The following is a 144,179-nucleotide window of genomic DNA, read 5'->3' as shown; positions in this document are numbered from 1 at the left end:
GAGTTTCACCGTATCAAATGCGAAGTTCGGAACCCTTCCACTCAAATTATTGTTTGCTAAATTCAAGTCTTTTAAATTTAAGCATTTAACGATTTGAGTTGGAATAGGTCCACTCAATCTGTTTTGGGAGAGATCCAAGAACTTCAAAGCTTCCAAAATTCCAATTCCATGGGGTATGGAACCGTTCAACAGATTTGAAGAAAGGAATAGACGGATCAAATTGGTTAAATGACACAGCGATGGAGGGATCGAACCTGTGAGTTTGTTCTGAGAGAGGTATAATACAGTTAGATTCTTTAATTTTCCAATATCTGTTGGGATGAAACCCTCAAAAAGATTGGAATCTAGGAACAAAGTAGTCAAACTGGATAACAGAACTAGAAATGGAGGGATTTGACCCCTGAAATTATTGGCACCGAGATCCAAGTATGCCAAGTTATTAAGATTTGTTATTTCTGAAGGGATTGAACCATTTATTTGATTTCCATAAAGGCCCAAATATTTCAAGTTGGATAAATTGCCCAAATTAGGAGGGAGTGGACCATGAATTTTGTTTAAACCCAACGAAAGAAAACTGAGATTCTTCATATTTCCAATCTCACGAGGGATAAAACCATTAATTTGATTTGACCAGAGGCTGAGTGATACCAATTTCGTTAATTGACACAAATAGAAAGGGATGGGACCCAAAAGCATATTGAAGGAGAGATCTAGAGTAACCAAATTGGTTAGTCTCCCTATTTCTTTTGGAATGAATCCATTGAGTTGGTTATTTTGAAGGTACAACATTGTCAGGTTGGTTAAATTGCTAACAGAAGACGGGATGAGATCCAAAAGCATATTGGAGGAGAGATCTAGAGTAACCAAATTGGTTAGTCTCCCTATTTCTTTTGGAATGAATCCATTGAGTTGGTTATTTTGAAGGTACAACATTGTCAGGTTGGTTAAATTGCTAACAGAAGACGGGATGAGACCCAAAAGCATATTGGAGGAGAGATCTAGAGTAACCAAATTGGTTAGTCTCCCTATTTCTTTTGGAATGGATCCATTGAGTTGGTTATTTTGAAGGTACAACATTGTCAGGTTGGTTAAATTGCTAACAGAAGACGGGATGAGACCCAAAAGCATATTGGAGGAGAGATCTAGAAGCATATTGGAGGAGAGATCTAGAGTAACCAAATTGGTTAGTCTCCCTATTTCCTTTGGAATGGATCCATCGAGTTGGTTATTTTGAAGGTACAACATTGTCAGGTTGGTTAAATTGCTAACAGAAGAAGGGATGAGACCCAAAAGCATATTGGAGGAGAGATCTAGAGTAACCAACTTGGTTAGTCTTCCTATTTCTTTTGGAATGGATCCATCGAGTTGGTTATTTTGAAGGTACAACATTGTCAGATTGGTTAAATTGCTAACAGAAGAAGGGATTGGACCAACAAACATGTTGCTTGAAAGATCAAGAGTAACCAAACTCTTTAGCTTGGCAATACTTAGTGGGATAGGGCCACTGAGCACGCAGTGACTGAGGTTGAGAGTCATCGACCTTTCCAGGTTCCATACTTCGTGGGGGATGCTCTGTAATGGATCGAAGTCCATATTCAAGTGGGTGAGATTGCTCAAAAAACCTATAGCTGAAGGCACATGCACGACGAGGTTCTTAGTCAAATTTAGTGAAACAAGATTCTTGATGTTTTCTATTGCCAGGGAAATGGTATCAATCTCATTATAAGAAATGTCAAGCACCAATAACTGGGTGAGGTTTCTAAATGAAGGAGGTAACTCACCTCTAAGATCATTCATGGACAGGTTGAGATAACTGAGTTTTGAAAGGGCACCTATCTGAGGTGGTATACTCCCATTGAGACCATGGCTGCTGAGATCGATCTGGGTGACACTTCCAACTGCGTCGCATCTGACGCCAGGCCATCTACAATGGTCAGCATCTATTTTGCGATCGTTACTCCACCACCCAGTATCCATCAAGGTTTTTGCCTCTGCTGCCTGAAGAGGCTTCAAATCCAAAATTTCGTTGCTCTTAACATTTATAGACAGTAAAAATAATATTGCTATAGAAGTGAAAAAATGGGATGCCATAGCTATTCAGTTCAGGATTGAAGCCATTAACCCTAAACTTAAGGTATTTAAAGGAGCCAGGCAAACGAATATTTTAAGTCTTTGGTCGTTGCCTATGTATTGAATTTTCTTCGTGTTTTGAAGTGAAGAAAACGTTTACATGAAAATGTGTTCACTTTTCTTTGTCTTCTGAAGTGAAGAAAACGTGAACATGAACAATGTCTTCACCATTAATTGGTAGAAAATGAAGTGAAATAATTTATTGATCACTGTTAGAAAATGAGAAGTCGATCGTGTTCTGTTTTTCTTCCTTGAAGCTTCTGATAAACTAATAAATGATAATGATGTAACCTTACCTATAGAACTTGTTCTTCTTCGTGGAAATAAAGATGAAATACAAATAATTCACATTGATTACTGGATTGTTATTATGGATAACATGAAACACCCATGTTTTCGAAGAATTTGTGGGCACATGCATACCTCTCAATATCTAGATAATTGTCTTCTCGAGCAAAGACCTTATAGCATTAAGATGAAATACAAATAATTTAACAATGATGTGTTGATTATTATTGATGGATAACATGATACAATTTTCACATAAATTTAAAGAAAAAAAAAATACCAAATCAGAATTTGTAAAACCAAAATTCGTTGGTAACCGGAATTACTGGTGCTAGACCTTCAATATCTGAATTACATGCTTGGATGCGGTGGTATATAAAGTTTCATCAATTTACACATGACATGAAGTTGAAATTCAAGCCTAAATAATTGATTAATTAATTATTAGAAAAAGTTCTAAGTTAAAATCTTCAATATGAGTTTTTTTTTTTTTTTTTTTTGCCAAGCCTTTACTAGAGTAAAAGAGTAAAATAATTAATTAGTTTGTATTGAGTCTAAATATTCCATAAGATAATAATTAATCAATATGGAGTTTTTTAATTAATTGATTGATTAAAGGAGAAAATAATTTAATTAATAACTAGTTTGTGACATGCATGGATTGTTTTATTTATTTAAATATATGTTTACTATCATGCTCCAAACCAAATGATTTAGAACGTAACAATGTTGTATACTCATGAGACGAATCTTACAAGTATATAAGTTAACAGGTATCAAACTAAATCAAAATCGCCAATCATTTCCAAAATAATATCTTATAAAATCTCAAGTTTACAAAATTATACTTTTTTCAAATTGGTCAAATATACTAAAGTTCTTACTAACAAATCTTTTAAAATCGATAATAAAATACTCACTTCGAATGCAATACCAAACTAAAGATAGATGCTAATATTGTTAATTCAAATAGTTGTCAAGATTAAGTTTCCCAAGACACAAACACCGAAATATGAAAAAAGTAAAGAAAAATAAAGGAATGAGTATGATGACTTAGTAAGTAATCGATATTCCCTCAGTTGGATTAAGCATACCACAAAACATCTAAGTCAAAACATTAACTAAATGATTCAAAAATGTAGACATCAGTTTTGTCCGGGTCTACTATTAAAATTAATAATAATAATAATAAATATATATATTTAAAAATTATTAATTATTAAAAAAAAAGAAAAGAAAGAGAAAACAGGAAAAAGAAGAAAAAAAATAGAAAGTAGGATGGCTGGTGTACGGCGCTGCTGTCGCCCCCGACCAACCACCTTACAGCCCTCGACCAGCTCCTTGACCAACCCCTGTCCAGCCACCAGACCAGATAGCCACCCTACCACGCCTATGACCACCATCTATCCCCCTATTTGAAGCTCTTTAAAACCCACAGCCTCTTCCCCTTCAACCGCTCTCTCGGACCACCTTTTTCGAAAGCTGAAAATGTTCGGATATCCCTTCACCAGAACACCAAAAAAAACACACACCCCCTACCAACAACCTCTCAAATGAAAAAAAAAAAAAAAAAACCCAAACAACCCCCCAAATACCCAAACAGAAAAATAAATAGAACCACACAAATCAACATAAAAAAATCATAAAACAGAAACCACAGTCCTCGTCGAATCGATGAGGAACCCAAAGCTAAGGAGATACCTACAACAAAAAAGAAAGGTTATTAGTTTGAGTTTTTAAAAAAAAAAGGAAAAAAAAAGAGAAGAACAGAAAACTTTGAACCCCAATCTACGTCGATCGGGGTCGTTTCCGACGAAGAGGAGATCGGATCTGGAAAGATTGTGTCGAAAGGAGTTTCCGAGAGGATTTCAAAATTTTCGATTACCAACAACCACCACCGGTAGTGGCCCAGGCGACGACCGGCGTAGCAATCTAGCAACCAGATTCAGGAGGGGGCAGGAGAGAACCCAGAACTCTAAAAAAAAATTTTGTGTGGAAATAGAAAAGTGAGCAAAAAAAAATTTTGATTTTTATAGAAAACATTAAGAGCAAAATCTCATCTTATTGAGCATAGGGCCAAAACAACGCCGTTTTAGGCCAAGGAGGATCCGCACGTTGACCCAGATCCGAGCAACCCGACCCTTTGACCCGTTCTTTTCCACAGTTGTTGACCGATCCAATGGAGCCGGACCGAACCACTCTCTAGACCGGTCCGAATCGTTCCTCAACCTACTCAACTGAATCGCGCGTCAAACCGACCCCTTTTCGGTCCAACCGAACCTCCGTTGACCGGTCCGGTTCAAGTAAAAAAAATTTTTTTTTGAATTTTTTTTTATATATTATTATTTTTGTTATTTTAAGTTTTTTTTTTATATTTATACATGATAAATGTTTAATTTTATTAGGATAAATATCTAATTGTTTTTAATAATAATAAAATGAAAACAATATAGGATAATAATTAAAAATATATATTAAAATGCTTAAGATAATAATAATAATAATAATAATAATAATAATAATAATAATAATAATAATAATAATAATAATAATAACAATTTTTATTATTTTTCTTGCCTAGATGTTAGAGGGAATAAAAATATTTTTCTAAAAAAATAATTCCGCCTAGATGTTGGAGAATTATTATTAATAAATTTTCAAAAAATATATATAAGAAATTTTTAATTAATTTTAAAAAATCATTAAAATCGAACTTACTTCGAAAATCCGTCTAGATGTTGGAGATTTTTAGAGATGTTCGTATTTTCTTAAAAACGAAACCTTAAACACTAATTCTTAATTTTCAAAATCCTAGGTTTCTAAAACCCCTAAAATCTAAAATCCCCTAAATCCAAACCTCTAAAATTCGAAACCCCTAAAAATCTAAAATTCCTTAAATCCAAACCCCCTAAAATCCAAAATCCCCTTAAAATCCAAAATCCTAAAATCCGAAACCCCTAAAATCTAAAATCCCCTAAATCCAAACCCCTAAAATTTGAAACCCCTAAATCTAAACCCCTAAAATTCAGAACCCCTAAAAATCTAAAATCCCTTAAATCCAAACCCCAAAATCCAAAATCCCTAAAATCCAAACCCTTAAATCAAAACCTCAAACTACAAAACCGAGACCCTAAAATCTCCAAACTTTAAAATCAAAACCCTAAACCTTCCATAACTTAAAATTCAAGCCTTAAAATCCTCTAAACCTTAAAACCAAACCTTCAAAACCTCTACTCAAGCCCTTACTTAAAACCTCTTAAAAATCCTAAGGATACGTTTAAAAATTTCATTTGAAGCAATTTATTCCCAAATGCCGCCTAGATGATGGGGTATTTAGAAAATTTTACTTCGTTAAGTTTTTTCACACGATTCTTAATTCGCATTAATAATAAAATTAATAAATAAAAAGTATAACAGTAAATTGAGATCTTAAATATAAACAGTCGTACCTAAGCTCTGTCTAGATGTTGGAGAGTCGAAGTGACCTCATTATACTTAAGAATCCAACTTTTAAATTGCATCTCATCCTGCATAATATTCATTGGCATACATACGTTAGCATGTTATTATCACTAATTATTTGCACTATTCCATCTTTAATTTCTATTTACTACTTGGTGATAAAATATTTTATAATAAAAAATAATAATACTTTTTAAAAAAAATTTTTTTGATATTATAAAATAAAATAAAAAATAACATTTAGAAAGAAATAATTCTTGGTGCTCTGCCTAGATGTTGGAGAGTCTCTAATAATTATTTTCTATAAAGATTGTTATTTCATTTTAAGGATTATTGTGTTAAATCTTATGCGAAAAGAGTTATTTTAAATTCTGCCTAGACGTTGAAGAATTTTAAGATAATTCTTTAACTTAAAGATTTTCTCAATATTTCTAAATAAAAAATTTAGCAAAATTTTATTTTTCCAAATGAAGGGAATTATTATTAAATTTCAAATCAAAATCATTTTTATCCAACACCGAAAATAGCGCATAATTAAATGGTACCAATTTATAGGCGTTGTGGGGGTGCTAATCCTTTCTCACACGTAACCGACTCCCGGACCCAACCTAATTTTTCGTAGACCAAAATTTATCTTTTTTTATAAACTTTAAACCCGTTTTTATAGTTCTATTAAAAAGATAAACTTTTAAGTGGCCAATCACACCCTAACAAAGATTGGTGGCGACTCCTTCCTTTTATTTTTCTCAATTTTAAAATATTTTATGTCTAGCGGTCTCAAAATCGTTACGATAAAAAATATTTTGGGTAATCTTATATTCACAAATATATTTTCATAACTAGATTCTTATATCATAAATGGAATAAAATATTATAAAATTATAAATTTATTTAGTCTCCTATAACATATTACAACCACACTTAACCCCTATAGCATAGCATAGGTTAGAATCAAAATTTCTTCTCTAGTGCAATATGATAAAAATGTATCAAAAGTAACTAGATAGTTGCACTGACAATTATAATTAACCTATTAGTGCAATGAAATAGAACAAAGATCACAATAATCCCTTTAGTGCAATGGGATAGAATTATATCACCGATGGCACGGTGAATAAAATCACTACTCTCAACTAGTGTCACAATTTGAAACCGATATCAATATAAAAGAGTACATGTCAACATGACTAATAATTAACCCCTATTGGTCATAACATAGTCACACTATGAGACAAAAACCAAAATATATTTTCAAATTACTAATATATACAAATTCAAGATTTATAAATTTTCACAAAACATAATCCATACAAAGTAAAATTCCATAATCATTTCAAAGAAAATTTTCCTATTCCAACAAATGATGGATATATAAATATATTATTCTGAAAATCATATTCGAAAATTAAAATAATATCAAACCATATTCCAAACTCATAATAAAGAAATCATATATACATTTTGTATGCTCAAACTGATTTACAAAACAAATGGACAAAACAATATATATTATATATTTTAACTCTAAATATATTGAGGCTGATTTTTGGAACATAAAAATTGAAAGGATATCACGTCACTTACCTAATGCACTAAACCAAAACTTAAGCAGCAAATCACTCAATTCTTTTAATATCCTAAGAATTTAAGAAATATTCAAAAACTAAAATTTAACCCAAAAACGTAAATTTAAGGCAAACCTTTCGCTGGTTGTCCTAAGCAAATTAGGTTGTGTGGCAACACTTTCAATAATTTGAAACTATTTGAAAATATTTTCTTTTAGCATATAAAACAAATTTTCTTTTAATATAACAAAATGCCTAAAATTAAGTATAAATATAAAATTAAGAATTAAAACATAAAAATTAGTAGCAATATAGATTTTTACAAATATTTAATTTTTTAACATTTAATAGTAATCATTTTTTTTTGTAAATCTAAATGTAAATAACTATTTAACATTATTAATAATAGGAATTAACACAATAAAAATATATTAATATAAGTAAAAGTTTATTAAAAATAATATAACTAAAACTCATGTAATTTATAACTAAGTAAATCAAATAGTAGCTTGAAACAATTTTTAAACTAATTAAAAACAAGAATTTCTAAATTTTGAAATTTTTACATTTTATGATCATTTAGCTTAATTTGAGCCATAAAATCTTAAACATCCTTCAGTTCTTAATGACAAAAGAAAGCATGAATTTAAAGGAGGAATGTAACACTACGATTTAGAATTTTATTTCACAAAAATGATTTTCAAAAATCTAAGTTTTGAATGCCAAAACTTGATAAATTATCATTAACAACCAAAATTTTTTGAATTTTAGATTCATGAAGCCTATTTTGGGGCTTCGATTTTCTTAGCTTATAAATCATTTGAACAAACCAATTGTATCACTAGAAAGTTCACATTTTGTATTATTAAAAACACCTAAAGTTCAACCAAATCGACCACCAGAGTATGGAATTGTGGCAGCTCAAATTTGAGCGTCTGTAATTGCAAGAAACCTAAAAATAAAAAATTTGAAATACTAAATTCTTCTAAATTACTCAACTAAATGAAGTGTCACATATACCATTAGAAAGACCTTGAAGAGAATTTTATATTGATACCCACAATTTCACCAAATTGTCACCGAAATATTTTTGAAGTTAAAAAAATATCGAAGAAAATCTGACAAAGTTTTTCTTTTGTTTTCTTTTTTTTTTTTTTTTTAACAATGATACTTATAGGCTGGTCACTGATTAGGCTGTAATAACTTGGGCTTGGGTATTACATTTACCTGCAAAATTTGTATTTTCCTATAATTATATCTAAGTCTTTAAAATTTTATGTTATATATAAAATATAATACATACATACATATATATATATATATATATATTCCATTAACATGTCTTGATCAAAATGGTGAAAACAAATATGAAAAAGAGGAGTTATTAGATATGGATCAAAAAGTAAAAAAAAAATCAAATATAAATCTAATATTGGTTTTTTAGGAGAACATAAATATCGAATGATCAATTAAATAATAAAAAAAGCACTGACATATTTTTACTAAATTATGATTTTGATCAAAATATTAAAAAAATTAATTAAGAAATGTGTGACAAACAAAAAATTAAATAAAAATAATATGAAAAAAGAAATCATCTAAGTTAAATAAACAACAAAATCACAAAAGCATTATAAATCTTAAAAGGAAATTAAATAATGAGAAAAAATGACTAAACATATATTATTAATAGGTTTGAAGTGATATTTGTCTTTTGAATTTAAAAAGAAACTAATAATAAGGTATTTTGAAAATTAAAAGAAAAAAAAAGAGGTATATGTGATTTAAAATTTAGAAAGAATATTTTAATTTTAATTTTTTTTTCATATTTATAGTAAAAAAATCAATAATTTAATTTGTTTTTAAATTTAGCAATATTTTAATTAAAAATTAATAACTTGGTTAATGAATGTTTTATCATATATTATCTTCTTATCTAAGTGATGTCAATCTAACTTCACACCAAAGTTTCAATTCTTTATCTATATAAAAAATATTTTTGACTTATTTTATTTTTAATTATTTTCTTAAGAAATTTTATTGATAATTACTATTATTCTATATACATCATAGGACACATGAAAACATTGAAAAAATATTAATGTAATGTAAATAAAAAATAACTATAAGTATTATATATTATTATGGACGTATTGTCGAGATAAGGTTTAAATGTGAGTAAAGATTAATCCTACATCACTAAGAAATATAAATGAGATGTCTTACATATATATATATGTGTGTGTGTGTGTGTGTGTGTGTGTGAAGGACCTAAGAACCTAATAACTTGAGTTTTTGGGCTCAACTGGTGTCTAATATGTATGTATGATTTTCTAGTGTGCTTTCGTGAGCTCTAAGTGTGACGTATCTCCCCAACAACTGATATCAGAGTTGAAATGTTCAACTTTGATGCAGCGAATATATGATAATATATAGAATCAGAACACTTAAGTTGGCAATATATTGAGTCAACCTGGAGTGCAAACCCGAGGATGCATTGAGACAACCTAGGTAGTAAGGTTGAGTGCTATGATTGAATTTAGAAACATACTAAAAATGTGAGGTTACTTGGCCCAAACGAGGTGTTGATAAGACTTACTCGCACATGAAGCCAAAGTGGAACTTGATCAGAGCTCGCAAGTAAACCAGGAGAATTGTTGAGATAAGGTTCACATGTGAGTAAAAAATCTCACATCACTAAAAATTTGAATGAGATGTCTTATATATAAAGGGAAGACCCGAAAGCCTATTAACTTAAGCTTTTGGGTTCAAGTGATATCCAATATATATATATGAGCTCTTTGGTGTGCTCCCATGGGCCCTAAGTATGACGTATCTCCCCAACACGTATGGCCTTATTTAACTTATTAAATTTTTTTTTTTATAATACCTTACCTAAATTTATACATTAAACAATAATTTAAAACAAAAGTTAGTTATATATTTACTATATATGACGAAATTATAACAATACACATATTTCATACATACATTTAATTTTATTGATAATTACACAAAAATTGATTAATTTAAAATAAAAAATATTGAAAACATATATTACAAATCTAATAATAAAAACATAATATGTAAATATATCTACACTTTACATAACATATAATAATAAATAAATAAATGAAGTTTGAAACATCAAAATTGTTTTACACGGTACTTGCTTATTTTAAATGTAAGGAAAAAATATGTTCATGTTCTATAAAAAAAAATTATTAATTTTAAATGAGATTTTATTTTTATTTTTTTCATTGGAATGATCCGAATAACCTTATTTCATTTAAATGAGGGAAAAATTATAAATTATTTAACATAAAAAGGGTTTGGAGAAATATAATATTTTAAGATTTGCAAAATTTTTAAATTTTAAATAATAAATTTATTGAATAGACAGTTACAATTAAAAAATTATCCTATATGTCAATAATATAAAAAAAATTATATTTATAGATTTTATACACTGTCAATGAATATGATGATGCTATCTTATTAATGAAATGAATAAGATAATGTTATCTCATTAATGAGTAAGTTTTTTAAAAAATATTAATTTTTTTATATTTATTTTAAGAGCTGATATTTACTTATTAATGAATTGATATCATCTGATTTATTGACAGTGTATAAAATTTATATACTGATAGTGTATCAAATATAAACTCTAATATAAATTGCTATAGAAGTGCAAAAATGAGATGCCATAGCTATTCAGTTCAGGATTGAACCTTAAACTTAAGGTATTTAAAAAAGCCTGGCAAAAGTATGCTTTTTAAGTCTTTGGTCATTGCCTATGCATTAGCTTTTCTTTGTCTTTTGTAGTGAAGAAAACGTGTACATGAACAATGTGTTCAATGTTAATTGTTAGAAAATGAAGTGAAAAAATTGATTCTCTTTTGATCACTTTTAGAAAATGAGAAGTCAGTTCTGTTTTTCTTCCTTGAAGCTTCTGATAAAGTAACAATGAAATGATGTAGCCTTGCCAGTAACCAGTTTTTGACTGGAAATATGCTCTATAGAACTTGTTCTTCTTCGTGGAAATGAAGATGAAATACAAATAATTCACATTGATGATTGGATTGTTATTCATGGATGACATGAAACACCCATGTTTTCGAATAATTTGTGAACACATACATACCTCTCAATATCTAGATAATTGTCTACTCAAGCAAAGACCTTATAGCTTTAAGATAAAATACAAATAATTTTACAATGATGTGTTGATTATTATTCATGGATAACATGATACTATTTTCACATAAATTTGAAGAAAAAAAAAACCAAATCAGAATTTATAAAAACCAAAGTTCGTGATTGATTGAAATTATCAATGCCAAACCTTCAAGATCTGAATTACATGCTTGGATGCTGTGGTCGAGAAAGTTTGATCAATTTACACGACATGAAGTTGAAATTCAAGCGTAAATAATTGATTAATTAATTGTTAGAGAAAGTTCAATGTAAAAATCTTCAATAAGAGATTTTTTCTATCCAGTATGAGTTTCTTTTCCAAGCTTTTACTAGAGTAAAATAATTGATTAATTTGTATGGAGCCTAAATATTCCATATGATGGTAATTAATCAATATGGAGTTCTTTAATTAATTGATTGATTAAAGGAGAAAAGAATTTAATTAATAACTAGTTTGTGACATGAATGGATTATTTTATTTATTTAAATATATATTTACACTCCAAAATTTATATTTTCCAAGGATTATATCTAAATCTTTAAAATTTTATGCCATATATAAAATATAATATATATTTAATTAACATGTCATAAGAAAATTAAACTTGATCAAAATCGTACATAAAACAAATGTGAAACAAAAGGAGATATTAGATATGATTCAAAAAGTAAAAAAGAATTAAATATAAATATAATATTGATTTTTTTACAGAACATAAATATTAAATAATTAATTAAATAATAAAAAGAAGTATTGGTATATTTTTATTAAATTATGATTTTGATCAAAATATTAAAAAATTATTAATTAAGAAATGTGTGATGAAAAAAAGAAACTTAATTTAAAAAAGAAATTATCTAAAAAGAAATTATTTAAATAAAATAAACAACAAAATCACCAAAGCAATATAAATTTTAAAGGAAAATAAAATACTAGGAAAAAATTGTGTAACTTATATTATTAATAGGATCAAAGTGACATTTGTTTTTTGAATTTAAAAAGAAAATAATAATAAGGTATTTAAAAATTAAAAAAAAAGAGATATATGTGATTTTAAATTTAGAAATAATACTTTTGTGTTTTTTTTTTTTTTTGCATATTTATAGTAAAAAAATTAATAATTTAATTTATTTTTTAAATTTAATAATATTTTAATTAAAAATTAATTACTTAGTTAACGAATATTTTGTCATATATTGTTATCTTTTGATCTACCTGATGTCAATCACTAAAGTTTCAATTTACCATCTATATAAAAATAATTTTTCACTTATTTTATTCTTAATTATTTTCTTAAGAAATTTTATAGATAATTACTATTATTCTATATACATCATAGGATATATGAAAACATTAAAAAATATTATTGCAAAGCAAATAAAACGTAACTATATGTATTATATATTGTTATGGACATATGATTTTATTTAACTTATAAAAAATTTTTATAAAATTTAATTTAAATTTATACACTAAACAGTAATTTAAAACGAAAGTTGGTTATATATTTACTATACATGATGAAATTATAAAAACACACATATTTCATACATGAATTTAATTTTATTGATAATTATTCAAAACTTGATTAATTTAAAATAAAAAATATTGAAAACATATATTACAAATTTAATAATGAGAGCATAATATGTAAATATATCTATACTTTACAAAATAATAATAATAATAAATAAATAAATAAAATCCAAAACTTCAAAATTGTTTTACAACGTACTTACATAGTTTAAATATAAGATAAAAATATATACATGTTTATATAAAAAATTATTAATTTTAAATGAGATTTTATCTTTTTTATTGTCATAATGATTTTGTGTTCGCTCGATGAATTTGAAAATAAAATTAAAAATGAAAAAAATAACAGAGTTACCGTTAATTTTTTTTAGCTAAGTACGATTGATCACCTATTAAAATATATTATTTTAATAAAATTTTAAAATTAATTAAAATCTATTAAAAAGATATTTTTAAAGTCTGCGAAACAATATGTATTGACGAGTTGGTTACGTGTGAGAAGGATTAGTACCCCCACAACGCTCATTTAAAATGGCATCAATTAATTACGTGTTATTCATTGATTTTGATAAAAACAGTCTTATTTTCGATATTTAAAAAATAATTTCATTGAGTTCCTTTGTTTATTGAAATTTTGATTTTTTCTTTTAATATTGTTCCATATTTATTCTTCAAATTTTATTTAAGAAAAATAAATTAGAACCTTTTCATTGAAATAACTCTTAAATGTTTCAGTACGTTAGTAACATTATAAAAACTTATTCTCACCTAGAGATTTCTTAGGCATCGTTTCTTAGAATACTTTAGAATCTCATTCTCTGAAGCTTAGATTTACTTTTCGCAAAAATTTTATTATGCATGCAATGCAAAATGCTGATATGTTGATGCATGTATTTTTTTTTTTTAGAAATTTTATTGATTGTTTTATTTGATTTCTTTTTCGAATTTAAATTTTTGAAGAAAAATTTTTTTATTATATTAAAGTTTTTCTATAAATATTCCAATATATCAGTAATATTTTAAAAAAATCTTCTCACTTAGGGATTTTTAAAATATCACTACTTGAAATACTTTTAAAATCTCATCATTGGATAAAGTTTTCTTTTTCCTTATTTATATTATTATTATTTTTAATTTATTAGTAAAAAGAAAAATTTTTATGATATTGAAAATTTTTATATAAATACTCAAAGACACTAGTAGTATTTAAAAAAATCTTGTCACCTAAAGATTTCGTAAGTTTCACTACTCGAAGTACTTTTGAATCTCATTGTCGGATAAAAATTTTCTTTTCATACATTTTTATTATTTTTATTTAATTATAATTTTTTTACCAATTATTTTATAAGGTTCATTCCAAATTTTAACGAAATTATCAAAAAACTTTTATTATATATTTCATCATTTATTTTTTTTATTTCAATAAAAATTTATTCTAGCAGATATAAACATTTTAATATTCATGAATATTTATAATAAAATTTAAAACAACAAAAATAATATAATAAAAAATTCCAAAAAAAAAATTTACTTGAATCAGACCAGTCAACGATCCGATCAACGCGAGTTCGATCGGCTTGACATCAGTCTGGTTTGGTTTGGGTCGGTTCAGCTGAACCGATCAAAAGTCAAATAAAGAAATGAGTCACGGGTCGGATCACGAGTTGACACACGGATCCTCAGAGGCTAAAACAATGTTGTTTTGGTCTTTATTGAAACGACATCATTTTGACTATTACAGTTTCTATAAAAGGCCCAAAAAAAAAAAATTTGGTCATTTCTTCCCTTTCCAAGAAAAAAAAAATCTCTCTTTCTTTTTTTTTTAAGCGAAATACAAGGGTGACCAGTTGCCATCGTCGTCGCTATCGATTGTCAATCGCTATAGCCAGTGATCGAAAAAAATCAAAATCACCTAAAATGTTTCCCTCAACCCCCTAAACACATATCCAACCTCCGTTTTACAAGAAACAGCCTCAAACTACATAAATGAGGTCTAAAGTTTCGATCAAAATTTTTTTTTTGTTTTTTGCGTTGTTGGTCCCTGTTTCCATGGGTTGTTGTTTCTATATTTGTTTGTGTTTGGCTTGCTTGATCTTAGGTTTATGTTTGACAAAAAAGTTTTTTGAATCTTGCATAACCTTATCTTTTTTTTTTTTTTCAAGGCTTTTAGCTTTTTTTTTTTTAAATTGATGGCTTTTTTTTGTATAGACAATTAACTTTATTTATAAAGCTTTCTGGGATTCAAATCTCAGATTTTCTGGGATTTAAATCTCATATTTTCAACCGACTTAGACTTTTGGTTGCCAAAATTTACACTGTCAAGTTAGGTAGGGTGTTAGGTGGCTGTCAATGGTGTCTATAGTGGCGATGGCTGAGATTTTGGACTTTCAGGGAAGGTGCATTTAATGCACTCATATTTTTTGTCAAATTGAATCGGATAAGGAAAGAAAAAGAAGGAAAAAGAAAGAAAAAAAGAAGAAAGAAGAAAAAATTAATAACAATAATAATAATAATAATAATAATAATAATAATAATAATACAAAATGGTGTTTGCATTCATTGAAATGATCCCAGTAACCTCATTTCCTCATTTCATTTAAATAAGGTAAAGATTATAAATTATTTAATATAAAAATATTTGGATAAATAAATTTAAGATTTACAACATTTTTAAAATTTAAATAATAAAATTATTTAATAAGTAATTATAATTAAAAAAAATATCTTATATGTCAATAATACAGATTGTATCTTATTACACGTAAATTAACTTTATGAGTCCTACAATAAATATTATATATAATTGATTGGTAATTGGTAGTTCATATAAAATGATAATTAAATTCTAATAATAATATTTAGATTAATCATTTTTAATATTTTAAAATTTACACTTTTATATATAAAAATTTTTTTTACTATAATTGTTTCAAACATTTCAGTGTACGTTTTTAGACTTATTTAAAATTGTCGTGGGAGTCACGCGGTCATCCTAAGTCCTTAAAATTCAAAATCCTTTCAATTCCACTTTCCCCTTTCCCGTGAGCTACCCCCACAACAATGAGCTATCACCACGGCACCACCATTCTAGCCTGAAGTCAGTGCTTAACCCTCATATGACACTGCACCAAAACAACTCAACTCAAACCAATCCACGCGCTTCTAGTCACCCAAGGCCTCCATGAAAACCCCTATATCAACACCAAACTAATAACCTCCCTTACCTCTCTTTTAACTAATCTACACTACTCTTCTCTTCTCTTCAACCAACTTCAAAAATCCAACTTATTTATCTACAACACTCTTATTAAAGCCCACTCTAATAGCCCCCACCCTCAAACTTCATTCCATTACTTCAACCTCCTTTTAAAGGAAGAAATTATAACACCCAATTACCAAACCTTTAACTTTGTTCTTGTTGCTTGTGCAAAAACTAGTTCTTTGCTTTCAGGAATGCAAATCCAGAACTGGGTATTTAAAGATGGAATGTTTTCATATGATTCTTACGTTCAAACTGGGGTTATAAGGCTTTATGTTGAAGCCAGGTTGTGTGTCATGAGCCAACCTTGTATAGGGCCATAACCGGGGCTTAGGTTGTCATGAGCCACCCATGTATAGGGCCATGACCAGGTACATCTCTTGTGCTAGGAAAAGTGTCCCTATTTTAAATATTATAATGGTTAGTAGTAGGATAGCTCTAAAATCTCTAAGGCTCTTTAAGAGGTAAGCAGGCAGCGTACTGCTAGGCTATCTCACCGATACGATACGGGCCTAGGCCATCGTCCAAAGGCTACCCCCTGGCCCTGGCAATGGTGGGAAGTGTCGATGTACTATCTTCAATTATAATAAAATTTACCTCTAATTCGAATGTCCCGAATGTTGCCTTAATGTGTTTTTTTTTTTGTCGATGTGAATGTGCCTTTTTGTGTGTGCTTAAGATTGATCTCGATATAAATGTGTCTTATTGCGTACTCTTAGGACTAACTGTGGCTTATGGTTATTTGTTCAAATATCGAACTATTGAGGGCTGACTTAGGTGGGAACATCCATTCAAGTGCCGCACGGTCTATTACTTGTTGAGAGAAAGTCTAGTCCATGACACGTGGCATCAGAGCATGGTTGAGAAGTGCTAAAAAATGGATGAGATGGCCACAAGTGGTGGACCCAATTATTAACAGAGACTTGAGGAACTTGAGGCCGCGGTGGCCGCAGTGAAAACTCACATGGTAACTAAAGATCAATTGAGGGAGATCGAAACAACCTAACGAGAGTTATCTGATACTCTTCACAATGTGAGCGAGGAGGCTAGAGATGCCTTGAATGTTCTTCAAAATGAGTTTAAGGAGTTCAGAGCACAAGTGAGCATCATACAAATGGCTGTGGCCAAATTGAGTTCAAGCTCGATGGAAAGAGGAAAAAGGGCTAAGGTACCGAAGCTTCAATGCTATGAGAGGGTAAGAGATGCCAAGGAGCTTAAAAACTTTATGTTTGACATGAAACAGTGCTTTCGAGCTGTACACATAGATTTAGAAGAAGACAAGGTAGCAATGGCGTCGATGTACCTCACAGGGGATGCCAAGCTATGGTGGTGCTCTAAGTTTGTCAATGACGAGTATCCGATTAAGACTTGGACGGACCTGAATCAAGAACTGAAAAATCAGTTCTTCCCTAAAAATATGGAGTATATGGCTCGAAGGAAACTTCAAGAATTGATGCAAACAGGAGCAGTGCGAGAGTTTGTGAGGAGTTTTTCTACCCTGATGTTGGATATTCGAGATATGTTTGAAAAGGACAAGATGTTTTATTTTCTTGAGGGCCTCAAGCCTTGGGTCAGGACAGAACTACAAAGACAAAAAGTGCAAGACGTGACCACGACCATGGCTGCAGTTGAACGTCTCCATGATTATAATGATGGCTCCTCAAAATGAAAAAATCCTCCATCAGTTGGTAGTAACTTCAATTTTGGGAGTGGAGGAAATATGACTAGATTGGACCGACCCTTCAATGAAGGATCAGACAAGAGGTCCTTTGGTCGACATAGCACCCGACCCATGATAAATAATGCAATGATTTTTAAGCCTAGGCAACCACTAGCTTACTTCCTATGTAAGGGGCCGCATCGGGTGACCAAATGCCCACACAGAGGAGCCCTTAATGCCTTAAGGGCCTCATCTCAAAAGTTCATAAAAGTACCAGAGATCATTAAAGAAGTTGAAGAGAAGCCAGCCATGATGGGTTCAATAAGGTTCCCCAATACCCTTCACACCCAATAAGCTAAGGTCATGGTAGACACGAGTACAACTGATACCTTCATCATATTAGAAGAAGCAAAAGGTGTGGTTTTCAGGTTAACAAGGACTGTGGGCAAATGAAGGTGATCAATTCACCAACCTTTACAATCAGTGGAAGCTCCAAGAGTGTGATGATCAAATTGGAGCCATGAGAAAGGAAGATAGACTTTACAGTTTCCCTCATGGATGACTTTGATGTCATCCTCCGATTGAACTTCATGATGTTGGCTCAAGTGATCTCTATCCCCGCCACTAGTTACCTATTGTTCTAAGGAAACACTTATTTGTGGTGCTGGTCACTATCTTGCCAAAGAATGGGAAAAATGATCTCAGCTTTACAGTTTAAAAAAGGGGTAAAAAGAGGGGAACCCTCTTTTGTAGTCATGTCGATTTACAAGAAAGGGTTAGAAGTGGAACCGATACCCGATGGCATGAAAAAGGTGTTAGAAGAATTCGAAGAGGTGATGCCAGGGATGTTGCCTAAGGTTCTACCTCCTCGAAAAGTCATGGACCATGAAATTGAGCTCCTCTCGGGAGTTAAACCCTCTGCTAGAGCCCCTTACCGTATGGCCCCACTAGAGTTGGCCGAACTAAGGAAATAGTTAGATGAGCTTCTATAGGTCAGGTTCATTAGACCATCAAAGGCTCTTTTTGGAGTGTCAGTGCTATTTCAGAAGAAGCATGATGGAAGTTTACGATTATATGTGACTACAGGGCCCTGAACAAAGTCATATGAGAAACAAATATCCCATCCCTCTTATAGTAAATTTGTTTGATCAACTAAGCCGGGCCAAGTATTTTTCCAAATTAGACTTGAGATCTGGCTACCATCAGGTCAGAATCATCGAGAGAGATGAGCCAAAAATCACTTATGTAACACGGTATGGTGCATTTGAATTTCTTGTTATGCCCTTTGGACTGACTAATACTCCTGCCACATTTTGTACATTGATGAATCAGGTGTTCCATGACTATCTAGACAAATTTGTAGTCATCTATTTAGATGACATAGTGGTATATAGCTCTACTCTGAAAGAACATCAAGAACACTTGCGCCAAGTGCTTTGAAGATTATAAGACTGCCAGTTATATGTGAAAAGGGAGAAATGTGCATTTGCTCATACCCAAATCTATTTTTTCGGTCACATTATCGAACATGGCCACATTTGAATGGACATGAAAAAGGTTAGGGCCATAAGGAGTGGACAACACCGAAGAATGTTAGTGAACTTCACTCATTTTTTAGACTAACCAACTATTATAAAAAGTTTGTAGAAGGGTACTCTCGCAAGACCACGACCCTCACGGAGCTATTAAAAAAAAAGCATAAATGGTATTGGATAAGTGAGTGCCAAGAAGCCTTTGATGGATTGAAGGATACTATTATGACGGATCCTATCTTAGCTCTCCTTGATATTGAAAAGCCTTTCGAAGTTCAGACGGATGCATCTGATTTCGCTATTGGGAGAGTGCTTTTACAACAACGTCACCCAATAGCATTTGAAAGTAGAAAGCTAAGCGAAGCTGAAAGAAAATATACAACCCAGAAAAAAGAATCTTGGCAATGGTTCACTGCCTAAAGGCTTGGCGACATTATTTGTTGGGTTCACACTTTGTCATGAAGACCGACAATGCGATCGTTAGCCATTTTTTCACCCAACCAAAGCTTACAGCGAAACAAGCTAGATGGTAAGAATTTTTAGCGGAGCTCAACTTTTATTTTAAGCACACCGTTAGAAAGACCAATCAAGTGGCCGATGCATTGAGCAGATGAATAGAATTAGCAGCCCTTAGAAGAATTATCCTAATAGTGGCTAGCAGAGTCACGACAAATATTTGCAAGTTAATTGAAGATCATTTAGGGAAAGACCCGCAGGCCAGTGCCATCCTGAAGCTAGTTGAAAAAGGAAAGTCCAAGTACTTCTAGCAAGAAAATAGGGTCTTGTAGACCAAAGGGCCTCGATTGTTTGTGCCAAGAGTAGGAGGTCTGAGATAGATGCTGATGAGGGAATGTCATGACACATCATGGGTCGGACATCCAGGCTAGCAACATATTTTGGCTTTATTGAAACAGGGATACTATTGACCTCACATGCGATAAGACGTGATGGACTATACAAAGACTTGCCTCATTTGCCAACAAGATAAAGTTGAAAAGAAAAAATCTACAGGCATGCTTAAACCACTACCGGTGCCCACTAGACCGTGGGAAAGTATCTATCTTGATTTTATTTCAAGCCTTCCCAAGGTTGGTGATCTTGGAACTATTTTGGTAGTGATTGACCGTTTCTCTAAGTACGCCTCATTCATTCTCACTCACAAGTATTATACTGCAGAAGACACAGCTTGACTACTATTTAAACATGTGGTCAAATACTGGGGCCTCTCTCAAAACATTGTAAGCGATAAAGATCTGAGATTCACGAGGTCCTTCTGGAGAGAACTTTTCAAGATATTGGGATCTCAACTTAACATCTTATTAAGCTACCACCTTCAAACCGATGGTCAAACGGAACGGTTCAATGGATTACTAGAGGAATACTTAAGACACTTTGTTCAAGCCAATCAAAAGAACTGGCCTTCGTTATTGGACGTTGCTCAGCTTTGCTTTAATTCTAACAAAAGCTTTTCCACTAACAAGAGCCCATTTGAGGTGGTCATCGAATAATTACCAAGGCTACCCGATACTTTCTTGGAGCAATATGGAAGGAAAAATTCGAGAGCTTTCAACCTCGGTAAGGAGTGGAAACAAAACACTGAGATTGCATAAGCCTACCTATAGAAAGCATCGATGCGAATAAAAAAATGGGCGGACAAAGGTTGTAGGGCGCAACAATTCCTATATTGGCAATTTGGTTCTTGTTCGATTAGTCTCTAAACAAACCAGGTTCTTAAGAAAGAGATATCGTAGATTAGTGCACAAATATGAGAGTCCAGTGAAGATTTTTTCCAAGGTGGGGAATGCTTCGTACAAAATCGACCCACCAAAGTGGATGAAGGTGCACCTAGTATTTCATGTGAGTAACCTGAAACCTTTCCATACAGATCCTACAAATGCTAGCCGAAGGGAGCCAACCAGAGCCATCATCACCATGAAGCCACCCTCAGAGCATCGAGTCGAAGAGATCTTAACCGATGGGGAAACCAAGGTATCTCGAAGACTAGTTCATAAAATACTTAGTGAAGTGGGAGGGATTAGGACTAGAAAAAACCAACTGGGAAAGGGAACACGACTTTCGAAGATTCAAGAGGAAGATTGAAGAATTTCAAGCCAGCAAGTCAACGAGGACGTCGATAGAATAGGTAGGGGAGGATGTCATGAGCCAACCTTGTATAGGGCCATGACCGGGGCTTAGGTTGTCATGAGCCACCCATGTATAGGGCCATGACTGGGTAGATCTCTTGTACTAGGAAAAGTATCCCCATTTCAAACATTGTAATGGTTAATGGTAGCATAGCTCTAACATATCTAAGGTTCTTTAGGGGGTGAGCGGGCAGCATACTGTTGGGTTGTCTCACCGATTGCGATATGGGCCTAGGCCATCCGCCAAGGGCTGCCCCCCTGGCCCTGACGATGGTGGGAAGTCCTGATGTACTATCTTCGATTATAATAAAATTCACCTCCGATTCGAATGTCCCGAATGTTGCCTTGATGTGTTTTTTTTTTTTGTCGATGTGAATATGCCTTCTTGTGTGTGCTTGAGATTGATCTTGATATGAATGTGTCTTATTGCGTATGCTTGGGACTAACTGTGGCTTATGGTTATTTGTTCAGATATCGACTATTGATGGCTGACTTGGGTGGGAGCGTCCATTCAAGTACCGCACGATCTATTGCTTGTTGAGAGAAAGCCTAGTCCGTGACACTGTGGGACGATGCTAGGAAAGTGTTTGATGAAATTGCTTATGTTGATGTTGTCAAGTGGAATGTGCTAATGAGTGGGCTAATACGGTGTCGTTTAGGGGCTCAAGCTTTGAGTCTGTTTAAGGAAATGTTGGTTTTTGGAGTCGAGCCTGATGAGTTTTGTTTGACTACAGCTTTGACAGCTTGTGAACAAAGTGGGAGTCTTTGGGAAGGGAAATGGATTCACGAGTATGTGAAAAAAATGGAAAATTATTTGGAACTTGATGTGTTTATTGGAACAGCACTTGTTGATATGCATGCAAAGTGTGGATGTTTAGACTTGGCCGTGGAAGTTTTTGAAGGGATGAGTAAGAGGAATGTATTTTCATGGGCAGCTATGATTGGAGGTTTTGCTGTTCATGGTCATGCAAGGAAAGCTATTCATTGTTTGGGAAGGATGCAAACTGATGGAATTAGGCCTGATGGGGTTGTTCTTCTTGGGGTTTTAACCGCGTGCACGCATGCAGGGTTGGTTGAGGAAGGTTTATTTTTGTTGAATAACATGGAAGGTCAATATAGGATTGTACCTAAACATGAACATTATAGTTGTGTGGTGGACTCGCATTGCAGGGTAGATAAATTTGATGAAGCTCTAAGGCTCATAAGAAGAATGCCTATGAAACCACTTGTTTCGGTGTGGGGTGCTTTGTTGAATAGTTGTCGGATTCATAACAATGTTGAGCTTGCCTAGCTTGCTGTTAAAGAGCTTCTAGAGCTGGAAGATTGTGATGGGAATGAAGAAGATGCAGCTCTTGTGCAGTTATCCAACATTTACTTTGGTGCTCAGAAAAGTGAAGATGGTCATAGAGTCCGTAGGATGATTGGTGATAGAGGGCTCAAGAAAGCACCAGGATGCAGTATGATAGAGGTTGATGGTAGGACAACCGAATTTGTCTCTGGTGACATATCGCATCCACTCCATTCTCAAATACATGCTTTACTGAAGCTACTCTTCCCTGGGGACCCTGACACCTTGTAGACATTATGGATCATATACCTTGGTAGCAGTGTTTTCACATTGCTAATCCACTCAATATTCTCTATCAGTGTAACCTTCTAAGAATTCTACTGCAGATTCTTATCCAGTGAGTTTGAGTAGTTGCTGATCCATATCATGAACTACCATTGAATTTTACCAAGATGGTAACGGTCATTCTTTACTACAAAGGGAGCCAGCTGTGGAAATTTATATTTCTGCAAATGAGAAAGTAACCATTTCTTGCTCATATGTATAGAACAATGGAACATCACTAGCATTTTCTTTTAACAATTAATTTCTTGTTCGATTTCTAACATTTTTGCACTGATTTATTTTGGAGTACCACTTTCCCAAGCTATTTGTTCAATGTTTTCTTTCTTACCCCATAAATAGGGCGATGCTGTGGCCATACTTGATTCTTATCAGAAATTGCAGGTAAGGACCTGTAGTGTGCTCTGATATCTTCATTAGAAAATTTTGGCATTGCCAGTAATTACCTGAGTTACAAATGACAGCAAAACTTGGAGAACAAACTGAAACAGAATCCTATGAAGTCATCTTCCAGCATGTGCTTCTCCAAGGAATATGTTACTAACCACATGATCTAAGATCTAATCAAAATAGATATAAATAATGCCCTCATATTAAAATTTGAAGTTAATATCAAACTTCATAATGCAAACCTGAAATATTAAATATTTGTCAACTTTTTTGGTTGTTACCCATTTTTTGTGCTTCTTGTTGGGTGGATGAAACGAAAACAATGCGATGAGCTTTATTAATTCTTTTATGATTCTCTTGATAGGGAGCTGATAATGGGTTTAGATTGAACCTGATTGTTGTTTGAATATGTGATTTAGATCCATTCTTCAGGTATTTTTGATCCTGGGCAAAAAATTGGTTCATGCATCGTGGTCAGATATATATATCATGTTATCAGCGTTGATTTGTTCCAAATTGAATTTGTTGCAATTGCAAATATGTCTTGATGCAATTATCATGAATGAATCTTAAGATTTAGTTAGTATAAGTTTATTGAAGACTTGAACAACTGGTTTGAGCAATTTCTTTTATCCTGTTTTCCTCTGACAGATGGACAACATCAAGGCTGCTTCACTGTTCCAGGAGCATACGCTGCGAGTTTTGGTCCCGAAAGGCTGCAAGAAGTGGGACCCTATCTGACATTAGAGAAAATGGAAAAGACGGTTGACCCATTTGTAATGCCAGCAGATGACTTCCCTCCTCCAAAAGTGCATCAGTGCTCGAGAGTCTGGTAAACCTTTGGCCTTTCCATAAAAATAATGCTCATACCAATGGAAAGTAACAAGTTCGTTCTCCATTTCCCTTCTTTTTACCATTCTTCTGTTGTGTCATAGACGCATCTTTCTATTTGTTTACCTGTGGTTAATATAACAGATCTTGAGTGAAAATCCTTTGAGCTTTTATAAGTTCTCACAATGCTGGAGTGAAAATCCTACTTTTTACCAAAAATAAGTGCATAAATGGCCCTTTCCCAAGTAGTCTGCATGACTTTCCCAAGATGCTTTACTTGCTTTTAGTGAGGCAAAAGAAAAAGAGTAAGGGAAACTTCATTTTGGGAGTCAATGATTTTATCCTTTTCATGAATGATTGAGGATTCTAATTTGGCCAATATTATAGTCTACTGTGAGATCTTTTAGAATTGGTAATTCCTCATCTAGCTTTTTGATTTCATGTCAATTCGATGAAAAAAGAAAGTTATGGATGCCAATTTGTATTTTAACACTGACATCCCCATGAATTTGATAAAATTAAAAATTGAAAAGACACTTTTCTTATAGGATGGATTCCTGCACAATGTTGAAGTTATTTTTATTTTATTTTTTTTGCAAAGATAATTATAGTTAGAGAATAGTAAAAGAAGTTAAGGCATTGAAATTGTCGTACAAATCAGTTAAACTTTCCAGTTCAATACTAAAGGCTATTTAACTTTGCATCGAAGAGACTCACAAGTTTTGATACCAAAAAATATTTAATGAAAAGAAAATTTTGGATAAAAAATATTATAATTCTTTTGCTTTTTTTTTTTTCTCTTTAAGCTTATGATGAATTCCTTTTACTTGGTTCTTTTGTTTTTCTTATACACTATATTTAGTAGGATGGGAGAAAAATGGAAGGAAGGGAAAATTATGAGGAAAAAAAGAAAAGTTAATTTCTTTTATTGTGTTTGGTATAAAAGATGAAAATTAGAGGTAAAAAATGAAAGGAGTAAGTTGTAAATAAATTAAATTGTCAATCTTAGTTGAATGAGCATTTTTCTTTCATCTTTAGACAAATTAAATTTTGAGGAAAGAGAAATATGTAAATTCACTCATTGGCTTTTTTTTTTCTTTTTTATCAAAAATATATAAAAAAGTAATTTTTGCTTTTATCCTCTTTTCTTTTCTTTTTTTTTTTTTTTTACTAAACATAAGGTATTTAAAGGAGTCTGCCAAACGTATATTCTAAGTCTTTGGTCGTTGCCTATGTATTGAATTTTCTTCGGCTTTTGAAGTGAAGAAAACGTTTACATGGAAATGTGTTCACTTTTCTTCGTCTTCTGAAGTGAAGAAAACGTGTACATGAACAATGTGTTCATCATTAATTGGTAGAAAATGAAGTGAAAAAATTGATTGATCACTGTTAGAAAATGAGAAGTCGGTGTTCTGTTTTTCTTCCTTGAAGCTTCTGATAAAGTAATAAATGATAATGATGTAGCCTTGCCTATAGAACTTGTTCTTCTTCGTGGAAATGAAGACGAAATACAAATAATTCACATTGATTACTGGATTGTTATTCATGGATAACATGAAACACCCATGTTTTCGAAGAATTTGTGGGCACATGCATACCTGTCAATATCTAGATAATTGTCTTCTCAAGCGAAGACCTTATAGCATTAAGACGAAATACAAATAATTTAACAATGGTGTGTCGATTATTATTGATGGATATAACATGATACAATTTTCACATAAATTTAAAGGAAAAAAAAACCAAATCAGAATTTGTAAAAACCAAAATCCGTTGGTAACTGGAATTACCAGTGTTAGACCTTCAAGATCTGAATTACATGCTTGGATGCGGTGATAGAGAAAGTTTCATTAATTTACACATGACATGAAGTTGAATTTCAAGCCTAAATAATTGATTAATTAATTATTGGAGAAAGTTCAATGTTAAAATCTTCAATATGAATTTTTTTTTCTGCCAAGCTTTTATTAGAGTAAAAGAGGAAAATAATTTATTATTTTGTATGAAGCCTAAATATTCCATATGATAATAATTAATCAATATGAAGTTTTTTAATTAATTGATTGATTAAAGTAGAAAAATTATTTAAGTAATATCTAGATTGTGACACCTTTTAGACAATATGGATCCATATACTTTGGCCACAGTGTTTTCACGCACATTGCAAATCCACACATTATTCTCTCGTCTAACCTGCTTAGAATCGTACGACGGATTCTTATCCAGTGAGCTTGTGCAGTTGCTGGTCCGTATCGAGAACTACCATCGAATTTTATCAGGATAATAACTATGACATCTGATAAAAATTTTAAAAATTTGTTACCATATATAAATAAAATTTTAAACTTAAATTTATGAAAAATTTTTAATAAAATAAATAATAAAATTTTTTAATTAAAATAAATAATAATTTATAAATTAGATATAAATTTTTATAATTAATATTAAAGTGATTATCAATTTAAAAAAAATTACGTGTTACGTTATTAAAGTTAATTTTAAAATTTTATATGAATTAAATGTTATAAGATAAGAGTTATTTTTAAAATTTTAATATATAATATGATCTCGTAATTTGTGTGTGATTTTTTTAAAAATTTTTTAATATTTGATGTGATTTGATGAATATTATTGTTTTGTATTAGATTTGACGAGAATGTCAAATTTCGATGTTAATCAATTTAAAAAATTATAAATTTTAATATTTAAAATTTAAATTTATTAGATGTAATTTTTTAAAAATAATTGTATAATTTAATTAAATTTAAATTTAATATATGAATGTAAAATGATTTTGTAGCCTAAGAATTTTTTAAATTATGCACTTCCATACGAATCTTATCAGTACAACTTAATAAAATAAGGAATAGACAAGCAACGTGGATGTAATTTCATTCAACACCCAAGATCAATTGCTTTAAGCTTTTTTCAAAAAGGAAAAATCATTTAAGATTTATTTAATAAATAGTGAAATTAATTTTAATGAAATTAAAATCTTATCTTCAATACGTGGACTTGATTACTACTATTACGAATTTTCATCTATGTTTGGATTCGACAAAAAAAAATTTTGAAGATGCAAACATTTGCATTCTGCAACTCAGAATTGGCACCAAAAACATAGTTCAAAACAATACGAGTAGACAGATACGATTCCTGATCAATGGAGCCTACAAGTTTGTTCTGCACATTGACAGAAAGCGAGAAGCATACGTTCTTCTCAGCAGAAATAGGCTTCTTCTGATCAGTATCAGAATAAATTTTGGTTACTAAATCATCAGTAAATGTGTTCTGTCATATTTATCAACTGTTTTAGGCTAACCGGGTTAGTTATGAAACTCTACAGATTTGCCTTATCTTCGTTGTTATGCTTAGTTTGGTTTCATTTTGTTCTTGTTTTTGTATGTAACATGATAGTGCAGCCAATTCTCATGGGGGAAAAAAAAGAAGTATCTAATGTCAAACAGATTGAGCTTACTGCTTGTAAGATTTTGATGAAATTAATGAGAGGAAACTGGTAGAATTCTGTATTTCCCTAGAAGGGGAGACCTGGTTGGTAGGTTTTTTTTTTTTTTTTTTTGTTACATAGCAGACCATGTATTAAGAGGAAATGTTGTAGGTACTGAGATTTGAACCCAGATGTGCTGGATAACACTTTAAGAAATAGCTACATGAATCAAATCGAGCTAAGTTTCAGAACGGATATTATTGGTTTTATGCCCTTGGCTCTGTTGGAAAACATGGAGCAGGGTACTAGTATAGTAAAAATAATTGTGTTATTTAACTTGTAACCTCCCTTTAATGAAATGTTTTGAAATCTTCTTCAGGATTACAATGCTAAACTTTCTGACTTTGGACTTGCCAAAGATGGTCAAGAGGGAGATAGGATTCATGTATCTACTCGTCTGACAGGAACCGATGGTTATGCAGCTCTCCAGTATGTTAATGACATGTAAATATGACTGAACTCCTTTGAAGATAATTTGACATATATTGACATTTTTCTGTGAACTTGCTGAGCTCTTAAATAACCTAAGGTATATGGTTGTGGGTTTTCTATTAACTGAATATGCAACTGAGACCCGTTCTGCTTTTCAAAAATGGAGGAAAGGAAAAATGAAACGGAAAAATTTATTTGTAATTTCCAAATACGCCCTCATTATTAGAAAAATTTTATTCCAAGCTTTGTATTTACTGAAGTAGCGAATATATAACCATTATTAGATAACTACGTTTGTAGTTTGAAACTACTAATTAGATTTTGTTATCAATTTTTTCATGATTGTTTTACATGTTTAATTTAAAATCATGTTGGATTAATGGTGATTGGTGAAAAATAAATAGAGGGAGTATTTATACTAGAATTGATTTACACCTTTTCTATATTGAAACACAATTAGGCATATTTCTAACTTTTTCTTTATGTGAGTTTCTGTACTGGATTTGGTTTGCATTTGTTATGTACTGAAACATAGAGATATTTCTAGCTCTAGCTTTTTGTTTATGGAAATCCAAGTACATCCTTTATTTTTTTTTTGCAAACTTTGCACAAATATTATTATTTTTTTTGTTTTTCCTATATCTATATATTTGATCTTCTTGACTGAGCTGTCATATTTGTTTTTATTGTTTAAACAAGAAAAATGTACCAGCAACTTAGCCCGGACACAATGCTAGGGTGGATAAATTTGGCATACATCACCAATCACATTGATAATTCATGTCCGGTGGGACGAACCTTTAACATGAAAACTAGGGGGCAAGCTAACGACAGAAAAAGGATCAGATATTATAAATGAAATCTAAATTCTGATGAAACAATAGGACACTTGCCTAGATTGGCATGAAAAAAAATAGTTTGAATCGATTTTCTCTTTAATCTTCCATATACATTTTACAGTTCAAAAGTTCTGACAACGAAACTTCGCGGATGGGCTTCGAGAATAATGGTCTTCGGTGAGCAAGAAACTCCTGAGACACAATTTTCATTGTTGGCCTAGACTTTGGGTTGAGACTTAAGCATGCAAAAGCAAGACTAGAAGCAAGAATAATATCCAGGGTGATCCTTTTATTTGTTGGAGGTGATAGGCGAGGATCTAATATATCACTAAGCATCATGTTTTGGGAAGAAGCTGATGATAGTGATGTCAAGAGCTCCCCAGGATGCTTTCCCATTAGTATCTCCAATGTCAGTACTCCAAAGCTATAAACATCGCATTTTTCACTTACAACAATTGTATATGCAAACTCTGCAAAAAAAAAAAAGCCTTAAATTTTTGAGGTTCTGACTTCAACATTTGGTTAGGTGAAAGAAAAGAAGTATTAAATATGAACCTGGAGCTATGTAGCCATAAGTGCCTGCAAGTATGCTCTGATTTGATGAATCAGGATCCAAGAGTCTAGCATTTCCAAAGTCAGAAACGACAGCCTCCAAATTTGAGTCCAAGAGAACGTTGTTGCTTGATATGTCTCGATGAACAATTGGTGGTGAGCAATCATGATGCAAGTAAGCTAGAGCATGTGCTACACATTTGATGATATTAACTCTTTTAATCCAATCCAATTCCACAGCTTCAACATCATTGCTTAGAACACAAAACAAGCTACCTCTTTCCATGTATTCATAAATCAAAAACATGCATTGCTTGTGTAGGCAAAACCCATGAAGCTTCACAATATTTCTATGTCGTATTTCTGTCAGCAACTTCACCTCATTTCCAAAGCTCTTGCTGAATGCTGGCTTCTCGGCTTCAAAACGGTGAAGCTTTTTCAAAGCAACCACTCTACCACTAGGTAAATATGCTTTGTATACACTGCCATAGCCTCCAGTTCCAATGCAATATTTGATGTCAAAATCCTCTGTTGATTTAATGATGTCTTCATATGCAATTCTTCCATCATAGTTCCACACTGAGAAGATATCTCCATTTTTTGTTGCACTTGGATCAGGTTTGAAACCTTTAGCTCTATGTCGGAAAATGGCCAACATCACCAATGCCAAAGTTGAGACAAGAAATAAAGTTGGAACGACAATAATGATTTTTAGATTGTGCATCACTTTGCTGTTTCTTTTCCATTTTACGGTTGGAGATGAAGATGAAGGGCAAGGTGGGAAGCCTGTAATGGCACCACATAAATCCTTATTGCCTGCAAATGACTCTGGTGGAAGATGAAACATCCCACGTGGTATTGGACCCATCAATGAGTTAAATGACAAATTGAGTTTCTCCAAATAAAATGGAAAGTTGGGAATCATGCCTGTGAGATTGTTTTGACTGAGATCTAAGAAGCTTAATTGAGTTAACATCTCAAAGTGAGAAGGTATAGCTCCTCCAATAAAGTTGCGGCTAAGATTAATCTTTGTGAGACTAGAAAGTTTACTGAGTTGAGAAGGTATCTCTCCAGAAATGTTGTTGTGGCTTAGATCAAGGGTGTCTAGTAGTGATAGGTAACAAATTTGCAGGGGAATCCTTCCACTCAAATGATTGTTTGCTAAATTCAATCCTTGTAAATTTGAGCAATTACCAATTTGAGTTGGAATAGGTCCACTCAATCTGTTTTGGGAGAGATCCAAGTAACTCAAAGCTTTCAAACTCCCAATTTCATGGGGTATGGGACCTTCAAAAAGATTTGAAGCAAGGGATAGATAGAACAAATTGGTTAAATGAAGTAGAGATGAAGGGATAGAATTGGAAATGTTGTTAGAATCTAGATATAAATATTTTAGATTCTTCATATTTCCAATTTCAGAAGGGATGGAACCATGTAAAATATTTCTAGAAAGGGACAAAGTTTTCAAATTAGTTAAATGACACAGAGATAAAGGGATTTGACCAGTGAGTTTGTTATTAAGCAGGTACAACCTAGTTAGATTCTTTAATTTTCCAATATCTGATGGGATGAAACCTTCAAAAAGATTTGAATCTAGGTACAAAGTAGTCAAACTGGGTAACAGACCTAACAATGGAGGGATTTGACCACTGAAATTATTGATACCAAGATCCAAGTATGCCAAGTTGTTAAGATTTGTTATTTCTGAAGGGATAGAACCATTTATTTGATTTCCATAAAGTTCAAAATGTTCCAAGTTGGATAAATTACCCAAACTAGGAGGGAGTGGACCTTGAATTTTGTTTGAACCCAACCTAAGAAAACTGAGATTCTTCATATTTCCAATTTCCTGAGGGATGAAACCATTAATTTGGTTAAACCTGAAGTTCAGAGATACTAACTTTATTAATCGACCCAAAGAAGAAGGGATGGGACCCAAAAGCATATTGGAGGAGAGATCTAGAGTAACCAAATTGGTTAGTCTCCCAATTTCTTTTGGAATGGATCCATTGAGTTGGTTTCTTTGAAGGTACAACATTGTCAGATTGGTTAAACTGCCAACAGAAGAAGGGATTGGACCAACAAGCATGTTGCTTGAAAGATCAAGAGTAACCAAACTCTTTAGCTTGGCAATATTTGATGGGATAGGACCACTGAGCAGGCAGTGACTGAGTTGGAGAGTCATCAACTTTTCCAGGTTCCACACATGGTGGGGAATGCCGTGTAATAATGGATTGGAGTCCATAATCAAGTGGGTGAGATTGATCAAAAAACCTATAGCTGAAGGGATATCCACGATGAGGTTCCTAGTCAAATTTAGAGAAACAAGGTTTTTCATGTTCTCTATTGCTAGGGAAATTGAATCAATCTCATTATGAGAAATGTCAAACACCAATAACTGAGTGAGGTTTCCAAAGGAAGGAGGTAACTCACCTCTAAGACCATTCATGGACAGGTTGAGATAATTGAGTTTTGAAAGGGCACCTATCTGAGGTGGTATACTCCCATTGAGACCATGGCCACTGAGATCAATCTGGGTGACACTTCCAACTGCGTCGCATCTGACACCAAGCCATCTACAATGGTCAGCATCTTTTTTGCTATGGTTACTCCACCACCCAGTCTCCATCAAGGCTTTTGCCTCTGCCGCCTGCAGAGGCTCCGAATCCGAAATTTCATTGCTCTTCACATTTATAGAGAGTAAAAATAATATTGCTATAGAAGTGAAAAAATGGGATGCCATAGCTATTCAGTTCAGGATTGAAGCCATTAACCCTAAACTTAAGGTATTTAAAGAAGCCTGGCAAAAGTATACTTCTAAGTCTTGGTCATTGCCTACGCATTGACTTTTCCTCGTCTTTTGAAGTGAAGAAATCGTGTACATGAACAATGTGTTCACCATTAGTTGTTAGAAAAAGAAGTGGAAAAATTGATTCCCTTTAATCACTGTTAGAAAATGACAAGTCGGTGTTCTGTTTTTCTTCCTTGAAGCTTCTGATAAAGTAATAAATGATAATGATGTATCCTTGCCTATAGAACTTGTTCTTCTGCGTGGAAATAAAGACGAAATATAAATAATTCACATTGATGACTGGATTGTTATTCATGGATAAGAGGAAACATCCATGTTTTCGAAGAATTTGTGTACACATACGTACCTCAGATAATTGTCTTCTCAAGCAAAGACTTTATAGCTTTAAGATGAAAAAAAGTAATTTAGAATGTTGTGTTGATTATTATTCATGGATAACATGATACAAGTTTCACATAAATTTGAAGAAAAAAAATACCAAATCAGAATTTATAAAAACCAAAGTCCGTAATTAATTGAAATTACCAATGCCAGACCTTCAAGATCTGAATTACATGCTTGGATGCCGTGGTCAAGAAAGTTTGATCAATTTATACGACATGAAGTTGAAATACAAGCCTAAATAATTGATTAATTAATTGGTAGAGAAAATTCAATGTAAAAATCTTCAATGTGAGATTTTTTCTTTCCAATATGAGTTTCTTTTCCAAGCTTTTATTAGAGTAAAATAATTGATTAATTTGTATGGAGCCTAATATGATAATAATTAATCAATATGGAATTCTTTAATTAATTGATTCATTAAAGGAGAAAATAATTTAATTAATAACTAGTTTGTGATATGCATGAATTATTTTATTTATTTAAATATATATTTACACTGTAAATTTTATATTTTCCGAGGATTATATCTAAATCTTTAAAATTTTATGCCATATAAAAAATATAATATATATTTAATTAACATGTCATAAGAAAATTAAACTTCAATATTATTATCTTGATCAAAATGGGACATAAAAAAAATGTGAAAAAAAAGGAGATATTAGATATGATTCAAAAAATAAAAAAGAATTAAATAGAAATATAATATTGATTTTTTAAGAGAACATAAATATTAAATAATAAATTAAATAATAAAAGAAGTATTGAAATATTTTTACTAAATTACGATTTTGATCAAAATACTAAAAAAATATTAATTAAGAAATGTGTGATGAAAAAAATAAAATTAATGTAAAAAAAAGAAATTATTTAAATAAAATAAACAACAAAATCACAAAAGCAATATAAATCTTAAAGGAAAATTAAATACTGGGAAAAAATGGTGTAATTTATATTTTTAATAGGATCAAAGTGACATTTTTTTTTTGAATTTAAAAAGAAACTAATAATAAGGTATCTAAAAATTAAAAAAAAAAAAAAAAAGAGATATATATATATATATGTGATTTTAAATTTAAAAATAATATTTTTGTGTTAATTATTTCTTTTTTCATATTTATAGTAAAATAATAATATTTTATTTTACTTTTAAATTTAGCAATATTTTAGTTAAAAATTAATCACTTAATTAATGAATGTTTTGTCATATGTTATTATCTTCTTATCTACGAATGTCAATCTAATCCTACACCAAAGTTTCAATTCACCATTTATATAAAAATAAATTTTCACTTATTTTATTTTTAATTATTTTCTTAAAAAAATTTGTAGATAATTACTATTATTCTATATACAACATAGGATATATGAAAACATTGAAAAATATTATTATAAAGCAAATAAAAAATAACTACATTTATTATATATTGTTATGGATGTATGATCTTATTTATTTAACTTATAAAAAAATTTTATAACATTTAACTTAAATTTATACACTAAACAGTAATTTAAAATGAAAGTTGGTTATATATTTACGATACATGATAGAATTATAAAAATACACATATTTCATACATCTAGTGAGTTTTATTGATAATTATTCAAAAATCGATTAATTTAAAATGAAAAATATTAAAAATATATATTGCAAATCTATTAATAAGAGCATAATATGTAAATATATATATGCTTTACATAATAATAATAATAATAAATAAATAAAATCTAAAACTTCAAAATAGTTTTACAACGTACTTACATAGTTTAAATATAACATGAAAATATATACATGTTCTATATAAAAAATTATTAATTTTAAATGAGATTTTATTTTATATTTTTGATTGAAATGTTCCCAATAACCTCATTTCATTTAAATGAGGTAACGATTATAAATTATTTAATATAAAAAATATTTGAATAAATATAATTTTTTGGGATTTACAACATTTTTAAAATTTAAATAATAAAGTTATTTAATAGGTAATTACAATTAAAAAATTATTTTATATGTCAATAATAAAAATTGTATCATATTACACGTAAATTAACTTTATGAGTTAAGTACGTATCTTACAATAAATATTATATATAATTGATTGGTAATTGATAATTCATATAAAATGATAATTAAATTTTAATAATAATATTTAGATTGATCAGTTTTAATATTTTAAATTTTGTATTTTTATATATAAAAAATATTTTTTACTAAAATTGTTTCAAACTTTCCCCTGCACCTTTTTAGACTTCATTTAAAATTGTAGTGGGAGTCGCGATGTTCTTAAATTCAAAATCCCCTAAATTCCATTTTCCTCTTTCTCGTGAGCCAGCCCCACAACAATGAGCCATCACCACGGCACCACCACTCTAGCCTGGAGCCGGTGCTTAACCCTCTTACGACACTGCACCAAAACAACTCAACTCAAATCAATCCACGCGCTTCTAGTCACCCAAGGCCTCCATGAAAACCCCAATATCATCACCAAACTAATAACCTCCCTTACCTCTCTTTCAATTAACCTCCACTACTCTTCCCTCCTCCTCAACCAACTCCAAAAATCCAACTTATTTATCTACAACACTCTGATTAAAGCTCACTCTAACGGCCCCCACCCTCAAACTTCATTCCATTACTTCAACCTCCTCTTAAAGGAAGAAACTATAACACCCAATTGCCAAACCTTTACCTTTGTTCTTGTTGCTTGTGCAAAAACTAGTTCTTTGCTTTCAGGAATGCAAATCCAGAACTGGGTATTTAAAAATGGAATGTTTTCATCAGATTCTTACGTTCAAACTGGGGTTATAAGGCTTTTTGTTGAAGCCAGGTTGTGGGATGATGCTAGGAAAGTGTTTGATGAAATTGCTTATGTTGATGTTGTCAAGTGGAATGTGCTTATGAGTGGGTTAATACGGTGTCGTTTAGGGGCTCAAGCTTTGAGTGTGTTTAAGGAAATGTTGCTTTTTGGAGTCGAGCCTGATGAGTTTTGTTTGACTACAGCTTTGACAGCTTGTGCACAAAGTGGGAGTCTTTGGGAAGGGAAATGGATTCACGAGTATGTGAAAAAAAGGGAAAATTATTTGGAACTTGATGTGTTTATTGGAACAGCACTTGTTGATATGTATGCAAAGTGTGGATGTTTAGACTTGGCCGTGGAAGTTTTTGAAGGGATGAGTAAGAGGAATGTATTTTCATGGGCAGCTATGATTGGAGGTTTTGCTGTTCATGGTCATGCAAGGAAAGCTATTCATTGTTTGGGAAGGATGCAAACTGATGGAATTAGGCCTGATGGGGTTGTTCTTCTTGGGGTTTTAACTGCGTGCACGCATGCAGGGTTGGTTGAGGAAGGTTTACTTTTGTTGAATAACATGGAAGGTCAATATAGGATTGTTCCTAAACATGAACATTATAGTTGTGTGGTGGACTCGCTTTGCAGGGTAGGTAAATTTGATGAAGCTTTAAAGCTCATAAGAAGAATGCCTATGAAACCACTTGCTTCGGTGTGGGGTGCTTTGTTGAATAGTTGTCGGATTCATAACAATGTTGAGCTTGCCGAGCTTGCTGTTAAAGAGCTTCTAGAGCTGGAAGATTGTGATGTGGATGAAGAAGACGCAGCTCTTGTGCAGTTATCCAACATTTACTTTGGTGCTCAGAAAAGTGAAGATGGTCATAGGGTCCGTAGGATGATTGGTGATAGAGGGCTCAGGAAAGCACCAGGATGCAGTATGATAGAGGTTGATGGTAGGACAACCGAATTTGTTTCTGGTGACGTATCGCATCCAATCCATTCTCAAATACATGCTTTACTGAAGCTACTCTTCCCTGGGGACCCTGACACCTTGTAGACATTATGGATCATATACCTTGGCAGCAGTGTTTTCACATTGCAAATCCACACAATATTCTCTGTCAGTGTAACCTTCTAAGAATCCTACTGCAGATTCTTATCTAGTGAGTTTGAGCAGTTGCTGATCTATATCATGATCTACCATCGAATTTTATCAAGATGGTAACAGTCATTCTTTACTACAAAGGGAGCAGCTGCGGAAATTTATATTTCTCCAATTGAGAAAGCAACCATTTCTTGCTCATATGTATGGAACAATGAAACATCACTAGCATTTTCTTTTAACAATTAATTTCTTGTTTGATTTCTAACATTTTTGCACTGATTTATTTTGAAGTACTACTTCCCCAAGCTATTTGTTCAATGTTTTCTTTCTTACCCTATAAATTGGGCGATGCTATGGCCATACTTGATTCTTATCAGAAATTGCAGGTCAGGTCCTGTAGTGTGCTCTGATATCTTCATTAGAAAATTTTGGCATTGCCAGTATACCTTAGTTACAAATGACAGCAAAACTTGGAGAACAAACTGAAACGGAATCCTCTGAATTCATCTTCCGGTATGTGCTTCTCCAAGGAATATGTTACTAAGCACATGATATAAGATCAAATCAAAAGAGATATAAATAATGCCCTCATATTAAAATTTGAAGTTAATATCAAATTTCATAATGCAAAACTGAAATATTAAATATTTGTCAACTTTTTTGGTTGTTACCCATTTAATGCTTCTTGTTGGGTGGATGAAACTAAAACAATGCAATGTGCTTTATTAATTCTTTTAAGATTCTCTTGATAGGGAGCTGATAATGGGTTTAGATTGAATCTGATTGTTGTTTGAATATGTGATTTGGATCCATTCTTTGGCTATTTTTTATCCTGGGCAAATTTTGGTTCATGCATCATGGTCAGATATATATATATATATATATATCATGTTATCAATGTTGATTTGTTCCAAATTGAATTTGTTGCAATTGCAAATATGTCTTGATACAATTATCGTTAATGAATCTTAAGATTTAATTAGTATAAGTTTATTGAAGACTTGAACAACTGGTGTGAGCAATTTCTTTTATCCTGTTTTCCTCTGATAGATGAACAACATCAAGGCTGCTTCACTGTTCCAGGAGCATACGTTGCTAGTAATGGGTCCAGAAAGGCTGCAAGAAGTGGGAACCTATCTCACATTAGAGAAAATGGAAAAGATGGTTCACTCATTTGTAATGCCAGCAGATGACTTCCCTCCTCCAAAAGTGCATCAGTGCTCAAGAATCTAGTAAACCTTTGACCTTTCCATAAGAATGATGCTCATACCAATGGAAAGTAACCAGTTCTTTCTCCATTTCCCTTCTTTTTACCATTCTTCCGTTTTGTCATAGTTGCATCTTTCTATTTGTTTACCTGTGATTAATATAACAGATCTTGAGTGAAAATCCTTTGAGCGTTTATGAGTTCTCACAATCTTGGAGTGAAAATCCTACTTTTTACCAAAAATATTTGTATAAATGGCCCCTTCCCAAGTAGTCTGCATGACTTTCCCATGATGCTTTACTTGCTTTTAATGGTGCAAAAGAAAAAGAGAAAGGGAAACTTCATTTTGGGAGTCATTGCTTTTATCCTTTTCATGAATGATTGAGGATTATAATTTGGCCAATATTATAGTCTACTGTCAGATCTTTTAGAATTGGTGTTTCCTTATCTAGCTTGTTGATTTCATGTCAATTTGATGAAAAAATAAAGTTATGGATGTCAATTTGTATTTTAACACTAACATCCCCATGAATTTGATAAAGTTAAAAATTCAAAAGACACTTTCTTATAGGATGGATTCCTGCACAATGTTGAATTTTTTTTATTTTTTTTTACAAAGATAATTATAGTTAGAGAATGGTAAAAGAAGTTAAGGCATTGAAATTGTTGTATAAATCAGTTAAACTTTCCTGTTCAATACTAAAGGCTATTTAACTTTACATCAAAGAGACTCACAAGTTTTGATACCAAAAAATATTTAATGAAAATAAAATTTTGGATAAAAAATATTATAATTCTTTTGCCTTTTTTTTCTTTAAGCTTATGATGAATTACTTTTCCTAGGTTCTTTTGTTTTTCTTTTACACTATATTTAGTAGGATGGGATAAAAATGGAAGGAAGGGAAAATTTTGAGGGAAAAAAGAAAAGTTATTTTCTTTTATTGTGTTTGGTATAAAAGATGAAAACTACAGGTAAAAAATGAAAGGAGTAAGTTGTTAATAAATTAAATTGTCAATCTTAGTTGAATGAGCATTTTTTTTTTATCTTTAGACAAATTAAATTTTGAGGAAAGAGAAATATGTAAATTCACTCATTTGCTTTTTTTTCTTTTTTATTTCTCTTTTATCAAAAATATATAAAAAAGTAATCTTTGCTTTTATCCTCTCTTCTATTCTTTTTTTTTTTTTTTTTTTTAACTAAATACAGTGTTAGGTTTATGAATAAAAAAGTGTGCCTTTTGTTTTTTAAAAAATTATTGTAAAACAAATATAAAAGGTAAAAAGTAAAATTGAAATTAATTAAAATTTAATATTTGTTATAATATAGTTAATTAAAAATAGTGACAGATCCAAAATTTTTTTCAAGAGTGTTCACTATAATATAAAAAATTGTAAACAAAAATTTAAAATAATAATTACTATATTATTACAATTGTTCACGATGAATTCTCATATTTAAAAATATATATATATATATATATAATTGCATCATTCCTAATGCTCTCAAATATATCTTTTCAATACACATTCTTCTCATATCATTGAAATTTTTGTATGATTTATTAGTGTCGATATGAAAATTTTAGGATGTTCAAAAGAAAATAAACTTTAAAATTTTTTTTATTTTTTAATGTTTGGACACCTCACTAAAGCACATGTATGTGCCCATAATTAAAAATAAATTTATTATTTTTACATTATTTATAGAGGTTTTAAATTCTACAAATGAAATTAAAAGATTATTATGTCTTTTTATCATATTAATTTTTATTTTTTTACATACATTTTAAAATAATATACTTCAACCCTCTAATTTCATGAGTAAAAATTTTAAACTTTATATGAGATAATTTTTCTTAAAAATAATTGCTCACTATTTTTTACTTTTTGGTAATGCCTTGAAAAAATTGTGTACCTGAAAAGATTGTTTCCTTTCGTATTTGGTTTTTATTTTTCTTATTTTTTCTTCTAAAAGCAAAAAAAAAAAAAAAAAAAAGTAGAAGAAATCATCAAACATAATCTAAGATTATACAAATCTCAAAAGGTGCAATGAAAATGTTCCATAATATTTTCCCTCTACAATGTACTAATCAATAATAGATAACAGAAAGTGGTTTCCATGATTTAAATGTGGGAAAAAAAATTTTACATTTTCTCTCTTAATTCAACCTAATCTATTCTCTACCTAAAACCACTTCAGTTTAATGTTCCTTAGCCTATGTAGCTGATGGGATTTGCATGTAAAATTACTATAAATAAACATTTATCTTAGATTTATATCGATTAGAAATAGTTTTTTTTATATAAAAAAAATATTATAATTTGATAATAAAAAAAAAATTGCAGGTTTTTATATTTAAATTTTACTAGTATTACGAATTTTCATCTAATTTTGGATTCAACAAAAAAAAAATTTTGAATGTGCAAACATTTGCATTCTGCGACTCAGAATTGACACCAAAAACATAGTTCAAACCAACACAAGTAGACCGGTACCAGATTCCTGATCAATGGAGCCTACAAGTTAATTCTGTACATTGACAGAAAGCGAGAAGCATGTGTTCTGTTCAGCAGCAATAGGCATCTTCTGATCGGTATCAGAATAAATTTTGGTTACTAATTCATCAGTGAATGAGTTCTGTCATATTTATCAACTCTTTTAGGCAAACCAGGTTAGTTATGAAACTTTATAGATTTGCCTTATCTTCATTGTTATGCTTAGTTTGATTTTATTTTTGTTCTTGTTTTTGTATGAAACATGATGGTGCAGCCAATTCTAATGGGGAAAAATATAAAGTACTCTAATCTGGAACAGACTGAACTTACTGCTTGTAAGATTTTGATGAAATTAGTAAGAGGAAACTGGTAGAATTCTGTATTTCCCTAGTAGGAGATAGCGAGTTGGTAGCTTTTTTTTATTATTATTACTTAGGAGGCCACAGCATCGGAATAAGTGAAAGTATTGTAGGTACTAAAATTTGAATCAAATCTACTGAATGGAATAGTTACATGAATCAAATAGAACTAAGTTTCGGAGAACAAATATTATTGGTTTTTATGCTCTTGGCTCTGTTGGAAAACATGGGGCAGAATATTAGTTTAGTAAAAATAACTTTGTTATTTAACTTGTATCATCCCTTTAATGAATATTGTGAAATCTTTGCCAGGATTACAATGCTAAACTTTCTGACTTTGGACTTGAGAAAGATGGTCCAGAGGGAGATAAGACTCATGTATCTACTCGTGTGATGGGAACCTAAGGTCATGCAGCTCCCAGGTATGGTATAACAGGTAAATATGATTGAATTTTTTGTATATAATTTGACATATATTGACATTTTTCTGTGAACTTGCTGAACTCTTAAAGTAACCTATATAATATGGTTGTGAACTTTCAGTGAATTTATAGTCTTAATTTCATAAAATAAAAGATCGAAACCTAGTTTGCATTTTGAAATAATAAAATTCAGGAGTTCATTTGGGTATTTAAGCCAAAAATTTATAGCTAATGAGACCCATACTTTTCCAGGGCATCTTACACCAAATAGTGATGTCTATAGCTTGGGGTGGTTCTACTTGAGATGTGACTGGCAAAAGATCCATGGACAAAAACCGACCAAATGGGGAGCATAACCAGGTGGAATGGGCTCGACCCTATCCTGGTGAGAGATGAAGATTTTACCGACTTATAGATGAATGACGCTTCTAAATAAAAGGTGCTCATAAAGTAATTCAATTGGCTGCCCACTGCCTTGGCCGATATCTAAATCCAGACCTCTGATGAGTGAAGTTGTTGAAGCCTTAAAGCCTCTGCCAAATCTCAAGGATATGGCTTGTACTTCTTCCCACTTCCAGGCCATACAAGTAGAGCGCATGAGGTCCACTTCAAAACCTGAACTGGAGGAAGGGTGGAAGCGGGGTTGTAATTAAGTAATGGACAACCTAACGGAAGCCCCTCCTCTCCGAATGGTATGCATGTGTCTCCATATTATAGTTACCTTCTTCATTAATCACCCAAACCTAATGTTGGCCATCCTTTACGTTTAGTATATGCCCATCCATATCATAGTAACCTAATGTTCTCCTCTCCGAATGGTATGCTGTTTTCCATTTCATTTCATGTTTTTGTTCTGGGGATTTAAGTTATCATTAAGAAAATAGACATCTGTCATAGTTTTGAAGTTCATGCTGGCCTGTTCTTAATAGTGGGCATTTATGGGCATCGTTGTCCAATACGAAGGTGATTACTTAGAAGAAACTCCTGAGAGAAATAATGAAGAGCTTTTTGGAATTAGTGAAAATGGTTTCCTGTTCTTTTGACCTTTTAATTGTCTTCATTCTTTTTTAGATCAGTATTCCTACTGATTGTTCATCACCTAACATTCCCTCTAGCAATTGTGATTAGAGCTAAAACTTGTTGGTCCTCGTTCCAATGCTCATGCCCAACCATGGCGACAAGAAATTCCCTCCATAACTTTAGGGAGTATGTTGGTTGCCTGCTATACTAAGTTGAGCTTACTGCAAATACCAGAACTTTAGAATATTCAATGATTACTCCATAACATCTAATTCATTGTTTCTTATGACTTTTCTTCGTCCTTTGGAGTAAAAATGTGGATAAATTTGGCATACAACACCAATCACATTGATAATTCATGTCCACTGGGACCAACCTTTAACGTGAAAACCAGGGAGGAAGCAAAGGACAGATAAAAGATCAGAAATTGTAAATGAAATCTAAATTCTGATGAAACAATAAGACACTTGGCAGGATTGGCATAAAAAAATAGTTTGAACTGATTTTCTCTTTAATTTTCCACGTACATTTTTGTTGGGCTAAAAGCCTCAAATCCAATCATACCAGCGGAAACGAAATCAAACAATAAATCAAACACACAAGAGACAACAATTTAACGTGGTTCAGTCCAATTGACCTACATCCACGGATGAGAAACAAGATCCACTAGTTGTAGAGAATTACAAACATACATCATATCATCAACCCCACTCAACAATCAATACTCATAAGACACTCTCAATCTCCTCTAGTCTTATGAAGTATTCTCTACCCAAACAAACACAAACCCAAACTCTTGTGCACCTTTTCAACACAACCAAACACATACCCATATGTTCCCATACATCATACTTATGTGGACCCTCTCAGTCTCCTCTAGTCCACTTACAAACAAACTTACACACCCATAAGACGTAGAGCCCCAATACTCCTATGGGGTGTTTATCCCACAAAACCCTACAACTCTCTTACATTTTTTTCTCATACCTAATCGTGTAGAGACTTCACCTATTTATAACCATACAAACTTGCCCATTAAGAATCCCTCTCCTCTTAGAATTCTTCTCTTGTAAGTGAAACTTGCCTATTAAGAATCCCTTTCCTTTTAGAATTCTTCTCTTGCAAGTCAAACTTACCTATTAAGAATCCTCTTTCTCTTGGAATTCTTCTTTTGCAAGTCTTCTTGTCCATCAAGCAATATCTGACAAATCCCAAACAAATCTCTAACAAATCTCAAACAAATCTCTAACAAATCTCTTATGGGATTTGAGTCAATATTCCCAACAATCTCCACCTTGACTCAAATTCCATCAATCATCTGTCTTTATGCTAGACATGCTTGGCTCTACCTGCAATGAAAGTCTTACAATCATTTTCTCTTCTCTTGTGTCTTCACGCTTCATAGAAATCAATCCTCAATCTTCAAAACTTGAACTCGAACTCTTTTCTTGAATCGAGCTCCTCTGGATTTGCTTCTTCCCATGTCTTAAACCAAGCTTTTCTCATATCTCAAACTGTCAACTCTTCTCAAGTCTCGAATTATCGGCTCTTTCCACATCTTGAATCTTCAACTCCTCTCATGTTTCAAACCTTCAGCTCTGATACCACTTGTTGGGGAACACCACAGCTCTGATAGCACTTGTTGGGCTAAAAGCCTCCAATCCAATCACACCAGCGGAAGCGAAATCAAACAATAAATCAAACACACAAGAGACAACAATTTAACGTGGTTCGGTCCAATTGACCTACATCCACGGATGAGAAACAAGATCCACTAGTTGTAGAGAATTACAAACATACATCATATCATCAACCCCACTCAACAATCAATACTCATAAGACACTCTTAATCTCCTCTAGTCTTATGAAATATTCTCTACCCAAACAAACACAAACCCAAACTCTTGTGCACCTTTTCAACACAACCAAACACATACCCATATGTTCCCATACATCATACCTATGTGGACCCTCTCAGTCTCCTCTAGTCCACTCACAAACAAACTTACACACCCATAAGACGTAGAGCCCCAATACTCCTATGGGGGGTTTATCCCACAAAACCCTACAACTCTCTTACATCTTTTTTTCATACCTAATCCTGTAGAGACTTCACCTATTTATAACCATACAAACTTGCCCATTAAGAATCCCTCTCCTCTTAGAATTCTTCTCCTGTAAGTCAAACTTGCCTATTAAGAATCTCTTTCTTTTTAGAATTCTTCTCTTGCAAGTCAAACTTACCTATTAAGAATCCTTTTTCTCTTGGAATTCTTCTTTTGTAAGTCTTCTTGTCCATCAAGCAATATCTGACAAATCCCAAACAAATCTCTAACAAATCTCTAACAAATCTCTTATGCGATTTGAGTCAATATTCCCAACAATCTCCACCTTGACTCAAATTCCATCAATCATCTATCTTTATGCTAGACATGCTTGGCTCCACCTGCAATGGAAGTCTTACAATCATCTTCTCTTCTCTTGTGTCTTCACGCTTCATAGAAACCAATCCTCAATCTTCAAAACTTGAACTCGAACTCTTTTCTTGAATCGAGCTCCTCTGGATTTGCTTCTTCCCATGTCTTAAACCAAGCTTTTTCCATATCTCAAACTGTCAACTCTTCTCAAGTCTCGAACTATCGACTCTTTCCACATCTTGAATCTTCAACTCTTCTCATGTTTCAAACCTTCAGCTCTGATACCACTTGTTGGGGAACACCACAGCTCTGATACCATTTGTTGGGCTAAAAGCCTCCAATCCAATCACACCAGCGGAAGCGAAATCAAACAATAAATCAAACACACAAGAGACAACAATTTAACATGGTTCGGTCCAATTGACCTACATCCACGGATGAGAAACAAGATCCACTAGTTGTAGAGAATTACAAACATACATCATATCATTAACCCCACTCAACAATCAATACTCATAAGACACTCTTAATCTCCTCTAGTCTTATGAAGTATTCTCTACCCAAACAAATACAAACCCAAACTCTTGTGCACCTTTTCAACACAACCAAACACATACCCATATGTTCCCATACATCATACCTATGTGGACCCTCTCAGTCTCCTCTAGTCCACTCACAAACAAACTTACACACCCATAAGATGTAGAGCCCCAATACTCCTATGGGGTGTTTATCCCACAAAACCCTACAACTCTCTTACATTTTTTTCTCATACCTAATCCTGTAGAGACTTCACCTATTTATAACCATACAAACTTGCCCATTAAGAATCCCTCTCCTCTTAGAATTCTTCTTCTGTAAGTCAAACTTGCCTATTAAGAATCCCTTTCTTTTTAGAATTCTTCTCTTGCAAGTCAAACTTACCTATTAAGAATCTTCTTTCTCTTGGAATTCTTCTTTTGCAAGTCTTCTTGTCCATCAAGCAATATCTGACAAATCTCAAACAAATCTCAAACAAATCTCAAACAAATCTCTTATGGGATTTGAGTCAATATTCCCAACAATCTCCACCTTGACTCAAATTCCATCAATCATCTGTCTTTATGCTAGACATGCTTGGCTCCACCTGCAATGAAAGTCTTACAATCATCTTCTCTTCTCTTGTGTCTTCACGCTTCATAGAAATCAATCCTCAATCTTCAAAACTTGAACTCGAACTATTTTCTTGAATCGAGCTCCTCTGGATTTGCTTCTTCCCATGTCTTAAACCAAGCTTTTCTCATATCTCAAACTGTCAACTCTTCTCAAGTCTCGAATTATCGGCTCTTTCCACATCTTGAATCTTCAACTCCTCTCATGTTTCAAACCTTCAGCTCTGATACCACTTGTTGGGGAACACCACAGCTCTGATACCACTTGTTGGGCTAAAAGCCTCCAATCCAATCACACCAGCGGAAGCGAAATCAAACAATAAATCAAACACACAAAAGACAACAATTTAACGTGGTTCGGTCCAATTGACCTACATCCACGGATGAGAAACAAGATCCACTAGTTGTAGAGAATTACAAACATACATCATATCATCAACCCCACTCAACAATCAATACTCATAAGACACTCTCAATCTCCTCTAGTCTTATGAAATATTCTCTACCCAAACAAACACAAACCCAAACTCTTGTGCACCTTTTCAATACAACCAAACACATACCCATATGTTCCCATACATCATACCTATGTGGACCCTCTCAGTCTCCTCTAGTCCACTCACAAACAAACTTACACACCCATAAGACGTAGAGCCCCAATACTCCTATGGGGTGTTTATCCCACAAAACCCTACAACTCTCTTACATCTTTTTCTCATACTAATCCTGTAGAGACTTCACCTATTTATAACCATACAAACTTGCCCATTAAGAATCCCTCTCCTCTTAGAATTCTTCTCCTGTAAGTCAAACTTGCCTATTAAGAATCTCTTTCCTTTTAGAATTCTTCTCTTGCAAGTCAAACTTACCTATTAAGAATCATTTTTCTCTTGGAATTCTTCTTTTGCAAGTCTTCTTGTCCATCAAGCAATATCTGACAAATCCCAAACAAATCTCTAATAAATCTCAAACAAATCTCTTATGGGATTTGAGTCAATATTCCCAACAATTTTATAGTTCAGAAGTTCTGACAACGAGACTACTCGGATGAGCTTCGAGAGTAACGGTCTTCGGTGAACAAGAAACTTTTGAGACACAATTTTCATTGTTGGCCGGGACTTTGGGTTGAGACTTAAGCATGCAAAAGCAAGACTAGAAGCAAGAATAATATCGAGGGTGATTCTTTTATTTGTTGGAGGTGATAGACGAGGATCTAATATATCGCTAAGCATCATGTTTTGGAAAGAAGCTAATGAAAGTGATGTTAAGAGCTCCCCAGGATGCTTTCCCATTAGTATTTCCAATGCCAGTACTCCAAAGCTATAAACATCGCATTTTTCACTTACAACAATTGTATATGCAAACTCTGCAAAAAAAAAAAAAAGCATAAAATTTTTTAGGTTCTGACTTCAACATTTGATGAAGTGAAAGGAAAGAAGGATTTAATATGAACCTGGAGCTATGTAGCCATAAGTGCCTGCAAGTATGCTCTGATTTGATGAATCAGGATCCAAGAGTCTAGCATTTCCAAAGTCAGAAACGACAGCCTCCAAATTTGAGTCCAAGAGAACATTGTTGCTTGATATGTCTCGATGAACAATTGGTGGTGAGCAACCATGATGCAAATAAGCTAGAGCATGTGCTACACATTTGATGACATTAACTCTTTTAATCCAATCCAATTCCACAGCTTCAGCATCATTGCTTAGAACACAAAACAAGCTTCCTCTTTCCATGTATTCATAAATCAAAAACATGCATTGCTTGTGTAGGCAAAATCCATGAAGCTTCACAATATTTCTATGTAGTATTTCTGTCAGCAACTTCACCTCATTTCTAAAGCTCATGCTGAATGCTGGATTCTCGGCTTCAAAACCGTGAAGCTTTTTCAATGCAACCACTCTGCCACTAGGTAAACATGCTTTGTATACACTGCCATAGCCTCCAGTTCCAATGCAATATTTGATGTCAAAATCCTCGGTTGATTTAATGATGTCTTCATACGCAATTCTTCCATCATAGTTCCACACCGAGAATATATCTCCATTTTTTGTCTCACTTTGATCAGGTTTGTAACTTTTAGCTCTATGTCGGAAAATGGCCACCATCACCAATGCCAAAGTTGAGACAAGAAATAAAGTTGGAACGACAATAATGATTTTTAGATTGTGCATCACTTTGCTGTTTCTTTTCCTTTTTACAGTTGGGGATGAAGATGAAGGGCAAGGTGGGAAGCCTGTAATGGCACCACATAAATCCTTATTGCCTGTAAATGACTCTAGTGGAAGATGCAACAACACACTTGGAATTGGACCCATCAATGAGTTAAATGATAAATTGAGTTTCACCGTATCAAATGTGAAGTTCGGAACCCTTCCACTCAAATTATTGTTTGCTAAATTCAAGTCTTTTAAATTTAAGCATTTAACAATTTGAGTTGGAATAGGTCCACTCAATCTGTTTTGGGAGAGATCCAAGAACTTCAAAGCTTCCAAAATTCCAATTCCATGGGGTATGGAACCGTTCAACAGATTTGAAGAAAGGAATAAACGGATCAAATTGGTTAAATGACACAGCGATGGAGGGATCGAACCTGTGAGTTTGTTCTGAGAGAGGTATAATACAGTTAGATTCTTTAATTTTCCAATATCTGTTGGGATGAAACCCTCAAAAAGATTGGAATCTAGGAACAAAGTAGTCAAACTGGATAACAGAACTAGAAATGGAGGGATTTGACCCCTGAAATTATTGGCACCGAGATCCAAGTATGCCAAGTTATTAAGATTTGTTATTTCTGAAGGGATTGAACCATTTATTTGATTTCCATAAAGGCCCAAATATTTCAAGTTGGATAAATTGCCCAAATTAGGAGGGAGTGGACCATGAATTTTGTTTAAACCCAACGAAAGAAAACTGAGATTCTTCATATTTCCAATCTCACGAGGGATAAAACCATTAATTTGATTTGACCAGAGGCTGAGTGATACCAATTTCGTTAATTGACACAAATAGAAAGGGATGGGACCCAAAAGCATATTGAAGGAGAGATCTAGAGTAACCAAATTGGTTAGTCTCCCTATTTCTTTTGGAATGAATCCATTGAGTTGGTTGTTTTGAAGGTACAACATTGTCAGGTTGGTTAAATTGCTAACAGAAGACGGGATCAGACCCAAAAGCATATTGGCGGAGAGATCTAGAGTAACCAAATTGGTTAGTCTCCCTATTTCTTTTGGAATGGATCCATCGAGTTGGTTATTTTGAAGGTACAACATTGTCAGGTTGGTTAAATTGCTAACAGAAGAAGGGATGAGACCCAAAAGCATATTGGAGGAGAGATCTAGAGTAACCAAATTGGTTAGTCTTCCTATTTCTTTTGGAATGGATCCATTGAGTTGGTTATTTTGAAGGTACAACATTGTCAGATTGGTTAAATTGCTAACAGAAGAAGGGATTGGACCAACAAACATGTTGCTTGAAAGATCAAGAGTAACCAAACTCTTTAGCTTGGCAATACTTAGTGGGATAGGGCCACTGAGCACGCAGTGACTGAGGTTGAGAGTCATCAACCTTTCCAGGTTCCATACTTCGTGGGGGATGCTCTGTAATGGATTGAAGTCCATATTCAAGTGGGTGAGATTGCTCAAAAAACCTATAGCTGAAGGCATATGCACGACGAGGTTCTTAGTCAAATTTAGTGAAACAAGATTCTTGATGTTTTCTATTGCCAGGGAAATGGTATCAATCTCATTATAAGAAACGTCAAGCACCAATAACTGGGTGAGGTTTCTAAATGAAGGAGGTAACTCACCTCTAAGATCATTCATGGACAGGTTGAGATAACTGAGTTTTGAAAGGGCACCTATCTGAGGTGGTATTCTCCCATTGAGACCATGGCTGCTGAGATCGATCTGGGTGACACTTCCAACTGCGTCGCATCTGACGCCAGGCCATCTACAATGGTCAGCATCTATTTTGCTATCGTTACTCCACCACCCAGTCTCCATCAAGGCTTTTGCCTCTGCAGGCAGCAGAGGCTCCAAATCCGACATTTCATTGCTCTTAACATTTATAGAGAGTAAAAATAATATTGCTATAGAAGTAAAAAAATGGGATGCCATAGCTATTCAGTTCAGGATTGAAGCCATTAACCCTAAACTTAAGGTATTTAAAGGAGCCAGGCAAACAAATATTTTAAGTCTTTGGTCATTGCCTATGTATTGAATTTTCTTCGTCTTTTGAAGTGAAGAAAACGTTTACATGAAAATGTGTTCACTTTTCTTTGTCTTCTGAAGTGAAGAAAACGTGTACATGAACAATGTGTTCATCATTAATTGGCAGAAAATGAAGTGAAAAAATTAATCGATTACTGTTAGAAAATGAGAAGTCGGTGTTCTGTTTTTCTTCCTTGAAGCTTCTGATAGAGCAATAATGATAATGATGTAGCCTTGCCTATAGAACTTGTTCTCCTTCGTGGAAATGAAGACGAAATACAAATAATTCACATTGATGGCTGGATTGTTATTAATGGATAACATGAAGCACCCATGTTTTTGAAGAATTTGTGGACACATACTTATTTTTCAATATTTAGATAATTGTCTTCTCGAGCAAAGACCTTATAGCATTAAGATGAAATACAAATAATTTGACAATGATGTGTTGATTATTATTCATGGATAACATGATACAATTTTCACATAAATTTAAAGAAAACAAAATACCAAATCAGAATTTGTAAAAACCAAAATTCGTTGGTAACTGGAATTGCTGGTGCTAGACCTTCAGTATCTGAATTACATGCTTGAATGCGGTGGTATGTAAAGTTTCATCAATTTACACATGACATGAAGTTGAAATTCAAGCCTAAATAATTGATTAATTAACTATTAGAAAAAGTTCTATGTTAAAATCTTCAATATGAGTTTTTTTTTTTTTTTTTTTGCCAAGCCATTCCTAGAGTAAAAGAGTAAAACAACTAATTAATTTGTATGGAGTCTAAATATTCCATATGATAATAATTAATCAATATGGAGTTTTTTAATTAATTGATTGATTAAAGGAGAAAATAATTTAATTAATAACTAGTTTGTGACATGCATGGATTGTTTTATTTATTTAAATATATGTTTACTGTCATGCTCTAAACCCAATAATTTAGAACGTAACAATGCTGCATACTCATGAGACGAATCTCACAAGTATACAAGGTAATATATATCAAATTAAATCAATATTTCTAATAATTTATAAAATAATACCTTATAGAATCTTATGTGTACAAAATTATACTTTTTTCAAATTAGTTGAATATACTAAAGTTCTTACTAACAAATATTTTAAAATCAATAATAAAATACCCACTTCAAAAGCAATACCAAACTAAAGATAGATGCTAATCTTGCTAATTCAAATAGTTGTCAAGATTAACTCTCCTAAGACACAAACACCGAAATCTAAAAAAAGTAAAGACAAATAAAAAAAAATGAGTACAATGACTCGGCAAGTAACCGATATCCCCTCAGTTGGATTAAGCATGCCACAAAATAGTTAAACCAAAACATTAACTAAAAGATTAAAAAATATTTTAGGTAATCTTATATTCACAAACATATTCTCAAAACTAGATTTTCAGATCATAAAATGGAATCAAATATCACAAAATTGTAAATTTATTTAGTCTCCTATAACATATTACGACCATACTTAATCCCAGTGGCATAAGTTTGAATCAAAATTTCTCCTCTAGTGCAATAGAATAGAAATATATCAGAAGCACCTAGATCATTGCACTGACAATCATAATTAACCCATTAGTATAATGGGACAAAACAAAGATCACAATAACCTCTTTAGTGTAATGGCATAGAAATATATCACTGATGGCACGGTGAATAAAAACTACTATTCTCAATCGATGGCACGGTTCGAAATTGATATCGATATCAAAAAGTACATATCGATATGGTCAACAATTAACCCCCATTAGCATGGTTAGAACATAGTCATACTAAGAGATAAAAGCCAAAATATATTTTCATATTACCAACATATACAAATTCAATATTTATAAATTTTCACAAAACATAATCCATACAAAGTAAAATTCCATAATCATTCTATAGCAAAATTTCATATTTCGACAAATTATGGATATATAAATCTATTATTCTAAAATCATATTTGAAAATTAAAATAATATCAAACCATATTCCAAACTCATAACAAAGAAATCATATATGCATTTTGCATGCTCAAACCAATTTACAAAACAAATGAACAAAACAATATATATTATATATTTCAACTCTAAATATATTGATGTTGATTTTTTGGAATATAAAAACCAAAAGGATATCAAGTTACTTACCTGATACGCTAAATCAAAACTTAAGTAGCAAATCACTTAATTCTCTTAATATCCCAGTAATTTAAGGAATATTCAAAAATTAAAATTTAACCCAAAAATATAAATTTAATAAGGCAAACCTTTCGCAGGTCATCCTAGCAAATTGAGTTGTGTGGCAACCTTTTCGACAATTTGAAACTATTTGAAAATATTTTCTTTTAGCATATAAAATAATTTTTCCTTTAATATAGCAAAATGCCTAAAATTAAGTATAAACATAAAATTAAGAATTAAAACATAAAAATCAGTAGCAATATAGATTTTTACAAATATTTAATTTTTTAACATTTAATAGTAATCATTTTTTTTTTTGTAAATCTAAATGTAAATAACTATTTAACCTTATTAATAATATGGAATTAACACAATAAAAATATATTAAAATAAGTAAAAGTTCATTAAAAATAATATAACTAAAACTCATGTAATTTATAACTAAGTAAATTAAATAATGGCTTGAAACAATTTTTAAAATAATTAAAAAAAAATTTAAATTCTAAAATTTTCACATTATGTGATTATTAGGCTTACTTTGAGCCACAAAATCTCGAACATCCTTCAATTCTTAATGACAAAAGAAAACTTGAATTTAAAGGAGGAATGTAAAATTATGATTTAGAATTTTGTTTTGGCAAAAATGATTTTCAAAAACCTAAGTTTCAAATGCCAAAACTTGACAAATTATCATTAACAGCCCAAATTTTCTAAGTTTCAGATTCATGAAACTTATTTTGAGGCTTTGATTCTCTTAACTTATAAATTATCTAAACAAATCAATTGTATCACTAGAAAGTTCACATTTTATACTATCAAAAGCATCTAAAGTTTGACCAAATTTGCCACCATAGTAGGGAGTCCTGGAGCTCAAAGTTGGGCATCTATAATTGCAAGGAACTAAAAATTTAGAAACTTGAAATACTAAATTCTCCTAAATTATTCAACTAAATGAAGTGCCACCTATACCATTAGAAGGATCTTAAAGAGACTTTCCATTGATACCTACAATTTCACTGAATTATCACTGAAAAGTCATTGGAATATTTTTTAAGTTGAAAAGGTATCAAAAGAAAACTGACAAAGTTTTTCTTCTGTTTTTTTTTTTTTTTTTTAACAATGATACTTATGGGCTGGGTCACTGATTAGGCTATAATAACTTGGGCTTGGGTATTACATTTACCTACAAATTTTGTATTTTCCTATAATTATATCTAAGTCTTTAAAATTTTATGATATATATAAAATATAATATAATATATATATATATATATATATATATTCAATTAACATGTCTTGATCAAAATGGTGAAAACAAATATGAAAAAGAGGAGATATTAGATATGGATCAAAAAGTAAAAAAAAAAAAATCAAATATAAATATAAATATAATATTGGTTTTTTAAGAGAACATAAATATCAAATGATCAATTAAATAATACAAAAGCATTGACATATCATCTATATATAAAAGTGTGAATTCTAAAATTATTAAAAGTGAACAACATTAATACCCTTATAAATTTTAAGAAATAACAAATTTACTTTTAAATTTCTAGCATTTTTTATTTATGTATTAAAGATTATATTCCATTAAATATATAGCATTTATTACTTAATTATTTAAATTAATCCAAAAATGTTAAAAGTGAATAGTATAAATATCCTTATGAATTTTAAAAAATAACAAATTTACCTTTAAATTTCTAGCATTTATTTATTTATTTAATAAAAATTATTTGCCATTAAATATATAGCTTTTTATTCATTAGTTATTTAAATTTAAATCAATTAAAAATTTATGAATAGAATTTATATCAAATTAAACTACATTAAAAATTTATTTGTGGGATGTGATGGATGTATTGTCGAAAATTAACCCAAATTTACTCTTATCTTTTTTTTTTCTTTGTGTGCGTGATTCTTTTTTATTCAATTTTATAAGTAATAATTCAATTAAATTCATAAAAAACACATTTCTCATCTTATTGGCTATGGCATACTATGAGTCTATATTATTGAACAAAACATAGACAAAATATTTCTTCTGTTGCTCAATTAGTTATTATTTTAGTCTAAATTATTATATCATAATGTTTATACCCTAAAAACATTTCATTTTATCTTAAGTAAAACATATAATTTCTCTTTTTCAAGATGCAACCTAATTTATTCTTTATCTTCTTTAATAGTACATATCATGAGTTTTTAAATATATTTATATTTATATTTATTTAATTTAGATCAAATAAAATTAAAGTTTATACAAAATTATTAATTAAATTATCAAAAATTATTGAGAAAAAAGTAATACATGTATTGTGGTATGTTTGATTTTTTTTTATTTTTTATGATAAATATACATTTATATGTTTAATGATTGCAATGGTTGATTTATTTTACTATAATATTTCTAATCACTCTAAAATGAACGATATAAATACCCTTACAAATTTTAAGAAATAACAAATCTACCTTTAAATTTCTATCATTTTTTATTTATGTATTAAAGATTATTTTTCATTAAATATATAGCATTTATTAGTTAATTATTTAAATTAATCCAAAAGTGTTAAAAGTGAATAGCATAAATATCCTTATGAATTTTAAAAAAGAAAAAATTTACCTTTAAATTTCTTGAATTTATTTATTTATTTAATAAAGATTATTTGCCATTAAATATGTAGCTTTTTATTTGTTAGTTATTTAAATTTAAATCAATTAAAAATTTAAGAATAGAATTTATATCAAATTAAACTACATTAGAATTTTATTTGTGGGATATAGTGGATGTGTTGTCGAAAATTTATCCAAATTTACTCTTAACTTTTTTTTTGTACGATTCTTTTTTATTCAATTTCATAAGTAATAATTCAATTAAATTCATTAAAAACACATTTCTTATCCTATGAGCTATGACATACTATGAGTTTGTGATATTGACCAAAACATAGATAAAATCTTTTCTTTGTTGCTCAATTAGTCATTATTTTAGTCTAAATTATTGTATCATAACGTTTATGCCCCAAAAACATTTAATTTTATCTTAAGTAAAATATATAATTTTTCTTTTTCAAGATGCAACCTAATTTACTCTTTATCTTCTTTAATAGTACATATCATGATTCCTTAAATATATTTATATTTATATTTATTTAATTTAGATCAATTAAAACTAAAGTTCATTCAAAATTATTAATTAAATTATCAAAAAATTATTGAGAAAGAGTAATACATGTATTATGGTATGTTTGTATGTTTGATTTTTTTTATGATAAATATATATTTATATGTTTAATGATTGCAATGGTTGATTTATTTTACTATAATATTTCTAATCACTTTATACAATCATGTTTTAACATTAAAATGCCTAAATGAATCTTTACTTTCTAAACATAATCTTCCATATACGTGAATTGTTACTAAACTTAGATTTTATTTTGTCTTCTATAGATTGATTTTATGTTACATCTAAGTTAATTTCAATCAATCCTTATTTTTTTATTTTTAATTTCAAATATTTTGTACTTAAGATATTTTTATGAAAACCATGTCAATATTGTTAAGAAACATTAATCTTGAAGAAGAGAAATTATTTTATATAATATTGGTTGAGTTTCTTTTTTTTAATTCCACAAATGAGTTAAAAAATTAGCACATCAATTACTTATTTTTTCAATTAGGTTTTTTTTTGTAATATCACTCACATATTTTTTCAATTAGTCTTTTTTAATATACTTTGAAGCTTAAAGGGTATATGTATTACGCTATTAATTTCAATTATGAAATTTAAAAACTCTACTATCAATATATTTTATAATTTTTCCTTGAATAATATAAATTATTTTTTTTTCAATTAAGAATACTCTAGAATATTTTTGTATTTTGATAGTGAAAAATATTTTAATCACATGATTAATTGTACATATTTCATTGAATGATCAAAGCTTTGTTAGTTTTGTAACCAGTTATTATATTCTTTGAATCAATAATGTTATAGTTTATTTTCTGTTATTTGTTTATATTCTTTAAGTATATGATTATTAATTTGTACTCTTATCATGAAAGCATCTATTTAATAATTATTTGTGCTTTATGAGTATGTTTATTATAGATAAATACATGTATCATCTATGATATATACATATACAAGTGTGAACTCTAACTAATATTAAAAGGGATTTTTTAATTTATTACACTCTTATTAATAATACACTACATGCCAATCATGCATGTCCAACCAATTCTTCAATTCATAAAGAAAGGAAGACTTGTAATTAAACTCATTAGTTGCATGAATAAAAATTTGAAGTATGAGAATGTGAAATAAAATATGATTATTTATATAATCTTACAATTAAGATCAAAAATTAATTCAATTAATAATGTTGAATTATATATATACAAAAATAAAACAAATGAATTAATTAATATCTTATATAGATCATAAAATTATTAAAGTAATCATTTTATTACGCAATTGGTCAATGTATCATAATATATATGAAAATGATTAAAAAAAAGGTATTGGATGACAAATGATAACGTGACCTTTAATTTTTTTTCTCTTAATGTGTAAAAAATATTCCACTTGAAATTTAGCCAACTGTACTATAAAATTTTATTTAAATTTTAGCTAAATATTAGAATACTCACAAACATATACATACTTGAGATTTTATAGCCTACCTTAAAAAAGACATTTAATAATTAAGAAAATGTTTAATATATATCTATATTATATATAAAATGTGATAATTTATTAAATTATCTCTATTAATTTTTATTTAATATTTTTTAGTAAATTAAATTATTTATTTTTTATTTATTATCTTATTATAATAGTTTTTTTTTAAGTCACTCATGCCCCAAGCAATACGGCTAGAATGCTTAAAATAGTTTTTCTACAATCGAATAATTTAGTGTTTATAACATCTTACACCTATTAATATGATTTACAGAATTAAATTAATTATAAAAGATTTAATGGTAAATCAATTATAACTTAGTAGTAAATGTATAATAATATAGTAACAAATTATTGATAATTTTGTGATAAATTAGTGATAATTTAGATAAAATCAGCAATAACTTTATACTAAATTAATGATAACTATATAGTAAATTATGGATAACTTAATACTAAAATAATAATAACTTAATAGCAAATAAATAATAATTTAGTAGGAAATAATTAATAAAATAATGCATGATAATATGATAATAAATACATAATAACATAGAAGGAAATAACAAATAACTTATCAGTAAATCATTTATCCATAATTATAAATGTATAACACATATTAGTAAATTAAGGATAACTTAATAAAAATATAAATGATAACTTAGCAGTTAATTATTAATAACTTAATAATAAATCAATGATAACTTAATAGTAAATTAATAATAACTTAATAATAAATAAAATCCAGTTTAATGCCTCTTTCCCAATAAAATTGTCCCATTTTTAATTTTATTAGTCAATTTTTTTCAATTTTAATCATCTATTTTTTTTATTTATTATTGATAAAAATATGAAAAATATATTTTAAAAACTTTAAATGAAGTGGTTATTAAATATATGTTTTGTAAAATTTAATTTATTAAAATATTTAAAATAATAGATGTCAAAGTTAGAGAAAATTTCTCCAAAAAATCAATTGCGATAATTTAATTGGGATAGATAAAGGGAGTAGTAATTAATTGACAAATTTAGTAATAAATCATAAATAACTTAGTAATAAATCAATGATAATTTAATAGTAAATAATTTATAATTAGATAGTAATTAATAATTAGAAATTAAAAGTAAATTAATATAACTTAATAGTAATCATCAGTAAATTAATTGTTAATCAGTGATAATTTAATATAGTAAATTAGATATATAACTTAATAGTATATCAATTATAATTTAGTAGTAAATTAGTAACATTATAATAGTCAAAGCATAATAACTTAATAATAAATCAATTATAATATAGTTGTAAATGCATAATAACATAGTTGTAAATTAATGATAACTTCATAAAAAATATTAATTTAATAGTTAATCATTGATAATTTAATAGTAAATCAATGAAAACTTAGAAGTAAATTAGTGATAGCATAATAGTAAATTTATTTTAGTTTAATAGTAATTAAATTATAAATTTAGTAATAAACTATAAATAACTTAGCGATAAATCAATGATAACAAAATAGCAAATGCATAACAATATAATAGTAAATCATTAATAATTTAGTATTAAATTATCGATAACTTAGTAGTAAATCACTAATAACGTAATAGTAAAATATTGATAACTTAGTTGTTAATCAGTGATAATTTAGTTATAAATTAATAATAATTTAGTTGTAAATTAGTTAATTATTAATAACTTTATAGTAAATCATCAATAACTTTATAGTAAATCAGTAATAATATTATAATAAATTATTAATAACTTAATAGTAAATTATCAATAACTTAGTAATAAATCATTTATAACTTAGTAGTAAATCATCTATAACTTAGTGATAAATCATGATAATTTAATAGTAAATTAGTAATAAGATAGTAGTTACTGAGTAGTAACTTATTTGTTAATTAGTGATAACATTTTTTTTTATACTTAATGTTACTTATGATTGAACTTTGGTTTCTAGAAAGAGAAAAGGATAAACCTACCATAAACTTATTCATTAAAAAAATTTAGTAAAAAAATTTTAAATTTGAACGAAACAATAATGTTATATTATATAAAAAGAAAATTATCTCATATATTGTAATTAATTGAGAAAATTAATAGAATATTATAAACAACTTAGTAGTAATTTAATGATAATTTAGTAGTAAATAATTGATAATTTAATAGCTAATTATTGAAAACTTAGTAGCTAATTATTGAAAACTTAGTAATAAATCAATCGTAATTAGTAAATGCATAATAATATAATAGTAAATCACTAAATTTAGTAGTAAATTATTAATAACATAGTAATAAATCACTTAAAACTTAGTTGTATATTAATAATAATTTTGTAGTAAATCATCAATAACTTTATAGTAAATTAGTTATAACTTTATAATAAATTATCAATAATTTAGTAGTAAATCATCAATAACTTTATAGTAAATTAGTTATAACTTTATAATAAATTATCAATAATTTAGTACTAAATCATCAATAACTTAGTAATAAATCATTTATAACTTAATAATAAATCATTAATAATTTAATAATAAATTACTGATAATATAGTAATAAATCAGTAATAACTTAATTGTCAATCGATAATAAAATTTTTTATATTTGAAGTTTTTAAGGATCAAACTCCAGTTACTAGCAAGAGTGAAGTAAAAACATAGTAATAAATCAATTATAGTAATAAATCAGAGTTAACTTAATCATAATTTATTGATAACTAAATGCTAAATCACTTATAATTTAATTGTAAATAAGTGATAACAATAAATTAATGACAACTTATTAGTAAATCAATTTTAGCTTAACAGTAAAGTCTAAATAACTTAATAGTAAATTATTCATATTTTAATAATAAATTAGTGATATAACTTAGCAGCAAATTATTGATAACATAGAGTAGTAAATCGTTACTAACTTAGTAGTTTTTTTTTTTGGGTTAAATATAGATATAGAGATATATTTTTTAATATGTCTAACATATTTAATTCATTTAAAAAATTATACTAATTGCCATTTAATACTAAGGTATTGAGTTACAATATTTGTGGATATTGTACACATATATAAATAATTAAAACAATATTCATGTACCAATTACTATAACAACATATTTTTATTAAAAAAATAAAATTTTGAAATGAAAATTTGGAATAACTTTATCTATATTTGTATATCATAGATTGTCTATTTGATAATATATTAATAGTAACTCGATTAATGCTATATCTTTACTAAAATAAATTGTTGTGTTTTATGGTATCATTTATAATATTGATAGCAATTATACAAAAAATTATTTCCTTTAAAGATATTTTTAAAATGAAAGAGAAAAATAATAAGTCTAAATTTATTGGAAAACACCATAGAAAAATTACCTATTAGTTATTTTCTAAGGTACATAATATTTTAAAATAAAATATATGATCTAATAATACTAATAATAGTATGAATTCTATAAATTATAATTTTATAACAATATCGTTTAAATGATGAATTTTTTGTATGACTTATACTTAATATATAATTAAGTGTTCATCGAATAATGAAATTACTCCATTTTAATTAAAAAAGAGTTTAAATATTAAAAATATATTCACTATCAATTTTAAAGTCTAAGATTTAAAACATAGTTTACCTTCAAATATATCTTTTGATATTTATCTAAAATAGATCATATCTTATTAATTTTTAAATTATAATATTTCATTATTTAACAAACAATAATAATATTGAACCAAAGTTAATTGAAAAAAGTATTAATATTTAAAGAACTATATAAAAAACTATTTGATTAGGATAAGGTATACCTTTAAGTAAAGTTTGTTATTTAAACTCTTAGTATACCATATTTTAGTAAGTTATGTATATTTAATTGCTTTTTAAGAAATCAATATTCAATACGAAAAGTAGTTTTAGTCAATATCCCTTATAAATACATAAATAAATATCATTGATTATTACATCGAAATACTAATAGTTTTTTATTACTTCATATCCTTTTTTTTAGAACATGTTTACAAATTAATATTTTAATTAGTAAAATTCATATAATTATGCATTTTTAACTATAAAATGAAATTACAAAATGATTTATATTACATCAATAAGTACATGTTAAAAACAGAAGTTAGTAACAAAAAAATTTATAAATTTACTTTATTTCAAGTAACAAAAACTTTATAACAATTTGGTTTCAAATCAAAATAATGAATTTAAATTTTCAATAGCTAATAGATGAAAAATAATAGTTTGAATGAGTTTGGCAATGATCAATTACCTAAAAAATTTATAAAATTGAAGATAAAACTCCACCACTAAAAAAACTTTAAAAAGCTCTAGACAAAACAAAAAATAGAGTAAAAGGAAAGTACAAAATTTAATTTGATTGTGATAGAAGACAATATTTTATAGTCGAAAAAATTAAAAAAAGAAGAAAAATATAAAAAAAAGAATGAAGATGATGACTTAACACTAAAAATCTTAAAAGAAAACTTCTAAAAAGAATCAAAATAAAGAAAGATTAATATTTATTTTTATTAGAATTTTATTTTTTGTTATATTTATTTTTTAAAACTAAAATTTAAAATTTTAATTTAATTTAGTATGATGATAATTATTTCAATTTTATTATTATAAAATATAAAAATTATTATATTATATTATAATTTGATTAACAATCACGTGTATAGCACATGGAATAAACTAGTTTTTACTAAATTATGATTTTGATCAAAATACTAAAAAAATATTAATTAAGAAATGTGTGACAAACAAAAAATTAAATAAAAATAATATGAAAAAAGAAATCATCTAAATTAAATAAACAACAAAGTCACAAAGCATTATAAATCTTAAAGGGAAATTAAATAACGAGAAAAAATGACTAAACATATATTATTAATAGGTTTGAAGTCATAGTTGTTTTTTGAATTTAAAAAGAAACTAATAATAAGGTATTTTGAAAATTAACAAAAAAAATAAAAGAGATACATGTGGTTTAAAATTTAGAAAGAATATTTTTATTTTAATTATTTCTTATTTTTCATATTTATAATAAAAAAATCAATAATTTAATTTGTTTTTAAATTTAATAATATTTTAATTAAAAATTAATAACTTGGTTAATGAATCCTTTATCATATATTATCTTCTTATCTAAGTGATGTCAATCTAACTTCACGCCAAAGTTTCAATTCTCTATCTATATAAAAAAATATTTTTCACTTATTTTATCCTTAATTATTTTCTTAAGAAATTTTATTGATAATTACTATTATTTTATGTATATCATAGGACATATGAAAACATTGAAAAAATATTAATGTAATGTAAATAAAAAATAACTATAAGTATTATATATTGTTATGGACGTATTATTGAGATAAAGTCCATATGTCAGTAAAGATTAATTTCACATCACTAAGAAATTGAATGAGATGTTATATATATATATATATATATATATATATAAAAGACCTAAGAACCTAATAACTTAAGTTTTTGAACTCAACTGGTGTCCAATATGTATTTATAATTTTTTGGTGTACTTTTGTGGGCTCCAAGTATGACGTATCTCCCTAATAACTAGTATCAAAGTCAAAATGTTTAACTTAGATGCAGTAAGTATATGATAATATGTAAAAATGAAACACTCAAGTGGATGATATATTGAGTCAACCTAGAGTAAAACTTGAGGATGCACGGAGATAACTTAGGCAACAATGTTGAGTGCTATGACCGAACCTAGAAGCATACTAAAAATGTGAGGTTGCTTGGCCTAAACAAGATGTTGATAAGACTTACTCGCACGGAGAGTCAAAGTGGAACTTGATTAGAACTCATAAGTGAAATAAGAGAAATTATTGGGATAATGTTCATATGTGAGTAAAAAATCTTACATCATTAAGAAATTTAAATGAGATGTCTTATATATAAATGAAAGATCTAAAAACTCAATAACTTAAGCTTTTGTGTTCAAGTGGTGTCCAATATATATATATGATCATTTTGGTATGCTATCATGGACTCCCATGAGCTCCCATGGGCTCTAAGTATAAAATAACTTCCCGACACATATGGCCTTATTTAACTTACTAAAAAAAAATTTTATAACACTTTACCTAAATTTATACATTAAACAATAATTTAAAGTGAAAGTTAGTTATATATTTACTATACATGACGAAATTATAACAATACACATATTTCATACATACATTTAATTTTATTGACAATTACACAAAAATTGATTAATTAAAAATAAAAAATATTGAAAACACATATTACAAATCTAATAATAAAAACATAATATGTAAATATATCTACACTTTACATAACATATATTAATAAACAAATAAATAAATGAAGTTCGAAACATCAAAATCGTTTTACAAGGTACCTACACAGTTTAAATGTAAGGAAAAAAATATGTTCATGTTCTATAAAAAAATTATTAATTTTAAATGAGGTTATTTTTATTTTTGTCATTGGAATGATCCGAATAACCTTATTTCATTTAAATGAGGTAAAAATTATAAATTATTTAACATAAAAGGGATTTGGAAAAATATAATATTTTAAGATTTGCAAAATTTTTAAAATTTAAATAATAAAGTTATTGAATAGACAATTACAATTAAAAAATTATCCTATACGTCAATAATATAAAAATTTTATATTTGATGCACTGTTAGTGTATAAATTTTATACACTTTCAATGAATAAGATGATGTTATCTCATTAATAAAATGAATAAGATGATGTTATCTCATTAATGAGTAAGTTTTTTAAAAAATATTAATTTTTGTATATTTATTTTAAGAGCTGATATTTACTTATTAATGAATTGATATTATCTGATTTGCTAACAATATATAAAAATTTATATACTGATAGTGTATCAAATATAAACTCTAATATAAATTACTATAGAAGTGTAAAAATGGAATGCCATAGCTATTCAGTTCAGGATTGAGCCTTAAACTTAAGGTATTTAAAGAAGCCTGGCAAAAGTATGCTTTTTAAGTCTTTGGTCATTGCCTATCCATTAGCTTTTCTTCGTCTTTTGAAGTGAATAAAACGTGTACATGAACAATGTGTTCAACGTTAATTGTTAGAAAATGAAGTGAAAAAATTGATTCTTTTTTTATCACTTTAGAAAATGAGAAGTCAGTTCTGTTTTTCTTCCTTGAAGCTTCTGATAAAGTAATAACGAAATGATGTAGCCTTGCCAGTAGGCGGTTTTTGACTGGAAATATGTTCTATAGAACTTGTTCTTCTTCGTGGAAATGAAGATGAAATACAAATAGTTCACATTGATGACTGGATTGTTATTCATGGATAACATGAAACACCCATGTTTTCGAAGAATTTGTGAACACATACATACCTCTCAATGTCTAGATAATTGTCTACTCAAGCAAAGGCCTTATAGCTTTAAGATGAAATACAAATAATTTTACAATGATGTGTTGATTATTATTCATGGATAACATGATACAATTTTCACATAAATTTGAAGAAAAAAATACCGAATCAGAATTTATAAAAACCAAAGTTTGTGATTAATTGAAATTACCAATGTCAGATCTTCAAGATCTGAATGACATGCTTGGATGTGGTGATCGAAAGAGTTTGATCAGTTTAATCGACATGATGTTGAAATTCAAGCCTAAATAATTGATTAATTACTTGTTAGAGAAAGTTCAATGTAAAAATCTTCAATGTGAGATTTTTTCTTTCCAATATGAGTTTCTTTTCCAACCTTTTACTAAAATAATTGATTAATTTGTATGGAGCCTAAATATTCCATATGATAGTAATTAATCAATATGGAGTTCTTTAATTAATTGATTGATTAAAGGAGAAAATAATTTAATTAATAACTAGTTTGTGACATGAATGGATTATTTTATTTATTTAAATATATATTTACACTGCAAAATTTATATTTTCCAAGGATTATATCTAAATCTTTAAAATTTTATGCCATATATAAAATATAATATATATTTAATTAACATGTCATAAGAAAATTAAACTTGATCAAAATCGTACATAAAACAAATGTGAAACAAAAGGAGATATTAGATATGATTCAAAAAGTAAAAAAGAATTAAATATAAATATAATATTGATTTTTTTAGAGAACATAAATATTAAATAATTAATTAAATAATAAAAGAAGTATTGAAATATTTTTACTAAATTACGATTTTGATCAAAATACTAAAAAAATATTAATTAAGAAATGTGTGATGAAAAAAATAAAATTAATGTAAAAAAAAGGAAATTATTTAAATAAAATAAACAACAAAATCACAAAAGCAATATCAATCTTAAAGGAAAATTAAATACTGGGAAAAATGGTGTAATTTATATTTTTAATAGGATCAAAGTGACATTTTTTTTAATTTAAAAAGAAACTAATAATAAGGTATCTAAAATTAAAAAAAAAAAAAAGAAAGAGATATATATATGTGATTTTAAATTTAGAAATAATATTTTTGTGTTAATTATTTCTTTTTTCATATTTATAGTAAAAAAATAATGATTTAATTTATTTTTAAATTTAGCAATATTTTAGTTAAAAATTAATCACTTAATTAATGAATGTTTTGTCATATATTATTTTCTTCTTATCTACGTAATGTCAATCTAATCCTACACCAAAGTTTCAATTCACCATTTATATAAAAATAATTTTTCACTTATTTTATTTTTAATTATTTTCTTAAGAAAATTTGTAGATAATTACTATTATTCTATATACAACATAGGATATATGAAAACATTGAAAAATATTATTATAAAGCAAATAAAAAATAACTACATGTATTATATATTGTTATGGATGTATGATCTTATTTATTTAACTTATAAAAAAATTTTATAACGTTTAACTTAAATTTCTACACTAAACAATAATTTAAAATGAAAGTTGGTTATATATTTACGATACATGATAAAATTATAAAAATACACATATTTCATACATGTAGTGAGTTTTATTGATAATTATTCAAAAATCGATTAATTTAAAATGAAAAATATTGAAAATATATATTGCAAATCTATTAATAAGAGCATAATATGTAAATATATTTATGCTTTACATAATAATAATAATAATAATAATAATAAAATCTAAAACTTCAAAATAATTTTACAACGTACTTACATAGTTTAAATATAACATGAAAATATATACATGTTCTATATAAAAAATTATTAATTTTAAATGAGATTTTATTTTATTTTTTTGATTGAAATGTTCCCAATAACCTCATTTCATTTAAATGAGGTAACGATTATAAATTATTTAATATAAAAAATATTTGAATAAATATAATTTTTTGGGATTTACAACATTTTTAAAATTTAAATAATAAAGTTATTTAATAGGTAATTACAATTAAAAATTATTTTATATGTCAATAATAAAAATTGTATCATATTACACGTAAATTAACTTTATGAGTTAAGTATGTATCTTACAATAAATATTATATATAATTGATTGGTAATTGATAATTCATATAAAATGATAATTAAATTTTAATAATAATATTTAGATTGATCAGTTTTAATATTTTAAAATTTGTATTTTTATATATAAAAAATATTTTTTACTAAAATTGTTTCAAACTTTCCCCTGTACCTTTTTAGACTTCATTTAAAATTGTAGTGGGAGTCGCGATGTCCTTAAATTCAAAATCCCCTAAATACCATTTTCCTCTTTCTCGTGAGCCACCCCCACAACAATGAGCCATCACCACGGCACCACCACTCTAGCCTGGAGCCGGCGCTTAACCCTCTTACGACACTGCACCAAAACAACTCAACTCAAATCAATCCACGCGCTTCTAGTCACCCAAGGCCTCCATGAAAACCCCAATATCAACACCAAACTAATAACCTCCCTTACCTCTCTTTCAACTAACCTCCACTACTCTTCCCTCCTCCTCAACCAACTCCAAAAATCCAACTTATTTATCTACAACACTCTGATTAAAGCTCACTCTAACGGCCCCCACCCTCAAACTTCATTCCATTACTTCAACCTCCTCTTAAAGGAAGAAACTATAACACCCAATTGCCAAACCTTTACCTTTGTTCTTGTTGCTTGTGCAAAAACTAGTTCTTTGCTTTCAGGAATGCAAATCCAGAACTGGGTATTTAAAAATGGAATGTTTTCATCAGATTCTTACGTTCAAACCGGGGTTATAAGGCTTTTTGTTGAAGCCAGGTTGTGGGATGATGCTAGGAAAGTGTTTGATGAAATTGCTTATGTTGATGTTGTCAAGTGGAATGTGCTAATGAGTGGGTTAATACGGTGTCGTTTAGGGGCTCAAGCTTTGAGTGTGTTTAAGGAAATGTTGGTTTTTGGAGTCGAGCCTGATGAGTTTTGTTTGACTACAGCTTTGACAGCTTGTTCACAAAGTGGGAGTCTTTGGGAAGGGAAATGGATTCACGAGTATGTGAAAAAAATGCAAAATTATTTGGAACTTGATGTGTTTATTGGAACAGCACTTGTTGATATGTATGCAAAGTGTGGATGTTTAGACTTGGCCGTGGAAGTTTTTGAAGGGATGAGTAAGAGGAATATATTTTCATGGGCAGCTATGATTGGAGGTTTTGCTGTTCATGGTCATGCAAGGAAAGCTATTCATTGTTTTGGAAGGATGCAAACTGATGGAATTAGGCCTGATGGGGTTGTTCTTCTTGGGGTTTTAACCGCGTGCACGCATGCAGGGTTGGTTGAGGAAGGTTTACTTTTGTTGAATAACATGGAAGGTCAATATAGGATTGTTCCTAAACATGAACATTATAGTTGTGTGGTGGACTCGCTTTGCAGGGTAGGTAAATTTGATGAAGCTCTCAAACTCATAAGAAGAATGCCTATGAAACCACTTGCTTCGGTCTGGGGTGCTTTGTTGAATAGTTGTCGGATTCATAACAATGTTGAGCTTGCCAAGCTTGCTGTTAAAGAGCTTCTACAGCTGGAAGATTGTGATGCGGATGAAGAAGACGCAGCCCTTGTGCAGTTATCCAACATTTACTTTGGTGCTCAGAAAAGTGAAGATGGTCATAGGGTCCGTAGGATGATTGGTGATAGAGGGCTCAAGAAAGCACCAGGATGCAGTATGATAGAGGTTGATGGTAGGACAACCGAATTTGTTTCCGGTGATGTATCGCATCCACTCCATTCTCAGATACATGCTTTACAGAAGCTACTCTTCCCTGGGGACCCTGACACATTGTAAACATTATGGATCATATACCTTGGCAGCAGTGTTTTCACATTGCAAATCCACACAATATTCTCTATCAGTATAACCTTCTAAGAATCCTACCGCAGATTCTTATCTAGTGAGTTTGAGCAGTTGCTGATCCATGTCATGAACTACCATCGAATTTTATCAAGAAGGTAATTCTTTACTACAAAGGGAGCCAGCTGTGGAAATTTATATTTCTCCAAATGAGAAAGCAACCATTTCTTGCTCATATGTATGGAACAATGAAACATCACTAGCATTTTCTTTTAACAATTAATTTCTTGTTTGATTTCTAACATTTTTGCACTGATTTATTTTGAAGTACCAGTTCCCCAAGCTATTTGTTCAATGTTTTCTTTCTTACCCTATAAATTGAGTGATGCTATGGCCATACTTGATTCTTATCAGAAATTGCAGATCAGGACCTGTAGTGTACTCTGATATCTTCATTAGAAATTTTGGCACTGCCAGTAATTCCTTGAGTTACAAATTACAGCAAAACTTGGAGAACAAACTGAAACAGAATCCTCTAAAGTCATCTTCCAGCAGGTGCTTCTCCAAGGAATATGTTACCAACCACATGATCTAAGATCTAATCAAAATAGATATAAATAATGCCCTCATATTAAAATTTGAAGTTAATATCAAACTTCATAATGCAAACCTGAAATATTAAATATTTGTCCGACTTTTATGGTTGTTACCCATTTAGTGCTTCTTGTTGGGTGGATGAAACTAAAACAATGCAACGTGCCTTGTTAATTCTTCTAAGATTCTCTTGATAGGGAGCTGATGACGGGTTTAGATTGAACCTGATTGTTGTTTGAATATGTGATTTAGATCCATTCTTCAGGTATTTTATATCCTGGGCAAATCGTGCATTGTGGTCAGATATATATATATATATATATATATATATATCATGTTATTAGCGTTGATTTGTTGCAATTGCAAATATGTCTTGATACAATTATCATGAATGAATCTTAAGATTTAATCAGTATAAGTTTAGTGAAGACTTGAACAGCTGGTGTGAGCAATTTCTTTTATCCTGTTTTCCTCTGACAGATGAACAACATCAAGGCTGCTTCACTGTTCCAGGAGCATACGCTGCCAGTAATGGGTCCAGGAAGGCTGTAAGAAGTGGGACCCCATCTCACATTAGAGAAAATGGAACAGATTGTTCAACCATTGGTAATGCCAGCAGATGACTTCCCTCCTCCAAAAGTGCATCAGGGCCCGAGAGTCTGGTAAACCTTTGGCCTTTCCATATAAATAATGCTCATACCAATGGAAAGTAACAAGTTCGTTCTCCATTTCCCTTCTTTTTACCATTCTTCTGTTGTGTCATAGATGCATCTTTCTATTTGTTTACCTGTGGTTAATGTAACAGATCTTGAGTGAAAATCCTTTGAGCTTTTATGAGTTCTCACAATCTCGGAGTGAAAATCCTACTTTTTACCAAAAATATGTGTATAAATGGGCCCTTCCCAAGTAGTCTGCATGACTTTCCCAAGATGCTTAACTTGCTTTTAACGGTGCAAAAGAAAAAGAGAAAGGGAAACTTCATTTTGGGAGTCATTGCTTTTATCCTTTATTGAGGATTCTAATTTGGCCAATATTATAGTCTACTGTCAGATCATTTAGAATTGTTATTTCGTTATCTAGCTTTTTGATTTCATGTCAATTCGAAGAAAAATGAAAGATATGGATGCCAATTTGTATTTTAGCATTGACATCCCCATGAATTTGATAAAGTTAAAAATTGAAAAGACACTTTTCTTATAGGATGGATTCTTACACGATGTTGAAGTTTTGTTTTTTTACAAAGATAATTATAGCTAGAGAATAGTAAAAGAAGTTAAGGCATTGAAATTGTTGTATAAATCAGTTAAACTTTCCAGTTCAATACAAAAGGCTATTTAAATTTACATGAAAGAGACTTACAAGTTTTGATACCAAAAAATATTTAATGAGAAGAAAATTTTGGATAAAAATATTATAATTCTTTTGCTTTTTTTCCTTTAAGCTTATGATGAATTACTTTTTCTTGGTTCTTTTGTTTTTCTTTTAAACTGTATTTAGTAGGATAGGAGAAAAATGGAAGGAAGGGAAAATTGTGAGGAAAAAAAGAAAAGTTAATTTCTTTTATTGTGTTTGGTGTAAAAGATGAAAATTAGAGGTAAAAAATGAATGGTGTAAGTTGTAAATAAATTAAATTGTCAATCTTAGTTGAATGAGCATTTTTCTTTCATCTTTAGACAAATTAAATTTTGAGGAAAGAGAAATATATGAAAATTTGCTCATTTGCTTTTTTTTTTTTCTTTTTTATTTCTCTTTTATCAAAAATGTATAAAAAAGTAATTTTTGCTTCTATCCTTGTTTCTTTTTTTTTTTTTTACTAAACTTAAGTTGTTTAAAGGAGCCAGGCAAACGAATATTTAAGTCTTTGGTCGTTGCCTATGTATTGAATTTTCTTCATCTTTTGAAGTGAAGAAAACGTTTACATGGAAATGTGTTCACTTTTCTTCGTCTTCTGAAGTGAAGAAAACGTATACATGAACAATGTGTTCATCATTAATTGGTAGAAAATGAAGTTTAAAAATTGATTGATCACTGTTAGAAAATGAGAAGTCGGTGTTCTGGTTTTCTTCCTTGAAGCTTCTGATAAAGTAATAAATGATAATGATGTAGCCTTGCCTATAGAATTTGTTCTTCTTCGTGGAAATGAAGACGAAATACGAAAAAATTCGCATTGATGACTGGATTGTTATTCATGGATAACATGAAACACCAATGTTTTCGAAGAATTTGTGAACACATACATACCTCTCAATATCTAGATAAGTATCTTCTCAAGCAAAGACCTTATAACTTTAGGATGAAATACAAATAATTTGACAATGATGTGTTGATTATTATTCATGGATAACATGATACAATTTTCACATAAATTTGAAAAAAAAATACCAAATCAGAATTTGTAAAAACCAAAATTCGTGGCTAACTGGAATTGTCAGTGCCAGACCTTCAAGATCTGAATTACATGCTTGGATGCGATGGTAGAGAAAGTTTGATCAATTTACACATGAGATGAAGTTGAAATTCTAGCCTAAATAATTGACTATATTAGAGAAAGTTCAATGTTAAAATCTTCAGTATGAGTATTTTTTTTTTTCCAAGCTTTTACTAGAGTAAAAGGGTATAATAATCTCCAATCCTTTGAGTGTGTTTGAGGAAATGTTGGTTTTTGGAGTCGATCCTGATGAGTTTTATTTTACTACAGCTTTGACTGATTGTGCACAAAGTGGGAGTCTTTGGGAAGGGAAATGGATTCACGAGTATGTGACGCAAAAGGGAAAATTATTTGGCACTTGATGCGTTTATTGGAACAGCACTTGTTGATATGTATGCAAAGTGTGGATGTTTAGACTTGGCCGTGGAAGTTTTTGAACGGATGAGTAAGAGGAATGCATTTTCATGGGCAGCTATGATTGGAGGTTTTGCTGTTCATGGTCATGTAAGGAAAGCATTTCATTGTTTTGAAAGGATGCAAACTGATGGAATTAGGCCAGATGGGGTTGTTCTTCTTTGGGTTTTAACCTCATGCACGCATTAAGGGTTGCTTGAGGAAGGTTTACTTTTTGTTGAATAACATGGAAGGTCAATATAGGATTGTTGCTAAACATGAACAGTATAGTTGTGTGTTGGACTCGCTTTGCAGGGTAGGTAAATTTGATGAAGCTCTAAAGCTCATAAGAAGAATGCCTGTGAAACCACTTGCTTTGGTGTGGGGTGCTTTGTCAAATAGTTGTCGGATTCATAAAAATGTTGAGCTTGCCGAGCTTTCTGTTAAAGAGCTTCTAGAGCTGGAAGAATGTGATGGGGATGAAGAAGATGCAGCTCTTGTGCAGTTATCTAACATTTACTTTGGTGCTCAGGGAAGTGAAGATGGTCATAGGGTCCGTAGGATGATTGGTGATAGAGGGCTCCAGAAAGCTCCAGGATGCAGTATGATAGAGGTCGATGGTAGGACAACCGAATTTGTTTCTGGTGATGTATCACATCCACTCCATTCTCAAATACATGCTATACTGAGGCTACTCTTCCTGGGGGACCCTGACACCTTGTAGACAATATGGATCCATATACCTTGGCAACAGTGTTCACATTGCAAATCCACACAGTATTCTATCAGTGTAACCTTCTTAGAATCCTACTGCAGATTCTTATCCAGTGAACTTGAGCAGTTGCTGATCAATATCATGAACTACCATCGAATTTTATCAAGCCGGTAATAGTCATTCTTTACTGCAAAGGGAGCCAGCCGTGGCAATTTATATTTCTCCAAATTGTTATCAGAGAAAGGAACCATTTCTTGCTCATATGTATGGAACAGCACTAGCATTTTCTTTTAACAATTAATTTCTTGTTTGATTTCTAACGTTTTTGCACTGATTTATTTTGAAGTACCACCTTCCCAAGCAATTAGTTTGATGTTTTCTTTGTTACCCTATAAATTGAGCGATGCTATGGCCATACTTGATTCTTATCAGAAATTGCAGGTCAGGACCTTTAGCGTGCTCTGATATCTTCATTAGAAAATTTTGGCACTGTCAGCCAATTCTCATGAGGAAAAAAATAAAGTACTCTAATCTCGAACAGATTGAACTTACTGCTTGTAAGATTTTGATGAAATTAGTAAGAGGAAACTGGTAGAATTCTGTATTTCCCTAGTAGGAGATAGCGAGTTGGTAGCTTTTTTTTATTATTATTACTTAGGAGGCCACAGCATGGGAATAAGTGAAAGTATTGTAGGTATTGAAATTTGAATCCAATCTACTGAATGGAATAGTTACATGAATCAAATAGAACTAAGTTTTGGAGAACGAATATTATTGGTTTTTATGCTCTTGGCTCTGTTGGAAAACATGGGGCAGGATACTAGTTTAGTAAAAATAATTTTGTTATTTAACTTGTATCATCCCTTTAATGAATATTGTGAAATCTTCGCCAGGATTACAATGCTAAACTTTCTGACTTTGGACTTGAGAAAGATGGTCCAGAGGGAGATAAGACTCATGTATCTACTCGTGTGATGGGAACCTAAGGTCATGCAGCTCCCGGGTATGTTATAAGAGGTAAATATGATTGAATTTTTTGTATATAATTTGACATGTATTGACGTTTTTCTGTGAACTTGCTGAGCTCTTAAAGTAACCTATATAATATGGTTGTGAACTTTCAGTGAATTTATAGTCTTAATTTCATAAAATAAAAGATTGAAACCTAGTTTGCATTTTGAAATAATAAAATTCAGGAGTTCATTTGGGTATTTAAGCCAAAAATTTATAGCTAATGAGACCCATACTTTTCCAGGGCATCTTACACCAAATAGTGATGTCTATAGCTTGGGTGGTTCTACTTGAGATGTGACTGGCAAAAGATCCATGGACAAAAACTGACCAAATGGGGAGCATAACCAGGTGGAATGGGCTCGACCCTATCCTGGTGAGAGATGAAGATTTTACCGACTTATAGATGAATGACGTTTCTAAATAAAAGGTGCTCATAAAGTAATTCAATTGGCTGCCCACTGCCTTAGCCGATATTTAAATCCAGACCTCTGATGAGTGAAGTTGTTGAAGCCTTAAAGCCTCTGCCATATCTCAAGGATATGGCTTGTACTTCTTCCCACTTCCAGGCCATACAAGTAGAGCGCATGAGGTCCACTTCAAAACCTGAACTGGAGGAAGGGTGGAAGCGGGGTTGTAATTAAGTAATGGACAACCTAACGGAAGCCTCTCCTCTCCGAATGGTATGCATGTCTCTCCATATTATTGTAACCTTCTTCATTAATCACCCAAACCTAATGTTGGCCATCCTTTACGTTTAGTATATGCCCATCCATATCATAGTAACCTAATGTTCGCCTCTCCGAATGGTATGCTGTTTTCCATTTCATTTCATGTTTTTGTTCTGGGGATTTAAGTTATCATTAAGAAAATAAACATCTGTCTTAGTTTTGAAGTTCATGCTGGCCTGTTCTTAGTAGTGGGCATTTATGGGCATCGTTGTCCAATATGAAGGTGATTACTTAGAAGAAACTCCTGAGAGAAATAATGAAGAGCTTTTTGGAATCAGTGAAAATGGTTTCCTGTTCTTTTGACCTTTTAATTGTCTTCATTCTTTTTTAGATCAGTATTCCTACTGATTGTTCATCACCTAACATTCCCTCTAGCAATTGTGATTAGAGCTAAAACTTGTTGGTCCTCGTTCCAATGCTCATGCCGAACCATAGCGACAAGAAATTCCCTCCATAACTTTAGGGAGTATGTTGGTTGCCTGCTATACTAAGTTGAGCTTACTGCAAATACCAGAACTTTAGAATATTCAATGATTACTCCATAACATCTAATTCATTGTTTCTTATGACTTTTCTTCGTCCTTTGGAGTAAAAATGTGGATAAATTTGGCATACAACACCAATCACATTGATAATTCATGTCCACTGGGACCAACCTTTAACATGAAAACCAGGGAGGAAGCAAAGGACAGATAAAAGATCAGAAATTGTAAATGAAATCTAAATTCTGATGAAACAATAAGACACTCGGCTGGATTGGCATAAAAAAATAGTTTGGACTGATTTTTTCTTTAATTTTCCACATACATTTTATAGTTCAGAAGTTCTGAGAACGAGACTTCTCGGATGGGGTTCGAGAGTCACGGTGATCTTTGGTGAACAAGAAACTCTTCGAGACACAATTTTCATTGTTGGCCGGGACTTTGGGTTGAGACTTAAGCATGCAAAAGCAAGACTAGAAGCAAGAATAATATCCTGCGTGATCCTTTTATTTGTTGGACGTGATAGGCGAGGGTCTAATATATCACTAAGCATCATGTTTTGGGAAGAAGCTGATGATAGTGATGTCAAGAGCTCCCCAGGATGCTTTCCCATAAGTATTTCCGATTCCAGTACACCAAAGCTATAAACATCGCATTTTTCACTTACAACAATTGTATATGCAAACTCTGAAAAAAAAAAAAAAAAGCATAAAAATTTTGAGGTTCTAACTTCAACATTTGGTTAAGTGAAAAAAAAGAAGGATTAAATATGAACCTGGAGCTATGTAGCCATATGTGCCTGCAAGTATGCTATGATTTGATGAATCAGGATCCAAGAGTCTAGCATTTCCAAAGTCAGAAACGACAGCCTCCAAATTTGAGTCCAAGAGAACATTGTTGCTTGATATGTCTCATGAACAATTGGTGGTGAGCAATCATGATGCAGGTAAGCTAGAGCATGTGCTACACCTTTGATGACATTAACTCTTTTAATCCAATCCAATTCCACGGCTTCAACATCATTGCTTAGAACACAAAACAAGCTTCCTCTTTCCTTGTATTCATAAATCAAAAACATGCATTGCTTATGTAGGCAAAACCCATGGAGCTTCACAATATTTCTATGCCGTATTTCTGTCAGCAACTTCACCTCATTGCTAAAACTCTTGCTGCTGGCTTCTCGGCTTCAAAACGGTGAAGCTTTTTCAAAGCAACCACTCTACCACTAGGTAAACATGCTTTGTACACACTGCCATAGCCTCCAGTTCCAATGCAATATTTGATGTCAAAATCCTGCGTTGATTTAATGATGTCTTCATATGCAATTCTTCCATCATAGTTCCACAATGAGAATATATCTCCATTTTTGGTTGCACTTGGATCAGGTTTGAAACTTTTAGCTCTACGTCGGAAAATGGCCAACATCACCAATGCCAAAGTTGAGACAAGAAGTAAAGTTGGAACAACAATAATGATTTTTAGATTGTGCATCACTTTGCTGTTTCTTTTCCTTTGTACAGTTGGAGATGAAGATGAAGGGCAAGGTGGGAAGCCGGCAATGGCACCACATAAATACTTATTGCCTGTAATGACTCTGGTGGAAGATGAAACAACCCACTTGGAATTGCACCCATCAATGAGTTAAATGACAAATTGAGATCCTTCAAATTAGATGGAAAGTTGGGAATGATGCCTGTGAGATTGTTTTGACTGAGATCTAAGAAGCTTAATAGAGTTAACATCTCAAACCGGGAAGGTATAGCTCCTCCAAGAAAGTTATGGCTAAGATCAATCTTTGTGAGACTAGAAAGGTTACGGAGTTGAGAAGGTATCTCTCCAGAAATGTAGTTGTGGCTTAGATCAAGGGTGTCTAGTAGTGATAGGTTACAAATTTGCAGGGGAATCCTTCCACTCAAATGATTATTTGCTAAATTCAATTTTCGTAAATTTGAGCAATTACCAATTTGAGTTGGAATAGGTCCACTCAATCTGTTTTGGGAGAGATCCAAGTAACTCAAAGCTTTCAAACTCCCAATTTCATGGGATATGGTACCTTCCAAAAGATTTGAAGTAACGGATAGATGGAACAAATTGGTTAAATGAAGTAGAGATGAAGGGATTGGACCAGTGAGTTTGTTATAAGAGATGTACAAGATAATTAGATTTTTTAATTTTCCAATATCTGATGGGATGAAACCCTCAAAAAGATTTGAATCAAGGTACAAAATAATCAAACTGGGCAACAGACCTAGAAATGGAGGGATTTGACCACTGAAATTGTTGGCACCAAGATCCAATTGTACCAAGTTGTTAAGATTTGTTATTTCTGAAGGGATCGAAGCATTTATTTGATTTCTATAAAGGTTCAAAGTTTCCAAATTGGAAAAATTACCCAAATTTGGAGGGAGTGGACCACGAATTTTGTTTGAACTCAACCGAAGAGTTCTGAGATTCTTCATATTTCCAATTTCATGAGGCATGAAACTATTAATTTGATTAGACTGAAGGTCAAGATGTATTAATTTCGTTAATCGACCCAAAGAGGAAGTGATGGGACCCAAAAGCATATTGGATGAGAGATCTAGAGTAACCAAATTGGTTGGTGCCCCAATTTCTTTTGGAATGGATCCATTGAGTTGGTTATTTTGAAGGTACAACGTTGTCAGATAGGTTAAATTGCTAACAAAAGAAGGGATGGGACCCAAAAGCATATTGGAGGAGAGATCTAGAGTAACCAAATTGGTTAGTCTCCCAATTTCTTTTGGAATGGATCCATTGAGTTGGTTATTTTCAAGGTCCAACGTTGTCAGATTGGTTAAATTGCTAACAGAAGAAGGGATTGGACCAACAAGCATGTTGCTTGAAAGATCAAGAGTAACCAAACTCTTTAGCGTCGCAATATTTGGTGGGATAGGATCATTGAGCTCGCAGTGACTGAGATGGAGAGTCATCAACTTTTCCAGGTTCCATACTTGGTGGGGAATACCGTATAATAATGGATTGGAGTCCATATTCAAGTGGGTGAGATTGGTCAAAAAACCTATAGCTGAAGGAATATGCATGATGAGGTTCTTAGTCAAATTAAGAGAAACAAGATTTTTCATGTTCCCTATTGCTGGGGAAATGGAATCAATCTCATTATAAGAAATGTCAAGCACCAATAACTGAGTGAGGTTCCCAAATGAAGGGGGTAACTCACCTCTAAGACTATTCCAGGACAGGTCGAGATACTTGAGTTTTGAAAGGGCACTTATCTGCGGTGGTATACTCCCATTGAGATCATGGTCACTGAGATTAATCTGGGTGACACTTCCAGCTGCGTCGCATCTGACACCAGGCCATCTACAATGGTCAGCATCTTTTTTGCTATTGTTACTCCACCACCCAGTCTCCATCAATGCTTTTGCTTCTTCTGCCTGCAGAGGCTCCGAATCCGAAATTTCATTGCTCTTAACATTTATAGGGAGTAAAAATAATATTACTATAGAAGTGAAAAAATGTGATGCCATAGCTATTCAGTTCAGGTTTGAAGCCATTAACACTAAACTTAAGGTATTTAAAGAAGTCCGGCAAACGTATATTTTAAGTCTTTGGTCATGGCCTACATATTGACTTTCTTCGTCTTTTGAAGTGAAGAAAACGTGTACATGACCAATGTGTTCACTTTTCTTCGTCTTTTGAAGTGTACATTATCAATGTGTTTAACTTAATTATTTTTGGTATAATCGGTCTCAAAATGGGTTGATTAATAGCTATTATGTTAAAATTATCTTGAATAGACAATCAATTATTTGGGAAGAAAAAAATTAAGTGGTGAAATCGAAAAGAAATAAGTAGAATCTTACATACTTTGCTTGTTTTCAAATATATATATGTATATGTATATTTTTAAATGAATGAATGTTTTATTTAATTATTTTTAATGTATGAAAATAAGATCAAACATATAACTATTTTACGTTTTTTTACATAAATGATTGATCATACTTATAAATGAAATGAGAAAATAATTTATGTTTAAAGAACGAGTTTATGATAGTTACGTTTTTACATCCTTAAGAAGTTTTATCATCGACACTAGAACTAGTTTTACAGTCCTGGCTAACGGGTAATAGTAGTTAGTATGGATATGATCATACGGCATTGGTAACTAGTTATAGTAGTTAGCATAAGTGTCACGGACTTAAGGAAGAGTCTTGAATCTCACATCGAACATAATAAGAGGGTCACTGGGGTATAAAAGGGTTCACACCATCTCAACCTTGTGAGGCGCCTTTTGTAGGACAAAATCGTGAGGCCAAAGGAGCCAGAGCGGACAATACCTCACAAGGGTGTGAACCGTGGTGGTTAGGCTGATTTGAGACGTCGGATGAGTGGATGCCCGAGTCCCGGAGCCGCACGGGTTTGGAGCTTAAGTCTCGACCCGTGACAAGTGGTATCAGAGCCAGCCCTAAACCGTTCGATCTACGCCAAGCACCTCGAGGGAGCTAGGCAGGGTAGCTAGCCTCCGTGACGAAGACGTCACGAGGTTAGGTGGGAGAGAATGTCACGGACTAAAGAAGAGTCATGAATCCCACATCAAACATAATAGGAGAGTCACTGGGGTATAAAAAGGTTCACACCATCTCTGCCTTGTGAGGCACCTTTTGTAGGACAAAACTGTGAGGTCAGAGGGGTCAGAGCAGATAATACCTTACAAGGGTGTGAATCAAGACAGGAAGGTTGATCTGGGATGCCGGATGAGTGGATGCTCGGGTCCCGAAGTCGCGCGGGTTCGAAGCTTAAATCTCGACCCGTGACATAAAATCATAGCTAACAAGTTATAATAGTTAGCAATGATCATGAAAATGAAATTATCAATACGGTCAATGTCATGGGTTTTGACAGTGACTGTAACTAAATATAAAAGAATGATAATGATGATTTATAATAATGATGATTTATGATGATTTTTACTGATTGTAACTAAAGATAAAAGAATGATAATGATGATTTATAATAATGATGATTTATGATGATTTTTACAAATTTATTCATAATTTGGTGACATGTTTTGATATTGATTTATGATTTACAAATGCTTGACAAAATGTTAATTTTTAAATTATATTTGACATTATGAATTGATAAATGTTCGAAATGATCTATGTAATATGTATAAAAATGATGTTTGATCCGGTAAGGTATGTGAGCCTATACTTATTAAGCTATGATTTGTTTATTTTCTATTTTCTTTTCTTTTATAAATGATATAAATAATAAGTATGATTAATCACGTGAAGAACTAAAAAAATCTGAGCATTGGATAACTACTTAGAGAATAAAAATTTATGAAGTATTGTTTTTTTTTGTTGTAATACTCGACATTAACAAATTAGAGACTTGTTATTTAGTTATTTTACAAATATTAAAATTATTGAAACCTATTCTATTTGAGGATTTTTCAATAGTTATAAATTAGGTTTCGTATTGCTTTGAAATTTTACTTCAAAGTAATATGCTTATATTATGTCTCGATCTCAAGATGTGACATGAAGCCTTGCCAGTAACCAATTTTGACTGGAAACATGCTCCATAGGACTTGCTCTTCTTCGTGGAAATGAAGACGGACAATAAATAACGATGTTTTCGAAGACTTTGTGAACACATACATACCTTTCAATATCTAGATAATTGTCTTCTCAAGCAAAGACCTTATAACATTAAGATGAAATTCAAATAATTTGACAATGATCTGTTGATTATTTTTCATGGATAACATGATACAATTTTCACATAAATTTGAAGAAAAAAAATACCAAATCAAAATTTGTAAAAACCAAAATTCGTGGATAACTGGAATTATCAGTGCCAGACCTTCAAGATCTGAATTACATGCTTGGATGCGGTGGTAGAGAAAGTTTGATCAATTTACACATGAGATGAAGTTGAAATTCTAGCCTAAATAATTGACTACATTAGAGAAAGTTCAATGTTAAAATCTTCAATATGAGTTTTTTTTTTTCAAGCTTTTACTAGAGTAAAAGGGTATAATAATCTCCAATCCTTTGAGTGTGTTCAAGGAAATGTTGATTTTTGGAGTCGATCCTGATGAGTTTTGTTTGACTACAGCTTTGACAGCTTGTGCACAAAGTGGGAGTCTTTGGGAAGGGAAATGGATTCATGAGTATGTGAAGCAAAAGGGAAAATTATTTGGAACTTGATGCGTTTATTGGAACAGCGCGCACTGGTTGATATGTATGCAAAGTGTGGATGTTTAGACTTGGCGGTGGAAGTTTTTGAAGGGATGAGTAAGAGGAATGTATTTTCTTGGGCAGCTATGATTGGAGGTTTTGCTATTCATGGTCATGCAAGGAAAGCATTTCATTGTTTTGAAAGGATGTAAACTGATGGAATTAGGCCAGATGGGATTGTTCTTCTTGGGGTTTTAACCTCATGCACGCATTAAGGGTTGGCTGAGGAAGGTTTACGTTTTGTTGAATAACATGGAAGGTCAATATAGGATTGTTGCTAAAATGAACATTATAGTTGTGTGGTGGACTCGCTTTGCAGGGTAGGTCAATTTGATGAAGCTCTAAAGCTCATAAGAAGAATGCCTATGAAGCCACTTGCTTCGGTGTGGGGTGCTTTATTGAATAGTTGTTGGATTCATAACAATGTTGAGCTTGCCGAGCTTGCTGTTAAAGAGCTTCTAGAGCTGGAAGAATGTGATGGGGATGAAGAAGAATCAGCTCTTGTGCAGTTATCTAACATTTACTTTGGTGCTCAGAAAAGTGAATATGGTCATAGGGTCCATAAGATGATTGGTGATAGAGGGCTCAAGAAATCAATGGTAGGACAACCAAATTTGTTTCTGGTGACGTATCACATCCACTCCATTCTCAAATACATGCTATACTGAGGCTACTCCTCCCTGGGACCCTGACACCTTGTAGACAATATGGATCCATATACCTTGGCAACAGTGTTTTCCTTGGCAACAGTGTTTTCACATTGCAAATCCACACAGTATATGTAGAGACCGTCACTTTGACCCGAAGGTCTCAAGGTTTTGTCCTACAAAAGGCGCCTCTTAAGTTTGGGATTAAGTCTCTACATATATATCATTCCTTATCAACACATTCTCCTGATGTGGGATTGGGGCCGTTACAATCTCCCCACCTTTAATGCTTGACGTCCCTGTCAAGTCGAGTCCATCCACAGGACCAAGATCACACCAGACCATCGTGTAACACTTAGTGACTCCCACGGCTCCACCGTGTAGCACTTAGTGACTCCCACGACTGCGGACTGGTGACGTGAAGATGATAGCAATATATTTGGTAAAAAGAGAATTTGAGAGATTATGATGTTTGTGGGGATTATGAAGAATCAGTTGTTATATGATAATTGGTATATTAAAAAAAACAATATTCGAAATTGGAGATAACTTAGGTAACCAGAGATTTATGTTTGAATTTACATGGTGTAAATTTATGGATATGATCTATTGCATTGATGTCATATGTATTATAGTGGTTATAATCTATATATTATGTGAAGATTTTTAAGAATTAGATGATGACCTCTGGATAATGTGATAATTTTTCAAGGACATAACTTTGATCCATAGACTATAGTGGTGAGTACAAGTAAATGATTCGATGAATTTTGGAGTAGTTAAAGTTTTAATGAATTTTGAAAAATCAATGATTCAATGGATTCTTGGTTTAGTTATTTTGTTGATATTTATATATTGCTTTTGGATCTTGTAGTTAAGAGAAAGTGTAATTACTTTGATATAGTGCGATTTTATAAGTTGAAGAGATTTTTTTGACGCCACTTGTAATGAGATATATTTTATAAGTTAAAGGATTATTTAAGAGAACAATTTGGTCGTTGGATATACTATGGGTTTGAGAAAAGACTTTTGACTTAATGAGGTTTTGAAATTATTTGATAAGTATTAAGTGAATCATTGATCATGGATTAAGATTGGAATAGAAGTGTACATTGCTGGAATTAAAAGTATAGAATATTGGAGTTTGAATGAAATGATGTGTTGAAATTTTGATGCAATTATTTATAGATTATAATGTTGGAGAATTTATTTTGATGGATTTAGTCCAAAATGTTATAAAAGTGGTATCAGAGCTTAAGTTACGATCTTTGGAGAATTTTAAGAGGCAGTTTTATATTTTATATGATTTGTATTTGGATATATAAAGATATATCATCAGTTGGATTAAAGACATAAATTTTACTTGGTATATTGTTTTATTGAAGAATTTTAGAATGTTTAAGAAAGAAGGCTTCGTTTTACTTTGAGATTTTCTTCAAAGTAATATGACCGTGTTATGCCTCGATTCGGGGCGTGACAGTATATCAGTGTAACCTTCTTGGAATCCTACCGCAGATTCGTATCCAGTGAGCTTGAGCAGTAGTTGCTGATCAATATCATGAACTACCATCGAATTTTATCAAGCTGGTAACAGTCATTCTTTACTGCAAAGGGAGCCAGCCGCGGCAATTTATATTTCTCCAAATTGTTATCAGAGAAAGGAACCATTTCTTGCTCGTATGCATGGAACATCACTAGCATTTTCTTTTAGCAATTAAATTCCTTGTTTGATTTCTAACATTTTTGCACTGATTTATTTTGAAGTACCACTTTCCCAAGCAATTAGTTTAATGTTTTCTTTCTTACCCTATAAATTGAGCGATGCTATGGCCATACTTGATTCTTATCAGAAATTGCAGGCCAGGATCTGTAGTATGCTCTCATATCTTCATTAGAAAATTTTGGCACTGCCAGTAATTACTTGAGTTACAAATGACTGCAAAACTTGGAGAACAAACTGAAACAGAATCCTCTGAAGACATCTTCCAGCATATGCTTCTCCAAGGGATATGTTACTAACCGCATGATCTAAGATCTAATCTAAATAGAAATAAATAATGCCCTCATATTAAAATTTGAAGTTAATATCAAACTTCAAAATGCAAACCTGAAATATTAAATATTTGTCCATTTTCTTTTTGTTTGTTACCCATTTTTTGTGCTTGGGTGCATGAAACTAAAACAATGCAGTGTGCTACATTAATTCTTTAAAGACTCTCTTGGTAGGGAGCTGATAATAGGATTAGATTGGACCTGATTGTTGTTTTAATATGTGATTTGGATCCATTCTTCAGTTATTTTTTATCTTTGGCAAAAATTGGTTCATGCATCATGGTAGGATATATAGATCATGCTATCAGCATTGATTTGTGCCAAATCGAATTTGTTGCAATTGCAAATATGTCTTGATACAATTATCATCAATGAATCTTAAGATTTAATTACTACAAGTTTATTGAAGAATTGAACCATTGGTGTGAGCAATATTTTTATCCTGTTTTCCTCCGACTGATAAACAACAGCTAGGCTGCTTCACTGCACCAGGAGCACACACTGCCAATAATGGGTCCAGAAAAGCTGCAAGAAGTGGGATCCTATATCACATTAAAGAAAATGGAAAAGATGATTCACCCATTTGCGATGCCAGCAGAAGACTTCCCTCCTCAAAAAGTGCATCAGTGTTTGAGCATCCGGTAAACCTTTGGCCTTTCCCTAAGAATAATGCTCATACCAACGGAAAGTAACAAGTTTGTTCTCCATTTGCCTTCTTTTTACCGTTCTTCTGTTGTGTGATAGATGCATCTTACTACTTGTTTACCTGTGGTTAATATAACAGGTGTTGAGTGAAAATCCTTTGAGCTTTTATGAGTTCTCACAATCTTGGAGCGAAAATCCTACTTCCTTTTACCAAAAATATATATGTATAAACGGCCCCTTCCCCAAGTAGCCTGCATGACTTTCAAGATGCTTTACTTGCTTTTAATGGTGAAAAAAGAAAAAGAGAAAGGGAATCTTCATCATGGAAGTCAATGCTTTTATCCTTTCCATGAATGATTGAGGCTTCTAAGATGGCCAATATTATAGTGTACTGTCAGATCTTTTAGAATTGGTATTTCCTTATCTAGCTTTTTGATTTCATGTCAATTCCATGCAAAAAAAAAAAAAAAGTTATGGATGCCAATTTGTATTTTAACATTGACATCCCCGTGAATTGATAAAGTTACAAACTGAAAAAGACACTTCTCCTATAAGATGGATTCCTACGCAATGTTGAAGTTTTTTTTTTTTTTTTTTTTTTACATTAACATCTTATATGATTTATTGGTGTCCCTATGAAAATTTTAGAGTGTCAAAAAAAAATAAGCCTTCAAATTTTATATTTTTTAATGTTTGGACACCCCATTAAAACACCCCTGATTAAAAACAAATTTATCATTTTTACATTATCGATAGAATTTTTAAATTTTAAAACTGAAATTAAAAAATTATTATGTGTCTTCTTTATCATATTAATTTTGATATTTTTTAAATATATTTTAAAATAATAAACATCAATAAGTGAAAATTTTAAATTTTGTATGAGATAGTTTTTTTTTTTTTAAATAATGACTCACTTTTTTTTATCTTTTTGGTAAAGTCTTGAAAAAAAAAGTAAAAGAAGTCATCAAACATAATCTATTATACAAATCTCAAAAGGTTCAATTTAAATGTTTTTTTCCTCTTATATGTACTAACCAATAATAAATAACAAAAGGTGATTAATAAATTACACATTCTCTCCCTTAATTCAACCTAATCTATTCTACACCTAAAACCACTTCACTTTCATGTTCTTTAGCCCAAGCAGGCGAAGGAATTTGTGCATAAAATTACTATAAATAAACATTTCTTCTAGATTTACCGTAATTTGAAATAATTTTTTATATATAAAGGAGGTTATAATTTGATGATAGGAGAAAACTTGAAGGTTTTGATATTCAAATTTTCAATTTATTAGATATAATTTTTTAAAAGTAATTAGATAAATTAGTTAGTGTAAAACTCGAATTTAATATATTAATAAAATAATGAATAAACAAGCAACATAGATGTAATTTCATTAAATATCAAAGATCAATTACTTTAAATATTTAAAAAAATTATTTAGGATTTATTTAAATAAATAATAAAATTAATTTTAATGAAATTAAAATAACAATAATAAGAAATTTTATATAATAATTATGATATTAAAATTAATAATAAAAAATATATATTTAAATGTCAAAACAATGACTGTGATAAAATTAAATATCCTTGTTCCCACCAAAAGAGAGTCACCATCAAAGTTGCCATTATCCTGGTCATCATCATAATTTATTAATCATCAAAATCTTATCTTCAATACGTGGAGTAAATCACTTGATTACTTCGATTACGAATTTTCAACTGTTTTTGAATTCAACAAAAAAAAACTATTTTTTTTTTGCTATATTTCAACAACTTCATTCCAGATTTCTCTTGAGATGGAATTTGTTTAAAGGAAATAATGTTCAGAAAAACGAGTATTTTCAAAAAAGATGGGTTCTATTATTATAAGAGCTTTTTCTTTATACGAATATCTCCACTTTTTTTGCCACTTTTTGTTGATCTCAGCGTCAAATAATTTCCCTTTGTCCAGAATTTTCTATGCTATTTTGGCATCCGAAGGAGAAATAACGATGTGAAGGCTTTTGTTAGATGCTTTTCATTTATTATTATTTTTTTAAAGTTGCTCATATTTTATTTTAAATTATGTTTTTCGAAGAATGTGGCTTATTCAAAAAAATCTGTCTCAAAATATTCTTCCCATATATATGAAATTTGATTTGAAATTTTATTCTCGAATCTCTCTCATTTAGGATAACATATTTACGTAAAAAAAAAAAAAATTAGCTTTTTGCACAAAGTTGACAGTCCAATCCGCAACCGACGGATTTTGATTCGACGCGATTTCATAGGATCGATTTTTTAAAAAAAATTAAATTTCGAGTCGAATCAGATCGTATATTATTAAGAAAAAATCAAATTTGAATTTTAGATAAATCTGACTCGACTCGATATTATATAAAAAATTATTTTTAAAATTATTTTTTATTTTTTAATTTATATATTTATATATTTATATTTAAAAATAATATTTTATTAATTTCGAGTCTGATCGAATTTAAGTATTAAAAAAATAAAAAAAAATTCAAATAAAATCATATTCGAATTTTATTATTATAAAATCGGATCAGATTCGAAACAAACAAAAACTCATCTCGATCTGACCCATTATCAATCCTATTTTTGCACTTCAAAATAATATTTTCATTTTAGTCATAAGTATTAAGCAAAAGGCTTCCTTGGTTACATCAAAAGCATGGCAACTCTATTTTTCCCAAAACATAAAGTAAGCAAATAATGTTAGTAATTATTTACTTGGAAGTGTCATGTCAAAATCAAAATGATGAAATCGCATTAAAATAAGAAGAGAAAATGTTATAAAGCAAAGAAAAAAATGGCAAACTTCGACACTGACTACTGTGACTTTTTGTGTTACATTAGTTGAATTGAATGGGACTCCTATATATTTTTTTATATTATTTATTCAATTCATCATTTTAATTTCTTTTTTTCTCTTTTCAAATTAAAATCTAAGGACTTTTCAAGATTACCAATTCTACTCAACCTCTTGTATAATATACATGTTTATCAACATCTATTATTCGATTTTTCTTAAATAAAATTTCTATTTTAAGTCTTATAAATAGAGATAATAAGCTTAAGAGAGTTTATCTTCTTTATGAAATTCAATCCGATTCGATTCCGAATTAATTGAAATCTAAAGTGATTATCAGATATCGAAAAGTTTCAGACCAAAAATATATATATGTGTTTTAAAATATCTATGACAACAAAAGTTTAGGTTATATTTACGAACAAAGTTCATTAATAATGTTGTCACTTTTAGAAGATTATTGGTTACTATACCATAAAGAAATAACAAAACATATTGTTCTTTTATCTAAGAAAATAGTGATTGGAGCCTGCATTTTGAAAAAAAAAAATTATAAATTAATTATTGAATCAAATGCTCGTATATTAAACATGTTAATTTTGAAATTTTTTTTTCATACAAAAGAAAAACATTTTTGACATTTAAAATTTCATCTCTTACAATATTTCAACTATTTAAATTAAACCCAAATGACAAATTGATTTAAGTTTTTGTGTTTTGCAATCTTTCATTTAAATTAGCCCATGTTGATAGTTAGGTCATGACTCAATTCTCTTTTAAGAAATGTTTCCACCCCTTACTTTTTAAGTATTCCTACAACCATAATAGGGAAAGATTTATTCTCTATATTATAGGCTTAATGAATTTTCAAAACAGATGAACATTTAATGTATATGAAGAAACAATTAAATTATTACACATTGATCATCCTTTCCTACTCTGTTTGGTAGCTAAGGAATCACATTATCCAATTAATAATGCACTCTTGGTAGGTCTAAACACCAAACTTGTCAAGGAAACATTGTCAAGGTAAACATGATAGAGTATTGGAGTGGTTGCTCCTATAATTGCAAAGTCATCACAATAAATTTTTTGGGATTTTTCCTTTTCTTTTTACTTATTTTCTTGGTTATCAAATAGAAGCTTTTTCCCCATCTTTCAAATTTTTTTTTTGTTATGAAAAATGATTATGATACCAAATCTTGATCCATATTTACTTTCTTAACTAATACCTAAATCTTTCAATTTATTATGCAATAATAAAAAAAAAAACTTTGTCAAGTCCTTCTAGATGTTCTTTTTTTTTTAATTAATAAAATTCCAAATGTTGTTATAATAATGAAAAACATAAAAGGCCAAAAATGGAGCAAAAGGGTTGAAAATTCAGACATCTAGGGCCTTAATCAAATTATGCAAACTTGGACAATTTTCATAGAATTGGCTTGCACATGTCTATGATTGAGTTGAATGTTCTTGCCCAAATTCCAAATGGATGCCGTGTGAAATAGAAAACAAATAGAAATAGTCTAATTAATTATGAGTTGAAAAAGATGTTTTGACATTTTTTAAAAGAAAATTTTGAAGTTCTTTGCTTGCAATTTTCTCATAAGGAAAAGGTTGAAGAAAGAAAGTAAATAACATGAAAATTTAAAATCTATTATGTTGGATTTAAAATTGTTTTATCTTTTTAAATAATACTGTCAAAATATTTTTAGATTTTATTTATATTAAATTCGTGAATAATTTTAAAGATGCACTCTTACAAAATTTATTAAAAATTTCGCTCTATATTTAATTAGAGTTAAAAGCAATTTTCTTTTCTTTTCTTTTCTTTTCTATACTTTCTCCTAACCATTTAAGTATTTAGGATTAAGGGAAAAAAAAAAAAAAAAGGGAAGAGTACAATTTTAAGGAAACACTATTACAAAATGTTGTATTATTCAAAGTTGTCCAACAATTCAACTCTATATTGGATTAGACTTAAAGACAAAGGTTTTTTTTAAACCTCACCAAACATTTAGGCATCTAGAAGTAAGAAAGAAGGAAAAGAGAATAGACTTTATTAGTTTTCTACTTGTTAGTTTGAAAATTTTAAAACATTTATAATATGTAATGAAATTGTAAAATATGAAATTTTAATTTTAATTCAATTGTTTCATTTAATTATTTTTAAAAATGTGACTTTTAATAATTTTAAATTTTAATATTTGAAATTTTTTTATTTCATACCACAATATTTTTTATACAAAAAATATGTAAAATATCTATAAAGTTCATTTAAAGAAAATTATTGCTTAATCATAAAAAATATAATATCTTAAAAATATATTTTACATGATTTCATACACCTTTTAGTCATTGCCAAAACAATAGAAACTTTAGTCATGTCATTCCAAAAATAAAATAACAAAAAAAAAAAAAAACCCTTTTACTCAATGTTTCCTTTTTTTTTTTTTTTTGAAATTTTTAATTTTATTATATAATTAATTAAAAAAATTATTACACATCTAAATTTTTTTTAAATTTATAATTTTTAAATATTATTTTTAAAAATATATTAATTGATTTAAGAGGTAATTGACATCTCAATCTTAATATTATATGGATTATCCCAATTAGTTTAACCCATAAACTATAGGTTGTCTAAATCTAAGTGGCTTGTTGGTTTTACATTATAAAATTGCATTATTGTTGATTGAGATCTGAGAATATAAATGAAATATTTTCTTTAAAAAAAAAAACAGAAAACAAAAGGAAATAGGGAAGGTAAGGGAGAAAATGGTCAAAAGTAGTACCCAAGTTAAAGCAAAACAGTGTACTTGTTCCAAGTGTCCTTGTTCAGAATTATCTAAATTTCTTTTAAAAAATGAGAGAATTATAAAAAAAAAAACATAATAATAATAATGGGGGCATAATGAGAACAGAGTGTACTCACCAAGTACATGATCTTACTTTGTCTCTGTTTATCAAATTATCCCCACCTGTGAACAATCCTAACCTTAAAAGAGCTGCCATTTTTGTGACATAGTGAAAGACAGAGGAAAAACAGAGCATTTACAGAGGAAAAGACATAGTACTCTGTTTCTATTCTCTGTTTTTTGTCTTCTGAATTCTTTTTCAGTTTTACGGTTTAGAAAGAACCAAGTTTATTGATATGGGTGACAAGGATGAAACTTTGGATGCTGTGCTGAAGGAAGCTGTTGATTTGGTATGATACTAGGCTAAAACAGATGAAATTACTGTTTTTTTTTGGATGTTTTTAATTTCTGGGAATTTTTTTGTTTTTTGTTTTTTTTATGGATTTGAACCTTTTGAGTGCAGGAAAATGTGCCACTTGAAGAGGTTTTTGAGACTTTGAGGTGTAACAAAGATGGTCTAACCACACAAGCTGCTGAGCAAAGGCTTGCCATTTTTGGCTACAATAAGCTCGAGGAAAAACAGGTACAAATATATTTTTTTAGAAGATCTTATGTTTATATTTCCTTTTAAATCAATATCTTTTTGAGTTTTATGTGAGAAAAAGGACAAATTTTATAGAACTGATTATCAAGTTTTACGGACTGAATTATTGGAGCCTGCTAGAAAAATTTTAATTCTCCCTGAATTTTCTATAGATTAACTTTTTCTTTTTTTTTTGCTTTTGCAGGAGAGTAAAATTTTGAAGTTCTTAGGGTTTATGTGGAATCCTCTCTCATGGGTTATGGAAGCTGCAGCTATCATGGCCATAGCTCTTGCTAATGGAGGAGTGAGTACATATATTTTTATGATTATTCTGTAATTGCTTCAAAAAAAAAAAAACTAAAAAAGTAAGATATCTATACATGTATAATTCTTACTTTAAAGCCTTTCTTGAATGATATTTGTTTGATATTTAAGATTATCAGGAATTGAACCTTGGTGTTACTGTAACTAATAGTTCAGTATTTTGCGCAGAGACCATATGGTTTTTGGTTCCTTGAATGATATTATCATCTTATTTTCTTTTTTCTTTTTTTTTTTTTTGATATTTTTCTTGGAAATAAATCGATAATGGTGATGGAAGTTGGAACTTGACATTTTCCTGAACTCTTCATGCTTTTGCAGGGGAAACCTCCTGACTGGCAAGATTTTGTTGGGATTACAACTCTTCTTTTCATTAATTCAACAATAAGTTTCATTGAAGAGAACAATGCTGGCAATGCAGCTGCAGCTCTCATGGCTCGTCTGGCTCCTAAAGCTAAGGTATGGATAAACAAGCCTTCCATGTTTTTCATAATACCTTGAAATGACCTACAATGAATCATTTCAGGTCTTTCGAGATGGGAAATGGATTGAGGAGGATGCTTCTATTCTTGTTCCTGGTGATATAATCAGTGTCAAACTTGGGGACATTATTCCTGCAGATGCTCGTCTCCTTGATGGTGATCCACTGAAAATTGATCAGGTTCTTTTGCAACCTTGATAGATTCATTGTTCTGTTGGAAGAATTGAAACTGAATTCTCTGTTTCTCAATGCAGTCTGCGTTAACGGGTGAGTCTCTTCCGGTAACTAAAGGCCCTGGTGACAGTATTTACTCAGGTTCTACATGTAAACAAGGAGAAATTGAGGCAGTGGTGATTGCCACGGGCGTTCATACCTTCTTTGGCAAGGCTGCTCACCTTGTTGATTCTACAAATCAACAGGGTCACTTTCAAAAGGTAAGGAGCTGCAACAAAACAGTGACTTCTTTTTACTTCCATTTTCGGTATCCTTCTGCATTTGTTTGATCCATTAAATGCTCTTTCTGACATTGCTTAACAGGTGTTGACTGCCATTGGTAATTTCTGTATATGTTCCATTGCGGTGGGGATGATAATAGAAATAATTGTCATGTATCCAATTCAAAACCGAAAATATCGTCCAGGAATTGACAATTTGCTTGTACTTCTTATTGGAGGAATTCCTATTGCCATGCCCACAGTTCTCTCTGTTACAATGGCCATTGGGTCCCACCGCTTATCTCTGCAGGTTTGATCTAATTGGTCTTGTGAGTTTGTTATCTTAGATGATCATTGCTAAATCATGCTGATGTATATATGTCATTTCAGGGAGCTATCACAAAGAGAATGACAGCAATAGAAGAAATGGCAGGCATGGATGTCCTTTGCAGTGACAAAACTGGAACTTTGACATTGAACAAGTTGTCAGTTGACAAAAATCTTATTGAGGTTGGTCACTTGATTGGCAGTTTCTTCATTCTTTTATTTCTAGCATGCTGAATTTATTGCCCGGTCCAACATTTATGTGGATGTTACTGAATAGATCTTTGCAAAAGGAGTAGACCCAGATACCGTCGTTCTGATGGCCGCTCGTGCATCCCGGCTGGAAAACCAGGATGCCATAGATGCTGCTATAGTGGGGATGCTGGCTGATCCCAAGGAGGTATGCCTCTTGATGTCATGTGCCATTTTCAGTAGTCAAAAATAGGAATTTTGGTTTCTGCTGCTTATACTAGAGAGAGGGGCAACAACAAAAACACAATAAGATCTTACAATTTTGATACTGCTTTGAAAATACTACCTAGGCACGAGCTGGTATTCAGGAAGTTCACTTCCTTCCATTCAATCCAACTGATAAGCGAACGGCTCTGACATATATTGACAATCAAGGTAGAATGCATCGGGTCAGCAAAGGTGCGCCTGAACAGGTAGAGTCATTCATCAGCAATACTTTATGTAATTTGACTGTTCTGCAATAAATTTGAGTAATTCATTCCTGTTTATTTTAGATTTTGAATCTTGTACACAATAAATCAGAGCTGGAACGTAGAGTCCATGCAGTAATTGATAAGTTTGCAGAACGTGGATTACGATCACTTGCAGTAGCATATCAGGTATATATATCATGTAGTCTTGTTTATCTGTCCTATAATAAGGTGATTTCAGTCCTGTTACATTTTACAATGAAGTTGATAATGTTTATATTTATCAATCAATGTGCAGGAAGTTCCTGATGGAAGAAAGGAGAGCTCAGGTGGTCCATGGCAATTTATTGGCCTATTGCCTTTGTTTGATCCACCTAGACATGACAGTGCGGACACAATACGAAGGGCATTGAATCTTGGAGTGAACGTGAAAATGATCACAGGTGCAAGTCTTTATATTGATATAGCATCAAACTATCTCAATGTACTTAGTAAATGCATTTACTTGTGTTCATATGAGTATCTCTTTTTTGGATAAACCATTTGAATATTTCTCCTTGTACTGATTGATGCTTCGTATTCTTGGTCTTTCTAATAACCATTAGGTGATCAACTGGCAATAGGAAAAGAAACAGGACGCCGTCTCGGAATGGGAACCAACATGTATCCGTCATCAGCCTTGTTAGGACAAAACAAGGATGAGTCTATTGCTGCTTTGCCAGTTGATGAGCTGATTGAGAAAGCTGATGGTTTTGCTGGTGTTTTCCCTGGTAATTTCACTTTTTTCCATTTCTCTTGAAAATTGCCCTGAAAAAAAATCCACAAGCCTTGTCCAAAAACTCAAACACAGAGACTTAAAGATGTAGTGCCACTGTTGAAACAACATTATACCACTAGACCATGAGGCCTGTGGTCAGTGACGGATGTGATGATTGGATGCAGTTTATGGATAATGTGGTACTTGATTTTGGTTTTAGAATAGGCATCTTTCTGTTGTCGTTGTTTATATGATTTCATTTAATTGGTGGTGCAGAGCATAAGTATGAGATCGTGAAGCGCTTGCAAGCCAGGAAACATATATGTGGAATGACTGGTGATGGGGTTAATGATGCACCTGCTCTTAAGAAGGCTGACATTGGCATAGCTGTGGCTGATGCAACTGATGCAGCTCGTAGTGCTTCAGACATTGTCCTGACAGAACCTGGTCTCAGTGTTATTATCAGTGCTGTACTAACTAGTCGGGCAATATTCCAGAGGATGAAAAATTACACGGTGAGTCTAGATCATGCCATGATATGTGATACGAAAATTTGGTGTGAGTCAGGCAGTTATCCTAAACATCTACTTGGCATGACCTGTTCTCTCAATCCTCATGCCACTCCATTGGTCATGAACTTAAGTAGTTAAGGTTTTTCTGACATTTTTATCTCCTTTTCACAATTAACCAAAATTGATCAACATTGTTGTTTAATCAAGTCATTTGATTTCTTTCGTCTTTGCAGATATATGCAGTCTCCATTACAATCCGTATTGTGGTAAGTTTTGGCATAATTGCTATGGTTTAGTATAATCTATATTAATGTATTGATGGCTTCCTCTCAAATCCCTTGATTCTGACTTTATACTGCACGATCATTTGACCTCTTGCTTGACAGCTCGGTTTCATGCTACTGGCCTTGATATGGCAGTTTGACTTCCCTCCCTTCATGGTGCTGATCATTGCTATCCTTAATGATGGTTTGTATTGCTTGTCTTCATATGCTGCAAATGCATCAATTATTCTATTTTGCATGCTTGAATGAATTGGAATGTTAGATTTTGTAGCTATTTATTTGCTTAAAAAATCATTGGTGTGCCAGGTACAATTATGACAATATCCAAGGATAGGGTAAAACCATCACCTCAGCCAGACAGCTGGAAGTTGGCAGAAATCTTTGCTACTGGAATCATTCTTGGTGGTTACTTAGCCATGATGACTGTCATTTTCTTTTGGGCAGCATACGAGACAGACTTTTTTCCTGTAAGATGATAATCACATTAAAGTAACCAAATTAATTTTCGTCAATTTTTTTATATATTTGAGATTGTCAAGATTTATATTTAAATTATAATTACTGAAACTAAGAGTTATATAGACTAACTGCGATAGAATTGGCCTTATATTTCAATCATTTGTTCATTTTTTTTAATCAATTACAATCGTTCTTTCTACTATTTGCTTTTGCTGAGAATGAGAATATGTTTTTTCAGAACACATTTGGGGTTTCAAGCCTAAAGAAAACGGCCCATGACAACATTACTGACAACATTAGAAAGCTTGCCTCAGCGATATACCTGCAAGTGAGCATTATCAGTCAGGCTCTCATATTTGTAACAAGAGCAAGGAGTTGGTCCTTTGTCGAGCGTCCTGGCCTTTTACTTGTAACAGCATTTGTTGTTGCACAGCTGGTTAGTAAAACTGCTAGATTTTTTTTTTCTTCCAATCATGAGCCATGTAGAAAAAAGAACGATTCCTGATTTGTCATTTTTCTTTCATGAGAAGATTGCTACACTGATAGCTGTTTACGCAAACTGGAGCTTTGCTGCGATTAAAGGAATTGGATGGGGTTGGGCAGGGGTGATTTGGCTTTACAACCTTATCTTCTATATTCCACTGGATTTTATCAAGTTCTTCATCCGATATGCCCTGAGCGGAAGGGCATGGGATCTTGTCATTGAACAAAGGGTATAAACTCAACTGCTGGAGCAATTTTTGTTGTTGGGCAGAGCAACTTGCTGGATGTTTCATTTGGTTGGCTGTTTTGCAGATTGCTTTCACGAGGAAGAAAGATTTTGGAAGGGAGGAACGGGAACTGAAATGGGCACATGCTCAGAGAACCCTCCATGGGCTGCAGGCACCAGATACCAAGATGTTCAATGAGCGCACCAGTTTCACAGAACTTAATCAGATGGCTGAAGAGGCAAAAAGGCGAGCTGAAATTGCAAGGTATGCTTACAAAAATATTAAACTAGATGTGCGAGAGTTACTTTTATGGGCCTTTCAAGCCAAATTTTCTGGTTTCCGTTCAGATTATTAGAAGTTGGATTCTATAAAATAACACATAACATGCCTACCAATTCCACAGACGGATTTAATTTTTATTTCTCATAGAAATTGCCAATGCTTTAATCAGAAGAAAATTTAGCATACAAACCGTGCTGTCAATCATTTAATGATTAAAATGCAAGGGCATCAAGGGCTCTACCTGTCATTCTCATCTGATGACATGGATATAGCAAACTAAATGCGTTTCTGAATAGAACTCAGGACTTACGCACCCTGCTTAGGCATCTTTAAAAGATAACATTCAACAAATTTAAAACTTAAATAACTGTAACTCCTATCCCCAAACTTCGGCTTCTTTTGTATAAAAAAAAAAAGCGTTTCAAGATAAATTGTTGCTGTAGGGGTAATGGATGGTAATGTTTGATAAATGCTAATCATTTACATTTTTTATTGCAGGTTCAGAGAACTGACTACACTGAAAGGGCATGTCGAATCAGTAGTTAGAATGAAGGGTCTTGACATAGAGACAATTCAGCAAGCATACACAGTCTAAGAAGACATCAAACATTTTGCTCCTACATGTTGTACATATACTGCTGCGATTACCAATATTGCTGAGAGTAGTAAGGACTTGTAATTTGTCATCCTAAGGAACAAACTGCTTTCTATATGCTTAAATCCATCTTCCTGAAAGACTCTTCTTTGCTATGGCTTCAATGCTATTATGGTCGCCGTTCTATCTATCTCCTTTCCATAAAATTTCATTTTAATGTTGCCCTGCCTCTCATCCTATTAGAGGAGGAAACGAATAAAGCATAGAGAAAGAGTTGCTCTGGATACCACAAAACAGTGAATTCTTCTCCTTTATGACGCCTCCAAGAAACACTTCTTCCAGATATGAAGATGCCTGATCTCCAGGGAAGTATTGATACAGAAGCCGAGCATTAATTACTTCCGAATTCGATCATAGTCACTCTACTTGCTTGAGTAAAGATGTTACATATAAAGATTCCTTATCCTTTAGGGGCAATAACCTAAAATTCTATCACTCACATTTCAAATTTAAAGAACTGATTTTGCAGCCACCAAATGCAATATGAGAAATCAGAAAAACCCACAAACAAATGAATGTAAAAGAAAGCATCTGGCCATTGATATCAACCACATATGTAAAACCATCATTGTTCTACAATAGAGTTGAAACATTGTTTACCATCATCAAATTCAAGAAAACCCATTTTGACATTATTAATGGAAATATACAAACTGAAAGTTTAAATAGCAGCTTGGAGAGTCTTATGCTTGTCAACCTTCTTCTCAAGCTCATTCTGTTGGGCTCCAACCACCCTATCCACTTCCTTCCCTCTCTTAAGCAACACAAAAGTTGGCATTGCTTGCACTCCAAATTCCTGAGCCACATCCTAAACACCAACCAACAACCAATAAAGAAAAAAGAATCAAACTCTCAAAAATGTATATCCTTTCAATCTACACGACAACTTCACAGACTATATGATCAAATATCTTGTCCCAACTCAACTACTTTAAGAGTGCTTCACAACAAATATTGATATTGTGGCGAAGGGATTCTAAGTTTCTAACAAGTTATCAGAAATTTTCAGATTTATCATACTTTGCCATCATCCTGTACACCAAATGCTCCAAACAATTTACTTATAAATTATGTTAGAAAAGGAGAGTGATTATTCCTAACAGATTATTAAAATCCCGATTACTAAATTACTTAGAACTTATATGTAAAGAAAAGGATAGAATACATACAGGCAGCTCATCAACATCAATTTTTACAAACTCAACTTCAGTGAACTTCGCAGCCATGTCATTCAAAGCAGGTTCCATGAACTTGCATGGCCCACACCGGGAAGCTGAGAAATCTATAACCAGCTGCTCTCATTTTTTTTCAATAAAAAAAAAAAAAAAAAAAAAACCCAGATTCAGATCTTTCATATAATAATCAAAACAACCTTGAAAACCCAAAAAAGACAAAATTTTGGATTTGGGGTTATGAGAAAGGTACAAGCTTTGGGGTTTCTTTGACAGAGTTGAAGTGAAGCTGCCATCTGGGAGATGAATGGAAGGTTAAAACGCCTGAAGACTCAGATGAAGATGAATCTTCTGATGGTGAAGAGGAATAGCCTAAGAAGCTCGAAAAGAATGAACCCATTTTGTTTCTTCCTTTTCCTTTTCTCTTCTGAAGGCAAAGAATCGAACAAAGTAAGGACAAGGTACCGTGGAAACCGGCTGGAGCAGGGAAGCTTCGCTTTTATTGTCGGTAGAATTACAAATTGTGGTTGGGATCCACAATATTTATTATTTGCAGCCATGGCAAAAAAAAATTAGAATAAAGGAAAACCAGTCTCCAGCTTTAGTTCTTGTTAAGTGATATGTAGCATTGTGGAAACAAGAAAGCCACTTAAGTAACTAGACCCTGCAAAACCCAAAGAAGAAGACAGAACCAGCAAAGCTTCTCATGTTTTAAGGGAATTGCTTATGGTAAAATTCAGTCTGACCAATGCAATTGAAACCCTCACAAGTTCCAGTGAGAAATAGCTGAGGGACTAGACACAATGCTGGCATTAGCATACATGATATAGCACCCCTTTTTGGTGTAAGAGTCAGATTTCGTCTCTGCTCCTCAACTAAACCAGAAACAAGCATTGCGATGAGTGAGAAAACAATCCCAATTCCCATTCTTTGTAGCAATGTTATCCCACCTTGTTTTCCAGTAAGTTTTCCAGTGGCAGGAACCATCACACGGTCATAATATAGGAATCCACAATGTTGAATAAGATGCAGCAGGCACCTTGATGCTGCCACAGTATAAGATGCATGATGCATCTCCAATTCGACCTCACCAAAACAAGTTGATTTAGAATTTAATTTAGTTCATTTATATAATTATTTTTTTAAAAGATAATATTTGATAAATTTGTTTGATAAATTTGTGTTCAAATTTTATAATTTATAATTTTTTTTATTATTTTCAGATTGTAACTTCTTTTATATCAAAAACTAATTATTTTTGTCAATGAACTGAGAAATAATAATTTCAGATTCTAAAGTTTAATTCATATAAATAATAAATTTAAGCCATTATAGCAATTTTAACTAATTTATAGATTAAAGGCTGAATTAAAAATCAAACATTTACTTCATTGTTGATGTCAAGATTAAATTTATTATTTCTTCAAATTTAAATTCAAACGTTTTGTAATATTACAACTGAAGATTCTGCTTCAAAGTTTGATCCTGATAAATTTCCAAGGTAATCCTTCGTCAAAACACATAATAAAACCCTTATAATTCAACCAAATATGTAACATGTCAACAAAATTTTCCATACCATTTTTATCATTATCACTATTTATTATTTCCTACTATATATATTATATTTTTCTCAAATTCAAAGTTTAAGGCTAAAGTAGTTAAAAATTTCTTAAACTTTATTACTTTATTTTTTAAAAAATTTATATTTTTATTGTACCCAAATAAATTTTTAACCTTTAATTTGTATTCAAATAAATCTTTAATTTGTATTCAAATAAATCTTTAATATATATGTAAATAAGTCCCTAACACAAATTAATTTTTCATTTAAAATATGAGCTTATATGATTACAATTCAAAAAATAAGAGTTTATTTGGAAAAAATAAAAAATTATTTAAAAATAAATAAATTAATTAAGAATTTTTTTAGTATTTTAGCTAAGTTTAAGAGTCAAATAAAATTCTATTAATTAAAGGAGTATATATTCAATTACTTCTCCTATAACACTTGCTCTCTAGTTTCCCGTAGTAAACCCTGGACCACAACTCTATAGGAATAAAAGGAAACATAGGAGAGAATCAGAGAACTTTTCTGTTGAGTAGCAGGAGCTAATGCAAGGTAACGTTGCTTTTGAGCTGGCCCTTTGCTTTTCTATTGTTAGTATATATGATCAGCAATGCATCTAATTTATCTTTTTTTCTGTTTTGGTTAAGTCAAAAGAACAAAATCCTAGTACAAGTAAGAAGGAGGAAAGAGACTTGATTCGAAACCAAGCTTTTGATGTCTCCTCAAGTGCTTTTAACCACTAAGTTAAAGGCTTGGAGACAATTTATCAGGTTTATTACTTAAGCTCCAAAAATAATGTCTATGACCTTACTCTGGTAGCGTTGTATGTAGTTTACTCCTGCTTTTCTCAATTCTTCCATTAATGCATTTATAAAAATCTTTATTATGACAGAGAAAACACTATCTTCTTTTGAGGGTGTTTCTTTCTTTCTTCTTTTAGGTTGATATTTTGAAACTCTCTAGTTTTACCTGCCATGGAAGCCCCACTGGAGTTGATAGAGCTGATCACTCTAAATACGGGTAATCTTTCTGGTTTACATTATAGATTCAGTGATCTTCCAGAACCCATAATTCTTCATGTTTTCTCATTCCTTGATTCCAATGATATTGTTCGGCTAAGTTATGTCTCTAGACAATTTAGGAAGTTTTGCATGTGTAGCCCTAACTTATTCTTCAAGTTATAATTTGATTCCAAAAAATGCACGGCCAATTGTAAACAACTGCAGAGATTTCTAAAGGGTTTTCTGAATCTACATAGTGCACCAGAGATTCATCGTTTTCATGTACATTGGTTTTGATATTCCAGAAGATATGTTGCTAAAGTATCTCTTTTTGGTATGTCGGTTCTGCTGGATATTGGGTTTCCTGTAACAGCTGGTAAAGCCTTTTACTTGCCTGCTGGTGTAGAGTCATTGAGGGTGTTGAAATTGAGGTTGCAAGGAGGCAAACCAAAATTGTTTGCTTCGGTGTTTGCCTCGCTTGAGGCTTTGTCACTAACTTCGTTATCAATACCTGGCTTGGAATTTGGAGACTGGATGAGCCATTCCTGCAAATCCCTCAAGATTTTAAATCTCAAAAATGTTAATGGAATTAAAAATCTCAACATTAGCATTTCATCTCTCAAAGTCTTGACAGTAGTTAGTTGCACTCCTGATGAAGATGGCCGTAATTGGCGTGAGCGTCTCCATATAGACAGCAAAATTTCCATCCATTGTTCCTCCCTTGAGAACTTAGCAATTTCTGAATGCGAGTTTGACAACTTGTATCTCAATGTTGATGCACCTTCTCTGAAGGGTCTACAAATCTCTGGCTGCGAAACTTATGGCTACTTTGATATTAGCATCTCAGCTGAGCAACTTCAAACATTGTCTTTGACTATGCAATTAATATTCTTTCTCCCAGAAGCCTCTTTAAGGGGATATAGGATCTACTCAGAGAACTTGCTGTCTCTATGCAACGCCACGCTTAGTCTTATACCTAAAGAAACAACTTCTAGTCTTGGAGATCCCATGTACAATGAATTCAGCAATAATGGTTTAGTTGACTTCATTGAAAGTGTAAGATATGCCAAAATTCTACAATTGTACTTTCAGATTATTGAGGTAAGTGGTTTCTTATATCTGTATGCTCCTTGTTGTCTGTCTTGTAAAATGTCCCTGATACCTCCATTGGTATCTCTGCTTCCTAGTTCTGATATATGGCATATAATCCCCACCACAGACAGAATTGGCCAATTTCGGTAAGCAGGCTTTGTCTCTACAAGATCAACTGCCAAATATAACATTCAAACATTTGGAACATTTGGAAGTAACAGCTGTCAACTTAAATGACTTGGATGACAATATCACAACAATAGCTGCCTTTGTGGGATGTTGCAGCAGTCTAAAGACTCTTACGCTGGGATGTGATAACAATGATAGTGAACTTTCTGAAACTGAGGTTGGTAACAGCCATCGATATATGTAGAACTTTAAATTTGCTTGAGGGATTGATTTTCAGCTATTTGATATTGTTTAGCATAACATTTTTCATTGCTCTCGCGCAGGTAATCAACCAACTATGCTCAGAAGTGGAGAAGCCGAAGTGTGGAAATATGAAGATTATTTGCAGTGTGATCAACTGTGAAAATAAAGGCTTCAATGGAAGTGGAAGTTGACTGCAATTCGAGCTGGTTCTTACATATACCAGTAGTTGTTCCTTTCATACTGACTACCGAGTTAAAGCTGCTGGCATTTATAACTGTCTTCTTTTAAATTCTTACATTTTGGATATTTCAGATTTATTTTAGTTTGATTTTAGCATTTTTAGATGGTCATACGTACTAGCTATTACCTATCAAATAGTAATACTATCAGAATTCTTGAATATCCGGTGTGGATCTCTGGCAGAACCAGAAACTACCGATCAAAACAGAGTCAATGTCCCATTACCAATCAAAATAGTGTTATCCATCAGTGAAGATTTTACAGTACTTTGAGTTGTGGGCAAATTTTTTACAATATCATCTCGGTTATAGCACATGGAAACAGGCTACATCAAACACAGAAGAATAAAGAATGCATTCTAACATCATAGCTAGAACTTGAATGAAGTTTCAGACAAATGAAAATCTAGCTTTATTAAATTGTAACAATAAAAGATAATGTAAATATGCTTTTTTTTTTAAGACAACATTGTTTAAAACTTCATTGAAATGGAACTGGGACGCCTTGCTTCTTGTTAACAATGGCCATTGCCATGTATCGTGTTCCCATCCCAATGGGCACCTGTTCATCTGGTCCCTCCCAAAAGGGAGCTTCACCTTCACCCACCAAACGCCAGTATCCGGTCCTTAGGGATTCAGCTTGTTCATCTGTGCAGTTTTGTAGGAGGGCTTCAACTCGGAAATTTATTCCAAGGGAACCAAGGAATTGGGACTGAGTAATAGGCCCATGAACAGACACATCATCTGAAAACATGTTGGAATCACGAAATTAATCTTTTACTGTTTTCTTGCAGTGACTTCATTCTGAACTCCTTTCAGAATGAAATATACTAATACAACCAGTGCAACCAATAAAATGGGGATGCAAACCTGAAGCTTCCTCAGCAGAGTGCCTGATGGAAGCAAAATCAACATATGCACTGAGATCAGCAGTCCCAGGGTTGTCTAGTATGTCAACAAACTTGTGCTTTCGAATTGCCTGTACAAAATTACTAGTGGTTATGAAAATAAAGGTAGGGAAAAGGAAAAGAAAAGCAATTTATTAGTAACTTTTAAAGTGGCAAAATCTAGGATCAGTCATTTGTCAAGGCTTTTGGCGCATCATTGATGCAATGGTGAGGCACAAGACCTGCAAACTATCTGAGACTACTCCATTCAGGCCATAATCAATAATAAGAGCTCCCCCTCCATCAGTGTTTATTCTCTTCGCAAGAGTGTGAGTCAAGTCCATTGCTTTGGGGCAAACCTCAATTTGATTAATTTTCTCTATTTCTTCGGGCACAGCCCACTTGCAGCGCTTCATTAGGTACAGAGTTGCAGGTGTAGGCTGCGGGGATAGAACGAAACGAAACCTAACCACATTGTAAAAGAAAGTATCAAACAACTAAACTCTTTAAATTCATAAAGTGGCAGAATATTGTTAGAGTATATGCCAAATTCTTACGATGAATCTTCCATGACATCTATCATTTTCTCACACCAGCCTCGAGAAGCCCTCTGCGGAGAAGTTCTTTAATTAGAGAAATGTATATGAAATGGCACAAGCTATATACTGCATAGTAAAGTTTGAAAACTTTCAGTACAAGATTACAAACTTGTCTCACTTAAAGAGGAAGACAACAACTCATGACTAGATAACAATTTGATAATCTATATACCCAACTTTAAACTTCAAAGTTTTTTAGCTTTCTACAATTGCATAATGCATAATGCATACTATCATTAACTCAGTCTACATCTTACATGACTAGATGTATATTATGCTTGTATACTGAGATTATTATTGATCTTAAATGGCCAGTAATAAGACAATGGTAACATGTATTCTACCATTTTCCGAAAACATGATAACAGATGGTTTAAATGGCAAGAATGAACTCCGCACTGTTTAATCAAGTAACCTGCAAATAATTGCAGAAACTTCGTATAATTACAGTACCCCAAATAAAGATTCTGTATGTTTTGCTTGGTAGGAAGGATGGAAAGAGGTAAAGATGGAAAAAACGTGTTAATCCAATGAGTAGGCTTCATAACCACTTACCAACTTTGCAAGTTAACCATTGGATTAACAACTTTTCCATCCTTACCCGTTTCCATTTTTTCCTACCAAGCAAAGCCTAAATGTTAAAATCTATAAATCACTTCTTTTTAAGTTCCAGTGAGCATATTGATGATCCAAGGTTTAGCCAGCACAGGCAATCATCTATCGACTGAGAGCACCCACACCAGAAAGAACAGAAATTCATTCAGCCCTAGTATCAAAATGAGCAAGACAAACCTGAAATTGATGGATTGGTAGTGCATCATAGAACTCATGGGCAAGTATTATTGTGGGCACTGCAACATAAGAAAACAAATAAAAAAATCAAGGAAAGAATAGAGCAAGTTATTGTTTAACTTAATCCATAAACCATAGGATATAAATAGGATTATTCAGAACAGTATTGATAGACTGCATGTATGCATGTACTTGTTTTCAGAGAAAAAATCTAGAAGTTAATGCCATACATCCTGATGGAACATTTTCCAGTGCAGCATGCCACGATACAGGTGTTCCAGCCAGTGTGCTTAGACACCTTTTTTCAACACCTTCACTGGTATTATCTTCATCTATACATTTCAAGCTTTGGTGCTGAAGCTTTTGCAGTGCTGGGCTACATTCTACCATGTGTATATGCAATGACTCCACGAAATTTTTAAATTTTGATGCACCCTATAAGACAAAACCAACACTTGTTTAACACCAGGCCAAATGGAGTCCTTATAAAACTAATGAAAAAATAAACTTAAAAACACTAGCTTGCATATATTTTACATTTGGAAGGAAATTTAATAGAGAAATATTAGTAGTTATCATACACGAAGAAGATCAGCCATCAGAGTTCCTCGGCCAGGGCCAAGTTCAACCAGGTTCACTCTCTTTGGTTGTCCCATTTGTTCCCATAAACACATAGCCCAAACACCAACCATCTGAAATTATGCCAGTAGGAAAAAAAATAAATTAACATTATCCTTGAATATTCTTTCACATTTACACAAATTCATTAGAAATTTGAATTACCTCTCCAAACATCTGGCTTACTTCAGGAGATGTTATGAAATCACCTTCAGCTCCAAAGACATCCCGGTTAATATAAAACCCAGCCTTGGGATTTGTCAGCACTTCTTCCATATACTCTGCCACAGATATAGGCCCTCCACGAAACTGACAAGACCCACAAGCAGTACCCAATGTGCAAAGCACAACAGCCACATTTGCAAGTATTCAACAGAGACCAATTTTCAATGTATTGAACATTTGAACTGAAGGTATTACTTTAACAACAAAAAGTAACAAAACCCTTAATTTTTTACATGAAAAGAAACCAATTTTACTAACCTTAATAATGCCTTTGAGATGTTTGACAAGTTCAGAATCCGAGGAAGGTTCATGAGAATGCTCTAAAACACCGCACCATAAAAACAAGAATCAACAAAAAGAAAAAAAAAGTGTACTGATAGGAATACAGAAGTTAGAGAGAAGCTGATAAAATCACCTGGGGGATTGTAGAGTCCAGAACGGTCAATGGATATGGTGTCGGTGGGTTGGTCTTCAAGCTGTTCGATTGAATTACTCTGAGGGATTTCGGATTGTGAAGATGAAGAAGAATAAGAGAAAGCAGAGCATCTGTTGAGTACAGTAGCAACTTTTGTCTGAGAAGACAGGAATCGGCGAGCTGTGGGTGTTTGTTGAAGTAGCAGATTTCTCAGCATTTTTGTTACTCAATTGCCAAACACAAAAAGCAGAGGACCTTATGTACCAGTTCAAAAGTATGATTCAAAAAACTAGATACCTATAAATTTATATTTGTTTGAAAATCAACTAGCATTCAGGGGATGTAGCTCAGATGGTAGAGCGCTCGCTTAGCATGCGAGAGGTACGGGGATCGATACCCCGCATCTCCATTGTTTACATTGCTACATTTTGGGCCTCTAATTTTTACTTTTGGTCTAGTTTGTTTCAGATGAGTAGTTGAGTTTTACAGGTTTCTTATCTTAGTCTGGTTGCCTTTTTGATTATCAGGGCCACCCTACATGTTCATTATTCAAGTTTCATGGTCTAATCTAGTGTTTCAGGGGTATTTCATTTATAACTTTTTTTATGATAGGTATATTTTAATAATTATTTAATTATAATAAAGAATTATATTAAAATTCATTACTCATAAATATAAATTTTTTATAAAATTTTGACGAATCTTACATAATTTTAAATTAAAACTAAATAATTATGATATAATGAATTTATGATTGTAGGTGATATGTTATCCATTTACTTAATAGTTTAAAGTATTTGTTTTAAGTTGTTTCAAGTTCCATGGTATATTCTTTATGTTCTTCAACAACATTTCAACATTCCTCAAGCTTTTTAAATCATTTTATCTGCTACTGCTTCTGGCATATGTTTGCAGATAAAATGAAATGTGGGAAAAGGAATCATGTGAAATGAATTTCGTTACCAAAGTTCTAGGAATAGATATCTTTTATACCTCCAATGGAAAATGAAGTGTTTATGAGATTCATAGATACTTAACTGGCAATGAAATATTTTTAGTTAAAACTGTGTTAAGAAAGAAAAATATGTAATGATAAATTTAATCATATTTTTAGTAAAAATATGTGATCATATTTTATAGCTCTCTTACATCCTTGCGTTCCATTCTTTGGATCTCTTATTCTGCTGCATTTTTCAATGGAGAATGGGGATTAATAACAGTGAGAAAAACCTGAACATTTTGCTAGACTGATTAAAGCTGCCTGACAAGAAAGACTAGTTTCTACTTATTTAGAAGCAACTAAAAGAATCTCTTAAATGACCTGCCTTCGACGTTTCCAGTCTCTCATTTACTACTTATTAATTGAATTGTAACGCCATTTGTTTTAGAACTGCAATGGACAACAGAGAAGTTCGTGAATGAATCATTATCCTTGTGCAGTCCAGATCAGATGAATAGTGTTTTTTCTAAGTAATATATATTTTCTGGTCTTTTAAGTTATGGTTGGACCGGGTTACCGACTTTAGTATTACTGAGCTAACAGCCTCTTGGTAGTAGATCATTTGTTAATGAGAAGGCAAAAAGGGTTGCTACTATTAATCACAACAACGAAATAGTGATGGAGATAACTGGATATATTCCCAAAAGCAGTAATCTTTATTGTTATTCTTTTTAATATTTGAGATTGTTACGATTTGAATCCTAATCATTGAAATTAAAAAATATATAAATCTTTTATATGTTTTGCTCGAAAGCAAATATTATTGGAAAACATCACAGTTTTGATATCATTTATTGGGCTAAAAGTTTCCAATCCAATCACACCAATAAAAGCGAAATCAAATAATAAATCAAATACACAAGAGATAATAATTTAACGTGGTTCGGTCCAATTGACCTATCTCCACCGATAAAAAATAAGATCCACTAGTTGTAGAGAATTACAAACAAATATCAAATCATCAACTTCACTCAACAATTAATACTCATAAGACACTCTCAATCTTCTCTAGTCTTATTGAGTATTCTCAATCAAAACAAACACAAACCCAAATCTTTGTGCACATTTTCAATATAACCAAACACATATCCATATGCTCCCATACATTATACCTATGTGGACCATCTCAGTCTCCTTTAATTTACTCACAAACAAATATACATACCCATAAAACGTAGACTCTAATATTTCTATGGGATGTCTATCCCACAAAACTCTATAACTCTTTTACATCTTTTTCTCATACCTAATTTTGTAGAGATTTTACCTATTTATAACCATACAAACTTATCCATTAAGAATCTCTTTCTTCTTAGAATTTTTCTCTTGTAAGTCAAATTTGTCTATTAAAAATCTTTTTCCTTTTAGAATTCTTATCTTGCAAGTCAAATTTACTTATTAAGAATTCTTTTTCTCTTAAAATTTTTTTTTTGCAAGTTTTCTTGTCCATCAAGTAATATCTGACAAATCTCAAATAAATCTCTAACAAATTTTAAACAAATTTTTTTATAAGATTTGAATCATTATCTCTAACAAATATTGGCCTTTGAACTTAGAGTTTGTTACTTACTATCGAAATTGTCATTAACTTCTCACAAGCTATACAAACAAGCTCAGTAAGAAAAGTGCGATTCTAAACTTGTGATTTTTACTTGTTTTTCTTGAGAAGCATTTTTCTTGTTCATGGCCTAAAACTTGTTTTACAACTATAATAAAGAGCATATGTTTTGAGTCAATTGCAATTTTCTTAAAAGCAAATGTTAGCGGTTCAATTTGAAGTATTAGCTTTCTGAAATATACCATACCATGTCAAATTTATTTCCAATAACCAAAAATACTATTCCAAAGTATGAAATTTTCATTAAATTGATAGATGGTTGTAGAGATATAATCTAATAAAATTTAAAATTAAAAAATAAAAACTAGTATCAATTTTAAATTATTGAAAAAGTTAAAATATATAAAAAAAAGTAGCTTGTTTTTGGTCCTATTTTATATTTTTATATCTTATCTTATGTCTTAAAAACTATAAAGAAATTAAATTAATATTTGACTTAAGTTAGTCAAAAACAAATATCATTAGTAAGAGAAAGAGAATTTTAAGAAAATATTTTGAATAAAGTTATATTATATCTTTTAATATTGACAATAAAAAAATTTCTACATTTTCTACTTATGAAAATTATTTAACTCAATTATATAGTACTATTTTCATTTGAAAAATTATAATATTATGTGTTTGTATTTATTTGATATTTAAATTTTCGATGTATTTAATATTATAAGTTTTTGTTATATTTGCATTAATTTCTATTTAAATTTTTTATGTATTTTATATTATAAAAAAATATTTCAAATTATTTTATTAAAACTCTGTTTTACATTTAAAAAATATTACCTTTGCATTAAATAAAAAAAATTAAGTAAATATATATTATATAATAAAATTGCCCCCACCGAAAAAAAGAAAATCGCAGATCCATCCTTGGTTGGCTGGAAAGGAAGTAATTTGGTAGTTGTGTGAAGCATAGCCAAGACCTACAGTAAGAAAGTAAAGTCAACAAGTGTTAAGAGTTGGATTTTTGAAATGCGCTCTAACGTTTAAATAGTGAAGTGTCTAAAATTTTTGTGAGGAAGAAAGTATACAGCGAATAATTAGGAAGTTTAAAGAAGGTTTTTTAGTTTATACCGTACCTAGCCTCTTTTCTACTTTAAATATGAAAGGAAGAATGGTGAAATGATAAAGAACATTTTGTTGATAATGAGTTTATGTAAAGCTGGAATAGTTATTATGTGAGTGATTGTAGTTTACATTTCATGTAAACGTAAGCTATATTTAATAATTTTAAATAAGTTAAAAATCAATCAATTTATTAGTGATATTTTGATGAGACGTTAATGAAGATAATTGAATGAATATTTTTTTGATAAAAGTGAATTTACTTTATGATGAAAAGTTTGGATGTCGATTTTCATTTCTAATGATGTAATAATCGATCATATATTAACTCGAAAACAATGAAAATTGATCTTATTGATTCAATAAACAATTACATCAAGAATAAATTTGTGATAATAATAGCTAAAAAGTACAAAATTTTAAGGTAAGTGCATGGTGTACTTCAAAACAAAATTTTGATGATTATGGATTGGGATGCATTGGTAAGGCCCGCAATAATGGGGTGATCGAGTTTGAATCATTTTAGTGTTGAATTTTTCAAATCTTATGTAGTTATTTGAATTTTAGGACAAAGATTGAGTATTTTTTATTTTTAATTTAAAATTAAATTAAATTAATTTTGAATTGTTTTAGATTTGAATTAAATATATTGATTTTTTTAATAAAAAATACATTGATTTTATTGATTTTTTTATTAAATGGGATTACATCCAATTTAAATAGATTTTTCGGGTTAAATCAATTTTTAAATTGTAAATTGCTCTCTTTTTATACTTGAAAAAGGAAAGGATATTTTAAAAAAAATTTTAGCCAAAAATGGATTTCAATATAAAATATTTGGAAAACAAAAAATCAACTGAAAAATCTCTTTTCAATATAAAATGGATTTCAATAGAAATATTAATATTAGAAATTAGGGCCTGAAAAATCAACTGAAATTCGTGACAAATGGGTTGGACCTTTGACCCATTATTGTATAAATAAATAGAAGAAACGAAACAAAAATGGCTTTGGCCTTCGGCTTTATATTATAGGGTTTTGCAGTCACAACCGCATTCTCACTCTTATTTTCCTGCAAATCAGCGGTGTCTATCGGTGGCGATAAAAGGTAAGGTTTTTTTTTTCTTCGGGATTATTTTATTTCATGATAAGTTTACAGTGTCAGTTTTAATGGGTATTTTTCTAATTTGATCTGTTGGGGAAATTGATACTCTTATTGCATATCAAATTTGGATTGCTTAATTCTTTTTTTATATGATTTTTTTCTTTTATTAAATTTGTTTTAAATCTTGGTTTCTCTTGTTTTAACTTGGGTTTTTGTTAATCATTAGTTTATACATGAAAAATTAGTAGCCTTTAATCATTGTGAAAACCAAAAGGTTAACTTCCTTATTTTTCCATTGATTTCTGTCGCCTTGAGCTGTTTATATACACTTGTTACTATCTTTCTTTGTCGTGGAGGGGCAGCCATGGCTGCAAATATGTTTGTGGTTCCTCAGACAATAGGCAGTGTTTTGTTGATTTTGCACTTTTTTTAACCTGGGTTTCTCTTGTTTTAACTTAGGATTTTGTTTAAAAATAGCAGCTTTTTGAATTAACCCTTCATCACACCAACATAAGGATTAACTTGCTTATTTCTGATAGCTTATTCTTAGCCTCTTCTGCCATTGAATTTTATTGCTTTGAGCTGTTATATGCTTATTATCTTCCTTTTGTTTTGTCTTCTTTATGGACCAGTAGCAATGGATGCAAATATGTTTGTGGTTCCTCAGACAAGAGGTACTGTCTTGTGTTGCAAGTGTGGTATTTCTATGGCACCGAATCCTGCCAACATGTGTGTGACATGCTTGCGGTCTGAAGTTGACATAACAGAAGGTTTGCGAAAGCATGTGACCATTATGCATTGTCCTGAGTGCAGTAGCTACTTGCAGCCCCCTAAAACTTGGATAAAAGCTCAGTTGGAATCAAAGGAGCTTTTGACGTTTTGTGTGAAACGACTGGAGACTGATTTGAAAAAAGTTAGGCTAGTAAATGCTGAATTTATTTGGACTGAACCTCATTCTAAGAGAATCAAGGTCAAGCTGAAAGTTCAGAAAGAGGTTCTTAATGGAGCAATTCTCGAGCAATCTTATGTTGTTGAGTATGTTCAGCAAGATCACATGTGTGAATCTTGTACAAGGTTTCAGGCCAATCCTGATCAGTGGGTGGCTTCTGTGCAGCTTAGACAGCGTGTTTCACACAGGCGAACTTTCTTTTATCTGGAGCAGGTCATCCTGAAGCATGATGCTGCTGTCAATGCCATTAAAATCAAGCAAATGGATCAGGGTCTTGATTTTTTCTTTGCTAACAGGAGTCATGCTGTGAAGTTTGTGGAATTTTTGGGTAAAGTTGCTCCAACAAAGAGTAGACATGACAAACAGCTTGTTTCACATGATCCTAAGAATAATAGCTACAATTATAAGTACACATTCTCGGTTGAAATATCCCCCATTTGTCGTGAGGATTTGATTTGTCTGCCTCCAAGAGTTGCTGCTAGTTTGGGGAATCTTGGTCCACTTGTGATCTGCACAAAAGTGACAAACAACATTACTTTGCTGGATCCATTTACTCTGAGGCAGTGTTTCTTGGACACTGACCAGTATTGGAGGCATTCCTTCAAGTCTCTACTTGGTAGCAGGCAGCTGGTGGAATATGATGTCTTTAATGTTGAAGTCGTTTCTCCTGAATATAATCTTGGGGGTGCCAAATATGTTTTAGCAGATGTTGAAGTGGCCCGTGTAACTGATTATGGAAAGTTGTTTTACATAAGAACACATCTAGGCCATATTTTAAAGCCTGGAGATCGTGCTCTTGGTTATGACCTTTATGGGGCCAACAGTAATGATATTGAACTAGACAAGTATAGAGGACTTAACATTCCTGAGGCAATTTTGATAAAGAAGAGCTATGAAGAGAAGCGCCAGAAGAAGCGTGGGAAGCCTCGTTCATGGAAGCTTAAGTCTCTTGATATGGAACTTGATGAATCTAAAGGTAGAGCTCATGAAGAGAAGATGGACTCAGAATACGAAGAGTTCTTGAGAGATCTGGAAGAGAACCCTGAATTAAGGTTCAACTTATCACTGTACCGCAACAAAGATTACCAGCCATCAGAAATGGTATCTGTTTCTGATGCGGATGATGTGCCCTCTGTTGCATTGGAAGAGTTGTTAGCTGATCTTGATTTGATCGAACAGGAAGACAATGAAGACAGCATGAGAGAATGATCTATGTTTTACTTTTATTATACATTTTTTAAGTCTTGTTTTAAAATGGTGTTTTTGGTTATTGCTTTGTGTTCTCAGTTTCCTTTTTTGGATGAATTTGTTGCTGACCATTATCAAACTGGGGACCTTTTTAGTTTTTAGACTAAATGCTATTGTATTTATCAAATCAGTGTGTTCTCAGTGTCTTTCATGGAGTTGTGTGATATTTGATTATACAATTTAATTAGTGAGGTCTTAAATTCTGACTGGAAAAAAAAAATGGATTGCAGTAAGAGCAAAGAAGACGACCAAAATTTTCAAAGCTTTCTCTAATGTCACCTCAACAAATCTTTGGAAGGAGTGAGCACTTTAAAAATCATGATAATTTAATCATTGTATTTGATAAGCATTTGGTGATTTTATATGGTGTTGATTTTGTATCGGTAAGAGTGATCAAATTATTAATTTGAAAGGTGATCTAATTTATATACAAAAGGTTTAAAAACTTTTATTAATGAAATGATATGTAAAATTTATAATAATTAATTTTATCAATTTAATATATGAATTAAAATTTTGTTGTATTTTAAAATTATAATTATTTTATATTAAAAATTTTTATATTTTCAAATTAACATTTATTCTGATAAGTTCAAAATAATTTAATATTCATTCTAATAAGTTCAAAATAATTTGTATATATATATATATATTATTTTTTTAATATTTTATATAAAATATAATATTTAATTTTCTTTTATTATAAATTTAATAGATTGGTTTCATTTTTTAAGTTAAATATTTTTTTCATAATTTATATTTTAAAAATAAATTTACCTATTAATAAATAAATTTATTAATTTAATAATTTAATAATATTTTTTATAAAATAAATAAATAATATTAATATTTTATAAATTATTATTTTTAAACAATCATAAAATTATTAATTTATATAACTATTACAATATAAATGATTATTTTCGTATTTTTAAACAAAATAATATTTGATTTTTAATAATATCAAATAAAGTACTTTTTAATTTATAAAAATTAATCATTATTAATCAAATAAGGTGATTTCAAATCACAAATATTAAAATTATTTCAATAATTACATTATCATAATAATCTTATAAAAGATACTAAACACTATCTTATAGTTAAAAAACAGTGCAAAATTATAAAACTAAGCTGTATTTTTCTGCTAGGTTGTCAAAATATAGATTTTTTTTTTTTAATTTCAAGTTACTTTCACAATTAAGATTTCGGTCACAGTGATGCAAAAGAAATAATGGAGCTGTATTTGCTCATTCCATGTGTTAGCGGTCAATGATCACTGGCTTTTCATTATTTGGCTGCTGCACACAGAAAAAGGGCAGATGGGGTTTGAAAAACAGTAAACACTTAATAGACAAATCTATTGAGTGATTAACAAAAAATTCAAGATTTTGCAAAACTCATTGCATGGTTTAGGTTTCTAAACCTCCTGTTTTTTTCCTTTGTCAGTGGTGCCATATCAAAAGCATTAGTCCAATAATAGTGTAAAGTGGCTAAGATTTTCCTAGATGTGATTATGTTAATGGAAGACAGGCTTACAGGGCAAATATGCAAATCATAGAACAACTTACTGATTTCAATTGGGAATTAAAGGAAATAACAAGGTTTTATTTTTATTTTTATTTTTTTTGTTAATCTGGACAACTTGACTACTCAAGTGGTCCTCTTTAGGCATTTTTCTTTAAATTCATTATTAGTTCTATAATGGGATTTATTCTTCTCACATATATTAAAACTTGTAGTAGTAAAAATCTCAAATTTCTTGATAAAATTATCATCAAATGATAGGGTCAAAACCACTATCAAGTCAAATCTCATACAAGATAAATTAATGAAACTTTACTAAGAATCGTTTTGATAAATAAATAAGTCTCAAAAAAAAAAAAAAAAAAAACAAACCATAGTTACATATGAAGCTTACAGTTTAGCTTCCAAAAATGACATTTGCTATGATATTTGCCATCTCTATCTAAACAACTTTATCAGCAGAATAAAACCTGTTTTGGAATCTACTATTCCTTTTTTTTTTGGCTATGTGTGGTAGTGGCTGTAGATGTTGGCATACCAACCCACCTTCACACAGCAATCAGATAATCCTCCCTTCTAAAAGTTCAACATTTCCAATGCTATTCAAATTCTTATTTTGTTAGAATAAAATCCAATCTTTTTAACCAGACAGTTTACATCCTGCAGCAGTTATTTTAATGGTAAGAATTTGAGCTTGTCAATTTATTATTAAAGTTGTGTATGTCACTCCTAATAAATTTTTAATATTTTATAATTTTATATTTAAATTATATTTTTTATTTTTTATTTATTGATTTTAAATTAAATATTTAACATTTAATAATATATAATTACGTTCTAATTCTAAAATAGACAAAAAGTGAGATTTAGACGTGGCCGTTGTCATCATATGCAGTAATGAAAATAATTTTAAAAAAATTATAAAAATGATGTAATTTAAAATTTTAAAAGTAATTATATATGATTTTAATAAAAATAAAAAAAATTATATTTGAAATATTCATATAAATTTAATACAATAATTTTTATTTTATATATAAAATAAATATGATGTTTATATATGAATTATTAAATTTAATTAAAAAATATTGATAAAGTATTAAATTTTTAATTTTAATTATAAAAATTAAAATTTATATCAATCTTAACTAAAAAGATTTATGAAACCTATAATAATTTTATTGGAAAAATATGTAGTAAAGGAAAAATCTTGAGGAGATAAAAAGGGATATTCCATTATAGGTAGTGATTTGTAATTCCACTAAAATGGCGTGTGGTTATGGAAAAATTTCAAGCACTGTTAGTTTGGCAGCAAACACAACAAAGAAAGTGATGGTTGTCTTTGTCTGTTAGTAAACATGGATTTTTTTTATTAGGCAAAGACAAACCCACCTACATGCAATCGTGGCACAATCTCAATGGAATTTGATGTATCGTAATCTTTGCAAGTTGTGAGACAATTCTAACCCAACTCAGAAAAACATTAAACAAAACAATATCTTTAGTATATCCACTTCCATGTTCTTTTTCTAATATACGATTACATATATTTTTTGGTTTGGAATATGCCATGGTTACTGTTGTTAGTTAGATTAAAATTTTTTTATACTTCTTTCTTTGTTTCTCTCTCCTGCCCAAGCTGCCCTTTCATCTGTTTCAAATTGCCCAATTGCTCTTTGTCGAGCGCTTTCCTTCTTTCTCAAGCAGCCCTTCTTTGTCTTACTCTCTCTCTCTCAAAAACACCCTTTTGACTAAATTTCATAAACTTGGTCTTAGCGATGAACATAATATATATATATATATATTGATGTATTTGATTGCTTAAAATCACCTGTTTAGAGATGTTTTAAGGTGGGTTTTTCTGTTTTATGATTTAAAGTTTTCTGGTTTGTAGCAAAAAAAAGTTTTTTTTGGAGGAATTTTGATGGTTTTAGATCAGTTTTAGAAAGATGGGTTTTGGTCATCAGTCTGATAAAGTTGTGGAGAAAAAATCATTAGGGAAGAAGAAAGATGAAGGAGAAGAAGAAACAGGATGTTGGGTTAAATTAAGGTTTATGGGAAGTTGCATGTCTTCAAGATCAAGAGTTGATAACTCTCTGAGTGGAAGAACAGGTACTCATTATGGTAATCTTCTCTTTCCTTTCCCCTTTATTTAATCCTTCTTTATCTTAAAATTCTTCTATATATATTGGATTTTTTGTCAATAGGTTGAAGGGTGTGATCATTTGTTGAGAATATTTAGGAGAAAAATTGCATTTATATAAATGGAGAATAGAGAATTATAAGATTATACCCCAAGTATTTTGGTGTTAAAGAACTCATCTTTAAAGAATAAATAAACAGAGAAAAATGTTTTTGTATTTTTACCGAGCATAGATACCAAAAAGTTTTTGTATTTCTTTTATCATTTTAATTAAAGGTATATAGATATAATTTAGTGATCAATAATTTTTTTTTTCCTTTAAATGGAGCCTCTGCAAAGGTTATTCATTTAATGGTTTTCTCACATGTTATATAAGTTTGGTTGGTTAAGCTAGCAAATATTTTGGGGTGTATTTACTATATTTGCATGTTAATTGATGAATGGTTTTTTCCTATCCATTAGGCCATGAACATTGTAAGTTTTGCTGAATGAGGCAATTGGCTGAAAGTAACTGGTTATGTGATTAGCCTTGAAGCATTGGATACAATTTTTTGAAACATTTATTGTGTGATATAAATGCATCCATATGAAATAGCATGTGATAGTTGCTATTTTTGATAAATTGTTTCATGACCATTAAGTTTACTGCCTTGGTCTTTGTCTAAATTCAGCGGAAAGCAAACCTATGAAAGAGGAAAGCAGAGATCAACCAATTGTTCCAGTGTCTTCTGCAACCACTAGTAATGCAGGAAGTGCTTCATCCACACCAAAATTCAGTGAGGAACTGAAAGTCGCTTCACAGCTTCGGAAGTTCACATTTATTGACCTTAAATCAGCGACCCGAAATTTCAGACCTGAGAGTCTTCTTGGTGAGGGTGGGTTTGGTTGCGTCTTCAAAGGTTGGATTGAGGAGAACGGAACTGCTCCTGTAAAACCTGGTACTGGGCTTACTGTTGCTGTCAAAACCCTAAACATTGATGGACTTCAGGGTCATAAAGAATGGCTGGTGTGACATCTGAATTTAGTTTTTTTTTTGTTTCTTTTGTAATCTTTTCTATTCAAATTTCATGTTTTCCCTGTATGTCAGGCTGAAATGGATTTTCTTGGTAACCTCCTCCATCCCAATTTGGTTAAATTGGTTGGTTACTGCATTGAAGATGATCACAGATTGCTGGTATATGAGTTTATGCCACGAGGAAGTTTGGAGAACCACCTCTTCAGAAGTATGTAATCGCCTTTTCTTTCATGATACATTTAGTGTGGTTTATGTGATTGGTTAAGCAAAGTATTGTCACACCTAGGGTGCTCCTTAACTTAGGTTGAAAAGAGAATCAGGGTTTTATTATCGGAAGGTAATGTCGTGAGTTGTACAAAATTTAGCTTAGAGATCAATGTGGTGCCTCAAGTTTTCCTCTGTATTACATGCATGTTTTCTCTTCATAAGCTTGTACACTCATTTGGCACTGAAAAGATTCATCATATAATTGGATTTTGACAGTTAGGATGCCATGTTAAAACTTAAAAGCAATCCATCTGTGATTATAGCAAGTTCTTATGTTAGAATTGCCTTTGTAATTTTTATTTAGTGTCAAAGCATCAATTGTGTGAGGACTGAGGAGGTAGCCAAGTAAATGTCTGGCAACTAACTTGTATTCTAGCATGAGTTTCGTGTTTGCTGTGGTTCAGCATGGCCAAAGTGACATACTGTCAGAAACTTCTCTTAGCTGTTGTTGTACACCGCTTCACCATCTTATGCATTTATGTCCTTTCTCCTTAATGCCCGAGTTTGCTACAAAGTTGTCTATGTGGTAGTTGAATGACCAATTATGGCAGGAATAAAATATCCGAAGCTTGGGTTTATTACTATCATTATGATTGTGTCCTCACGCATTTGCATGTACATGGTTGATGTTTAATTTTCTCTGGTAACAACCATTTTTTGTGCAGAAGGGTCCTTGCCACTTCCTTGGTCTATTAGAATGAAAATTGCACTTGGTGCTGCAAAGGGTCTTGCCTTTCTTCATGAAGAAGCAGAAAGACCTGTGATATATCGTGATTTTAAAACATCTAATATCCTGTTAGATGCGGTATGTAACTAAGACAGAAAAATAGTACGTTCCCTCCCTAATTTTAATTTTTTTCTTTTTTATAAAATGGTTATCAATTTCAGGATTACAATGCCAAGCTCTCCGATTTTGGACTGGCGAAAGATGGTCCTGAAGGAGATAAAACTCATGTATCTACTCGAGTTATGGGAACATATGGCTATGCTGCACCAGAATATGTAATGACTGGTACGTGGTAGAATTACTGCTTCATTTCTTGATATGATGTTTCATGAATTAGTTTCTTTTTATCTTAAACTCTCTTACGGCTTTGCTTTTTGGAATTAGCTCACCTCTGATATGTGTTAATCAAACAGTGTTAACCATTTTATTGAGAATTTGTTTTCTTTTAAGATTGTATAGTTATTACTTGGTATTTTTTCTATAACATTTAGAGTTGAAAAGCTTCTTTTATCTAGATCTGTGGTTACATAAATCTAATACAGTTATTAATTTAGGACATTTGACATCGAAGAGTGATGTGTATAGCTTTGGAGTAGTTTTACTTGAGATGTTGACTGGCCGGAGATCCATGGACAAAAACCGACCAAATGGGGAGCACAATCTTGTGGAATGGGCAAGACCGCATCTAGGAGACAAGAGAAGGTTCTTTCGAATTTTAGATCCTCGACTTGAAGGGCACTTTTCTATCAAAGGTGCTCAGAAGGCTACCCAGCTAGCTGCCCAATGTCTCAGCCGTGATCCCAAAGCCAGACCTCGGATGAGTGAAGTTGTTGAAACCCTAAAGCCCCTTCCAAACCTTAAAGATATGGCCAGCTCTTCCTATTACTTCCAAACTATGCAATCTGATCGTTCTAGGTCCTCCAACTTAAATGCCAAAAATGGCATCAGAACACAGGCAGGATTCGTAGTGAGGAATGGACAACCTATGAGGAGCTTATCCAGTCCAAACGGTCCTCAGGCATCTCCATATCACAATCTTCATCCATCACCAAAGCCTAAAGCAAAAGAATCATAGGTTTAAGTTTCTGTATATTCATATTTAGAATTTGGTAAATGTGCAGTGTCCGCATCTTCAGACTGCATAATCAACAGAGTATAGGGGGTGCCTCTGCCATTTCTTTGACAAGGATTGTTTTATATTCCACTGTTTCATTGTACCAGTAGAACTGAACAAGCCATACTAGATGTGCAATATCCTGATCAGTTCATTGAGCTCAGGCAAGCCTGTCTCATTTATTTCTCTCTTTTTCATTACTATCCCATTCCTATACCCTTCTACGGGATATTCAGGTTACATAAGAGAATAGAGACCGAAAGTTACTATGGTAATGGATTATATACATGTCAGCAAGCTGATGAAGACGAGGATCCGAAAGCAGTTGATAGGCTCAATCGTCTTGTATCAAGTCTTTCACCTCACCATTACCCACTTAATTTTTCTTTTTACCCTCTTTTTATTGTTAGCTGTTGTACAAATGGACCTCTTTTTTAAAGTATTTAATACAAGAAAACTAGTGTAAGAAAAAAAACATAGGGTGTTGTTTATAACTCTTTCTCCATTATTTGAATAAATGCTTGCAATGATTTTTTAACCATTCAATCTCAATCTCAAATCCAGATACTGTTAGATAAAGTCGTAAAAAACTTAAAATGAAAAACTTGTTCTGAATTATATCTAAATGGAAAAATACTTGGTTCAATGCATGTGAATTCCTTTAAACAAATAAGGCTAGAAGAAAGGGTTTAACATAGAAAAAAAAGGAAGAATATCACCATTTTTCAACATACTGAATCTTGCAGAAATGGGGGAGGTCATTTTCTGGAGAATAGAATTGGTTGTCCCACTTCATATTGGAATCATATCACATGATGCAAATCTTCATTAACGATAGTGGTATGTTATGGTACGGTATCACGTTCACACTGAAGCACCCTTCAACCATCCAACCCTACCCCATTAGTCCAAAGTCTGGTGTCACAATCATAATCGCACAAACTCTTCAACCCACCTACTCTACCCCCCCCCCCCCCCCCCCTCTATCTTCCACTTCCAAGGTTTTATTTTCGTGCAAAAACAATTTTATAAAAACATGATTTAACCAATTATTTCAGGAAAATACTTATTTTTTATTGAAAAATTTAAAGAAAATAGTTTAAACAAAATCAGGAGCAAGATCAGAAAATCAGACCTCTGCAAGTAAAAGGTACTCCACCTCAGTTAAACAAGGGATGATTAAAAAGGTAACCACATAGTTTAAACCACTATGCCACCTTTAATTTTTTTTCTCTACTTTATTTTTACAAAGAAAAAAACCCACTGCCATAAAGAGTAGACGGCAACACCATTAAAGTCAGTGTGACCAGACTACCCTTCAAAAGTTCAAGCCTATCATACTCTTAAAAAATAAGCTATAAAACTCAAGGCTTGAGTGCCAAGGCAAGTCCAACCTTGGCGCTCTTGTCAATGGACTTGGTATCTACCTCTCCGGAAATGGTAATGAGGGATTTTGGGCGCCACTCATGCTGGATGAGAGCACTTGCCTTTCCAGCATTGTTCACTCGTGCCTTAACCATGGTCAATGGATCCAATGCATGTTGTGTCCCAACAGTGATGGTGTTCTCATTGCTAGAGAAGCTATGGGTCACCTCAGCACCAACAGCAGTGTTAGTCAAGGGATTCACTATATGATAGTAGGATGCACTAAGGGAGTCACCCTTTCCATTGCTGCACCAATAAACAAGAAATTTATTAAACAAGGGATATATACTCGAACAGTTCATCATCAGAGAGGTACATGAATGCATCATCACATACAAAGCCAATGAAGCAATGAGATCAGCATTGGAGAAGCTCAATCCAGCATTGCATTTAGTGAAATTCCCAGTTTTTGTATCAAATGAGAGATCAGTACCGAGTGCAAGAACATTAGATCCAACCACACCTGAGAAGTTAACTATTGGGTATGCAGTCAATCCAATGCTTGTGCTTATCCCAGCATAGTCATGCAAATACTGGAGTTCAACCTAGTACATAATCACAAAGAGAAAGATATCACATTGTCCATCAACATCATGAAACATTCTAAGTAACATAGAAGCAGTATCCACGCTAAAGGCAGTTGTAACATGTTCTCCAGCTTAAAAGCCAAAACACAATAAAGTTTCTGGGGCTACAAATTGAAATTTGAGGACAGAATTGCCTACCTTGCCAGACCTCTGATCAGGGACTCTGAAGTTAAAGATTGCCTTCAGCCCAGGTGCAGGTTCATCAACCGTTATGGTGGTAAAGAGCTGATAAACACAAACTACTTTAGTACAATGAATAAATTTCAAGAGCTTATAAATGTTAGCAACCATATGAATTCAATAGCAAAGAAAATAAGAAGAAAGAAATGGAACTACAAACTCCCAATCCTTCAACAGAACAGCATTCCCTCTAAAAAGATCTGGTCTCAAAATTACATAATGCTCCACTAATATGACATTATAAGCAATTGTATCAGGCACATTCCCCTAGTTAGAGGTAAGGTTTCAAATGTAGAGGAGTGGGGATGAGAATAACTACTAATTTTCTTTAAATAAATTGATAAACCATGTTTAATAGAGAAAAGAGCATTGGATCTCACTTGCAAAAGAAAAGTAAGCAAGCACTCAATATACATCAAGTAAACTAGAAATCAACAAGAAGACAAGTGAAATACTTACATTGGCACCAGTTTCGACTTTGATATCAGTGGTAACATTCCTATTCTTTATCTGAGTGTTAACATCAGTCAGAAAGATATCGCCTTTTTTTGTTGCAGCAGAGGTAATAACCTAAAATTAAAGAAATAAAGAAACACACACAATTCCAAAGAATTAATTAAAGTTTCCTGTAGCAGATCCAGAAATCGAACATCTCCCATGATACATTGCAGTAAGAAGGATGAGATAACCATGCTAAAATTCTAGAAACATAATCTTTTAACATTTCAGACATTCATAAAACATAATAGGCAAAAATGCACTAAAATAAGTTACTCTAATTACTTTAAAACTATTAAAAAATCCAAAAACTATATATATATATATATATATTTTAAAAAACAAATTTGATACATGATAATATCTTAAAAGTAAGCTTAAACTAACATTCTTTCATTCAATCAACATAACTTTTATACTAACAAATGCATCAAAAAGATTTTACAAACCAAAACCAAAGCCAAAAAAATAATCTAAAAAATCTAACCAAAATAAATAAGCATTTAGGTTCACTGAAACAAATAACACATGAATTTTTTATAAAGCTGAAAACCCCAAGAAGAAAGATAAAAAAAAAACCCAAAATGTCGGTTGGGTTTCACAGAACAAAGCATCCAAAATTAATTCACCAATAAAACATAATTTGGATAAAATATAAAAACCAACCCAGGAAATAAAAATTAAAAGTTGACCAAAAAAAAACCTTACCACTCCAGTTGGCGAGCTGGTTGTCAAAGTGAACTTTTGGTCAGTCTGATAATCCTTGTAAAGAAGATCTATAAAATAAAAAAATACACAAAAATCACAGCATCATACTTAAAAAACGTATAAAAATACATAATTCTTATTCAAAAATAGAATTTTTATACCTCTAGCTTTCTTGCCGATGTCAGTGTAAAGACCTGGACCCTTACCCATAATTACCTCAGCAGAAGTTCAACAACAAAACAAACATTGAAGCAAAAAATCTCAGAGGTGAAGAAATAAATAGGAGAAGCCAAAACCCTAAATTACCTTTCTTTTTGGATTAGGGTTTTGGTTAAAATATTATTTATAATTAGAAAAAAGGGACGCGTCGGTTTCTAGCTGTTTCCACCTTTGTTCTTGATTGAAAGTCTAATTACATTTTGTTTTAATTTATTAATTTATTGTTTTTTATACTTGAATACTTTACGAGAACATTTTGCTTAAAAATTTTTATTATAATACAGCAATTGATTGATCATAATAAAAAATCACGAAAGGTTTTATTGTTTTTAAGTGTAAGTTTTATATAAAATTTTGATAGTTTTTATATAATTTTGAATTATAATTAATTAATTATACTATTATCATTATAAATGATATACTATCATACTTCAGTAACAAAAAATAAGTTTTTTTAATATATTTTTTATTTTTTATAATTATTTTTCAGCTTTATTCTATTTTTTAGAATTTTTATTTTTTTGGATTTCCTTTTTATGAAATAAAAGTTTTTCTAGATTTTAAGAGGAGAAATATTTTAGTTGTTTTTTTTTTTTTTTGGGGATTTTTTATAAAATGTTATTTTATTTTTTGATAGTAAAAATTTTAGTTGCATTAATAAGATGATTCGTATATATTAAAGTATAACAAAAATTAAAAAAGTAAGTGTAAGAAGATGATAGAAAAAAGTAGTTAAAAATAAAGGTCGAAAGTAATCTTAATTTATGCTCCGATATTAAAAGATTGGTTAAGTAAGATAGTAGGAAGGAAAAAAGAAGCAAGTAGAAGGAAATTGAGATTGTGAAATAATTCTTGGGTGGTGATATTTATATCTATAAGGTGAGAGTTTAGGGTCAAGGATGAATCCAAGCTGAGTTGGATGTTAACCATCAATTTTGGAAGTGACAAGTCAACGTCTAGGGGAGTTTATTGGACAAACTGATGAAGTAGCAGAGCTGATATGACCTCATGGATTCAGGTCAACCTGACACATCAACTTGATCCAAAAGTAAAAAATGTAATTAGCTATTTACCGACTATTTTTAATGAGAAAAAAAATAGTTTTGTCCTTTGAACCTAAAAATGTTCCTGAAATTTTATCCTTTCACCAAACAGTTTAAGTATCAAACTATTGAGTGTAAATTTGGCTAATCTGACTTATACCAATTTGGTTTGTGCTTGATGATACTGAGCTCAAATTCTTGAGCTTGGATTTTGAGAATTTTATTTAGTTGATTTGACTTGAGTCACCGAGGTGAATGGCTAAAGGTGCCGACGTGAACAAGGATCAGATTAAGCAAACCTATGAATGGTTACCTATGTGTTTTGTACATTTAACGTCTCGTTTGATCGTAATTTACTCTTTGTTATTGTGATGACAGACATAAGACTTGTGTTTTTCCTTTGTTTTTGAATATGTCTATTGTATTAGTACATGGTTAACTCGATATGTCATAAGTGTTTGGTCGATATGAGCAACATTTATTGAAATGATTGACATTCCCCTTTTGTAGATTTATCTCTTGTCTGAAAATATATTTGCATTTAATTAGGAGAGAGAAAATTTGATGGTTAAATGAATTAGGATTGAGAATGTTGAAGGTCATCCTCAGTAACCGTTATGGCTATGTGACACAATCTGGAGCGTTTATCTTATCTTTGTGTTATCATCCTCAGTAATCGTTATGGCTACGTGACACAATCTGGAGCGTTTATCTTATCTTTGTGTTATCATCCTCAGTAATTGTTATGGCTATGTGACACAATCTGGAGCGTTTATCTTATCTTTGTATTAGTTATATAAAAGGCCATTTATGACCTCTATGTCTCACATCATAGTCTTTTAGCTCTTAAGCCGACCAAATTTAATCAACCTCTAATACTTCTAGCCTTTTTTCAATTGATCTTCTCATTTTCCTAACTCTTCAATATGTTTTTTTTTATCCCTTTTCACTATATCTTTCAATTCTAGCATGTTTGAAAACTATGAGGTAGAAGTAAAGAAAGGTTAGCTTGGATGTCAATTATGTCTTCTAATTCTAACATGTCTAAAAATTTTAAGGTAAAAGTAAAGGGATATGATAAAGCATATTTAAAAAAAAAAGCATTGGATCTCACTTGCAAAAGAAAAGTAAGCAAACACTCAACTTATATATCAAATAAACTAGAAATCAACAAAAAAGACAGGTGAAATACTTACATTGGCATCAATATTGACTTTGATATCAATGGTAACATTACTATTCTTTATCTAGTTGTTAACATAAACCAGAAAGATATCGACTTTCTTTGTTCCAGTAAAGGTAGTAACCTAAAAATAAAAGATATTAAAAACAAGACTAGAAAATAAAAAATAAAACCTAACCTAACAAAAAAAAAACTTATCACTCCAGTTGACGAGTTGGTGGTCAAACTGAATTTTTGGTCGGTCTGATAATCTTTGCGAAGAACATCTATAAAATCAGTAAATACTCATACAAATCACACCTTTAAGCTTAAAATACATATAAAAATATATAATTCTTGTTCAAAAATAGTATTTTTATACCTTTAATTTTATTGTCGATGTTATTATAGAGACCTATATCCTTGCCATGATAATCTTAAAAGAACTTCAATGACAAAATGTAATTAAAGGTAAGAAATAAATAGAAAAAGTCAAAACCCTAAATTCACATTTTTTTAGGGTGGGTTTTAGTTAAAATATTATTTTATTATAAAAAAAAATGGTTGTTGGATGTTTAAATGTGTCAGTTTCTAGATATTTCCACCATTGATTCATGATTAAAAGTCTAATCACATTTTATTTTGATTTATTACCATTTTTTCTTTTTTTAACTTGAGTACTTGAACAAAAAGAAATAGTTTTGTATTTCAATATTGGGGAAAATTAGGGTTTTCATTTTCTTTTATAATTAACTAAAATGGATATCCACACTGTATTGCGAAAATAGGAATAATAATATTTTAAAAAATATATAATATATTCAAAATAAACAAAATAATGAAGGTTGATTTGTATTTTTTTTTATCTAATGTATATGACTCTTAAAATAAATATAGCCTTAATATTTTTTTGTCTAAACAATAAGATAAATAATATCCATGTAACTAAGAAAAGTTTAGCATGTAAATATCAATAATAAAGATTCAACAACGGCCAATATTATTACCAACCAATGTAAGATATCAACTTGCAAAACAATTAAAAAAGAAATCGAAATCAAAATTTTCAAAATATCTTCAAAGTGAACTCCTTTAACCTTGCTTGAAAAACATTTGCAGTAGATTGAGCAACGAATGCTACTACCAAAAATAATCTACCAATCTCTTGCACCAAACACAAATTCCTACTTTAAGAAATTCCATTTAAGGAATTTCAATACATTGATAATCTATTAAAAAAATTCATGTTGATAGATATAATAAAGTCAAAGTCTTATGGGTTTGAAGAATTTCGATACTTTGACAATCTATTAAAAAAATTTGTGTAGACAGATATAATAAAGTCAAAGTCTTATGGGTTTTATTTTTAAATAATGGTACAAATTTAAAAAAATAAAAAGCAACAAATTTTTTTTTAAGAAAATATAAATAGTTTTGCTATTTTACAGGTTTATGTTAGATAACTTTACAAATAAAAATTTTTCATGAAAAATATCATACAATAAAGATTTATTAACTAAGCAATTTAAGTTATAGAGCATTGTATCTTAATTTTGGATGCAAGATTCTAGTTCTAAAAGTGATTTGCTATGTGTAAAAAGTATTTAATACAATTAATGTATAATAGATTTAAAAAATACAGCATTGAAATGAGACTTAAATCAAGGGTTTCAATTTTTTTGTTCACAAAATGATAATCTATATACAAATTAATGCAAAAACTAATGGCAAGATAAAAATGAATTCAAGCATCTATTCTATAGATTGAACTCCCAAATAATCATCACTTAAAAAAAATTTAAAGCTTGGTACTTGACCTGTTCATGTCATATTAGCTAATGAATGGTAGCATTAGATCCGTGCTGAGTCCGAATCCTTCAAAAGCATTGGGTTTAGCATGCTTTACCTTACCAAAATATCAGATATGACGCAAAAGCCTAGGTAGAAAAGTGTTATTTGAGCTATGACACACAACTATCACATGTTTACATGCTCTTATTATGGCAACATTCATTCGCCTACTATCTCCCAAGAATTCGATAGCTCTTAAAGTGTTTGAACATACCTAAATTAGTAACAAGCATTCCACATTAGTCATAGTTAGATCAATCAAATATTTCTATTGATAATGACATAGTTTTAAGCAAACCATGATGAAGCACAAATTTAAAAAATCTTATTAGGGTATATAAAAAAACTTCATACTCAAAGCTCAATATATGTTTAATAATCGCCATGTACTGAAGGTTTTGTTTGAGAATATTTACCTCATAGTAACATTTATTCCAATGAACAATATCGCTTTCCAACCATTCAAATTCAGATTTTTTTTCAATTGTTTAGTCTTATAGGTTGGCATAGCATATCCTGCTATTGTGAATAGTATTTAGAGTCGACTTTTAGAGTTATCCACCTCGAGCCCACACTCTATCCTTGAAACCAAAGTAAGTTGTAGTGGTATAACAAGCATTTTTTATGGTTTAAGTTCCTGACGGTCAAATACAGATCTTTTTATGAATTGATCCTCAAAACCAACAACTATGTTGCAAAAATGAGCTCATGATGATATGTAAAACCATTTTGGATTTAATAGTTGCTTAAATTCACCATGGTTGATTAGCATAAATGAGATTATCAAAATTGTTAAGCTATAAAAGTTAGCCAAAATGAAAGATTTTATATTCAAACAAGAGCTCAAAGATTTTGGCATAGGGGAAATTTGCATGGGTAATAAAGGAAACAACAAAAACAAAATAAGTAAAATAGCACCAATTGAAATAAAATTGGTTTCTCTCTAAATAAAACTTACTCTATTTTGAATCAGTTCAACAAATTCTCTCTTTAAGCTTTGATATTTTTTTACAATAGTAGGTTGCATGAAAAATTCCAAATACCTTGCTAACTTCTTCAAGTATCCATCCTATTAAAGCAAGAACATAATTTCACTAAACCTCTATATATTGCAAATAATTCCACTAAACTACAACAAAAAAAAATTTAAAACTATAGAAAAAAGATAGAGAACATGTGACTTAAAGAAAAAAATCTAGTAAAAATTATAAATAATAAAGAAAATCTTACAATCGTGCCTTATGAAATGCTACCACCAAACAAAAAAAAAACATTGAATCAAAGATAGTTGTTGAATCCTATAAGAAAATAGAGTTCATTTTTATCTTATCATTGAAAATCAGCCAAAGATATGGAATTCTATATTCCCAAACATTAACATAGTTTTATGAAACATAAATGTACATTATCACATTAACACTAATACTGAAAAGAAAACCAAGCATATTGGCTAACTCAGTGATAAGAGTAATTTGCAAGAGAAAATCAATAACTTGAATCACATTTACAAAGTATAGAATCATTAATCCATGATGTCATCTCTTTTTTTGTAAAATGATTTTCTTTTTGACACATTTATCTGTTACCTACCTGCAATGCATTCTATTATATGTTTTAGAATTTAAAAAGAAAAAAGGAAAAAGGAATACAAAATGCATTGTGCAAAAGTAGCAACAAAAGTTTGATACATCAACGGTAAAGGCATTGAAGAGTAGAACAAAGGCCAATATCTCCTTGAATGCCAACCATGAAAAGCCATGCCACCTCTCGTCGCACTAAAAAATAATATAAGCGACTTGAGCTAAACTGATCTCCCAGTTAATGATGTCAAATGCTATAGCTATGCCAGTTGTTCTCTAACCTAACACATTGATGAAAAGCCAAAGAATTTCAATATAGAGAATCAAGACCAAAAACCCAATCCAAGCCAGCACGTTAACCTTACTTTGAGCCTAAAGGAACTTTACAGTAGGAAAGGTAATGGCAAGTGAAAACAACTAGGAGATGGTAAGTATAGTGAACTTCCCAACCAAGTCAATGATCTCATTTTCTTGCCCAAAAAAAAACTTGAATACCAATAACGTGTATGACAGTTCCATCATCTTCATGTATAGGTGCAAGTTTTAATCTATTTACCATTGACATGCCATCATTCATGAAATTTAAAAGCTCATCTAAGAATTTAATATTTTCCTCAAAACATCTTCGAATCTCAGAAATAACAAAAGGATCTACCAAAAGGTGATCTTTGAGTACGTGGGTCTCTATATTGTGAAAATTGAATAAAATAAAATAAAAATAAACACTTATAAAAAGGTTAATCTAGTCATTTCAAATGAGAGATCATTAAGAGATGAAAAAACATAGTAGTTAAGGAAGCATAAATGAAGGTACATTACTTTAGGGCATTATTGAATATGAAATTTTAAAAGCAAAGAAACATAAAGATAATCTCAAAGTACCAAAAGCTAACTTTTATTACATAATTATGGATACCAACCAAGAAAATGCCCATAACATGGAAATAAATTAAACTCTGCAATAATTTTTATTGATGCAATGCACTAGCCAAATCTAAAAAAAAAAGAAGTGTGAAAAATTTTTCAATCCATATTGCTCCTTTTGAGGAGGAATGCTTAATGCTTGAATATGACAAATTCTTTTAAGACATCGAAAATTAAAACTAGAAGAAGCTAGAGGCTTCACTCACTATAAATTGCACAATTTTTTTCCAATCTAGTTTAGAGGAAAGAGTTAATTATACAACAAGCTTACATTTTATATAGGTTTGCTTTACCAAAAATATTGGTTTAGTATTTACTATATTTATTTACTTTTTTTAAAAATCTAAGTCCTAATTTTTTTTTGTTTTTATATTTATTCATTTTTTTACTCTTAATTTTTTACTTCTAATTAAATGAAATAATCAAAAGTAAACTCCATATTTTCTACTAATAAAAGAAAAAATTCGTTTTGCAACATAAATCATCAGGAACAACGTAGCTTATTTATCTCTCCCTTCATATGATAAAGGAACACCAGTTTTATTAGCTACTTAAATGCATAGCTTTTTTGCACAAATTGTAGACAAGTAAATTCCAAGTTGGTTACTTTAAACGAATTTCTTTCTTGACAAAATCTTTTGCATTATCAACGCTAGTAATCAAAATTAGTAGCTTTAATCTAATAGCATTTAATACCTAAATATGCTCTGCAATGACCTGGCAAACACAATTGGCATCAAATTAAACACAATAAAATAAAGATTAAAAATTGGCCTAATAAAAACACAAGCTCAAATACAACAATATACCTCTATTAAACTAGTTTTCATTTTGTGATTAACAGACTCACTAGGCTGAGATTGGACAATACCATCAATAGCGATCACATACCTAAATGACACCATCAACAGTGATCACCCAAAGAAAACAAAAAATGAAAAAAAAAGAGAGTAAAAATTTAAGATTTTCTTAACGTTTCTCGGGAAACAAAAAACAATGATAGGTGTTTTGAATATGTGTGTTTTGAACACCTTTCCATGCTTGGAAAGAGACTAAAAAATTAAAATAATATCTTTTCCCTCCATAAGACAGTGTCAAAACCCATGTTGATTAGAACGCATGTACCAAATCTAGCCACCAAAACTAATATTTTGGTCTTTTTCTCAAGCATCTTTTGAAACAAACAACTATTTTAATCCACCATCATTTATTAGAAATAATTTGAGAATTCAAATATAAAAAAATAAAAATAATTTTCCATATAAGCCAAAAATTATTTTTCTTACCTTTTTCACTTTCATGTTCTTTTTTTTCAATTCCCTTTAAACATCAATCGACAAGGAGATACTTGACTTTTACAGCCTACCTCGCCTCTCCCTCCCTTATTCCCTCTTACATTGCTTCTCATTCCTTTTAGATTTTTTTTTTTTTTTCATGATGGTTTGTCTTGAAAAGCTTTTGAAATGGTGTGAAAATCAAACAGAACAGATTTAGAAGCTTCTGAAATGGTTTGGTTCCAAAATTAAACTTTTAATTACTTTTAAGTACTTTGTTGATGTGGACAATCCAAACTCAATAGGGGATTACTTTTATATAATGTAATAGATTTTTTAACTTTACTTTTTTTTCCTAAAATTTTTAATTCTCTAGATTTTTCTTTTTTACGAAACAAAAGTTTTCCAAATTTTAATTAGGGAAACATTTCAATTGTTTTCTCCTTTTTTGAAATTTTTTTGTAAAAAAATTATTTTATTTATTGACAATAAAATTTTTAGACTGCATTAATAAGGTGATCCCTACATCCTAAAGTATAATAAAAAATTAATCAAGAAATAAGATATATGTTACTTTTAATTTTACTTATAAAATTAAAAATTTTTATGATATAAAAGGTGAAAATTTTTATAATTCTTAATAGTTGAAGAATGTTATGGATGTTTATATTTTTTTATCAAATTTGCCTGAAAATTTTTTATCAAAATTAAATTTGTCACAAACACAAATAAAAAGGAATTGTTGTAAAATGTTGCCAGAGAAAAGTGGTGCACCAAAATAGATGAAAATGACATTACTTTGTTTGAAACTACAAAAAGATTGGCCAATTTTTACATCACAATTTACAAGGATAAATTAAAAAAAAAACTTTATGACAGCTTTAAAGCCTAAATTTCTTTTTCTACCATCTATTTTATTCTTTGTTCATCAAAATTTTGATGTTAAGTGGGTAACTAAAAGTTTCTCTCTTTATGGAAAATTAATCATTAAAACTGAAATGTATAAATTATAGTGTGTTTATTACAGTTATTGATGTGTTGGGATAAGATTCACATGTGAGTAAAGAATTTTATATCACTAAGAAATCTAAATGAGATGTCTTATATATACATGGAAGACTCAAGAACCTAATAGCTTAAGCTTTTGAGCTCAAATGGTATCCAACATGTATATATGGGCATTCTAGTGCACTCCCATGGGCTCCAAGTGTGATAAATCTCCTAACAACTAGTATCAGAACCAAGATTACGGGTTGGAGTCCCAATGGTGTTGTTGAAAGGGAGATTATTGGTAGATTGAAGGTTAGTCGCATCCATAAACTCTATGTGCTTGAACACTAGTATTAAAAGATTCGACTTAAATGCATCAAGTATATGATAATATGCAAAAGTGAAACACCTAAGTGGGCAATGTATTGAGTTAACCTGGAGTTCAAGCTTGAAGGAATACTGAGACAACCTAGGTAGCAAGGTTGAGTGCTATGACTTAACCTAAAAGCGCACTAGAAATGTGAGGTTGCTTGGTCCAAAGGAAGTGTTGATAGGATTTACTTACACGGGAGAGTCGAGATGGGACTTAATCAGAACTCACAAGTGAACATGAGAGATTGTTGGGATAAAGTTCACATATAAGTAAAAAATTTCATATCACTAAAGAATCTGAATGAGATATCCTATATATATATGGATGACTCAAGAACCTAATAGCTTAAGTTTTTGGGTTCAATTACTGTCCAACATGTATGTATGGACTTTCTGATGTGCTCCCATGGACTCAATGTTTGACAAATCTCCCAACATAATGAATATATTCTGAAATCTAAATGAAATATGCTGCCAAAAGAGCAAAAAAAAAAAAAAAAAAAAAAACCAGAATAAAATTTATTTGGTATAAGGCACTAGCTGATGGTAATGGGCACATTCACATAACATTTGCATGCGCGGTTGTAAATCTAGGTTTCATCATGTTTACTGAAAAATTAAAAATAAATGATATTCAAATCAATTGATGAAAGATTGATTCAAGATAAGTTGTAAATTTGCACGTTTTAGTTTTAAACTTTACAACGTAATTTCTATGTTGCATGGCGATGACATATTTTTCAAAAATATCTGAATTTTTACTTAAAATATAGAATATGAAATTAAATTTAAAATTTAATTCCGTTAGTTCATAAAATTACATTAAATAGACATTCAACAAATTTTATTTAAATCACAATACTTGCGATTCTTTTCCCTCTAGGTTGCACGGTCTGTTTAGTTAAAGAAAAAAAAAAGAATATGAAACTGTTGGATCAATTGGTAGTGAATTAGTGACTTGAACATGAAATTTTCATTTGGAGATGAAAGGAAAGATGAGTATTTAGAATTTCTTTGACTTATTTGTAATGTTAACAGCTTATGGATCAACTTGCTGATCTTCCTGCTGCAGGCAATTTACAGAAAATAAAAGAGTTACCTTTCAGCATTGCTAATTCTGTTCTGTTTCTCAAATGTAACAAAGTAAGAAAATTATAGTAGCTTTAGGATGTTACTAAATGTAACTTCTATAAGTATAGTTTTTTTTTTTCCCAGGAAACAATCAATAATATCAAGGAATTTTCAGAAAACTGAATTGGATATCTATATCCATCTATGAAACTGTTGACCATTTCCCAGAATTTATGTCAGGTGTAGAAATTACTGATTCTGGAATAACTTGGCAGAATTCTCCAGGAATTTCACAATGCTAAAAGAAGATAGTAGACCAATGCTACAGGTAAGGCAATAAGCATGCCAAAGATTACCCTGAAACCAACACAAACCAAACTTCATTATTAAATGGATCCAAATGAAAAGATAACGTTGAAAACATAAGATGCATTGAAGTGTTGATTACCCTGTGCTCAATATATCCGGATGAACATTGTACTCTTTGGCGAAAACAAATGGAACGACTCCTTGAGGAAGAGCTGCCTGCAATGTAGATTGTGTATTGTTTAGGTTTCATCCATTGATTGAAGGTTGAAATTAAAATAACAAAAGTTGACTAACCTGCACAATTGACACTCTAAATAAGCTGCCTCTGAGTCTGAAGGCGGTAGAGGATGCTGCCATTAGAGCAGGACCGGCCATGAATTTCATGAACATGGCTACTGCTGCCATTCGAATACCACTTGCTATTATGCTAGGCCGTGATGCCATAAATAGACCTGTTGACAGCAACAGGAGTTAGAATTGATGGTAAAAAGTTTTTCATGATTTGGTAAATGTCCTTGCAGTTCTTTTTTTTTTTTTCTTTCATACACAAGAACAAGGGAATGAATTGCAGGTGCTAGGATTAGAATCTCAAACTTGCTGGTTACCTATTAAGGCCAGATGCATGAACCAAAATATCTAAACTCGGGTTCAGGATTGTAGGATTTCAGGAAAAGGGTTGGACTACCTCTTATTACATAGCCTAATCCTTTAACCAAAATAAAGAATGAAACTGTCGAAATCGTACCTAAGCTGAACATTGCCATACCAAGTCCTCCATTTGATAATATTGCTATTGATTTTTCAATAATGGCAGGGAATTTTATGTTCCACCTACAAGAGATTTCAGCCCCATTACTTTATTAGCATTACACAGAAAGTTGAAGAAATTCATCGGTCATCACATGACCTTTATCAAGATGAAAAATCCCATGGTTGGGCTCAAAATTCCAACCTGAATTGAATGCATGCCCAAATAAGACCCAGTAAGGTTGCATGAGTATTAGGATTTGCCATGAGCTTCTTCCCCACTGTCAAGAAAATGAGCATAGCCTTGGATTTCCTTGGCCTGGTGTGTGCCTCTTCTCCTCCCTCTTTTCTTTGTGCTTCTTCAGGGGCCTCTTGGTTGCCTTAATTCAGAATAAACAACATCAACAATATAATATATAGAAGAAAGCATTTTTTTCAGACATCAAAATCGCGGTTTAGCAGTCATTATATATAATATATGTGCATTTTCCTATGTTACAATATTATATTTCTGGCTTTATATATTTATGGAGAGAAACCACAAATGTATTCTGGAGCCCACTTGATTTATCTTTTGCTTCTAAAGTTGACTGAACTAGCTTGAAATTCAATCATCCATTCATTTTGGAAGTTTAAATTGAGGTGAAAATGTTCATGCTTATGAAACTAATCAAGGTTGAATTATGTCTACCTGTGTCATGTGAAGGTGGTGTCTCGGAGGCTGCCTTTGTGGCGTTTAGCTCAAACAGAAACAACAGTAAATTGTACCAAATCAAGCTTTGTAGGACAACTATCTGAGCAAGGAGTGTAGCTGATTTATCCCCATACATGGCCCTCAACATTGGAATCCCCAGGATTAAAGTGTTAGGCAAGGTTGATAGAGAGAGGCCTGTAATGATGGATGGTAGACCTCCCCGGGAGCTGAACTTTGTGATGGCTATCAAAACTAGAAACGCTAGTAGTTTTTGAAGGAAGTCAGCAAGTATGAGTTTCAGGTTCATCTTGTAGGGGTTGTTTTCGGAGATCACTTGGAAAGACAACAATGGGATAGAGAATTTAGCTACAAACTTGTTTATGCCAGAACATTGCTCTGGTGTAAACAGCTTCCACCATTTCACGGAGATGTAGGCCAAAATCATGGCAAAGTACAACGGGACAGTGGCTGCCACAACATGGTAGACATCTGCCATGGAAATCATTGGTAAACTAGTGATTGAAGGGTTGTACAGCAATGTACTGCTTTTTTATAGAACCTTGGCTATGGAACTGTTTATATATGCTCTATTGGTTGCTTTATCGGACATAGAAAAGAAGTCGGGCAGGTCTCCTGTTCCGCAAGAATCTTGTTGAAAAAGTTTCCTTAATCCATTCCCCAAAATAGCCTTAGGGTTTAAACTGTTTGTGTCGGGCTGCAAATCCTCATTTGTTGTTTTTTTTTACACAATTAGCTGCAGCCGGATAATAATGGATGGACAGTAAATGTTATAATTTGAATTCAGAATCGTTGAATGTCACTTAATGTAAATGAGAATATAAATTAATTAAATTATATTATATTATGGATTTTTTTATTTATTGTCTTTTTACATGTATTACTGGTATGTTTTTAGAACATATTCATCTACTTTTATCTTTACATTTATTTTTTTCCGTCTTGTGATGGTTAAGTATAAGATAATGCTAGTGGTAATTATAAAAGTATAAAGAACTTTATTATCAATAGAAAGTCAGGGTATTTTTGTCATCATCGTCAAAAGGTAGATTCCAGTTTCCTTGTGGTTATGTTATACTTCTTTAAGGGAAATGAGGGCTAGATAGGCTAAACCCTAAAAAACTCTTGCCAGTAGGCTTTAGTCTTAATGAATTCAATCTCAAAGACCAAAAGAAATTCACGTTTTTTGTTTTTTTTTCTTCTTTTGCAGCTGTTAGGGGTCAAAAAAAGAGAAAAAGTACAGCATTCATTACTAAATCTGATACATCACAGAAGATCTTCTAAGCCAATCTAACAAACAATTCTTGGATCACAGAAAATCACAGAAAGGATCATCTTTTGACCCTTGAAAACCTCATCAATTCTTTATAAAAGCAATTCAGGATCAAAGAAGAATGAGTTGTGGTAGTAATCTTAATATGTCCTTTTTTACAGCAGGAGAATAAAAAAATAATTAAAATTTAAAATTATTAAATATTATATTTTAAAAATAATTAAAATGATTTTATTAATGAACTGAATTAAAATTCGAGTTTAACATTTGCTCATATGGGCAAAATATTGTGTATCTAATACATTTCTTTCTTGGATGAATATGTATATAGAATGAAAATGTCTGAAACACCCTTCATTTTCTTGAGTAATTGAGATTTAAATACATCCTCTCAGCCTAGGTATTCTTAGCTTTATGGTTTAGATTGCTTCACAGAATTTTTTGGTATTAAGCTGAGGAAGAAGGAATAAAGAAGTGAATTGCAAGGGAAGTAATAGAAGTACTGAGTTTATGACAGTGGGAGGGGAAGCATTTTTCTAATTATAGTTAAAAGTGTGAGAATAAGTGTTGCGATGAATTCACCTTTTAAAATGTGAAATTTTTCCATGAAAAGTCCTGTTGTCTCTTTCTTCATGTTGTTATTAATGAGATTGAACAAATCTTGTACATCTAGAAGAGTTCAACGCCAAGCGATCATTGAAAAACCTTTGAAAACTTCTTCAAAAGTAGGTCAATATCTCTGTCTGAAGGCTTCCCAAATTTGGTTTCTTATATTCTTTTAGTAAGTGTATGTATAACGTTACAATCTCATGTCGGAATATTGTCAGAATCCACTATGATTATATTTAAAGACTTGAAACTGTGAAACACTTGCTTTTTGTAGGATAAATTTATAAGATTTTCAGATCAAAACTGATTCATTATTACCAGGGTTATTAACAGGAGTTGTGTATTCTTGTGTAACCTATAGAGTGCTACTGTTTCTTTTAGCACAAGGTTTGCAAACGGAATTGTCAAAAGAACTTGATCATGTATTTTATTTTATATCTGCAACTGCAACATTGGGATAAATTTTGTTACATGAGGAACAGAATTCAAGAAATTTGGGAATACCTATCATTTTTCCAGGGTGGTATGTACTATTATGTCAATTGAAAACCGATGATTATAACAGTTTACAACATGTGTCTAATTCGTTTGCAGGGTTAAGATTAAACTCGGGAACTTTCCATTTTAAATCTAGTTGATACAGATTAGATTAAACGCCCATTTTCTGCTCATCTTTTGTCTCCTTGAATCATTTCTTTTGTCAAATCCTGTAAGTGGACAAAGGAATGCCAAGAGAAGGCCACTAAAAGTCTTTAAGTACTGCAGAATTAGGAGGAAAATTCCATCTAGCACAAAGGTCCCCAGACATCATTTTCATGGGCATCTTGTCTGATTGTTGTCTGCAATGCATGGATATGTACGAGACTATGAGTACAATGCATACATTGCCTTAAACTAAATATACTGGAAAAACGTTTAAGGAATAAATGTGTCATTTTGGTATTTGAAATTATTCGGATTCGAACTCTGATTACTAAAATTAAAAATTCGGCAAAAATAATCTCTCTTAGTTCTACTATTCTTTTCAGATTGAAGAAAAGAATGTTTTATTATTTGTTAATTACTTAGCAAAGTGAGTTAATATTATACAAACTTACACGATATTGACTGACAAAACTTTGAGTCTCTGCCCATGTTTTACTTTTAAATGTTTTCATCGCATTTCTCTTTTTGACAAACTGCTTTTGCCTTTACTAATTTCCAACACCTAAACAAATCAAATAAAGTGAAGTAAAGCTCATATAGCATTTCTTTTATTCCTGAGAAATGCTATTTTTTTTTCCTCCTGCTTTACTTGTGTCTAATTGTTAAACTTTCTGAGATTGCCAGGCTTCCTGATATATGCGATGACAGCCATTCTAATAAAGCTGAAATCCAACTGTTTCTGGTTAAACATATCCAACTAGCAGAGTTTCAATATGTTGCTGGTTTAACAAGACTTAAACCCAGGTCTGAAGACCACTCTGGACCCTGTTTCATAGGATTGGTTCCTTATGTTTCTGTTTTTTTCTTCAAGTAAACTATTTGAGCAAACACTAAAAAACTAGAATTACCGCTTCTGGTAAATCTAAAATTTAAGGAAGGCTCCAAGACTTATAATAGTGCCATTTTTCTTAAGGTTTTATTTGCCCTCATCGTATTATTTACTTAATAGGTGTGCAAAAAGGTAAAAGATAATAAACTTTAAAGATACAATAAAACCCAACAACTGACTACATTTTACACCAACAAAATCAGTGCACTGAATAATCACCAATGTATCACAAGATTACTGAATTTTTTATAAAGGTTTCTGCAGCAAAATTTTTATAAAAAATATTTGGAGTTTAAAGAAAAATGGAGAGTTCTAAGAATCATTTCTATATGTTTTCAGAAAACCATAAGAGCTTTTTACAAACAAATAAGTGTACTTTCCTACAAACATGACTGTCTATTTTGAATAGATAAAAATTATTTGTTTTTGAACAGATTTATTTCTCTATTTTAAACAGACTTAATTATTTGTCTTTTTTTTTTCTTTACCAATGTAGGATTATTTCCCATATTTTATTTTGAAAATGTCTATCAATCCCCCACCATTTTCAAAATAATCCAGATTTATGATAACCTTGAAAATCAATTACATAAATAAAGATATCTTTCGATTTGAATCTTTACTTAGTGAAAACAAGTTAAAGTTAACTAAAATCGTATGGTAGACTATGCTTTGAACCAGCTATTCCATTTGGTTAAAGGAACTTGTCTCACACAATTATTTTAACACCCAATGAATGCTTGGTTTCCGGTGATACATTTATGGCCATGTGTTTGTATCCTCTTTTCATGAGTGCTGTTAAAGCCAAGCTCTTAAGCTCTTAAAAGTAACCACAATTCACACTCACATAGGTAGCTTCCATCAAGAGGTTTCTATAACTATAACACTCTAACATATTTATATTATGGGTCTATTAAAAGTATATTACTCATCATTCCTTTACCATTACGGGTATCTAACACTTTACCTAGGATGGCATTAAATAATACTATAGTGTTGGCAGTCACATAAAAATGGTGTACTTTGTCTTATTAAACTCAAGACTTGATGTTGTACCAACCGTTGAGTCAAGTTTCCATCATGGGTGACTTTATTTCATAAGCTTAAGCCCTATCCCTATTAAGGTCTTTTTTACCAAATCTCTAACAAGACTTTTGGTTAAAGGATCTGTCAAGTTTTCACTTGACCTCACATAATTTATAGTGATCACTTCATCTAAAATTAATTGTCAAATATAACTATGTCTTAATCCAGTATGTCTAGATTTTCCATTATATACTTGGCTATATGCTCTTGCTAGAGTTGCTTCAATATCACATCGGATAAAAATTGAGAAAATTGGTTTAGACCATAAAGGTACTTCATGTACTAAATTTTTTAGCCATTTCGCTTATTTAGTTGCTGTGGCTAATGCAATAAACTCAACTATCATAATGGAATCCATTATGTATGTTTGTTTCTTATAATCCCAAAAAATGACATCTCCACCAAGTACAAAAATTCACTTGCTTGTAGAAGCTTAATCTTCCATATTAGTAATCCAACTAGCATTAGAATATCCTTCTATAACTGAAGGATATCTACTATAACACAATCCATAATTGATTGTTTTCTTCAAATATCAAAGTACTCTTTTAACTGCTTGCCAATGCAAGTTACTTAGATTACTTTTGTACTTACTCAACTTTCCAATAACAAATGTTATGTTTGGCCTTGTACAAGTTATTGCATACATTAGACAACTAATTACTGTTACATATGTAATTGATCAATTGTTCTACCAATATTAGATACTAATTTTAACTGAGAATCCATGGGTATAGATACTGGAATACAATCGAAAGGATCAAACTTTTTAAGTACTTTTTTAATATAATGCGATTATGACAAAGTTATGCCACTATCATTCTAGATTATTCTAATTTCAAGAATAATATCTGCTACTCCCATATCTTTCATTAAAAAGTTATTTGATAAATTTTTTTTTGTTTCCTTAACTTGTTCTGAATCAATGCCAAATATTAACATATCATCCACAAATAAGCAAATTATAACTCTTTTGCCATTTTGAAATTTGCTATATATGCACTTATATGACTCATTAATTCTAAAACCATTAGCAAAAATGATTTCATCAAACTTTTGGTGCCATTGTTTTAGTGCTTGCTTAATTCCATACAAGGATTTTACAAGCTTACAAACCTTATGCTCTTAACATAGAATGATAAATCCTTTAGATTGTTCCATATATATTTTCTTTTCTAATTCACCATTTAAAAATGCCGTCTTTACATCTATTTGATGTATAATCAAATTATAAATCAAGGCAAGTGAAATTAGAAGCCTAATTGTAGCAATTCTAGCTATTGGAGTATAAGTATCAAAGTAGTCTATCCCTTGCCTTTGTGTAAAGCCCTTGGTTACCAACCTTGCTTTAAATTTATCTATGGTTCCATGCCATTTCATTTTCTTTTTGAAAATCTATTTACGGCCTATTGGATTAGAACTTGATGGAAAGTCAACCAAAATCCAAGTGTTACATCCTATTATTGAGTCCATTTTATCATTTACTGCTTCTTTCCAAAAAGTAGAATCTTGAGACTTTATTGCCTCTTCATATATAACAAGATCAAACTCCGCATTAAAACAATAAGGAATTTTATTATTTATGCTTTCACCAGTCCCTTCCACAAAAGAACATAAAGAAATTTGGTCCAAAATCTTTTACATTTCTAACTCATTTGCTTATCCTTATTTCTTAACAAGATTCATCACTAATTTTAGTTTATTCCAATGAATTTGAAATTTTGTTTCCACTTATAGGATGAATTGCTTGTAGTTATCTCAAAATAGATTTAAATTTACTTTCATAAAAAATTGTATCTCTTGATTCAATAATAGTGTTAACTGAAATTAAATCATTTGGTTCAATAACCATGAACTTATATGCTTTACTATTTTGTACATATCCTATAAATATGAATTCTATTCCTTTTTCACCCAATTTTTTCCTTTTAGGTTATGAAATTTTAACTATAGCTCTACATCCCCAAACTTTTAAATAATTAAGATTTGGTTTTCTTTTCTTCTATTGCTTATATGAGGTTACTTTTGTTTCTTTGTTAGGAATTCTATTTAGTATATGATAAGCCGTTAATAAAGCTTTATCCCAAAATCTTTGTTCAAGCCCGAACATAATAGCATTGCATTTATCATTTTTGTTAAGACCCTGTTCTTCCTTTCAGCTACACCATTCTATTATGATGTATAAAAAGTAGTAACTTGGTGGATTATTCCAATGGATTCAAAGTAACCTGGATTATAATATTCTCCACCCCTATCCGACTTTAAGCACTTGATAAAAGATTCACACTGAAGTTCAACTTTAGATTTATATATTTTAAACTTATGAAGTACTTCATTTTTAGAATATAACAAATAAACATAATAATATCTAGTACAATCTTCTATAAATGTGATAAAATATTTTTTTTTCAGATAATGTAAGAATGCTATACATATTTTAAACATCGCTGTGAATTAACTCAAGTAACTTTGTATTTCTTATAACCTTAGAAAAAGATTTCTAGTAATCTTAGTAAACATGCATGTATTACATTTATTAATGTCTTGACTAAATTCAGGAATTAACAGAAGCTTACTCATATCGTGTAATTTTTTATAATTTAAATAACCTAATCTATAATGTCATAAACAAGGAGATTCGACCATGTAAGCAAAAATAACATTCTTATTTTTATTAATAATATTGAGTTTGAACATTCCCTCATACACATACCCTTTTCCAACAAAAATTCATCCTTTAAACAGAATAAATTTATTTACCTCAAATACAAATTTAAACCAAATTTGTTCAACGGACTTCCAGAAATTAAGTTTTTCCTAAATTCTAGTACATAATAAATATCATTCAAAGTTAGAGTTTTTTCAAAAGTGACTTCAAAGTCAACAGTTTCTTTGCCTTTGATTATTACTATAGAAGAATTTTTCATGTAGAAGACACTGCCATATTTCTTTGGTTTAAATGTTGTGAACATGCTTTCTCTTTGCACACATGTTTTGTTGCCCCAGAATCAACCCACCAGGATTCATTATTTTCAAGCATGTTAATCTTGGAAATCATAGCAACAAAATTTTCAAAAGTATCCCTTTTTGAAGAATAATTTTTCTTTTGTAGCAATCGACATTCTTTCTTGAAATGTCTTAATTTATCACAATGGTAATATGAGCCTTTTTTATTCTTCTAACTTTAGGCCCATTAGCAATTTGCTTGAACTTAAACTTCTTTTTGTCGAGCTTTGTAGTTTGTCTTTCCTTCAAAATATAAACTTTGGCATCATCAGAACTAAAATTTTATTTTTGCTTTTTGTATTCATTTTCAATTCGAAGATGATTAGCCAAAGCCTCAAGAGTGATTTCTTTTTTTTTTATGTTTCAGACTTGTTTTAAAAGCCTTTCATGATAGAGAGAATTTGTTTATTATAGAGGACACAATAATTGTTTCATTCATACTCATATTATATTGTTTAAACTGATTAAGCATCCTTTTAATTTCACACAGTTGTTCAATCATAAAATGTCCATCAACCATATGATAATTATTAAAATGACTAATGAGAAATTTCTTACTTGTTGCATTCTCGGTCATATACCTGATCTCCAATTTGTCTCATAACTCATTTGTGGTAACCTCATTTTGGTAGGTATCAAACAGGCTATCAGATAGACCATTCAGACTATGACATTTACACATGTAGTCTATATTATCCAACTTATACCTTTCTCTTGTTGCAACAACAGATTTTTCTATTTCATTTTCTTATGGCCTAGGAGTAGTCAGAATATACACAACCTTCAAGGTTGAAAGTAGGAAATGCATCTTCTTCTACCATCTTAAAAAATTGCTACCATCAAAACGATCCAATTTGATAAAACTAGAAGCCAATTCCCTGAGCATTGCTTGAGTAGCCATTGTTGAAATGAATAAAACCTTAAGATTGTTTGAGCAAACATTGAAAAATTGGAATTACTACTTTTGGTAAATCTGAAATTTTAAGGAAAACTCCAAGGCGTGTAATAGTACCACTTTTCTTAAGGTTTTATTTGCTCTCATCATATTGTTTACTTAGTAGGTATGTAAAAATGTTGTAAATAATAAATCTTGAGAATACAATAAAGCTCAGTAATTGACTGCATTTTGCACTGATGAAATTAGTCCACCGAGCAATCACCAGCATATCAAAAGATTACTAAACTTCTATAAAAGTTTTTTGTAGCAAAACTTTTATAAAAAAAAAATCTGGACTTTGAAGAAAGAGAGAGAGTTTCAAAAATTGTTTTCATATGTTTTTAGAAAACTAGAGGAGCCTTTTATAAACAGATAAGTGTTCTTTCTTACAGACATAACTATCTGTTTTGAATAGACAAAAATTGTCTGTTTTTTAATAGTTGAAACTGTTCATTTTGAATAGACTTATTTCTCTGTTTTGAACAAATTTAATTATCTATCTTTATTTTTTTTTCAATATAAAATTATTTCTTATATTTTATTTTGAAAATCTCTAACATAATCTCACCAAGAGCTCCAATACTGAGTAATCCATGCCATATTTTTCTGATATCAAATAGTGTTTTCTTCTGACTAAAGTCATAAATATAGCAGAATCCTTTTATTTTTCAACTCAAATCCGAATATTGTGCATCTAAGATCATACTTCACTTCATGGCTGACAAGTTCTTTTCCCCTGCCAACAACATTTATAATT

At 31.0% G+C, this 144,179-nt stretch overlaps 11 protein-coding genes, 1 long non-coding RNA gene, 1 other non-coding gene and 6 pseudogenes across 20 annotated transcripts in view; 11 read left to right on the top strand and 8 right to left on the bottom strand.

The window, feature by feature from the left end:
* LOC149511838 (uncharacterized) overlaps positions 1–2,164 on the bottom strand; it is a 3,764-nt gene extending 1,600 nt beyond the window's left edge. Inside the window, exon 1 of the mRNA XM_089753628.1 lies at positions 1–2,164. This exon is cut by the window's left edge and continues 886 nt beyond it. Coding sequence (XP_089609754.1) covers positions 1–2,091 — 2,091 coding nt within the window. The 5' untranslated portion in view covers positions 2,092–2,164.
* A 14,078-nt stretch (positions 2,165–16,242) lies between these two features.
* LOC149511837 (putative pentatricopeptide repeat-containing protein At3g28640) lies at positions 16,243–24,814 on the top strand (annotated as a pseudogene).
* A 2,813-nt stretch (positions 24,815–27,627) lies between these two features.
* LOC149511836 (uncharacterized) lies at positions 27,628–29,667 on the top strand. The gene is made up of 3 exons (XR_016333287.1): positions 27,628–28,184; positions 28,248–28,580; positions 29,529–29,667. It is a non-coding gene; the product is annotated as an uncharacterized LOC149511836 (long non-coding RNA).
* Positions 29,398–32,721, bottom strand: LOC149511835 (uncharacterized). Its single transcript, XM_089753730.1, has 2 exons — positions 29,963–32,721; positions 29,398–29,877 (listed from the first exon to the last, which is right to left on the bottom strand). The coding sequence occupies exons 1-2, from the start codon at positions 32,700–32,702 to the stop codon at positions 29,504–29,506; spliced, it is 3,114 nt and encodes a 1,037-aa protein (XP_089609856.1). The 5' UTR covers positions 32,703–32,721; the 3' UTR covers positions 29,398–29,503.
* A 2,743-nt stretch (positions 32,722–35,464) lies between these two features.
* LOC149511834 (pentatricopeptide repeat-containing protein At3g28660 pseudogene) lies at positions 35,465–38,531 on the top strand (annotated as a pseudogene). The gene is made up of 3 exons (XR_016333410.1): positions 35,465–37,253; positions 37,439–37,565; positions 38,103–38,531. The product of XR_016333410.1 is annotated as a pentatricopeptide repeat-containing protein At3g28660 pseudogene (transcript).
* A 4,463-nt stretch (positions 38,532–42,994) lies between these two features.
* LOC149511833 (uncharacterized) lies at positions 42,995–50,242 on the bottom strand. The gene is made up of 2 exons (XM_089753912.1): positions 47,578–50,242; positions 42,995–47,490 (listed from the first exon to the last, which is right to left on the bottom strand). The coding sequence occupies exons 1-2, from the start codon at positions 50,240–50,242 to the stop codon at positions 47,081–47,083; spliced, it is 3,075 nt and encodes a 1,024-aa protein (XP_089610038.1). The 3' UTR covers positions 42,995–47,080.
* A 16,683-nt stretch (positions 50,243–66,925) lies between these two features.
* Positions 66,926–71,923, top strand: LOC149511832 (pentatricopeptide repeat-containing protein At3g28660 pseudogene; annotated as a pseudogene). Its single transcript, XR_016333356.1, has 3 exons — positions 66,926–68,649; positions 69,566–69,747; positions 71,784–71,923. The product of XR_016333356.1 is annotated as a pentatricopeptide repeat-containing protein At3g28660 pseudogene (transcript).
* LOC149511831 (putative pentatricopeptide repeat-containing protein At3g28640) lies at positions 71,738–72,630 on the top strand (annotated as a pseudogene).
* Positions 72,631–75,154: 2,524 nt separating this feature from the next.
* LOC149511830 (uncharacterized) lies at positions 75,155–78,440 on the bottom strand (annotated as a pseudogene). The gene is made up of 2 exons (XR_016333109.1): positions 75,621–78,440; positions 75,155–75,532 (listed from the first exon to the last, which is right to left on the bottom strand). The product of XR_016333109.1 is annotated as an uncharacterized LOC149511830 (transcript).
* Positions 78,441–79,713: 1,273 nt separating this feature from the next.
* LOC149511829 (putative pentatricopeptide repeat-containing protein At3g28640 pseudogene) lies at positions 79,714–82,126 on the top strand (annotated as a pseudogene).
* Positions 82,127–90,173: 8,047 nt separating this feature from the next.
* Positions 90,174–96,698, top strand: LOC149511828 (plasma membrane ATPase 1-like). The gene is made up of 21 exons (XM_089753264.1): positions 90,174–90,454; positions 90,568–90,687; positions 90,893–90,991; positions 91,330–91,467; positions 91,535–91,669; positions 91,744–91,923; positions 92,027–92,233; positions 92,314–92,433; positions 92,528–92,647; positions 92,790–92,912; positions 92,994–93,098; positions 93,208–93,352; positions 93,515–93,679; positions 93,943–94,181; positions 94,412–94,444; positions 94,565–94,646; positions 94,769–94,929; positions 95,160–95,357; positions 95,452–95,634; positions 95,717–95,895; positions 96,412–96,698. Exons 1-21 carry the CDS (start codon positions 90,401–90,403, stop codon positions 96,506–96,508), a joined length of 2,883 nt encoding a protein of 960 aa, XP_089609390.1. The 5' UTR covers positions 90,174–90,400; the 3' UTR covers positions 96,509–96,698.
* Positions 96,699–97,080: 382 nt separating this feature from the next.
* Positions 97,081–98,228, bottom strand: LOC149511827 (thioredoxin H2-like). Its single transcript, XM_089753265.1, has 3 exons — positions 97,994–98,228; positions 97,738–97,860; positions 97,081–97,376 (listed from the first exon to the last, which is right to left on the bottom strand). The coding sequence occupies exons 1-3, from the start codon at positions 98,138–98,140 to the stop codon at positions 97,230–97,232; spliced, it is 417 nt and encodes a 138-aa protein (XP_089609391.1). The 5' UTR covers positions 98,141–98,228; the 3' UTR covers positions 97,081–97,229.
* A 2,056-nt stretch (positions 98,229–100,284) lies between these two features.
* LOC149511826 (uncharacterized) lies at positions 100,285–102,111 on the top strand. Its single transcript, XM_089753431.1, has 4 exons — positions 100,285–100,487; positions 100,617–101,412; positions 101,531–101,749; positions 101,856–102,111. The coding sequence occupies exons 1-4, from the start codon at positions 100,285–100,287 to the stop codon at positions 101,964–101,966; spliced, it is 1,329 nt and encodes a 442-aa protein (XP_089609557.1). The 3' UTR covers positions 101,967–102,111.
* Positions 102,112–102,359: 248 nt separating this feature from the next.
* LOC149511825 (NADH dehydrogenase ubiquinone complex I, assembly factor-like protein (DUF185)) lies at positions 102,360–105,795 on the bottom strand. Its single transcript, XM_089753867.1, has 10 exons — positions 105,551–105,795; positions 105,394–105,455; positions 105,076–105,219; positions 104,874–104,984; positions 104,523–104,727; positions 104,293–104,351; positions 103,459–103,511; positions 103,144–103,366; positions 102,885–102,993; positions 102,360–102,758 (listed from the first exon to the last, which is right to left on the bottom strand). Exons 1-10 carry the CDS (start codon positions 105,765–105,767, stop codon positions 102,496–102,498), a joined length of 1,446 nt encoding a protein of 481 aa, XP_089609993.1. The 5' UTR covers positions 105,768–105,795; the 3' UTR covers positions 102,360–102,495.
* Positions 105,796–105,886: 91 nt separating this feature from the next.
* On the top strand, positions 105,887–105,959 carry TRNAA-AGC (transfer RNA alanine (anticodon AGC)). The gene has a single exon. It is a non-coding gene; the product is annotated as a tRNA-Ala (tRNA).
* A 4,267-nt stretch (positions 105,960–110,226) lies between these two features.
* Positions 110,227–112,676, top strand: LOC111316675 (uncharacterized). 2 transcript variants are annotated; one of them, XM_022918736.2, is made up of 2 exons: positions 110,227–110,338; positions 110,971–112,676. In XM_022918736.2, exon 2 carries the CDS (start codon positions 110,973–110,975, stop codon positions 112,491–112,493), a length of 1,521 nt encoding a protein of 506 aa, XP_022774471.1. In that variant the 5' UTR covers positions 110,227–110,338; positions 110,971–110,972; the 3' UTR covers positions 112,494–112,676. The 2 variants fall into 2 exon arrangements, with proteins under 2 accessions (XP_022774471.1, XP_022774470.1); XM_022918735.2 differs by having other exon boundaries at positions 110,243–110,338; positions 110,968–112,676.
* A 3,061-nt stretch (positions 112,677–115,737) lies between these two features.
* LOC111316676 (serine/threonine-protein kinase PBL34-like) lies at positions 115,738–119,819 on the top strand. Of its 4 annotated transcripts, none has more exons than XM_089753617.1 (6): positions 115,738–116,171; positions 116,874–117,208; positions 117,290–117,425; positions 118,153–118,289; positions 118,373–118,496; positions 118,766–119,819. In XM_089753617.1, exons 1-6 carry the CDS (start codon positions 116,009–116,011, stop codon positions 119,284–119,286), a joined length of 1,416 nt encoding a protein of 471 aa, XP_089609743.1. In that variant the 5' UTR covers positions 115,738–116,008; the 3' UTR covers positions 119,287–119,819. The 4 variants fall into 4 exon arrangements, with proteins under 4 accessions (XP_089609743.1, XP_022774472.1, XP_022774474.1 ...); XM_022918737.2 differs by having other exon boundaries at positions 115,738–116,183; positions 118,150–118,289; XM_022918739.2 differs by having other exon boundaries at positions 115,746–116,171; positions 118,150–118,289.
* A 644-nt stretch (positions 119,820–120,463) lies between these two features.
* LOC111316677 (mitochondrial outer membrane protein porin of 34 kDa-like) lies at positions 120,464–123,137 on the bottom strand. The gene is made up of 6 exons (XM_022918740.2): positions 122,885–123,137; positions 122,724–122,791; positions 121,977–122,087; positions 121,476–121,562; positions 121,087–121,295; positions 120,464–120,996 (listed from the first exon to the last, which is right to left on the bottom strand). Exons 1-6 carry the CDS (start codon positions 122,931–122,933, stop codon positions 120,690–120,692), a joined length of 831 nt encoding a protein of 276 aa, XP_022774475.2. The 5' UTR covers positions 122,934–123,137; the 3' UTR covers positions 120,464–120,689.
* Positions 123,138–133,032: 9,895 nt separating this feature from the next.
* LOC111315961 (auxin efflux carrier component 8-like) lies at positions 133,033–135,729 on the bottom strand. Its single transcript, XM_089753384.1, has 6 exons — positions 134,957–135,729; positions 134,471–134,645; positions 134,264–134,349; positions 133,813–133,970; positions 133,658–133,734; positions 133,033–133,566 (listed from the first exon to the last, which is right to left on the bottom strand). Exons 1-6 carry the CDS (start codon positions 135,462–135,464, stop codon positions 133,500–133,502), a joined length of 1,071 nt encoding a protein of 356 aa, XP_089609510.1. The 5' UTR covers positions 135,465–135,729; the 3' UTR covers positions 133,033–133,499.
* Between the last annotated feature and the right edge of the window lie 8,450 nt (positions 135,730–144,179).

Source organism: Durio zibethinus, chromosome 24, assembly GCF_047325235.1.
Source record: "Durio zibethinus cultivar Kanyao isolate XHJ-2024 chromosome 24, ASM4732523v1, whole genome shotgun sequence".
Classification (NCBI taxonomy): Eukaryota; Viridiplantae; Streptophyta; class Magnoliopsida; order Malvales; family Malvaceae; genus Durio; species Durio zibethinus.
The sequence above is the reverse complement of the archived record's forward strand: the minus strand, read 5'-3'. Positions and strand labels throughout refer to the sequence as shown.

Bases quoted from the DNA above. Each gene is read 5' to 3' on its own strand.
- LOC149511827 (XM_089753265.1), bottom strand. From the start codon at position 98,140: ATGGGTTCATTCTTTTCGAGCTTCTTAGGCTATTCCTCTTCACCATCA. The intron at 97,861-97,993 runs GTACCTTTCTCA...AAATGAGAGCAG, and splicing joins TCAAAGAAACCCCAAAGCTT to CTGGTTATAGATTTCTCAGC. The intron at 97,377-97,737 runs GTATGTATTCTA...GTTGGTGTTTAG, and splicing joins TTGATGTTGATGAGCTGCCT to GATGTGGCTCAGGAATTTGG.
- LOC149511825 (XM_089753867.1), bottom strand. From the start codon at position 105,767: ATGCTGAGAAATCTGCTACTTCAACAAACACCCACAGCTCGCCGATTC. The intron at 103,512-104,292 runs GTTTGTCTTGCT...ACTTCTCCGCAG, and splicing joins TACCAATCCATCAATTTCAG to AGGGCTTCTCGAGGCTGGTG. The intron at 103,367-103,458 runs GTAAGAATTTGG...CAATGTGGTTAG, and splicing joins GATGTCATGGAAGATTCATC to GTTTCGTTTCGTTCTATCCC.
- LOC111315961 (XM_089753384.1), bottom strand. From the start codon at position 135,464: ATGATTTCCATGGCAGATGTCTACCATGTTGTGGCAGCCACTGTCCCG. The intron at 134,646-134,956 runs GTAGACATAATT...TTCTGAATTAAG, and splicing joins ACCACCTTCACATGACACAG to GCAACCAAGAGGCCCCTGAA. The intron at 133,735-133,812 runs GTTAGTCAACTT...TCTACATTGCAG, and splicing joins TTAGAGTGTCAATTGTGCAG to GCAGCTCTTCCTCAAGGAGT.
- LOC149511835 (XM_089753730.1), bottom strand. From the start codon at position 32,702: ATGGCATCCCATTTTTTCACTTCTATAGCAATATTATTTTTACTCTCT. The intron at 29,878-29,962 runs GTTCATATTTAA...TTTTTTTTGCAG, and splicing joins TTATGGCTACATAGCTCCAG to AGTTTGCATATACAATTGTT.
- LOC149511833 (XM_089753912.1), bottom strand. From the start codon at position 50,242: ATGGCATCCCATTTTTTTACTTCTATAGCAATATTATTTTTACTCTCT. The intron at 47,491-47,577 runs GTTCATATTAAA...TTTTTTTTGCAG, and splicing joins TTATGGCTACATAGCTCCAG to AGTTTGCATATACAATTGTT.
- LOC149511826 (XM_089753431.1), top strand. From the start codon at position 100,285: ATGGAAGCCCCACTGGAGTTGATAGAGCTGATCACTCTAAATACGGGT. The intron at 100,488-100,616 runs GTTATAATTTGA...TTGATATTCCAG, and splicing joins AGCCCTAACTTATTCTTCAA to AAGATATGTTGCTAAAGTAT. The intron at 101,413-101,530 runs GTAAGTGGTTTC...TCCCCACCACAG, and splicing joins TGTACTTTCAGATTATTGAG to ACAGAATTGGCCAATTTCGG.
- LOC111316675 (XM_022918736.2), top strand. From the start codon at position 110,973: ATGGATGCAAATATGTTTGTGGTTCCTCAGACAAGAGGTACTGTCTTG.
- LOC111316676 (XM_022918737.2), top strand. From the start codon at position 116,009: ATGGGTTTTGGTCATCAGTCTGATAAAGTTGTGGAGAAAAAATCATTA. The intron at 116,184-116,873 runs GTAATCTTCTCT...GTCTAAATTCAG, and splicing joins AAGAACAGGTACTCATTATG to CGGAAAGCAAACCTATGAAA. The intron at 117,209-117,289 runs GTGTGACATCTG...CCTGTATGTCAG, and splicing joins AGGGTCATAAAGAATGGCTG to GCTGAAATGGATTTTCTTGG.
- LOC149511828 (XM_089753264.1), top strand. From the start codon at position 90,401: ATGGGTGACAAGGATGAAACTTTGGATGCTGTGCTGAAGGAAGCTGTT. The intron at 90,992-91,329 runs GTGAGTACATAT...ATGCTTTTGCAG, and splicing joins TAGCTCTTGCTAATGGAGGA to GGGAAACCTCCTGACTGGCA. The intron at 92,434-92,527 runs GTTGGTCACTTG...GTTACTGAATAG, and splicing joins TTGACAAAAATCTTATTGAG to ATCTTTGCAAAAGGAGTAGA.
- LOC111316677 (XM_022918740.2), bottom strand. From the start codon at position 122,933: ATGGGTAAGGGTCCAGGTCTTTACACTGACATCGGCAAGAAAGCTAGA. The intron at 121,563-121,976 runs GTAAGTATTTCA...TGTGTTTATCAG, and splicing joins AAGTCGAAACTGGTGCCAAT to CTCTTTACCACCATAACGGT. The intron at 121,296-121,475 runs GTAGGCAATTCT...ATTATGTACTAG, and splicing joins CTGATCAGAGGTCTGGCAAG to GTTGAACTCCAGTATTTGCA.